The sequence below is a fragment of the Emys orbicularis genome, chromosome 9, assembly GCF_028017835.1.
Source record: "Emys orbicularis isolate rEmyOrb1 chromosome 9, rEmyOrb1.hap1, whole genome shotgun sequence".
NCBI lineage: Eukaryota > Metazoa > Chordata > Testudines > Emydidae > Emys > Emys orbicularis.
In genome coordinates this window covers 86,762,684-86,906,862 of record NC_088691.1, presented here as the reverse complement: position 1 = coordinate 86,906,862, position 144,179 = coordinate 86,762,684, and positions in this window count along the sequence as shown.

The window sequence follows — 144,179 nt, the reverse complement described above, 5'->3', positions numbered from 1 at the left end:
GAAACTACATGGCAGTTACAGTACCAAATAGCTTTCGTTTTAGCAGTTAATGAAAGACCTCATGCAACCTAATTCAAGTTCCTTTCTGGTGAAGCATGCCAGCTGCAGTCCCAGTCCAATTATTGCTTTTACAAAGGGCTCTAAATCTGTCAACAAGCAAAAGTGTGAACTACAGTGTAGTAACACAGTTAAGAAGGTGACCCAGTTGTTACAAGAGCGGTGTTTCCTCTTTCAGGGGGAGTAATGCAAACTGGATAAATAACAGCATATCAGTCAGCAATACCAATGCATGAGTAGGGTTGAGGTTAAATGTCATCATTATTACACAGAAATAATTACATCCAGATTAAATATATAAGAAATGCAAAATTAACAGTTCTGTCAAATGGAGCTATGTTATTCATGGTATGTGGTACTCATGGTATGGCACAGTCCCTATCCTTGTACATTATTACAGAACATGCTGCAATCTGTTTTAGAGACCTCAAAGAAGATTCAAATGCCAGTCACCTGTCTAATGGGCGGGCATATGTCCTCTGGGCAGGTAAGGCATTAGCAATCATACTTTTAACCCCCACAAGCACAGCCACCATGAAACAGCCTGACAGCACTCCTGACTGTTCATTGATATTAGTAGTAGAAATAATAATGGAAAAGTATTGGTGTTCAACACTCATTTCTCACAGTGTCACTGCAATACAATAGTAGTAAAACACTCATCAGGGTAATACAGTATCTACCCAATTCCTCCATATTTTCAATAATAGAGCTGATTAGGCAATTTTTAAATGATGGAGGGAGAGAGGGAAGAAAGCTTCCTGAAGATGTATGTATGTTTTTTTTAATATTGACAAGGCTGAACAGGACAAACTGATATATCACATTTTATCATGTTGGTTTTTTTTTTGCTAAGATCTTTGAAAGATTTGTGCTTAATACCTTAAATATCTATATAGCGTATTTGAATGTAATGTTGCAAAGTTCTGCATTTGAGGAAACCTGCACATATTTATATAGTATATAAAAAAACCCTTTTTGGTATACAGTATATAATGTATTTTTGCAAAAGTTGATACCATAATGTACTTGATTCCAGACCAGACTTTTAGAACAAATGAAGTAGAAACAGACATCACATGTTTTACACAAGACCCATGGAATACTAAGATAGTGAGACTATTTACTTATTGCTATGAGTACACTCAGCCTAGATATATCTATTTATTATAGAACTAATTGTTCACCTTATTACTGAGTCTTGCTTTATTAAGTCAAGGCTCCCAATAGTAATCTGGGAGATGTAGATATGTTTGATCGGTGTCACTATGTTATTGTTTTCCTTTTTTGAACCAAGCAGCTAATCAAAGTTTGAGGTCTGGAGATGTTCCAATTGGAAGCAGAAATCAATGAAATCTGCTATTCGCTTTGATGCAATCTCGTTTATTTACAAGGAATGTCCAAAGTCCTGCTTCTCTGAACCAAGAACAAGAAAAGGTATTTCTTAGCCTACACCAAGCCTCATTAGCCAACATCCCCCCTCTCCCCCCCAAGCTCTGTCTCTAGCTTTTTCCAGAATCACAGTGTGGTCACAGGCTACTGCCCAGCTTGCTTGCCTTTGGCCTCTGCTTCTCCCACTGTTCTGGTGTGTTTTCAGTATCTGTGTGTTCTGCCTCCCTTTCCTCCCCCCTGCGTCCCCCCTCCACCCCAAAAAGAACAATACTCAGCAAAATCTCCTGGATAGGTTTACATGCTTGTTTTGTCCCAGGTGGGTAGTTATCCTTACAGTTATGTTAACCGAAAGATGAATTCACACCTATCAATTTCAATGAGGTTTTACCTTGCTATGGATTGAGTTTTCTCCGAGTTCATAACATTTTGTTAATGGCTCATGCATGAGGAAAGGAGAAACTGCTCTCATGCCTTCTATCTCCACAGGCACTCTGTGGTGTGAATATGCCATAGAGGTAAGGCTGGGAGTGTGCTTTATAGGCACTGTCCCACGTTATGAGTGGCATGGAGCCATTATGTTCCAGTGGGAGTTCCAGGTGGCATACTACCTCACTGAGACATCCTGAAGTGCAGAAAGAGAATATCTGCTATACCGCTCATTAACAAAGTATAACACTTCCTCCAGCAGCCATTGTGCAGGGAAAGCTGAGCCATGTGCTGCTTCCCTCTCATTGCCTGTGGGGTTGCTAACGTTGCAATCCTTGCACCCAAGAAGTACAAAAAGGTTGACTATGCTCGATTCCTGTTTGGGATAATCTAGGTCTTTCATCAAGACTGGCATGAACTGTAAAATTTGAAACCCATTTCAGACTCCAAATACTCCCCAAGCTTTGGCTCTGGAGGTCTTGGTTCTGACCCAGCTCTACTTAGCCTTGTAATTGCAAGGATGATTCTGAGAATTCTACAAGCATAACAGGTAGTGTGGAATCATAATGAAATGCATCAAAATGCATTTCACTAGGTATAGTCTGGTAAAATTACCAGAAATAATACAGGAACAGGAGCCAAAATGCTATAATCTCAAGAACTAAAACTACAGAATTGATGGTGACCATCAATTTAATTATGAGAATGAACCATGTCTTATTCGATTGGTTATTAGTCAAAACATTTCGCTATTTGCTTAAAAACAACATTAACTTTTAATCAACCAAAAGGGTTTTTTTGATGGTTGGTCTTACATTTTTTTTTAGGCTAAATATCGCCTCTGTTAAGAAAACCTACAAGACAAAAATCTGAAAATTATCAGAGTGGTACTTATCTTAGTCATAATAAACCATCTTTTTATAATTTAAAAAATAGAAAGCTGAGGAATTATCTTGGGTATAGCTGAAGGTATATGATTTATGTAATGAAATATTAACGTGTCCCAGCAGGGGCCCTGGAGGACTTGCAATTAAATAAAACATTAATTTTTACTTAAATCCTGCCCTTATTTAAAGGTGAAAAAGGCATCAGAAGGCCAATCATTATTAAATCTTCCCAAACTCACTCCCTAGTAACAGCCTTTGGATTCAAAAATCTATGTATGCCACTAATTGATGATACCTTAAACTGAGGTGCCGTACTTTTTTAAACTACTGAATGCGTTTTCACTATGTACTCACTTCTTGGTCTATTGAGCAAGTAAACACGTATAGATCTAAAACCTGAGCAAACCTTTTAGTAGAATCTGTAAATTGGCACACGCATGTAAAACCCACATTTGTGAATGGAAATGGGCATATTTGTGAACTAGAACATTGGCTGCTCAATTAACAGATTTGCCCTTTTAATTTCCTGGTTTGCTGATGAAACGCTACCTAACTAAGTTGATGCACATGTAAAATTATCAAGTAAATTCACTATACAAGTCTTATGTACCCCATAAAGTTCCACTTAAGTCCTATTTTGAACTCAGTGGGATTTCTCACATGTTTAGAGATAAGAAATATTTGCAGCATTGGACTTTCAGTTGGACCTAAGTGATATATAGGCCGTATATAGGTCCTGTGAACACAGGGGTCAATTTTTCCCTGGGTGGATTATATCACAGGCCCTATTCAAGGGCAGCTTAAAATGTATCCCTTATATTTCATTGGTCTGTGTGAAATTCAGTCGTTATTTTATTCACAACAGGAAAGGTTATCCCAATGTTATATTTGCTGGTTCTTGAAACTGGAAATGCTCAGACCTATTAAAAGAATCAGATGAGAAGGGTAGAATTTTTAATGGAATTATGCAGGAGTTCTTCAGAAACTGTTACACACAATAACTGGGAAAAGTATGTATGCCATCCTTTGATACACCTTTTATTTCTCATTTTCTAGTCAACTCTGGTGAGAAATTGAGAGATAGCAAAACCAACCTCTTCTTAAATGTAAGTATTTTATGATAGAAAATTAGCTATATAGTTCTTTAAACAGTAGAGATTTTAAGCTCTGAAAATTTAGTCATTGTACTCATGTTAACATAACTACTCTGTGAGCCCAATCCAACTCCTCTGAAGTCAATGGGAGTTGGACTGGGTCCTATACTAGGTTTTATATAAAATGTATTTGACTAGACAGTCTGCAACAGATGAATGCCAAAATCATGAGGCCCTCTATAGCAGTAGTTGAGTTTTACAAAATTTACATTTTAAAATACATTTACCAACTAGCCCCTAGGTAACTGATGTTCCATGCAAATGTTAAAGAAAAATGGAAAATGTTCACATGAATAAGGTTTTTGATGCTGTGATAAAAGTTCATAAATAAGGGTTAATTCCTCTCTATCCTTCCACACATGCTATAGATCAAAAATACAGCAGCATAGCCATGTCATGGAGAGATGCTATGGGGTACTTAGCAACCACCTGCACTTCACAGCCTATTGTTTATTGGTGGCTTTCTAAATGGGACAATGCAGCGGGGTGTTGGGCCAGGACAATGAATCCACACACAGCACAGCTACATTGACTCAGAACCCCATAGAGATGATACCATGGGTCATGTTCACTAATTTTCCCTATATACAGGAGTAGGAAACATGGCCTCCCTATCCTGGAACACGGTTTCTAGCTCCAGGCATGGGGAAGAGAGGAGAAATGTTTTCATCCTCCATAACACTGCTCTACAGCCAAAATGCTTCTGAAATAAATGTAGTCAAACTTTACTAATTCTGGGTCACTGAGAACGAAAATGATGCTTAACATTGTTGATTGGCTCTAGTTTTCAAGATATGCTATTGGGTCAGTATATACGACCCTTGACTTGGGAATGGCGGAGGATAAGTGAGTTATAAAGGGAAGGGATCTCAATTTAAACCAGAAATGACTAAAATACATCTTTGACTGGATCTATGAATAAATCTATGACTGGGTTTGGACAGTACTTGCTTTTTAGGCAAAACAATGAATGATGCAATCTGAAGCTGGTATTGCGTCATACATGATATGAATTGCATCATGTTATTTCTAGAAGTCATGGATGATGCAATCATAATGAAGCTTACATCACTCTGCTGAACAAATTGCCCTATATTAGCTCTAGAAATCATACAGTGTCGTGCTCTCTTATTTGTCAGTGTTTGATTTTGCAAAGGGACACATTTCTGTTTAGCCAAAGTGAGCAGAGATGCCTCGTACTTGTGTGAACAGTGCAGATAACTTCTGCTATGTTTGTGGTGAAGTGACTTTTGCATCACAAAAGCGCAGTATAACCACTATGGTTAAGAAAGCCTATCACCTTTATTTTGGCTGCAAAATTGGAGATCAGGGCAAGAGGTGGGCCCCACACATATGCTGCAACACTTGTGCAACAAATCTTTGCCAGTGGTTGAACAGGAAAAGGAAATCTATGCCTTTTGCAGTGCCAATGATTTGGAGAGAGCCAACAGATCATACCAGCAATTGTTACTTCTGCATGGTGCCTCCAGTTGGGAAAGGTGTGTCAAAGAAGAAAAAGTGGACTGTGCATTATCCAAACATTCCATCAGCTATATGCCTAGTACCCCATGGAGAAGGACTGCCGGTTCCTGATGCACCAGAATCATTCTCACTTGAGTCAGACGAGGAAGAGGAAGAGGATGAAACTTCTGGTCCTGAACCATCAATGTCACAGGACCCACATTTTCTCCCATCCTCCTCCTCTGAACCACACCTCATAAAACAAGGTGAACTGAATGACCTTGTCAGGGATTTGGAACTACCCAAGAGAAAGGCAGAGCTGTTGGGCTCCAGACTACAGCAGTGGAATCTCCTGGCAGGTGATGTTAGGGTTTCCATGTTCCGTGACTGTCAAAAGGATCTCGTCCCATTCTTCTTCATGTAAGGTGATCTTGTAGCCTGCAACAACATCGATGGTGTGATGGCAGCCCTCAACATCGTTCACGATCCAGATGAGTGGAGACTGTTCATTGATTCATCGAAGACGAGTCTTAAAGCTGTTTTACTGCATAATGGCAATGTTTTGCCATCAATTCCAGTTGGTCATGCAGTCCATATGAAGGAAACCTATGAAAACATGAAACAACTTTTGAGGTGTATAAACTATGACCAACATCAGTGGCAGCTTTGTGGCGATTTGAAGGTTGTTGCTCTCTTGCTTGGTCTTCAGACTGGATACACAAAGTACTGCTATTTTCTCTGCGAATGGGATAGTCGTGCAAGAGATTCCCACTACATCAAGAAAGATTGGCCACTCCGACAGCCATTGGAGCCTGGGAGGAAAAGTGTTCAGCATCCACCACTTGTTGAATCAAGGAAGATTTTGTTACCACCCTTACACATCAAGCTGGGTCTGATGAAGAACTTTGTCAAGGCCATTGACAAAACACAAGCAGCTTTCACGTACCTCCGTGGAAAATTTCCAAGGTTAAGGGAAGCTAAGATAAAGGAAGGTGTCTTTGTTGGTCCTCAGATTCGTGAACTTCTTCGAGATGATGCATTTGACCATGCACTGCGGGGCAAGGAAAAGACAGCATGGAAAGCCTTCCAGTTAGTGGCAATAAATTTTCTCGGAAACAACAAGACAGACAACTACAGGTTGTTGGTGGAAAACCTCCTCAAGGCATACAAAAGCCTTGGTTGCAACATGTCACTAAAGATACATTTTTTGCACTCTCATCTAGATTTTTTTCCACCGAACTGCGGAGCAGTGAGCGACGAGCACGGCGAGTGATTTCACCAGGACATTGCAACAATGGAGAAACGCTATCAGGGCAAATGGAGCCCATCATTGCTTGCAGACTATTGCTGGACAGTGACAAGAGATGCTCCATTTAATGAATACAAGAGACAAGCCAAGAAGCGCCGAGTAGACACTGAATAGGACTAAACTATGTACATAATAGTTTTTTGCCTTTTGTTTCATAATAAATTTTATTTATATAACCCTTTTGCTGATTTTTAAAGTGTTACATAAACAGGACATGTGGAATATTATCATGTAAAGCAACCATAAACACATGAAAAGACCTAGGTTTACAATTTATGATTAAAACTCTACTATCTACACAATATACATAGACATAAAATGTAAAAACTTAATTATCTTAGAAACAGTAGCCAATCAGTTGTTTTAATTGTCATATTTGAATTCAGCACATCAAAATACATAATAAATAGCACATTTTATCTCTGAGGCAGACGACTTCTCAAAAATTGTAGACCAGTGTAATAGCCACACAGCTTCCTTATACACAGCTTTCCCAGGGTTTTGCACAGGAGCTCAGGATTTGGCTCTAAGGCTAAGTATGTTGAGTCTCTATGCTTTTACTTCACAGCGATCTGTATTGAGGAATAATATTCCCTGGCTATTTTCAAATTGTATTTCAGACATAACCTTTAATTTGATTTTTAAGTGATTTTCAACAACTTCATACTTATTTCCAGATAATTTTAGATACGATTTTTGTAATGACCTTATTAATGGCTTCTCAGGTATCTGCATTTCCTCAAGTAGTTTTGCACATCTCTAATTGTATCATTTCAGACAGTCCCCCTTTTATATTGTATTATGAGGGCTAATGAGACTTCAACTCTAAACAGTAATGATCTGATTCAAGAGAGACTGAGAACACAGTCATACAGACAAATCTGCAATGCAATACCAAGACACTGGAGATAATCATTTGCAAATGTTTCTGAACTTACAAAATTAAATTCAAACATGTTCCTAGGAATACAAAAAAAAAGCAATTAAATTGGCAAAGTTAGAGCTTTTGTGTTATTTGTTTTCTTGTAGAGTCACCTCTACTATATCACAGCAACTTTGTGCCTTGATCACTACAAGAGAGGACAAAGGAGATATATACCCTTTCAGAGCATTGATCCTTCCAGCAGTCTGTCTGCAAGTCATTCTGACTGACATTTGTTTAGTAGCCTACATTATATTAATTGATGGTGTCAGTTCAATTGCTAGCGGACAAATATCCATATAATAATTAGCATTCTCAGCATGATACCAAGGATCAAATGGTCACAGGGACTGAAATATTTCTTGAACTTGCAGAGATGCATAGAATACACAAAATCTGACCTGACCACAACTTGACTCATAACAATTATTTCCAAGAAAATACATAGCTATGGATCCAGAACTTGTCATTATGGATGGTGTGGAGGATGCTTTTTGCTTGACATTTGCTCTTTTTTCAAAGGTTATTTTGACAGCTTTGTTAAAGGAAAAAATACCCAGTCCCTTCTCCCTCAATTTGAATGGTCCATCATCCCTTTCCCCATTATTCCTCTTTTACCTTTGCCATGATTTATGGGGGACATTTCTTTTTTCTCAATCCCTATCCTCTCTGTCAAATTCCTCCTAAACAATCCCAACCCAATAAAAATATAGGGATCTATCTTAAAACTACAGTCAGATCAAACTGATTTTAACCTCAAATTAATTTACTTTTTCTAATATATCATTGCCTAAATCTGAAAATTTTCTTTAACAGCATCATCTGATACAGCATGACTACCTTCCATGGCACTTTACATGTGAGCATGAGCACAACTAATCCCTGAAAAAAAATACAAATCAAGCAGGATAAAGCAGCTGGGTGAATTTCCACGCTTTCAGTTTCAGAAGGTGAACAAATTACCTTTGGTACCACTTGCTATAGTGTCTTTCATAAATTGGTACAATGGGAAAAGGTATCGCTTTTATTATTTATTTATAAAGTGGCATACATTCTGCCTTCTTTGCTCATACTGAGTAGCCTCATTGACATAACTGGGATTTAAACAAATGCTTAAGTACTTTCCTGCATTGGAACTGCTTGTGGAGTATGGTGCTTGTCTTCTTTTTTAAATGCGACAAAATCTAGCCCTTTTTTTTCCTTTTTCAAGATGGCAGATTTCAAGTGGCTCTATATCCGATGGGAACATTTTCAAGTCACTCTGAATGGGATTAGTAGAGAAATTATGTAGTTTATCTGCCAGTTTTCCTGCCCCTGGTGAAAGCCTTTTGATTTTACATTTATCATCAGCTACATTAATTGTTAAAGTGCCCATTAAACTCTCACATGACGCACAAGTTTTAAAGTTACAGTGCATCTTTAACATCTTCTGTAATTGTTTCCTAGAATTGCAGGCTCATATAAACTTCCCACAAATCACTGCACAGTTATATATGTTTGTAATGTTCCTTCCAGTGTTTCACCTCTGGTCAGTTCTTCATAGTTTATGTAGGGAAACTCCTTGTGACTCAACTCTTCGGGTTTTTTTGTGACTAAACTAGATCTTTCTTTTTTTTCTTGGCTAGTTGTATACATTAAGGGTTTTATTATAATTATTTTTTAACTTGTCTCATTAAAGGTCTGAATCTAAATTCTATGTGCACTCATAATCTTCATGGAGTTTCTGGATGAGAACTTTTGTGATTATGGGTAGATGTTCATAGATTTCAATTGTGGTTTTGTGTGTAAAAGAAATGCAGTATCAGGCCCTAAGGTAATACCTTTAGTATTCAATAACTGATCATTTTCTGTTCTTTAGTCCAGTCACATATTTACTGGGGCTCTGAAAACTCCACAGATTAGGTTTACAAAGGGATTTGTAAACTGAGCTCCTTACTTTGGTTTGCAGTGGCTGGAAACAATTTCTGCAGGTTACTTACAGATTCTAAGTTGATGAACGCAGACCTCCAGAAGGAACTCTTCCACAGGTGGCCCCATTCTACCATCTTCCCAGCAATCACCAGGCACGCTTCTGAAGATATCAGAGGTAAGGAAGATTTGTGGTGGCTGGAGTGATGAAGGTTCATTAACTTCCCTCTTCCCCTGGACCTTTATGAACACGTGCCGTGGTGCTTTGTGAATTCATCAACCGGTGTCTGAGTTCTAAACTATTTGAGGTTTCATGTGAATATTTCACACAGCTCTAATATTTAATTCCAACTCAGATTTTGATTCTCCTTCTGCTCCCTTTTTAAGGATCAATTTTGCAAGGTGCTGGACACCTCCAGAGGTAACTCAATCACTTGTAGAATTGAGTCCTGCGTGTCTATTAATGAGAATATGTTGTTATCTTGTCTGCTAATTTCTTTTTCAATTACCTTAGTAAACTTTGGAGAGTCTGTATATTGGATATTTTTTTTAAGTTAAAGAATCACCCATGATACCAAAGCACAATCTATGCATTTTAATTAGCCGTTTTGTCTCAGCATATCAGATTAATACTTGAACATGTAAAACATTGCTTTAAAAGATGAATTACAATTTCTCATTAATGATGTCCATAAATGTTAGTAGTTCAAGGTGAAGTCTTACAGCATTGGTCTGTCTAAAGTAAATTGATACCATTGGCAGCATATAGTTACTTTTAGTTCTCTTACTTTAACTAGATTCCTTTAGTGTAGACTGTTATCAATGAAAAGTATGGATAAAAATACACAAATTACTGTACGTTGGCACAGTAATATTAGCATTTCTGGGCAGATCTGAGAAACAATATTTTGCTAGTTCCCCAACCCCAAATGTAACTGATTCCTGTCTACATTATAACATCACTATTCACAGGGCTGGACTAAGCATTTGGGGAGGATTAACAATATGATTTTTTTAGGATACAATCTAAACATTAAAAGTGTGTATATAAAACGAAGAGACAAAGTGTATGTATCAATCTCTTTTGGCCACATACCCCAACCTCTTCATGCAAAGCAACGACCAGATCCTCCTTCCTTTCAACCCTGGTAATCAGAATTTTGCTGAAGAAAAAAGTTAATGGACTCGAGTTCCAATCCCACAAACAGTTATACAGATGCTTACTTTAAGTAGTTTTAGTGCCAGTGAGAAATTTTTTCTCATAGCTTCTAGTGTAGACATTGTTTATGAGAAAGAAGAATTTTGGAGAATGTGTAATTGTTAAACCAGCATGAAGTGGCCACTACCTCAAGTCTTGATATCCCTTAAGAACAGCAAACTTCCTCTCTGTCTATATAGCTCAGAAAGCCTGCAGAACTTTAGTTACTGTGCAACTGCTTTCTGCTGTATAAGGCCCATAAAGTGCCGCAGTGACCTACTTTCATATTCTGGCAGAAGTTTTAAAAAAAGGAACCAAGTAAACATTTTTTTACTTATTCTTGCACATTCTTAAGCTTCTATGGAAAATAAATAAGTCTAAAATCCTATAATTCATTCTTGGACACCTGAGGCAATACAACATGCATGTTAGTACATTGTATTTTCACTTCAAATAGATTTGTAAGAGTCTTATCCAAAGATGAACTTTAAATGTCTTTTTCTGCATCACTTTTCACTATTGTAAACAAAGATTTAAGAACTGATTTTAAGATCTACAGTAAATAGGGCTTATATTTGAATATTTATTTGAATATTAGGGATTTAAAATAATCCAGCTAAAAAAGGCAAATAAATCAACTCTTTAGAACAATGAGGACATATTCTTAATCAGAGCTTTAAGGGGAAAAAATGTGTGTTTTAGAATGTAGCATATGATTTATTTCGTCTGTGTTGCTATAGCAGCTGAGGTTAAGATAATATATGATATAATGGTCTAATAACCACTGGCATTTTTAAAGCTATCGATCAAAAACACCTAGTATAAGGAAGAAAGGACTGTGAAATGTGCAGATTTGTGGTGTAGTCACATTCACACAGCGCATAATTGTCTAGGAGAGCCCAGTAATCAGAGCTAAGGTTTAAGAGGCTTTAATATTAATTATAATTTTATGGCAAAAGCTGAAAAATATTAGTATGCAGCAAAGTAAAATTCTCTAAAAGAGGGAAAGGAAACTCTGAACAAAGAGTTAGAATAGTCCCAACTATGACACAAGTTGGCTCAGCTAACAAGCCCTTAACATAACTGACATATATTATGCCTTCTTCACCTGTCGCTCACACCACTTACACACTGATATAACTTCATTGCCTTTACCTACATCAGCGAGTGCGAGGAGAATCAGGCCCACAGAGCAATGGATAGCCAAGCTGTTGTGTGTGTTGATAATCTCAGGGCCAGTTGGAATCACATTTGTCTGGAAGCATTTAGTAGTAGACTAGAAGTGAGTAGGCTGACAGGGAGTCCTGTTTGTGTATGATGGCAGAGAATTGTCTGAAGAAACTTGGATGCAGACCTGTAAGTGAATCGATTCAGACTCTTCTGCCTTTGAATGTCTCTCAGTAGAAGAAATGATTTGCTACTTGTTAGTTTATTGGCATTTTATGTCTCCTATTACTGTAGTGTGTGAGCACCTCAGACGTATAAACGAATTTATCCTACAAGACCTTGGTGACGACGGGAAGTATTACTATGCCCATTTTATAGATGGCCTTTTTTACACTTAAAATACTTTGATGGCATAGCTCTATCAGCAATACCCTCCCAGTGTCAGTACAGTTCCACTGCTAAAAAGTGTTTTTTGCCAGTGTAGCTTATTTCACCTAACCAAATCAGAATAAGCTATCTGAGCAAAAAGACCCTTTTTGCCTGAAAAGTGCACAAAGTTTAGGGCTTCATAGTGCCATACTGCTAAGTAAATAGTCACACCCCTAATTGATGCTGGCAAAACTTTTAAGTGTGGAGCAGGCCTAGCTGACTTGCCCAATGTCACAATGGAAGCCTGTTTCAGAGCCAGGAAAAGAACTAAGGTTTCCTGAGTCCTAGACCAGTATCCTAAACACAAGATCATATTTGAATCTGAACTTTCTAGACCATTCAGAAGCCATGACAATAAAAATAAATCCGAACATTTCTACTGGCCTCATTTAAGTTTGAAGAAAAACCTCCACAAAACCCTACCTCAGATGGAAACAATTCCCTCTAATCAGCTCAACATTATACTGTGGAGGAAGGAACATCATTTAATCTTTTCTTTTTGCTTGTTTGTTACTGACTTTTAAAATGAATAAACAAATTCTGCTCTCATTTACCATACATATATGCAATCCCAAGATTAAAATTTATTCATATGTAATTAAAGTTTCACTGTGATATAACATTTGGAGGTCTGTTCTAATAGATGTTCAATGGCTTTGGACAATTTATTCCCATCAGACAGCAGGAGTCTGTTTTCTTTTCCCCCCTTAGTAAAGCCAGGAGCTTTACTGAGATAATTATAACGCTGCCACTTTAACACTGTAACAAACTCATGGGTCCCATAGGACTCTCTCTCTCTCTCTCTCACACACACACACACACACACACTTTGTGTTTTCTTTATTTGGTAAAGGAGAGAAGGAAAGTGCCTGTTTTAAATGCTTTCCAAAGTCGGCATCTACATTTCCCATCTATGTGGAAAGAAATCTCAGATGGTAGCTGAAATGTCTTGATAGAGCCTGGAGAATAGTGAAGTTTTCTATGACTACAGAGAACTTCAGGCTAGGGAAGCCACTACATTGTTTCTTAGAAAACACACTGTCATTAACACTCTGTTTACTGTTATGAGTTCTTATTTGATAGATAGGTTGAATATTTTCCTAACTCTCCATCTGTCTATTATTTGTTTGATAAAGTCAGACAGAGTAAGCAGATTTCACAATCAACCGTGGAACTACAACCCACTCAACTGATTTTATGAACGATCTGGATCAAGCTATCCTCAGCATGTTTTTAAAAAAGTAATTATAGCAACCAAAAGTCAGTGTACTAAAGATTTTTTAAAATATATTTTCATGGTTATACATATTTCTCCAAACCAATAACAAAAGAAATCATACTTCACACTCTTCTGATAAGTATATCTGTATTTCATTTTATTTCAGGTTTCAAATAAATATTTTGTTGAGGTTCTGATAGAATGCTCTTCCCCCCGGTTATAGCTTAAGAAACAAACCAGTAAATGAAAATTCCACATATAATTCCATTCACATTTGACACACACACATAATCAATCTTCAGTTGACAATCTGTCTAAAATGCAAAAAGTAATCCTCTGTTCTTGCTTTGAATCCTCTTATGAGTAAAGCTGCAGCAGTAGCTTTGCTTACTTTCAAGCACCCATCTAAATTAATCATTTCCCCACATAAGCTTAACTGGCACACAGAAAAGTACGTAAAGTATTCACGTCCTCCATGATAACTTCCTCTGTCTTTCAATCAATCCACAGCAGTGACAGTAATTAAGTTACTGGTCCAAATCATAACTGTGATTTAGAAAGCAAAAAAATTGGTGATAGAGTTTCAGAATCTACTTACCAATGATTTAGATTCTTTTTAACACCCACAAGCTTTGGCCAGTAAATTCACATTTGTGCTGTTTTGCTTAACATCCCTATTTTCCTGGTACATACACACGTCAACAACATTTTAGAAAATTTCAGCTCGCAAGTTCTGGTGGCAACCAGTAAAGAGGAAGCCTAAAATAACCCATATAAAATCATGCCACCATGCCATAAAATAAAATGTAGCTGCCTCTAGCATTGAAATTAACTGTGCTACCACAGTTATATCATTCCCTACAAGCTGCCTGCCTCATGCTCTTGTTTCCTGAATAACATGGATACCATCCCATGGAGTTAAACTAGGCCCTATATTCTTAGATGTCTTGTAGATAAGAGAAGAATTTGGCCCAATATTTTAGGGGAAAATTCCACACTGACCATTTCCGCAAATGGGGATTGTACATGGTGGGCCAGATCTTCAGATGGAGTAAACTGATGTGGATCTATTAAGTTCACAACAGCTGAACATCTGGCCTCTATGTCCAGGATAGAATTTGGCCAATAAAAAGAACGTGTGAGTAAGCCAAAGGTTGAGCATCACAGAAAGAGATAAAGTGCATAGTTTGGATCCCTTTAACTGCCACTTTAAGATCAAAGCTATTTTGACACATGCAGGTAACAGCAACTCCTGCCAGGAGCTGTGTAGCTCAATACATTCACGATGCTAAACATTTCCTAGGGGATAGTGAAGAAGTAGTTTAAAAAATGCAGCTTGGAGACACACCAAGTTTTGTCTCTGTAACACATCAGCATTCAGCAGCATTCTTGCAGAATGCAGCAGGGGAAAAATACCTAAACAGATAAAGGTGAGACAGTAGATCAATGAGAAACAAAAGAACAAACCAGAGAGGTTAGAGCATGGTTATGGTCAGAAAGGTAACTGTCAATATATCATCATAAAGGTCCCTTATTTATTCATCATCAATTACCTGTAGATTAAATTTGTTTAGGTTAAGCATTCAAAGCAGATTTTGTCTGCTAGCTCAGATTCATATGAAGTGCTGGGTGAATAGTGCAAAATCTTTTCAGAAAATATTCATTCAAATTTTAAAATTAATTCACTTTAGCCATGTTTCACCCCCTACAGTCACCTTTTGTGAACATTCAAGCATTCACGAAAACACATTTCAAAATCTTGTTTGTGCTTATCTACATGATATTTGCAGCAGACGTACCTATGTGCTCAGCCAATCAGGGAAACAATACACAGTGACTTATCTGGCCAATCACAAATGAGTAGCATGTCATAAATATCAAATACTCAGAGAACTATTCCAATACACCAGAAATTGTTGAATAATTTCAAATAATGGGTATATTTGAGGAATTCAGGCTCTGTTTATGGATATTCTCTGAACAGAAAAAATAATTCATAAAAATAGGTTATTTGTTCAACTGTAAACTTAACCCTAAAACCAGGCTTTATTGATTTTGCTTCATACATCAGAGCAGTGGTTCTCAACTTGCGGCCTGCGGGCCACTTGTGACCCAATCAGCACAGAGTTGCAGCCCATGTAACATCCTCAGGGCCATAGAGGTAGTGTATGATGCGGCCCACATAACAGACTATGGGCCACATATGCGGCCCACAATGGTAAATAGGTTGAGAACTACTGCATCAGATTGTGGTATCAGACTATACAAAAAAATTCTCGTGACTTCAGTGCTACAGGACCTGCCCATTAGCATGCATTTAGCTGGCATGTAAGCAGAGAAGAATATACAAAGGTTGCCTTTAAAAAGTAAGGACCAAATGTTCTGCTTGTGTAAATCAGCATCACTCCATTGAAGCCATTGAACTCTTGATCTGGCCACAAAAGATATTTTTGACACTATTTCTTATTCTAAATATAGAGTTACATATTAGAGATCAAAGGAGCTATGATACCAATCATTTGTGTGTGTTTTTGTGCACGTATAAATTGAGGTTCAAGCATCCAAGGTGAGAGATGGTGGGGTCAAGTTTTAGTTTGTTGCATAATCAGAGAGATGGAGACGAACTGAGTAGTTTTATAAGAATTCTTGAGGATTGTTATTTTTTTAACCCCCTGACCATTTATAAAGTGATCAATTTTGTAAGCATAGGAAACATGCCTATCAAAAATAAAGCCATCTTGCTCTCAATCAGAATACTGAATGCTAACTGCTTTGTTTTACATAGCAGGTACTAGTGCAGAGCAAATGCTTTTTCTAATAGTTTTTTTAAGTGGTAGATATCACAAAGAAAACGTGATCTAAACTGGACACCATCAGCTCCTTTTCTGAAGATGAGCACAAAATGAGTTTTAAGCCCTTGAAGTAAAACAGCTAGAGATTTCCCCTGGGCTCCTAGGTCCATTAATCTCCCTGTCATTCGCATACAACTCTTTCATATCTTCCTTAAACCTAGTGACAATGGAAAACTTGAAAGACTACAAAGGTAGCATAGTTAAAATAACAGATTGCAAGGGCAAAGCTGAGCACCCAGCTTGCCTCAAATGATAGCTGGGCTGGATGATTTTTTAATTAAAATATAACAGTATGTCCCCTAAATGTCACGAGAGCAGAAATGGATTTTTGCTTATCTGACTCACCTTGATTTCAATGGGAATCACTGCTAAAATCCCATGATGAACCTTCATGCTTCTTTAATATCAGTACAGGGCTTGTCTACACCGGGAATTATTCCAGAATGTCTATTCAGGAATAGTGTATTTTTCTGGTTTAACAGATTAATCTAAACAGGAACAAGGCACTCTTAATCCAAAATAAGAATATTCACAAATGGGGTCATTCAGGAATAGCTATTGCACTTTAAATTCACACCGTACCTTGATCTGATTTAACTTTCAAGTGTAGACAAGCCCTACCACTGAGTGCTTGCACATTACTTCCCTCCAGGTTAACTCTTTTACAATGTCTGGATTAATAGGACTGTAAGGTTTACTATAATGTGACCCCAAAACCTCTTAATGCTAACTGGCAAAGGGACACAGAGGGGGTGCATAGAGGTTACAGGTATCTCCTGATTCTGGTATGTACATTCTGGCACACCAAAGAATGTCATGTAATGTTATGAAAGGAAAGCTGGCATCACTCTGGTTATGAATATTGTCATAAAATATATATACTGCTACTGTGTAAGGAGTTATATTCTTATAATTTGTATCAAGGTGTAAATCCCCAGCAGAGAGGAAAAACCAGTTTCCTGCCAGACCAGAGATGTTTATCTATTGAAAAGTAAATCGAGTATTGTCTCATTCACAATCACCAGTCTAAGCTAAATGCGGATGAAGGGTTGTGAAATTTAACAGGAAGAGAAGAACACCAAGGGGGAAAGGAACCTTATCTGGGAGGGCACTTCAAAAGTTTACTGGGCTATAATTGCAGGACAAGGAAAGTACCCTCTAAACCTGCAACTAGGGGTACATCCAGACTACCCGCCATATCGGCGGGTAGCGATCGATATATTGCGTCTCGTTAAAATGCGATATATCAATCCCCGAACACGCTCCCCGTTGACTCTGGAACTCCACCGGAGCGAGCGGGCGGTAGCGGAGTTGACGGGGGAGCCGCGGCCGTCGATCCCGCGCCGTGAGGACGGGGGTAAGTCGGAATAAGATATGTCGACTTCAGCTACGGTATTCCCGTAGCTGAAGTTGCATATCTTACATCGACACCCTCCCCCCCCCCCCCCCCCGCAGTGTAGACCAGGCCTAGGAAGTGAACGGACAGGATGTTTACATTAATGAAAACAGGATCACAACCAGCCTTGGTTGTAAATGCTGCAAAAGGCTTTGGGTGAGGTAAGATTGCTCTAGACAGGAGGTTAGCCTGCTAAGTTTAGCCTCTAGAACGCATGTATTGATTTTGTTTTATATGTAACCCTTCTGTTTCCATTATCCTTACTCACTATCTCTTGAATCTTGATCTTTGATAATAATCCTGCTGCCATATTGTAGAAGAAGCTGATCCTGAGTAGAATCAAACAAGATGGTGTGTGCACTGTCTCCCTGGGGATAGCAAACCACATATTTTCTGTGAGTGTTCAGTGGATAAGGGTCTGGCTACTACAGGGGAATGCTTAGAAGGGACTTGGGGACTGGGACGCAGTCAACCTGAAAGGCAAAGTAAGGGCTGGCAGAGCACAGAGGAGATTGTTTTGGTGACACTAGAGGTGTCAGAGAGCAGCCATCAAATTATGCTTTAAAAAAACATGAAGAAGAAGCAGGACATTTCCTCTATTCTTTGTACAGCAACAAAGTAAGGGCCAAATCCTGGAAGAGGACTGGAAGGTGGCAACATAAACTATTCCAAAGTCCCTTTTATGAGCCCTGGCTATAGCTGAGAAATTAATGTATATATAATTGGCATATTTCCCACTTTAAAAGTTCTCTGGCCACAAGTAGTTGTTTGTGTGTGTTTGGTGTGGGAGTCCAAAAATTACACCTGGCATTTGAGCAAGTGTGACTGCTGATTAAATTATTAAAATAAGAGATGTACAGAAATAGTTCTATTTTCCAGGCACTTTGTTCTTGGACCACAAAATGAGTAATTCCCTTTGAATTCTCTAAAGTTTGAGAAGATATAGACACTGCAGCTTGTAAAGATGGCAGTATTGTCACCACAAGGCCTATATTATTTCAACTACAGAGTGAAATCTAGTCATGTCATGAATATCTGATTCTATGGTCTACTGAAATATGAGTTAACTACTTATCCTAAACAATCTGTTCAAACCTCGTATTTAACAGTGACACATTCAGTTAGTTTCCCAGACCTGAAGAAGAGCTCTGTGTAAACTCGAAAGCTTATCTCTCTCACCAACAGAAGTTGGTCCAATAAAAGCTATTACCTCACTCACCTTGTCTGTTAGGTTACCTATAGGTATTTTGGAAAGACTCACACTAACAGAGCAGAGAGTAACTACAGATGAGCACACTAGCCAAAGCTTTACATAGTTTGAGAACCTAGTTTGCCTGTAATGGAATCTTTTATTATCCAGCCACATTAATTTCATTGAAGAATTGGGTATGGATGAGTAACTTGTGAGATCATTATCTGCAGCAAAAGGATATGGATATAAACCAAACACAGCATCATAAACATAAAAGCTACATACATTCTATTTATCAGACTGCTCTGTTTAGCACCCACTTCATCGAAAGCTAGTAAACAACTTGTGAATAACCCTTTTAAAATATCAGGGGGTAGCCGTGTTAGTCTGTATCTACAAAAACAACAAGGTGCCACCAGACTCCTTGTTGCCTTTTAAAATAATAGCACAGAAAGTCCCACTCATTTCAAATTGAGTTTGTATTATTCCAGAGGTCTCTGTAGATGTCTGTATATCTTAAAAACTATACCTTTCTTTCCTCTTTGGTAATTAGGTCAGAAGTTAACATGCAGAACACACCGGGGAAGCTTTAATGCTGGCACCTCTGCTAAAGGCATCGAAAAGGGTGGTCATGGCAACAAATTACCATGGTTTAAATGAAAAAATCCAGTCCTAATAAGATCTAAAAAAATGACATCCAGTTTTACAATTTCTCCGCTTCATTCCCACTTTCTTGAAAGGGGATGTTTCACAATGACAGTCCTTCTGGTTGAGGGTTTACTTGGTCACTAGGGAATGCTTTTCCTTTAGCTGGACAGAGGAGGATGCTTATGAGCACTCCATATAAGGTGCTTGGTCTTCAGAGATGGTTCAGTTTGCTGCTTTAACAGTACAACACTCAGCTTTCGTCAGCCTGGGTTTGGCAAGAGATAAATCCAGGACTAGGGAAGAGTGAGCCTCAAAAGATTTGGTGTCCAGGTTCAGTTCAGATATGTATCCAAAAGTTATCTAAATGCTTATCTAAAATGTACCAGCCTCATCCAATTCCCAAGTGCTCCCGTGGAAAGATTTTTATTGACTTCAGTGAACTTGGACCAGGTCCTTTATGAACAATCTGAACCTTCTGAGTCTGCAAAACTGGATGTACAATAAACTGTGTGACAATCTCCTGCTTGCCCTGTTCTTTAGCACCAACCAGCTCTTAGGCAGTTGTGTGATGTGTAATTTGGGCTCCCATAGGTGCACTTTTAAGTGACTCTGGGCTTTTTCCTATTCACAACCTGAATCTAGAGCTGTATTTCCTATACACCTGGATGTACAAAGGGACCTTCAATTCTATCACCTTTTGGGTTTAAAAAACCCATACACCACACAGTCTATTTACACACAGTATTAATAATGCAGGGTCTTGAGAAAAATTTAGCTCTTTAGTTTCCTAGGTGTTCAACTTGTAAATGAACGTCATTAATCCCCATGATCTATCCTCGTGGTGCAGGGTCAGCATTCTATGCTCCCATGAAATATTTATTCAGGAAGAGAATTAAGAAACTTGCCCTTAGGGATAGCATAGACTAAAGGGTTTCTTCTTTTCTCTGCATGCATGGGGTGAAGCTGCAGACAACTCTCCCATTAGTGCTAATGGATACTGTTGAAGTTAGTGAGCACAGTACATTCATCCAGAGGAGAACAGTTCCCCATAGTCTACATTATCACCATGGGCAAGATTCTTAAAAGCATGTAAAGGTGCTAAGATGAGTGCCACAATTAGGGGCTTTATTAAATGGATTGAGACTCTCTAGCTCACCTAGGACTCCAAGAGTATTCGACTATAAGAGGAGTAGTGAAGTTTGGGTTTTTTATTTTCTTTCTCACAATCCTCCCTCAGTTCCAGTCTGAATGTTTAGGATCTTTCGGGAATATAACAACTATCATTATACTACGTTATTCTATATACTGAAAGGGGGAGTGCACATGAATTTATGTTTAGACTACACTGAATAAGTGTCCTATGCACCAAAAGACTTCTCCGCAGAATTTAGGGGTAAGATTCTCTGTTGGTGTAAATGGGCACAGTTCAATTAATTTCATTTACCCTAGCAGAGAATTTGTCTTCATTAGTATGGAAAGCCAGTTTCTGCCTGCAAGAGAGAGAAAAATTCATAGATATCACCACCAAACAATTTTCTTGAATAAGATCACTTCCTACCATCTTTGCTATGATGCATCTTTTCTAAAAGTTAATCCACAAATACTCATTTTGGATTCTTTTTTGACTAAAATAATTTTGCACCATGCTAGAAGAAGGGAAATCTGGCACACGAGAAAAAGTCTTATACTCTAGCCATGCCATGAAATGTTCTTACTATATTACAGATTAGGGAATAACTTCTTTAACCTCCAGGGATGTGTTCCTTCACTTCCAATCTGATACCTTGTCTACTTGATAGCCACAAGTGATGCCAAAACAGGACACTGGCAACCGGAGATAGATTTACAGTCCTACAGGGATTTAAGAATGTAGAATAGGTATATATGCATCCAAATACAAGGTTATTCATGTGCGAATGAATATGACAGCAAGTATTGTGGGAGAATTTTGGAGGCCTTTTGAAAATCTGGCCTTCCAAGTTTCTTTTTCTGATTCTTTATGTATTTTAATCTACCTAGCTATCTACTTGTGTCCATTATTGTTGTTTCTACATACAGCATGTTTGATCTCAAATGCTATTTGATCAAATTCTATTTGATAGGTCATGTTATGTCCATCTCCCTTCATTAGACCATTTTCTTCTTGCATGCATATTTTAGTTCAGTCCCCTTTAAAAACACACATTCAGGTCATCCCACAATTACCATTATTAGGAGAAGCCTTGTGTATAACGTTGAGCTTTGTAATGAGCTTTGATAGCAAAAGTCTGGCACATGAGAAAAAGTCTTATACTCTAGAGTACATGATACACCCAGATGTACAAAGGGACCTTCAATACTATCGCTTTTGGGGTTAAAAATATACCACACAGCCTATTGACACACAGTATTAATAATGCAGGCATCTTGAAGAAAATTTAGTTGTTTAGTTTCCTAGTTTCAACTTGTAAATGAATGTAATTAATCTCCATGATCCATCCCCATGGTGTAGGGTCAGCATTCTATTCTCCCCATGAAATATTCTGATCTCCATAAGTAGGTAAAATGCTCCAGCTTTGGGAGACACTTTTGGAGCATGATGCAAAAAACTGTTTTCATAACTTGAAACAAATACCAGTCCTTGTCAGTCCCTCCTATTCCCCATGCACTAGTCTTTAACATATTAAAAACCAAATGATCACAAAATATTTTTCTGCTAATTAATACATTTCACTCGGCAGTTTGCTTTTATGCCAGTGTTAGAATTTCCAGTACTTTCCCCCTCAGTTTTATAAATAAAACTTTGACCTCCTTCCTCCAAAAAAGTGGAATTTTCAAAATCACTTAGCATTGTCCTCACTGTTCTCAAACTGAAGTTAACCATAGACTTCTAGAAGATCAGAATTAGTCCAGTGCTGACTACTTTTGAAAATCCCATCCATAATTATCTTTATTTTGGTATAAATCCATGGCTGATGTCAGAAACTAAGAATTACTGTGTTCATGGAATTAGTGTCTTACTTGCTTTATATCTTCTCTAAATTGCGGCAGGCCACTGGATTATTTTTTGAAAAGTGAAAATGAAGGGATAAAAAAATCAGTGTTACTGTGACACTGACAGACCAGCCAACCTGTATGTGACCCATAACAGCTTAACATGAGGCATTACAATGGTAATCAAGACAACCTTCTTGTATATGAATTCCAAAGAGATGTACTAGACTAGCAATCATCAACTCATTCATTTGTAGTAACAGAAATCAAGGGTAGATGCTAAGCGTATTTGTCTGTGTCTATTTATTTCTTGTTAGAAGTTTAACAATGTAACCCGATTAGTTGTAGATGCTAATTCTCTGTCATGTCTTAATTACCTTAATTATGTATGCAACTGTGTCCAGTTAACCTTAAGATCAAAGATGTAAGATACCGCAGGAAGCTAATATTATCTTTGAATTGTCTTTGGTTTAACTATCTCTGTTACAATGAATGACCAGTTAATTGCCTCATGTGAATGAATGTAACTCGTTTGCCTGTTTATACATAGGACATAGAAGATTAACTTCAAAGGAAAGATCTGCATTGCCTATTCTTCCTTGGGGTAAGGCCCTGTTGTAACAATTTCTGTGAGGAGGCTTGTCAGCCTGCTAGAAGAACTATAAAGAAAGCTCCTGATCCTTTTAATCCATAACCTGCTTAAACTTTGCACAGGGGACGTATAAGTCATAAGACTGAGATCTTCCAAATAATGATTTGGAATAACCTGGAGGATGCATGGAAAGCTTGAACAGACTCTTCATCTGGACTGCCTATTGGATTGTAACCCTATACATTGATTCCAGAAAGACTTTTACAAATCAGCAATTTATACCATCTCTGCTGTGAAATTGACCTAAGGACTTTACACATATTTGTATGTATATTGATCTTTTAACCATTTTTAACTCTCCTCTTTCTTTTTCCTTTTGTTATTAAACCTTTAGTCTTAGTTATTAAAGGATTGGCATCAGCATGATTATTGGGTAAGATCTGAGATTCATATTGACCCCTGGGGATAAGTGTCCTGTCCTTTGGGATTGGTGAACCTCACATATAGTGAATCTGGTTTTCAATAACCCCTCACTATATTAGACTTGGCTGTCTAAATGGGAATCAACGGCTGGAATGCTTAAAGGGGACTGTATTTGGGTTCTTGTTAACCAGTGTGGTATTGCAGAAGCTGTTTTGTTACAGGCTTGGTAACGTAATTATAGAATAAACCACCAGTTCTGGGGATTGTCTGCCCTATTCCTTGCAGTCTGCCCTGAATGTAGCATTCTCAGAGTGGCCCATCCAGGCACCCAGTCACAGTTACTTTGCGCTTTTTAGAGTGCATCCAGTTTGTGTGAGTAATAGCTGTTATGCTGAGTGTGATGTTGAGGCTGTTGCTAGATAGATATATCATCTGAGATGGTTCAAACCTAAGTTGTTTGTTCTACCCAAAAAATATGTATGAACAACTTGTAATTATTTTGAACAAACTAGTAAGGGAAATAGTGGGTTTTCTGTGTGTTGGAGTCTTCATGTCAAGACTAGATGCCTTTCAGGAAGATATGCTTTAGTCAAGCACAAGTTATTGTGTTAAATGAAAGGGGTAAGTGGATGAAATGTTATGGTCTATATTATACAGGAGGTTAGATCAGATGATCAAATGGTACCTTCTAGAAACAGAGTTCAACTCAAATATGCTCTATTTCCTCCATTTATTCTAACTGGCAAGATACCTCTGAGGCCCTGATAAGACACAGGAAGAGAGTCTCTTCAGCTCTGATGCCTCTGGCACCTTCCTGGCCCAGCACTGGGCAGGGCAAGGGAGCAAGCACCTGACTCAAAATATAGCCTCATACAGCAGCAAACACGGTGGACTCCCCCAGCTCCAAAAAACTCCCCTAGCACATTATAGGGTAAAAATACCTAAATCTGTGTCCTGTTAAGATAAAGGCAACTGGAAGGAGAAAAGGAGAAACCAACCCTGAAGTGGAAAACCTGAAGTGAAGATTCTACTTTCCTATCTCTCCTTGGGACTCATTAAGGAATTTTAATACAAATAGAATACATTACTCATTTAATACCCTCACAAACTACCCCCTGAGCCTCCATGCTCACTGCAAGGGAGTGATCCGTCAAACACTGGTTCTAAACAGCAGAGGAAGGCATATAATAATTATTTTACTATAAAACTTTCCGTAATATAATCATGTCAGATGGGGAATAAGCAACAGCCACAGATGAACTTTTAAGAAAGTAAGATCCCATTTTCATGCAAATATTTTCAGCTGTACAGTAAAGAGAAGCAAAAAACCCATATAAAATTATATGCAAGCAAGTTACTTTATCAATAGAATTTTTCCAAAGTCTTCTATGAAGCACTAGCTGCTACTCCTTAAGGATGAGTAACTCTGCTCTCACCACACTGCCATCAAAATGAATCTAAAAGACTTCAAAACTGGAATTCTACTTTCCTTTCATGGAAAGCTTGTGGGAAATGAAGTGATAATCTATGCCCAGATGTACCTGCGTAACCTTTCAAAAACATTTTGTGAAAAAGATGTATGGTTTGTGTAATTACTTATGACATGAGTGCAGCTCATCAAGCAATGGTACCGTTATCATGATGAATTTCAGTCATTTTCATTCCACAGGTCTGGAAAAGGAATGACCTTTCATTCAAATTTTTTATGGACATTTTTATAGGAAAATTTCAGTACTAAATTTTTTGGGTTTACCTTTTCCTCAGTGTCTCCTCTCACCACACACACAATTTCTCTCTCTCTCTCTCTTTTTTGGCCACTGAAAAATGGGGGGAGAATTTTTAAAAAATGAATAAACATTACTAATTTTTCATTTTCCAATTTTGTCAACATAAAAAAAATCAAAAACAGTTTTTTATGAAAATTTCCATATTCTAAAAAAGTGTTATTTTTTTAAATAAAAAATATTTCAATTCATAAATTTCAAGCAACTCTAAAACTGATATGTCCATACCTCCACAGAGTTGCTTCTCAATTAAAAATAAGCTGCTCTGTAGTTCTATTTTGTTCAACTTCATTGAAAAACAACTTGTATTTAGAATGAAGAGCTGACCTGTCTCTTTGATAGGTGGCATGTGGGCCACTAGTAACATTTTCAATCTACTCAACAGTACCAGAGCTTGTCAGAAGTTTGATCCATCTCTCACTTAGTATCATTGGTTCCTTGGGAGCAGATACTGTCTCTCTCTTATCTACCAAGTGACAGTATTTAGGAACTGGGTTATAACATGCATTATTGATCCAACACATCATATCAGTTCTTACAGTTCAGTCTGTCATATAAGTGTAATACAAGTTTATTGACTTTCCCATTATGGTCTATGGAGCCTAGGCCTATATGGGTACTGCCCAAAGCAGAACAATGTATAGCCTCAGCATAATAATGTATGCATATTACTAACACAACCTAATCATTAGTGCGGGGGGGGGGGGGGGGGGGCGGGAAGATGAAACATTTTGCATGTTGCTATAGATGCCTAGGAGTTGAAAATAAATATTTGAAAGATGCAGGTTTCTGATTGCTGAGAACATGTATTTACTTAATTCACATGTACTCTGCTAGTTACAATGCTGTAAATATGGAGTAACTCCAGGGTCTGAAGTGTAGTTACTCTGGATTTACACCAGTGCAACAATGAACAGGATTTGGCCCATAAAATATAATTCTCTGTACTGTTTGTATCTGAGAGATTTAAGAGCCTCAGCTTTGAACAAATTGAGAAGAAATCTCTATAAGAGCCCTGGGAACTAAGAAATATCTTCAGTGATAGAATAGCACTTCTGCTATGTTATGCAAAAAGCAAATGGAATTGAAAAATAGAAAAAACATACTACACCAGCTCTAACGGCCTTTCTGTAAATGTAAGACAAGTTCTATTGCTGATTAGCTTTATATTTAAACAGGAAAAGAAAGCATTCCTGTGACTTCTAGAGCAGGACTACAGCTGCCTCTCCCTAAGAGGAATTAAAAACAAAGACAAAAAACACTCAGTCATCAATTATAATGGGAACACATTGAAAAATTACCACAGCTTTTGTACAGAAATGTTTCAACAAACATATATATTATACACACACAATGGGATCTTACTAAAACATATTTAGCTCATTCTTAAAGTGTCATAAAGCTAGCTTAGCTGCCTGGGAATTCTATGGGGTCACAGCAGTGCAGGGGGCCACCTGGGTTGTGTAAAGCCCCTGTAAACAGCTACTGCTCCACCTCCCACCTGTGGCTGGTGGACAGGGCATGGCCATGGTGTCCCTATGCCCTAGTTACCCACGGTTGCTCCAATAGCTCCTTCAGACTATTGGCAACCAACTCAAATAACTCATGCATATGGCTGGTGGTGTGCAGAGGTGTCCTCGGACTGTAGAACAACACAGGTGTCTTAAAAGTTAAAGCCATGTTTGAATCACCTCCTCCTTTGCAAGACCCATGAATCACGCCTAATTGCTTTAAAAATCTAAAATGTTGTAGGTCAGCTCAGCAGATGTTTTTGTTCTTGTAAACCGTTTGTGAGGTACATGAAAAGAGCTGTAAATACCCATTGTAAATCAATGCCTTTCAGGCATCAAAACATGTATTGTCACATGAGAATATCTCATTTTCCCCCAATACTGTCAAAGTAAATGCCTTGCTCAACAAAAGTTTTTGCAGTATTTTGGGTTCCCACTAGGTCAACAAGTATGAAATTAAAAGAGATTTCTCATTTAAGAATCAACTCCACAAAATAAACATGGGCCATGTTCTGTGAGAAGAGTGCTTCGTATACAGAGAAAGCAGGTTTGATAGCCGGAGAGATAATGCACATGTTGCTAGCCTTGAAGTGAAACATTAGAGCCGAACCATCAAATTCAATGTAATAAAAGAATTTCTACTAAGTATGTGAACTTCTTATTGCTTGCAAGAGTTAAGGGGTACTCAATACTGCAAAGCTTTTATTGCAATGATTCACTTTCCTGGTATTCTTACTATTTGAGAAGCTGGCTGCCCTCTCCCCGATTCCCCTTGGCTAGGTAAACGTCTATGACAATAATGAATCTGCTGCCTCTCCATTTCAATGCCAGCAATCTATAAAGCCTATCTCCTCCACTGTCTCTTCATCTGGCATGTATGTTAACTGCAGGAGAGACAGGCCTCCCTTTCACATCACCACTCAGGAGAGGGAAATAAATAGCAATGAAAATCAACCCAGAAGGACTAATTTGTTCAGTAATCAACAATCTTCCATGAGGGAGGGAGGTGTAAGGGCCTCATGATCAAAAAGCAGAGATAAAAGTGAATATATTTGTATCTCAATACTGGAGGGAAACAGACAATAGTGATAAAATATATGTAGGCAGAAATCTTAAATAGAAAAATAGAAAATACAAATAGAAATGCTGTTATGGTAAGAAGTATGAAATATGGTTAAAATGTCAGAGGCATGTCTATCACGACATAAAAAATGGGGCTTCTGTGACACAACTAACTACTTAGTTAAAAATAGGATCAACAGCTAAGTCCAATTGTTTAAATTAATTGTTCACACATGATCACTACTGTGACGGAGTGGGAATTTTCTGTAAATATTTTGTGTGAATTCTATGTGTGCCTCAGTATCCGCTATATTCTGCATGGTTAATTAGGTGCTGAGAAAAGGCTGTTTGCTCTTGGGCAGGCTATGCCAAAGGTGTGAATGGTGCCTAACTATCTTGGGTTTGGGGCCCAGGTGATTGGTGATAGGACATTTACCACCTAGCAACTAAGATAGTGGAGGGCCACCCCCTCCACAGGAAGCCAGCCGTGTTTGACCAGCTGGACAAAAATGGTCTGAGGATGGACCAGGTGGGACTGGACTAGGAACTTGAACAAAGAGCTCACAGGCAGACAGAGCGGAAGCCAAGGATGGACACCACTTTGTCTAAGGCTCTGGGTAACCAGAATGGACCATGTTGTAGCTTTCTGTTCTCTATGCTAACCAAGGACTTTCTATGCTGCATTCCAGACATCTAATAAATCCTACTGCTTTTACAATCCTGGCAGAGAGTAACTACAGATGCTTAAGGTGGGGATACACTGCTCCCTTTCGGAGTACAAGTCTCTCTCTCAGGTGTCCAACTCTGGTGGACTTGCTGAAGGGAGCTCACAACATGACACATGGGTGCTGAAGGCCCAAAGTTCAGTCCAAGAAGGTGGTGAAGCCAAGTGGCTTACCCTAGTGAAAGAGTGAGACCCTAAAGGGAGATCGGGCACACTGAACGGGTCCTCCCAGGAACTATTCCAGAGAACCAAACCTGTGGATCCATGACAATTATATGAATGTAAAAAGACTAATCCTAAAATGAAAAGATGGTCTGTATTTTTAGTAGACATATTGATAATGCAGTACATATATTGATTTAAGTAGTATCAAATAACTCACTGAAATCAGTGGAGTTAACTACACATTTATAGAGATGGGAGACTAGAATTTGGTGCATCATCGTTCTCCACAAAGATTCAGTAATCTTTAAGTTTGCGAGTAAGTGTGATCCTATGGTAAAAGCAGCTGTTTGTCCTGAAGTTTAAACTACTAAGAAACAGGAAAGTATTGTTATTCCTTTTTCCATCTGAGTGGTTGTCCAAACTTTTGGATCTAGTGTGTTCTTTCAGTTGAGAAGAAACTGATGTTGAAATCAGGTATTTCTTTGGGCTTTTCTACCAACAGTTAGTCCATAGCAAGCATGGGTGTGACTCTATCCCACACTAGCCTGCTGTGGCCTAAGGGTCTGTAGGCATGCTGCTGATGCGTATTAGCAGTTAATTAATGTGCTTTGATCTAGTCCGGTTTCAAAGAGGACTGGATTAATGTGTATGAACAAATTGTTAATGTGCGTCACCAGGATCCACATGGCAATTAGTCAATGGGCAGAGTAGCATGGGGTAGAGTCACACCCAGCTTGCTGCAAACTAATTGTTCATATAGATAAACCAAGTGATGCAATCCTATTTATTTACAAAGAATTTACAAAGTCCTATTTCCCAGAACACATCAAGAATCAAACAGCAGGAGACTGTTTATTTGCTCACAGTTCTAAGTATCTTTCCAGCCAGCTCTTAGCTCAAATGCTCCATTTCCAGGCTTTGATCAGGGCCATAATGCCAGTGTTTGTTCTGGCTCTGTCCTTGGATTTCTGTTCCTTCTCTCTCAGCTTCTCTGCTGTTTCTTTTGCTTCTTTCACAGACACACCCTACTCCACCAAGCAGAACCCTTCTGCCCACATGTGCCTTCATTTTGGGCAGTGACATATGCCTGTGTTTTGGGTGGAAGCTGCTATACTTCAGCTAACTGATTCCATAAAGGAACTTAATTGTATCCTACATTTATCAATATTGAAGGAAAACTATTATAACCCCCAGTTTCAATTATGTTTAACCCAACCCATGACAATATCATCTTGTCAGCTATCGTTCCAGGAAGTGCTGCTTCCCCAAGTTAGTAAAGAATGGAGTTTCATTGGTGGTGTTGCCTCATTAATAAAGGCACTGCATTTTAAAGTATAGCTCCATGGCATGGATGAAAGGTACTATGTAAATGAAGGCTGTCATTAGAACTAGTCCAAAAATTTCAGAAGAAAGATTTGTCCCATCAGAAAATGCTGATTCATTCAAAGTGAAATATTTCATAAAAATGTGTCAAATTTGACCATTTTTAATATGGAAATTAAAAAACAGTGTTTTGATAAGGTCAAAACTTTCCATTTTTTCACTTTTTCAGAATGGACCGTTCCAATTATCCATTTCAAAAAGATATTTCTATTATTTTTTAAAAAAACAACAACAACCTGATAATTAAAAAATACAATATAAAAGAAAAAAGTCAAAACTGGAAAGAAACATTTTGATTTTGTCAAAATGAAATGTTTCAATCAGCCAATGATTTTTTTTTTAGAATTTCAGTCTGCTAGAAATTTTTTTATTTTATTTTATTCCAGAATGCAAGAAATGTTGGAATCACAAAACTCCCTCCAAAATGAAAAATTCAGTTCCCACACAGCTCTAGGTATCATTATTGCCTAGAAGAGCAGAATTACAGCATTATTCCGAGAAGAACTCCTGACATCACCACTATCAAGGGAAAGACCAGCAAGTCGACCAAAAAAATGAGACAGTTACAGCATTGTGACAGATATTGCAACCATATGCAGTATCGTTGGGAACCTTATTGTATTTTATTTTGAAAGCATGAAAACTTCAAAAAGCCATTATATTGAACTGGGCCAGACCGTATGAGCTGCAGAATATTCATAAGCCTTTATACCAATACAGGTGATGTGCATTTATGTGTTCCTGGAATCTCTAGGGGGGTGACTAATGCAAAATCCCCAAGGCTGGCTTTGAATCTTGACCTCCTGGGGGATTGATGGAGCGACTGGTTTTACCTTTTTTTTAGGAGGCTGGGAGACAACACAAGTCTTTGAGTATAAAGGGCTGAGTTTAAACAGTCTGAGAATCCTTGATTTTGAATGAACAAATGGACAGGACCTTCTGTCCAAGGGCAGGCCCCAACTGGTTTCTTTCTGAGCACTATGAATAATGTATGGCGGGAGGCTTTGCAGCCTGAAAACCCCTGGTCAGGAGGAAGAGAGACATGGGTTTCCACTCAAAAGAGAAGATGTCTGGTAGCCTGAAACTGTAAGTGGGTGCCCTCAAGGAATCACAGAAGAGGGGATACAGGTACAGTTACCCTGAAACTGTGACAGTCATTTCTTGGGTTGTGGCCTGTAGGATTCGCAGAAAGATTTGTACCAAGAGTAAGAGAGTACTTTTGAGACTCTGGGTGAGAATAAGTAGTGATAACAGATTACAGTGAGATCATCCTGTGCACATCTTGTTCAGAGGAATTTGTAGTTTGAACTGGCCAGAAAATGGGAATTTTTCCTGTGGAAATTTTCATGGGAAAATTCCCCAGTTGAAATTTCCCCATCACGAAATAAGGTTTTTCCTTTGAAAAATTAAAAAAACAACCCCAAGAGTATGTAAAAAAAACCTACTTACCCCTACAAGTTGGAAAACATTCAGAAGGCATGAAAAGAGGGTTTTCCTTCACTTCCTCACACTGACTGTTTCTTTCTGTTACTGTCTCTCACTTAAAGGAAAAAAACTTTAAAGAACTTAAAGTGTTAATTTAAGTAACACATTCAATGTTCAGTGTTAAATGTTTAAAGTCTTGCTTTCTAATTCTTTTTAACTCTTTCCTTAATCTAATTCTTGGAAATGGCTGAACCATTTTAGCTGAAACTAACTAAATAATAATAATTAAACAAACACACATATGCAGACAGCCTGAGGCAGACACTAAGCTTGGAAAATTTCAAACTAAACAAGTATAAACAACTGAAAAGTGTCTTAAAATGGGAAGTGTCAGGGAACTTAACTGTAGGCTGCACTGTCACTGCTGCATATACTGTATCTCAGGGCATGTCTACACTTGCCATTTAAAGCAGAAAAAGTCCCTTTTTTGCGCAAAAACCGTGGGAGCGTCTACACTTGCCAATAACTTTTTTGCGGTGAAACTTCTGAAACCACCTCCACGAGAGGTGTACAGCTGTTACCGGTGATGCTTTTGCGGTGATGTGCAAGTGAAGACACGCTTTTCCTGTTTACACAGCTTTTAGCCTCCTGAGGATATCCCACCGTGCCTAGGTGACCACTCTGGCCAGCAGCTCTGCTGCTCTGATGCCAGGTAAACAGACATCTGCCCCTCCCCCTGTAAAGCCCCTGGAACTTTGAAACTTCCCTTCCTGTTTTCTTGGCAAGTGCTCACTTATCATCTGGCCAGGTGACAATGCCTGCTCCAGGGAGCAAACAATCCCCTGCTTGGAGCAATGCTGAGTTACTGGAGCTGATCAGTGTTTGCAGAGAGGAGGTTGTGCAGGGACCAAGATGCCCTGAGATCACTCCCCACCCCTTCCCCCAAGACCCATCGTCAAAATGGAGAGAGCTGCACTGTGGGATAGCTGCCTTCAGTGCACTGCTCTCATCGGCAACGGAAGTGCTATAAACTTAAACAGTCTCTGGCGCCTGTGAGAGTGAGCGAGAACCCAAACCAGCACTTTTCTTTCACTGGTTCACTATCACCGTTGAAACTGACAGAGCAAAAACTCTGCAAGTGTAGACATAGCCTTAATCTCAACTACAGTGGTACCACCACCCCACTATTATATATAGAAACAGAAGTCAAAAGACAATGCCACGTATAGCCAATTCTAATTCCTTTTTAACAACGTCTTCATAGTATGTCTAATTAACTGTGATCAAAATGACTGAAGTCTTGGGCAATCCCACAATAAATGAATTTAGTACTCCCTTATCATTACACTTCTTTGCTACAGCTATCTAAAGCTTTACAGGTCATTCCAGTTAGGTTGTGATATTTTGCTTTTAGAAGAATCTTTCTGTCCCATTTAATCACCGGATATCTAGTTCCTAATTATTCTAATAGTTATAAAGTTTTTCATATTTGGCCTATACTTTCCATGCTGCAGCTTAAGCACATAACTTCTTGTTTTGTCTTTGTAGATGAATAAGACCAATTGGTCCCTGTTCTCTTTCTAACATCACTTTTTGTATGTGAAGACAGTCATCATGACTCCCTGCAGTCTTCCTTTCTCTAAACTGAATAAGCTCAGCTCTTCCAACCTGCCCCGGGGGTCTTATAGTGCAAACTGTTCACCAGTTTACTTGTACTCCTCTGAACTCTTTCAAACTGTCTTTCATTTTTAGAAATATGGTGTCCAAAATGCAGTGTTCCAAACAAGGCTTATAATATATGGAGACATACTTATCTCATAGAACTGGAAGGGACCCTGAAAGGTCATGGAGTGCAGCCCCCTGCCTTCACTAGCAGGACCAAGTACTGATTTTGCCCCAGATCTCTAAGTGGCTCCCTCAAGGATTGAACTCACAACCCTGGGTTTAGCAGGCCAATGCTCAAACCACTGAGCTATCCCTCCCCCATTGCCCATTCAAAGTTGAGTGGAATAATTACCTTTCTTAATTTGCAGTTGATACTCTTAACATGATCAAAAGATCAAAAACTGGACTTTTTACAAATAAGTTTTGTATGTGATCATGTTAGAAAGTTTTTTCTAATATCTAACCTAACTATAACAGTAGTTAATTACTGGAATAAGTTACCAATGGAGGTTGTGGAATCCCTGTTTTTGGAGGTTTTTAAGAACAGGATGCACAAACACCCATCAGGGATGATCTAATTGTACTTGGTCCTGCCTCAACATGGGTAAATGGATGAGATGATCTTTTGAGGGCCCTTCCAGCCCTACATTTCTATGAGTCTATGTAATTTAACACTATAATAATGTATAGGCACAAGAAGGCCAAATTAAAGTTGCATAGACAACCTTTGTTCTGGTATTTCCTAATTTACGAGAGCTTGACTTTGCAATCTGAATGCTCTGTAGATGTAGTTTTTGAATGCAATGTTAAATACACAAGAGATTCCTTTTAAAATGAAAGAAGTTCTTCTAATCTTTTAGTGATAGGTGTCAGTTGAACGTAACTTATATTTGTAGTACCTCTGCCTCACCATTTCTGAAGTCATCCAAATAATGAGACCCTCAGCAATGCTAATGCTACCCTGAGGATGCATAACCTCCACACACATAACACTACCAAGGGAGTGCTACAATCTACAACCAGAACCTAGAACCCTGGAGCCCTACCCTTGACAATCCTAACACCTGCTAGAGGTATACTACCCATCCTAACCTTAGCCCTATCTTCCACAACCCCAACCCAAGCCCAGGGAGACACACCCACCTTAACCCTATCTGTAGCCAGGGTAACCATGCCAAACCCATTCCTAAAACTTGCCTGGAAATTCTTACCCTCCACAACCCAAACCCCATCCTGAGAAGTGCTACCATCCAGAATCCTAATCCCAGCCCAGAAGGTCTGACCCTCCACAACTGTAACCTTAATGCAGACAGCTCTATCCTCCAGAACTGTAAACCTAGCCCAGAATGTCAGATACTACACAAGCTTCACCTTTGCCCAGGCAGCCCAAGCCTAACCCCAAACCCAGGGAGCTCTGCCCTCCCCATCCCTAACCCTAGACCAGGAAGAATGAAATTCCAGAAGCCCACCCCTAACCTGGGAACTCTGACACCCTACAAGCTAACCCTAGCTTGGAAAGTCCAACACTCCTGAACCCTAACCTTAGCCCAGGGAGCCCTGACCTCCACACCCCTCACCCTATGCTTAAATGTAAGCATGTCCTTCAGTGCTTTGCTGAATGGGTATCTTAACCTGTAATCCTTCTCTTGAGTGAACACGGATAGGTTTTTACAAAAACATATCTAGTGTTCTGATGGGTCTGTGATGTTGAAATATCAGTTACAGACCTGGTTGAGAATGTTGTAATGAACGTTCAGTTGTGAAATAAGTCATCCCTATTTGGACCCATGTCTCCAGATATTAAATGTATGGATCATAAATTCCTATGTTATGTAGCCTTCTCTCTCTCTCTCTCTCTCTGTATATATGTTTAGCCCATCCCAGTTGAATAATGGAATAGTGGCAGAATACTAAGTCATGTTTCCTTCAGGGGAGAAATTTTTTTATATTTTACCATCTAAAAGAAGTACTCGAATGGCAAGATAGGGTTTAGCTCAAAAGAGAAATTATTCTGCTGCCTAAAGCAAGGTGGAGATGGACAAGACAAATGGAGCAAATGAGAATTGCAACAGCAAAAATAAGCACACGCAATGTACAAAATCTCTTTAAAATATGTCAACCCAATGAAGCCCGGCAAATATTGAAACTGCAAACAATAATATTGTAATGTGAAAGCATAAACCACAAAAACAGGCAGCTGTTAACTAAAGCTGAAATGCATCCCTCCTCCCAGCACAAAACCTGACAACTGGGCTGTGTGCAGGGAACTATGGGTGGATCTGGGAGGAAGAACAGACCTGTCCAACCTGTGGCCAAACCACAGGGTTAAAACACAGCCCCCTAATAGCAGCATTCCAGCTTTTGGAGCAGAAAAAAACGCACAATGTTTTCATGCCCATGTATCAAAGGGTTTGGGGTCCCTGAATTCATAGAAATTAGAAGCTTCCTTCACATTGGCTAATCAGGACCAGTACAATGCTGGTACAGATGCCACACTCTGCTGTTGTTGCACCTGTATTTCACCCGAGCAGCTAAGAAAGATATAAGGTGAAATTCTGGCCCCAGTTAATGGGGATTTTGCCATTGATGTCAGTAGGGACAATTTTCACCCACAATGTTTCAGCATAAGATTAACATTAAAGAAACTGTTACCATAGACATTAAAGAAGCTGAAACCATAGACATTGCCAGAGGTTGTCTAAGAGATGCATGAAAATCCATCCTGGAATTTGCCCCAATACTCACAGATATGCTCTATTAGGTAACTATAGTTAAGTAAATCTTTTGCCATAGGGAGCTCTCTTCCTGCATGTCACTAATACAGGCTTAGTTATGACGGTCACAGATAACATTTCTCTAAATCTATAAAATATGTTCTCATGTTAAATAAAAAGTGAAAAAAGCCTATGGTATATCTCAAAATATCCTCTTAAGGAAAAGGAGCTGAAGCCTTTATGCAATGTGGTAACACTTTCTAGTCCCATAAACTTGGGAACAGGATTATCAATAAAACAGATAGATTTTATTTATCCCATATTTTGTATTTGAAAGATGTTCACTAATCCTCTCCTTCAGTGGGAGATAGAGGTTTGCGCTGTGCTAATACATCACTATATATACAATTTATAGTAAATGAGGAATGATGTGTGCATGCAGAGTTCTACATTAAATACAAAAAAATCTCCAACTGTATTACAAGACAGTAGGGTCATAAATGTACAAAACAGAAATTGTGATAATGACCATAATTTGGCTTCTTTGAGAATATAGAATAGCTTGTGTTATTTGTTTTAAGGAACGTGTGTGTGTGTGTGTGTGTGTGTGTGTGTGTGTGTGTGTGTGTGTGTGTGAGAGAGAGAGAGAGAGAGAGAGAATGTAGCCAAATTTCTATGGTTGCTATGGGAACCATAACTTTGAATTTCTTGGCTTCTATGTATGTAGAATCTCAACCTAATGTACTTTTTTTTGCTTATTATTTCCGTATGTGGGTTAATTTAAAAAGTAAAATAAATGTGTTTGATTGTGATATTGGGATCGTTATCTGGACATGCGTTCATTAGATTACCCATTACATTGACATGTGACATTCCACAGTGCATACTGTGCATCAGGTAACCAGCACTCTACAGAGCATGCGAAATTTAAACTTACCAGCACAGGTGTAGGGCAGGTAAAAGGCTTCCAGACCGGCTGGGCTGCTTCCAATGCTATCAAATGTGCATGTCAGAAGGGAAATAGGGCATCAGTAGATGTCCAGAAAGGTGGCAGCATTTTTGCTGTCTTCACTATGTTGCAAATGCAGATTCTGAATGCTCAGTAGAGTGCTTCCCTGATATTTCTCCCAGCCATTTACAGAGGACGAATATTAAAACTGCTGAATATCTGAAAAAGTAGTCAGCAGTCATAGTCAGAAGAAAGGGACCAAAGGCTCTTCTCCTATTGCCAAGCAGGGGTATTGGGGGTGTGGCAGCAGCTACCCCCCCACACACACACCTTGAAGTAGAAATAACAAACCAAGTACATTGTACAGCATCCCCCACTATAAAAATTCTTCCATCACCCTGTGTTCTAGGGTAGTGGGATGCTTTCAGCAGAACACTCCCTCCTCAGCAATACTGGAAGGTGGCCCACAACTTGCTCCCTCAAATGCCTTTTCAATTCATATCCAGGAACTAGGATCAGGTTTTCTTGTGACAATCCAAAATGATTAGGTCCAAGACATGCTTGCCTCCCTCAAAATGGGGTTGTTCCAGTTCTAGGACTGTAATAAAGCTAGTAAGCTCAACTGCAATCCTTATGGGTATTTACAGTTAGCACTTAAGAATAAAAACAATTGATTAGAGAATTATAAGAAGAATGTGAAAACAAGAAAAGCTTGCAGTGGGTCACTTATGCTTTAATATAGTAAAGGAATTAAATTTCTGTTTCAATTAGGTAGGAAAGCAATGTTACCTAGAAGCAATTACATCAGAATCAGGCATGAATTGTCATTTCTCAAATCAAACACAAATAAAAAATTAATGTACAATATTTTCAAGGCTCCATATTTAGGATCTTATTTCCCACAATACCTAGGAAAAAAGGTAATGCGACAAAGCACCTTATCCAAAATCCACTGATGTGAACTGAAAGGGCCCTATTCAGTCAACTTTGGGTCAGGCCCCAAAGTAGAACCAAGTTGCAATGTATGGGATATGGGAAGTTTATTTAGAATGGATACCATTAACAATGGTAAGGCATTTGATACGGTCTCGCATGATATTCTCATTGATAAACTAGGCAAATACAATTTAGATGGGGCTACTATAAGGTGGTTGCATAACTGGCTGGATAACCGTACTCAGAGAGTAGTTATTAATGGTTCCCAATCCTTCTGGAAAGGTATAAAAAGTGGGTTCAGCAAGGGTCTGTTTTGGGACCGGCTCTGTTCAATATCTTCATCAACGACTTAGATATTGGCATAGAAAGTACGCTTATTAAGTTTGCGGATGATACCAAACTGGGAGGGATTGCAACTGCTTTGGAGGACAGGGTCATAATTCAAAATGATCTGGACAAATTGGAGAAATGGTCTGAGGTAAACAGGATGAAGTTTAACAAAGACAAATGCAAAGTGCTCCACTTAGGAAGGAACAATCAGTTTCACACATACAAAATGGGAAGAGACTGTCTAGGAAGGAGGATGGCAGAAAGGGATCTAGGGGTTATAGTGGACCACAAGCTAAATATGAGTCAACAGTGTGATGCTGTTGCAAAAAAAGCAAACCTGATTCTGGGATGCATTAACAGGTGTGTTGTGAGCAAGACACGAGAAGTCATTCTTCCACTCTACTCTGGTTAAGCCTCAACTGGAGTATTGTGTCCAGTTCTGGGCACTGCATTTCAAGAAAGATGTGGAGAAATTGGAGAGGGTCCAGAGAAGAGCAACAAGAATGATTAAAGGTCTTGAGAACATGACCTATGAAGGAAGGCTGAAATAATTGGGTTTGTTTAGTTTGGAAAAGAGAAGACTGAGAGGGGACATGCTAGCAGTTTTCAGGTATCTAAAAGGGTGTCATAAGGAGGAGGGAGAAAACTTGTTCACCTTAGCCTCTAAGGATAGAACAAGAAGCAATGGGCTTAAACTGCAGCAAGGGAGGTTTAGGTTAGGTTGGACATTAGGAAAAAGTTCCTAACTGTCAGGGTGGTTAAACACTGGAATAAATTGCCTAGGGAGGTTGTGGAATCTCCATCTCTGGAGATATTTAAGAGTAGGTTAGATAAATGTCTATCAGGGATGGTCTAGACAGTATTTGGTCCTGCCATGAGGGCAGGGGACTGGACTCGATGACCTCTCGAGGTCCCTTCTAGTCCTAGAATCTATGAATCTATGAATTGTTTTTTGTCCCACCCAGACCAGTAAAACAATCCAAAATTTGTGGATTTTCCCATTCTAAGTATAGGGAATACTACAGTAAAAGTAAACACATACATGTGGAAAAAAGCTGTTTTATTGGCATCCCTTATACATTGATTATTTCTTCCCCCACACAGCTCCACAACTCTCAGCCATATATAATTTTATTATTAATATTTTTTTCCTTTTTACTGCAGACTAGCCTGATCTTCAAACAAATCAATTTGGTGGGCAGCCAGCAAACGTGTATTTCCAAGGTTTATGCTGCAATGCTAGCCACATTCAAATAATATTTCAGCTGGATACCATGTAAAGTTACAAAACCACCACTCAAATAAAACCAAAGCATGATGGGTCATTTTTTGCACTATTAATCTTGCATAATCACACTGAACTGAATGAGATTCTGTGAGGTATGAATCAACACAAATATTGGCTCCATACGTTTAAGGTAATACAAATCTGCAAAAAAAAAACCACCAAAAACAAAAACAGCCACACACCACAATTTCTATACCAATCACAGCACACATTCTATCGCTACAATCAAAATTTCAGAGAAATGCCAAAGAGACTGGCTGACTTTGTTTAGCTAAGTGATGACTAAGAGAGGGCATGACCCACACATATATATTTGAAGAGGAAAAAGAGGGAGAGAAGAATTTGTGTAGAGTGACTTAAGGAGGCCCAGCTAAAAGTGATGGGAATATATCTTTCTGACAGTGAAATATATTAGAATGTGGAACAGTCTCTGAGGGGAAGTAGTGGGAAACCCTATCATTTAGAACAGTTAAGACATTACTGGATAGCATTAGAAAACTGCATACTGTAGCAAACATTCCTATATTAGAAGAGACTGGACTAGGAGACTCAACAGTGAGAAGACTTTCATATCTTTACTTTCCATGGATTTTAAGATCTTGCCAAATGAGCTTAAAATATTTTTGCCAGTGTATGTGACTAGCAAACACAAATAAAAACAGAGGGCCAGGTCCTCAGCTTGTATGAATCAACTTAGTTCTCTGGACTTCAGCAGAGCGCCATCAATTTACACCAGCGGAGGATCTGGCCCAAATACCCAAGCAAGACACTTTGGTAAACGTAAATTAACATAAATTGGGTCATTATTCATTCAAATGTAATGAGTTTCAGTGCTATTTACATAAATGTCTAGAAGGCAAGCAAAGCACTTTAGGATGACAAAAAGAGTTTCACTGTTCAAAAGAATTGCTAGGGAGTAGGAGAAAGTAAAGGACAATAGCTGACCTTTACATATAGTAAAAATACAATGCATTCATTTTACAACAAATTTAGCCACCAGATGAATATTTAGTTCTTCTGTGCAACACTGACACTTTATTGGAATCAGGCCACATTTCATAAGAAAATCATTCTGTGCAAAATGAACATTGGGCCAGATTTATAAAGACTCGAGGTGTCCAACTTCACCTCTGATTTGCGCACACAGTTCCCACTATTGTGCATATAATTGCACAATTACTGTAACTGCAAATCAAATTAGGCTGTCAGTGGCCCATTTCATATGTGTGATTGCATACCTCTGTAACCCAGCTATAGAAATTCATCTCTCAAGTGATGTGCAGAGTTTTCAGTAATGGGAAAATGCTCCTGAGGACCAAGATCTCTCCCCATGAAGATGAGCTCGGACAGCATTGTCTCCACATACACCTGCATGGAAACAAGGAACAGAACCTGCAGCCATGCTCCCAAAAAGGTTTCTTTCAACTCTAGAACAGTAAGAGTGCACTGCAGGGGGACTGCTAGTTAGGCAGGAGAAAGAGTGCAGAGCTGCAGCAGGGACCAGGAATGGGAGCTGGAGGCATCTTAGCAGGAGAGTTAGCCAGCAGTTCAGATAGTGGGAATACCAAAGGGGTATGTCTGCACTTGAAACTAGGCCTCATTGAGCTAATGCACTAAAAATAGTTGTATAGCCACGGTAGCATGAGCAGCAACTCAGGCTAGCCACCCAAGTACATACTCACGTGGTCTGGACAGGTTTGCAGGGAAGCTAACCCCTCCTTCTACTCACCCCTGCTGCTAATTTTAGCATGCTAGCTCAATGACTGCTAGCAAATATATCTCCTCAGGCTGGGAATCGCACCTCTAGCTCCAAGTGTATACATACCCAAGGGTTACAGGACCAGTGTGGGGAGAGGTGACCTGGCCATCCCTGTAGTGGGAAGTAGAGGGCATTTTAGAATTTGGCAGGAGAATTCGGATTATGGACAGTTTTTGAGGGAGATGGTAGCAGGTGCCAGTAGGGAATTTAGGAGTCCAAGTTAAGGAGGCAGAAAGACAGTGAGAGAGCAGGAGGGGATTTTGGGAACCAAGCAGGAGATGGGATCCAGATCAGGTTCAGACCCAGCCACCTGTCTGTTATCAGGAAGATAATCACAGTCCTTGGTGCAGGAACATCTTATTGAATAACTTAATCATAAAGAGACCATACAGCCTCTCAAGATATGGGAGCATCCCAGCTATCACCATAGAGAGGGAGCCCCATGCCTTTTGTAATTCTCTCCTTGGACTCTCCAGTATGGGAGAAGGGTGAAGAACCCTGTTCATGTTTACAAAGGAGGATTTGCTTAGAAGACCCATGAGTGATCTCCTCTCTATGGTGTCTCCTCTTTGGGGCTTTGTTACAGTAGGTGCTTCCCAGAGTGCAGTTCAGTACTGTGTGGGGCAACCACCAACCAGCTTCAGTTGCCCAGCTGGTCTTCAAATGCTCTGCCGACCTTTCAATGCCGCCTTCTGGGTTGTACAGTCTTAGTCCTTCAGCTAGTTCACTTACATTTCTTCTCCTGGGATTCAACAAGTCTGAAGCAGCACTAACATAAACACTTCCCTTTCCTCTGAGAGATGTGCTAGGCACCAGTCTTTCCCAGTCCCTGGCCCTACCTAGCCTTCTCTCCCATGGTAGACCTCTATTCTTGGCCTGCTTCCAGCATGAGCATCTTAGAAAACCTTCCCTTTTAGAATGGCATCAACTTGAAAAGCAACAGCTTCAACATTAATGTTACCAATACACTTTTAAAAATTAAGTGATTGAAACTAACTAATAAATTACCCAATAAATTCAAAGATGGACTTTACCCCACCAATGATCACCACTCCATAGTCTTACAAGGTGTATCTTTCTTCACTTACAGCAGTAACTGCAATTTTCCCCATCACTTAAAATAAGTTTTATGTGCATGCAGTGAAGAGCAATTTTGAGCCAGAAGTATTGAGATTCACAGCACAGTAGTAACTTTTCTCATCATACAAGCAAGAAGAATACTATGAGCCAAACTTGGATGCCATAGCCAGGCAATCATGGTTCATATGCAGCCCCCTCCATACAGCCAACTTACTCACATGGCTGGAGGCATTTTAGACATTAGTAACAATCCTTTTCCCCAAGGCTTGGCACACAAAGTTTGACCTTTGAATCTGTTGAAAGAAAAGAAAGTTGGCCAGAAAAGTCAGTAGAGATGAGCAAATAATTTATAATGCACAATTTGATGAGGTTTGTTTTTTTCTTTGTTTTCCCTGTTCAAATTATTTGATTTCTTCAGTGAATAATTCATTTACAGCCATGTTGTTGTGAACATTTTCAGTTTGCTCTGTGTTGCTTAGTTACATAAGTTTTCAATCAGCTCTAGTGATGGTGATCATGTATTTGAATTCTGAACCTCTGTTTGATTTCACCATCTTCATGTTTCTTATTTGCTTCTAGTATGAACAGGCTCTTTCTTTATATTAATGTTTGGGAAATGCCTGTTCTTCATGTAAATACTCATAGCGGCATGCAAACAAGTGCATTTATGTACAAGAGTATCCATGGCTCCGTGTTTGTTATTCATTATTCCTCCGTTTTAAAGAAGAGCTCCGTGTAAGTTTGAAAGCTTGTCTCTCTCTCACCAACAGAAGTTGGTCCAATAAAAGAGATTATCTCACTCACCTTGTCTCTCTAATATCCTGGGACCAACATGGCTACAACAAGACTGCATACACATTTTCTTGATTTTCTTAAAAGGCAAATAAAAATTGCAGTCCAACTAATATTCATTGTTTGTTTTCTGTGGAGAACAGTAAGAAAAGTAATAACTTGATTCTGTCATATCTGGAGTTTATAATGCATTTGCTTGTGTGCCATATATTATATAAGACGTAATAAGATTCCAGGGAAATACTTATTCTTGGGTGGGTTGCATAGATAGATTAAAATGCTTTTTGCATTGTACCTTTTACTGTAACTTATAGCTTCCACCACTATTCAATCATTGTGGACTTTTTCTTTCACTCTCTCCTTGCCTGTCTAGTACAATTCTTACTCTTGCTTCAGTTAGTTTCATCCATTTCCTTTTGTCTTTTGTATTTGAAGTCAAGGTCAGCTAAAAGACCTTCTATGTTGGCTCCCAGCAGAGTAGGAGATAGCTTATGCGAAGGCAGAGAAACAGGTACTCTCCCCTTTTTGAGCTTTGCGGGGGTAGAAGGACAACTTAAAGGAAAAGTTCTAACAGGAAAAAAAGAAAGCTAGAAGGACCTAGAGGTTTAAGGCATAACCCTTCAGAAAAAAGAGGTCATATAAAGGTCTAAAATTGTATATATGTTTCTTTGGGCTTTGATGGAAAGTTCTTTTAGAGCTTGACTGGGAAAAAGAACTCCAAGTGATTGGAGTGTTTGCAAGAGTGCTGAATTTTGTTGCCTTATCAGTATTACATACTTTATAATATATTTTTTTCATGAGTAAATTGTTCAGATGTTTTTCCTAGCTGTCCAAAAGGCCATGATATATATAAAAACAGCATTTCTATAAGTCTTCTATAGAAATAATACATGTACAAAAATTGATTAAAGCACCGTCAACACTGAAGCCCCCCAAAAAGCAAACAAATGTTGATTTCAGGCTGTTACAGCACTCTTAGCTCATGCTGGATATTGCTAGGTATATGTGATACTGTATATAAAACAACACACTGATCTGAGTCTGCAAAACAAGGAACATGTGGGGTGATTCGAACTAATTGGGAATATTTTGATGAGACATTTTTCATCAAAAATGCTGATCCTTTGAAACTGAAACTTTCCAAGGGAATAGGTCAGTTTCAGTGAATTTCTTGACTTAATATTTTCTGAAAAAATATTTTTTGACATTGTCAAAATAGGACATTTTTGAAATAAATAATTCCACTTTTCCGATTTGAAACAATTTTGAAATTTAAGCCATGGGGAGTCTTTTTAAAATTGTTGAAAACAAAAATTAAACATTTTGAAAATCATCAAAATGAAACTATTGGAATGATCCCAATTTAAAAAAAATATTGAATTTGTGGTTCATGAAAATTTCCAAAATTTTGACTATGTCTCTGTTCAAGAAGGGAAAGATCTTCAAAATTTTGAAAATTTTTGTGGGATGAGAAAACCATTTCCTACCCACTTTGAAGGTGAGTCTTTTGTTCAGTCAAAATATTATTTGTGATTTTGGTTGCATAACAACTGACCATTTAAAATGACATAGAATATATTTTTTCCAGTAGATGAGATCTGCCATAACCCAATTTATTTTCCTTCATTGTTGACATTTTGAGAATGTAAAGCTGACTAAGAAACTATTAGTATTATTACAGCTGTTCAAAATATGTGCAAACATAATAGCAAACACAACTCACTTGGCTTCATTACAAAATTCATGAGTTTGACAAAAGCTTCCCAAACCTGGTCTGATTTAAGATTCTAAAATATGTGAAATTTGTGGTTTCGAACTATCTCTACTCCTCACTAGTAACAAAGCAAAGTAAGGTAAGTATGACTGGTCGTGCAGTTCTTAGCCTTTATGCTACAAGCTAATTAGTACAATGGAGTTAATTTATGCCCTGATTCAGCAAAGCAGTTAAGCACAGGTTTAGCTTTAAGAATGTGAACAATTCTATCTTTGTTCAGCACTTAATCAAATGCTTAACTTTAAGCAAATGCTTAACTGCCATTGACTTTGGTGCTTTGCTGAATCAGGTCCATAACAATATTGTAAAAGGTTAAGCTTAAAATTTCCTCTTTTGTGCTTTAGGCCAAATTCTAATAGTATCTTCTAGGATCAGGCCCATCAAGACTAACTTATTACTGGGAGCTCAGAGTGCTCAGCAGCTCACACAATATAGGGGCTTAAACTCACAACCATTTCTTCATGCAAGTCATCCTTATACACCCAGGCAGCCCAACTGTTTCAAAGGGGTTAAGTAAGGGTTTGTACATTCAGACTCTACATGGTAATATTTTGTGTGTGAGTTACCAAGTTTTTTATTTTATGTGCTGTGAAATATATCGAGCTTTGACGTTCTTCTATATCTTTTGGAAAGCATAGCGGCTAGGATACCCTTTATAATCTCATACCTTTAAAAGTACCATAACTGCAGTCATCTTGGCAATTTCTCATTTTTACCAGTTCTGAGACCTTCACCGCATCACTAGTTTTCCATCACCAGCTCACATCTTAAATATGTGATTGATGAAATCTACATACCCAAGACATTTTCAAGAAATTATGAAGCAATCCCCCCCCCAAAAAAACAACAAGAACATTTCATGAAATTAAGATGCTTTGTAGCTAGCATGTAACAATAACAACAAAGACAGATACCTTCGAGAAAAATGTACTTTTATTTTACGTCATTCTGTGAAAGAGTCATATGATTTAAATCAATTGCTTTGGGGGGGAAATATAATGTAACCAAGCAGACCTTTTTATAAGCTTCACAACAACTGCTTCCAATTCATTGCAAATGTTTATAATGGAAAAAACTGAACCTTAGTTGTACAGTAGCAGCACTGGAGGTCAACACATCCTGAATCAAGTCAGGAAAACTACCTACATGGCGGAAATAATCATACAAGTGATATACCAGGTGTATCATCTCACTCCTGCATAGTAGTAACATGTTCATTTTTTCGGTAATTCATGAATGAATCAAGAGGCTAAAGTTTGCCATTACTTAACCCTGTTAGCCTCCCTAAAATTATACAGGTTCACCTGAGGGCAGAATTAGGCTGAGCAGCATATTTTGATTATCTCTCTGCGTTTGCAGTCCATACACATGCCATACAAAAAGGCAGACAGTGAAAACTAATGGAAAATTTACTTGAAGCTTTTGACTAGTGCTGATCAAATTATTCCTGGTGAATAAGTTATTGGATGAACTTAGCCTTACATTTACAAATTTTTAATGAGCCAGATTTCAGCCCACGTATTCATTATTTGCAAGTGCTTGCTGAATAGTTTATGCAAACAAATAAACTATTCACTGTTCATTACATGTCATCTGTTCATCACTAGTGACATTGGTAATTGTTTTAGCTCCATGACTGGATGACTGACATTTTTTTAAGAAGAGCTTGGTGTAAGATTAAAAGATTGTCTCTCTCACCAACAGAAGTTGGTCCATAAAAGACATTACCTCACCCACCTTGTCTCAAGAAAAAAAAATAGTTCCACAATATCTACAATAGGGAACAAACGTATCTAGGAAATAATAGAACACGTGAACACAAAGTTATGAAAGCTGCAAAAGTATTTTGATGAGCGCTTACCCATCTGAACAGCGCACACTGCTGAGCTTCAATTCATCTGCAAATTTGACACTATCAGATCAGGATTAAACAAAGACTGTGAATGGCTAGCCAACTACAAAAGCAGTTTCTCCTCCCTTGGTGTTCACACCTCAACTGCTAGAAGAGGGCCTCATCCTCCCTGATTGAACTAACCTCGTTATCTCTAGCCTGAATCACTCTTGCATATTTATACCTGCCTCTGGAAATTTCCACTACATGCATCCGAAGAAGTGGGTATTCACCCACGAAAGCTCATGCTCCAATACGTCTGTTAGTCTATAAGGTGCCACAGGACTCTTTGCTGCTTTTACAGTATTTTTGTGTGCCATTTCTTGGATCCATACTTTTAAAAGTGCAACTTCTTGGAATGATAATGCATAGCAAATACTGAATGCTAGATTCATTTTTATGGGTTGCCATAGGCGCATAAGAGAAGATGTGGAAAGCACAGTCCCTGATCAAAAGAGCTTGCAATGAAAATTAAAGATGTAACAATGGCAAGCAGTATAAGGTAGAAGGGAAGGGGTGCAGGAGGGCGAGGGTCTACGAAGAGTCAGTGACTCACTTCGGGTATATGCACAACTTGGCGGTTCTGTGACTTTTTTCTGGTTTTGAATGGAGTTACCTTATTTCTAGGATTGTGGACTTCTGGAAATGCTACTTCTAGAAGTGATATCACACTATGAAGATGTTTTGATATCAGGGTAATGAGCATCCTTAGATGGTAAGGTTTTTATGCACTGGACCATCTTTTTATTGTCTGTTTGTCCAGCACCTAACGTAATAGGGGTCTGATCCATGATTGGGACTTGTACGCACTATGATAATACAAATAATTATAATAAATAAATAATAAGGTAATTAAGGTGACTGTTCAGAAAACCCATGGTTAGACTATATTAGAAATGCTCTGTTAGACTGGCAATGAGATAGTGAGGAACACAGTCATTGGCAAAGAATTAAGCACTGCATTTTGGAACTAAATGGGGTTTTTATCTTTTTTCCTACAATTTATTTTCACAATTTTGCTATATCTTATTATTACTAATATTTATAATATCAAATCATTGGTGAGAACATGCTATTTATAATAAAAATGTAAGATGCAGAGATTCAGAGATGTATATGTTAGCTTTCTGATTTGTTTTTTCAGTTGGTTATATGAAATTTGGTATAAGAAAAGATTTTATTGGGGGGTGGGGGGAAATGCAGCTCTTCCAGACAACTGTAAACACTCAAGGGATTTACTTTGACTTTTGCATTTTTTTGCCCATCATATGTTCCTTAATGGTCATGGTCATTACCTGATTCTTAAACTTAGCATGCACTATTTTTACCTTATATGACTTGATCATAATATATTGTATTATACAGAATTGCTATTGAAAATTTCATAAGGAACAAATGCTGTGAGTCTTACAAGCCCTAAGAGGATTGAAAAGGAGTTTTGCATTAGTAAGGAAGGTAGTACTAGGTGCAGAATTATCCATATTTAAAAGCATCCAAACTCTTCTGTAAGTATTGAAACTCAATATGTGTGTACACACACACACACACACACACACACACACACACACACACACACACACACACACACTTTTAAACATAGTTTGATTAATCATAAAGGTCAGTACACTTATGTCTCAAATCTAGCAAGTCCTTCCTAAACTGGAACACTTGCCAATGTCCAGAGGGCTTGCAGGATGAGGTATTTATGACATGTGGCGTGGGGTAGTTAGAGCCTGATCCAAACCTATTTAAGTCAATTTGCACTTTAAAAAAACTGAATACATGTTGTTCTTTTTTATGGTTTTTAATGAAGATTAATTGAAATTATTTATAGAGGAAGTGTTTATAGCCTTAAAATCAATGAACATACAAAAACCAAAGGAACAAAGTTGCAAAACTTGCTTCAGTATTTAGTTTAAGTTTTCTAAACTCCTTGAATGCTGACCTTCTAAATTACATGTAACCATCTGCTCATGGAATCTATATTCTTCAGATGAGGGACTAGGAGTACAAAACACGAATTTCCTAAGGGCTAGATTCTTAGGGGAAGCATAACTAGAGAAGCATGACCAGTAATTTCCCAGCCTCAAAATCTCTGGAGTTATCAGCAAAGATAGTGAGGAGAGGATTTATGATGTGGAGGGCACTGCTGATTAGAAAATTCACTTTAAATGGATGCTAAAACAGGAAGAGAAAAATCTTGGCTGGCACTCAAAATTTAAATAGAGCATAAAAAGCAGTTACTTTATTATTTCAGAAGGAACTAAAGGAATGTAAACAAGAATACTTGTAGGCAACTTACTTTATTAAGGAAAAATAGAAAGATTGTAATTCAGACTTTGGAATCCATCAGTTTTATGTTGTAAAAGAGTAATAAATACAAAAAACAACAATATTAAACAAGCTTTAGAAAGCTATTTAAAAGCAATTTTAAATTAAGTAGTATATTAGTGAGCATTTGATCAGCTCAGCAACATTTTATGATACTGTGGATTCTTAGTTAGCTATAATAATAAAAAAAATTGGAAAGGAAAACACTTGCAAATCACAATTATATTTTATTTTTAAAAATCCATTTACAGTATTGATTGCAGAAAAGCAAAATAGTGGGAACTTACAGCAGGAGCGGCGCCAGGGTTTTTGGCGCCCTAGGCGGGGGTCCTTCCACGCTCCCGGTGGTCGTTGGCAATTCTGCGGCGGGGGGTTCCTTTCGCGCTCCTGGTCTTCGGGGCACTTCGGCGGCGGGTCCTGGAGCGAGTGAAGGACCCGCCGCAGAATTGCCACTGAAGACCCGGAGCGCAGAAAGACCCCCCGCCGCCGAATTGCCGCCAAGGGCGGCAAAATGCTGCCCCCCCCCAAATCCTGGTGCCCTAGGCGACCGCCTAGGTCGCCTAAATGGAAGCGCCGGCCCTGCTCTACAGGAGCTGTCACTTTACGAGACAAGGGTATTGGTGTGTACATTTCCTGCAGACTTGTCCAATCTCCCTCAGCAAACACTGCACTTTTGTGATGGTCTCCATTGTATCACGGGGTTGCATAGCCTCATCCCTTTTATCTAGACTATACAGCATTTTTTACTATCACAGGCTCCCACAGCACTGGGCAATGTCACATTACTGGGAAAAAGTCTTATATAGGATTATCTTTGTGATTATTATTTATATAGTAAAATAGATGGGTACAATGCATTGCAAGCAAGTTAAATGAAGGGTCCCCAGGAGTTTACAATCTCGGGCCACAATCCTGCAAAGATGTATGCATGTGCTTAACTTTATACATGAGTGCAATGAATAGGTCTTTGCAGGACTTATGTTCTTGATTATATAGAAAACAGAAAACAGCAAGGTATAAATAAATAAAAAGAAGAGAGGGATAATAGGAGGACTATGGACACAACACAGAGAATTTCAACTCCCTGGACTCACAGCAGGTAACACACAATATCACTCATTACTGGTGGGGCAGGATGACCACAGCTGCTTGCTTTAATTCAGTAAGAGAATATCAAAATGTTAAAAAATGCAAGTGCAATAGTTAGGTCAAAGACTAACAGAAATTTGATCAAACTCATCTTAATGATAGATATTTTGCATTTCTATAGCATATTCCATTAGAAGATCTCAACAAACATTACAAATATTAATGAACTAAATATTCCCACTTTACAGATAGGGAACTGAAGCACAGGGTGAGGAAATGACTTGTCCAACTTACAAAGGAAGTCTGGCAGTGGTAGATATAGAAACCAGGCAACTTGGCACAGTTCTATGACTTAACTAGGAAAGAATCCCTTTTTTCCCCTCTCTCTCTCCCCCCACCCGTGTCTCTATATATACACACATACATTACAACATTATAGGGAGCTGATTGTCCACTACCTTGTACCTGCTGCAGTCACTTAAACCTAAGCAATGTATGTGTAAAATGTCACCAAAGCCAAACTCTCTACTCATGCCAGTGGCAGCATTTTACATGCACTTGGCACAAGTTTAAATGGCAACCCAAGGTGCACGCTAGTGAAGAATAAGGCTCAGAGAGTGTGGCTGTATTTTAATCTTGTAATTAAGTTTATTTTTCTAAAACAAACAGATAAATAATAATACAAATAGGCATTCATGGACATGCAAGCTGCAGAAGAACATGGAGACTAGGAGAGCCATGAAGTCTCAGTCAGATGCTTGAGACACATTTTCATGAAGAAAGATTTAGATTTTGTTTTTCAAATTTTGCTTTCTTCCCCCTTTTCACCCTGCTCCTTAGCTCCAATTAGCTCCATTAGAAATGGATTCAAGTGGAAGGTTTGCCACTTAGAGTGCATGATCTACCAACTCAAGTTTCAAAAATACTAACTTTTGATTCTCTTTCTAACAATCCTTCTCAGCCTAAAAAGAACCTCTTCTAATGTCCACAACGGCTTTGATTGAGGTACCTAACATACATATGAAAGTGCAGGGAACAGGCATAATTAATTACTTGTTCTTTCTTCTCCACTTCTACCCCATTCTGCATACACCATTTCTGGTTTTGCTAAGGACAATTAGCTGTGGACAAGAAGTCAATATTTTCAATGTTCACTTTTCACGCAAATTCTTCAACTACGACTAATCCCATAGAGAAAATTTAGGAGACAGTGGAAAAGAGCCCTTGTAGTGGTTATGCATTTTTATTCTCATAATAGTGGTTACATTTCACATTAGAGCAAATTTTTGTACATTAAAATTTAGTACTCATGAACAGACAAAATACAATTATTCCACAATCAATTATTACTTTTCTTCCCAGAATTGTCATACTTCATATAAGGATCAATAGTATTTCATTCACTGACATTCTACTTTCATGCTAGAAGAGGATATAAAGAGAAGTAATGTCATGAAATCAAGAAAGTAAATATGTAGGCTGAATAGCGGGGTACAATTCCTGTTTCTTATTAGTCAAGTTCAACAGACCTTAGAATAATCTTCTCAGAAAATGGTGGACACATTTAAAAGTAGATTGGACAAAACATTACAAAATATGCTGTAGAGCAGAGATTCTCAAACTGTGGTCCATACATGAGAATGAAGGCGTGGCTCCAGTAATTAGGTGCCTGGACCCTGGAGAAGATGCACATGTAAGGTGAGGTGGTGGCCTTGGGGGGAATGGGGGTAGGTGGGAGGGGGCAGTGGGGTGAGAAGAGGAGGTGGGAGGAATTTGGGATGTGCAGGGCTGTGATGGCCAGAGAAAGAGGCGACTTTCCCCAGCTCCAGGTCTCTGGCTTCCCGGGAGAGACGGACCTCCTTCCGAGTCGCAGTTCAGGGGCTGCCGCGACAGGGGAGAGAGGGCACATCCATCACTACTGATATTAAAATATGAGTTGTGTGCTTTTATTTGTAAAAGAAAAAATGTTAATTATTATTAAGGTTTTTTTTTATGTATAGCGCTTTTATCCAAAGCAGTTTACAATAGTTAGCTAATGGTACAAACAACATTTGGAAAGATCATTTAGTGGTCCGCTGAGACTGTCAACAATTTTCAAGTGGTCCGCGGAAAAAAAAGTTTGAGAACCACTGCTGTAGAGAACAAATCATGCATTGGCAGAGGATGAACGAGGTGACCAATTAGGTCTTAGGCTATGTCTACACTACAAAATTAGGTCGGATTTATAGAAGCCGGTTTTATAGAAACCGGTTGTATGCAGCCGATTGTGTGTGTCCCCACATAAAATGCTCTAAGTGCATGAAGTCGGCGGACCGCGTCCACAGTACCGAGGCTAGCGTCGACTTCCGGCGCATTGCACTATGGGTACCTATCCCACAGTTCCCGCAGTCTCCAGCGCCCATTGGAATTATGGGTTGAGATCGCAATGCCCGAATGATGCAAAACAGTGCCGCGGGGGGTTCTGGGTACATTGCGTCAGGCCCCTCCCCCGCCGTCACAGCAACGGCAGACAATAGATTCGCGCCTTTTTACCTGGGTTACCTGTGCAGACAACATACCACGCCAAGCATGGAGCCCGCTCAGCTCAGCTCACCGTCACCATATGTCTTCCGGGTGCCGGCAAACGTGGGACTGCATTGCTAAACAGCAGCAGCAGCTTACTGCCTTTTGGCGGTAGACGGTGCAGCATGAGTGGTAGCCTTCATCGGCGATCTGGGTGCTGGTAGCTGTGGGGCTGGCAGCCGTAGGGCTGCATTGCACCAGCCCCTTGCCTTTTGGCAGTAGATGGTTTATTACGACTGGTAACCGTCCTCGTCGGACAATCATGGATATCAGTCATAGTATATTATTTTCTGCCAAGTATTGTCTGCTGAGCACCCAGAAGAGGCCGAGGGCGATCTGGGTGCTCAGCAGATCTGCAAGAAGAGCTTTCCTCAGGTCTGAAAGCAAGTAAATTTACAGGTTGCCTGAAATGCTCATAGATTATTGTAGCCTGAGCGCCTTTACCGATCCTTCTGGCTACTGTACAGCAGATATTACTTGTGGGGCTACATTGCTACACAGCAGCAACCCCTTGCCTTTAACCGTCCTCGTTGGACAATGATGGCTACCAGTCGTAGTATACTATTTTCTGCCAAGTATTGTCTGCTAAGCACCCAGAAAAGGCCGAGGGCGATCTGGGTGCTGGCAGAGATGTGGCTGGCACACGTAGGGTTACATTGCTACACAGCAGCAACCCCTTGCCTTTTGGCAATAAATAGTATATTATGATTGGTATCCATCATCGTCATACTGGTACGCGCCCAGTATTTGCTGCCAAGCACCCAGAAAATGCCGAGGGCTATCAGTCATGCTGCATTGTCGTCTTAAGATGTAAAAAATAGATTTGTTCTATATTCATTTCCTTCCCCCCTCCCTCCGTCAAATCAACGGCCCGCTAAACCCAGGCTTAGGAGTTCAATCTCTGGGGGGGGGGCATTCTGTGTGACAGTTGTTTGTATTTCTCCCTGATGCACAGCCACCTTTCTTGATTTTAATTCCCTGTACCTGTACGCCATGTCGTCACTCGCCCCTCCCTCCCTCCCTCCCTCCCTTCTTCCCCTGGTCTTTAGATACTAGTTTCGTGCCTTTTTTCAGACCAGACGCCATAGCTATCACTGGGATCATGGATCCCGCTCAGATCACCGCGGCAATTATGAGCACTATGAACACCACGCGCATTGTCCTGGAGTATATGGAGAGCCTGGACATGCCAAAGCAAAACCAGGACCAGCTGAGGAGGAGGCGATTGCAGCGCGGCGACGATAGTGACGAGGAAATTGACATGGACCTCTCACAAGGCACAGGCCCCAGCAATGTGGAAATCATGGTGTTACTGGGGCAGGTTCATGCCGTGGAACGCCGATTCTGGGCCCGGGAAACAAGCACAGACAGGTGGGACCGCATCGTGTTGCAGGTCTGGGACGATGCCCAGTGGCTGCGAAACTTTCGCATGCGTAAGGGCACTTTCATGGAACTTTGTGACTTGCTTTCCCCTGCCCTGAAGCGCCAGAATACCAGGATGAGAGCAGCCCTCACAGTTGAGAAGCGAGTGGCGATAGCCCTGTGGAAGCTTGCAACGCCAGACAGCTACCGGTCAGTTGGGAATCAATTTGGAGTGGGCAAATCTACTGTGGGGGCTGCTGTGATCCAAGTTGCCAGGGCAATGAGAGACCTGGTGATATCAAGGGTAGTGACTCTGGGAAACGTGCAGGACATAGTGGATGGCTTTGCTGCAATGGGATTCCCAAACTGTGGTGGGGCGATAGACGGAACCCATATCCCTATCTTGGCACCGGCGCACCAAGCCACCGAGTACATAAACCACAAGGGGTACTTTTCAATGCTGCTGCAAGCCCTGGTGGATCACAAGGGACGTTTCACCGACATCAACGTGGGCTGGCCGGGAAGGGTACATGATGCTCGCATCTTCAGGCACTCTGTTCTGTTTCGAAAGCTGGAGGAAGGGACTTTCTTCCCGGACCAGAAAATAACCATTGGGGATGTTGAAATGCCTATCGTTATCCTTGGGGACCTAGCCTACCACTTAATGCCATGGCTCATGAAGCCGTACACAGGCAGCCTGAACAGGAGTCAGGACCTGTTCAACTACAGGCTGAGCAACTGCCGAATGGTGGTGGAATGTGCATTTGGGCGTTTAAAAGCGCGCTGGCGCAGCTTACTGACTCGCTCAGACCTTAGCGAAAAGAATATCCCCATTGTTATTGCTGCTTGCTGTGCGCTCCACAATATCTGTGAGAGTAAGGGGGAGACATTTATGGCGGGGTGGGAGGTAGAGGCAAATCGCCTGGCCGCTGATTACGCGCAGCCAGACACCAGGTCGGTTAGAGCAGCACAGCAGGGCGCGGTGCGCATCAGAGAGGCTTTGAAAACTAGTTTTGTGACTGGCCAGGCTACGGTGTGAAACTTATGTTTGTTTCTCCTTGATGAAATCGCCGCCCCCCCACCCACCCGGTTAACTCTACTACCCTGTAAACCAAGCACCCCACCCTCCCCTACCCTCCCCTCTTCAAGCACCACTTGCAGAGGCAATAAAGTCATTGTTACTTCACATTCATGCATTCTTTATTAATTCAGCACACAACTAGGGGGATAATTGCAAAGGTAGCCTGGGATGGGTGGGGGAGGAGGGAAGGAAAAGGACACACTGCACTTTAAAACTTTAAAACTTATTGCACTGGAAATCATCTAGGCTGGAGTGATTGGGTGGCCGGAGGCCCCCCCACCGTGTTCTTGGGCATCTGGGTGAGGAGGCAATGGGACTTGGGGAGGAGGGCTGTTGGTTACAGAGGGGCTGTAGCGGCGGTCTCTGCTCCTGCTGCCTTTCCTGCAGCTCAACCATACGCAGGAGCATATCACTTTGATGCTCCAGCAGCCGGAGCATCGACTCTTGCTTTCTGAGTACAAGTTGACGCCACTTCTCCTCTTCAGCCCGCGTTTCAGCACACAACTTCTCCTCTTCAGACCGCGATTCAGCACGCCACCTCTCCTCTCGCTCATATTGGGCTTTTTTAAAATCAGTCAATGACTGCCTCCACGCATTCTGCTGTGCTCTGTCAGCGTGGGAGGCAGTCTGTAGTTCAGTGAACATTTCGTCACGCGTCCTTCGCTTCCTTTTTTGAATATTCACTAGCCTCTGTGAAGGTGAAACATTTGCAGCTGGTGGAGGAGAAGGGAGAGTTGTTTAAAAAAGATACATTTTAGAGAACAATGGGTACACTCTTTCACGTTAGATTTTGCTGTTCACATCACACAGCACATGTGCTTTCGTTACAAGGTCGCATTTTTCCTCTTATATTGAGGGCCTGCCGGTTTGGTGTGAGAGATCACTCAGGCAGTGCCAGGCCACAGATTTCAGCTTGCAGGCAGCCATGGCAAGACACAGTCTTTTGGCTTTTTTAACCTTGTTAACAAGTGGGGATGGTTTAAAACAGTACTGCTCTCATTAACCATACCAAGCACCCGTTGGGTTGGCCATTTAAAATGGGTTTGCAATGTAAAAGGAGGGGCTGCGGTTTCAGGTTTAACATGCAGCACAAACCCAACTAACTCCCCTCCCCCACACACCCAATTCTCTGGGATGGTCACTTCACCCCTCCCCCCCACCGCGTGGTTAACAGCAGGGAATATTTCTGTTCAGCAGAGCAGGAAGGGGCACCTCTGAATGTCCCCTTAATAAAATTGCCCCATTTCAACCAGTTGACCGTGAATGATATCACTCTCCTGAGGATAACAAAGAGCGATAAGGAATGGATGTTGTCTGCATGCCAGCAAACACCGGGACCATACGCTGCCATGCTTTGTTATGCATTGATTCCAGACTACGTGCTACTTGCCTGGCGTGGTAAAGTGTCCTACCATGGCGGACGGGATAAGGCAGCCCTCCCCAGAAACCTTTTGCAAAGGCTTTGGGAGTACATGAAGGAGAGCTTTCTGGAGATGTCCCTGGAGGATTTCCGCTCCATCCCCATACACGTTAACAGACTTTTCCAGTAGCTGTACTGGCCGCGATTGCCAGGGCAAATTAATCATTAATCATTAAACACGCTTGTTTTTAAACCATGTGTAATATTTACAAAGGTACACTCACCAGAGGTCTCCTGCGTGCCCACAGGGTCTTGGGTGAGGTCGGGGGTTACTGGTTCCAGGTCCAGGGTGATAAACATATCCTGGCTGTTGGGGAAACCGGTTTCTCCGCTTCCTTGCTGCTGTGAGCTATCTATATTATCTCCATCCTCATCTTCCTCGTCCCCCGAACCCGCTTCCCTGTGTCTTTCTCCAGTGAGGGACTCATAGCACACGCTTGGGGTAGTGGTGTCTGCACCCCCTAGAATGGCATGCAGCTCCGCGTAGAAGCGGCATGTTTGCGGCTCAGCCCCGGACCTTCCGTTTGCTTCTCTGGATTTGTGGTAGGCTTGCCTTAGCTCCTTAATTTTCACGCGGCACTGCTGTGCATCCCTGTTATGGCCTCTGTCCTTCACGGCCTTGGAGACCTTTTCTAATATTTTGCCATTTCTTTTACTGCTTCGGAGTTCGGCCAGCACTGATTCATCTCCCCAGATGGCGATTAGATCCCGTACCTTCCGTTCGGTCCAGGCTGGAGCTCTTTTGCGATCCTGGGACTGGGACTGGGACTCCATCACGGTTACATGTGCTGATGAGCTCTGCATGGTCACCTGTGCTCTCCACGCTGAGCAAACAGGAAATGAAATTCAAACATTCGCGGGGCTTTTCCTGTCTACCTGGCCAGTGCATCTGAGATGAGAGTGCTGTCCAGAGCGGTCACAATGAAGCACTGTGGGATAGCTCCCGGAGGCCAATAATGTCGAATTCCGTCCACACTAACCCAATTCCGACCCCCTAAGGCCGATTTTATCGCTAATCCCCTCGTCGAGGTGGTGTAAAGAAACCGGTTTAAAGGGCCCTTTAAGTCGAAAGAAAGGGCTTCGTCGTGTAAACGTGTCCAGGCTTAATTCGATTTAACGCGGCTAAAGTCGACCTAAACTCGTAGTGTAGACCAGGCCTCATGCATCTCTAACTTCTGAGTTTACTATCAGAACAAAGGTGGGGGGGGAGAGTGGATATAAGAAAATTGCGTTAAGAAAGTTAAGCTCAGGCTTAGCTCTCTTATCTGCAGGGCTGTTATTATGAGATGAAAAACACCTTCTGGAGTTGCCATAATGGTAATAGGGGGAAAAAACTTATTTGTGGAGAAAATCTATTTGAGATGTTTCTAAGATAGCAGCAGAATATAATGTAGGAAAATAGGGTTATAGCAGAAACAAATTGCTCCTCAATAGCAAAAGACCAGCAGGATTCTATGGCAAGCAATATATCTTTGTTTAAGAATTAATTGCCACCTTTCAGCAACATGGGATTTCCATCTATAGGAAGCTTGAAGAGAGACATTTCGGGAAAGGAGCATTATCCTTGTGATGTCGCAATAGTCTCATGAATCAGAAAGGTAATTTAACATTTTCTGGAAAGAGAAGGATCTTCTGGAGATGGGCCAGCACTGACCGCAACAACATTTGGAAGCATCAGTTGTGTTTTTCAGTTAAAATGCAATATCATTAACATGCATGGGGTTTCTAAGTAATCTTTCCTTGACTCCTTTCTTTTATAAATTGTTAAGGTCTTTAAAGTAGCAGAAGCGCAAAATGAACTAGAGGAGCTACACAGCATGTGCACACAAAGAAAACACCCATGAAAGTTGGCATGATCTGTTCAAGCCTAATTTGACCGCAAGGATTTTTGGTATACCTATGCAAACATTCACAGACATATGGGCTATATACAGAGATAAAAATATGGGCCTGATTTTCCTCACCTTCCTTCTGCAAATAGTCCCATTGACTTCAGTGGTGCTGCCTGAGATCCTGATTGAGGAAAGCACTCAAGCATGGACTTTAACTGAATAGACATGGACTTAACCATGTGCTTCAGTGCTTTCTTGACCCAGTAAGGAGCTCTTGAAGGAAGAAGCTGAGCAGGACTGACCCTATATTTTTGTATTTTATTAATCACTTTTGCTACTAGTGCCACCACTCCGCTGAACACCATTAGATAAAGGTATAAACATTACATCATCATCTTCTTGCATTTTAAAGCCTCAACCCTACAGTGGGATGAGATTGGCCCTCTTTGCTGATTCCCAGAATAAGAGGTTATTTTGGACTGGAATCATAACAGATTTGTTTTAGGCCTTTCACTAGTCATGCAAGCTTCCCCATATAGGACCTCATCATACTACATACTGAGCACCCTGAAAGCCTACTGAGGTCAGATTGGAGCTTGATGTAGGAGGAGGTCACTGGCACTGAAGCTTTCCACATTCCTGGGAAGTTGGATTGCAAAGGGAGGGTCTTGTTATCCAGGAAGATCCCTGGTGCTCTTTGGAACCCTTCCCCAAAGGTGGAGCACAGGGAGACTGATGAGGCTAATGGAAGTTGAGGGCATTTGATGCTTCTCAGCTAATAAAGTCACAGCACTAACCTCTATGCATCCGAAGAAGTGAGGTTTTTACCCACGAAAGCTTATGCCCAAATAAATCTGTTAGTCTTTAAGGTGCCACCAGACTCCTTGTTGTTTTTGAAGCACTAACCTGGAGATACCAACTCTAAAAGTCAGAAGAAGGTTCCATAATTTGTTTTCCATTTGTATTTATTCTTGCTCCCTGCTGAGACTCTGCCATCATGAAAGTTGGAGCTAGTTATGATGGGGTTTTGTGACATAGGCACCTGTCAACTAGGAACTGTACTGAGACCACTAACTCATTTTTCATAAACTACTGAAAAGCAGTCAAATTATAATGCTTTTCACATCTGCTAAGAACTTGGGCTTCAGATGGTATATTGAATTTAATATTCCCATATGCAGATATGTAATCAGTTTTTAAGCTCAGAAATTTAATATCTCCCCATGATGGAGTAAATTTCCTGTGTGGCAAAGAATGTTAAGAGGAATTTGCAGCCTGTATTCAAAGTCCTCAGCTGTCAGTCTGTATATTGGGTGTTAGTGGTACCTAAATTGCACTAAAGTCTGAAGCCTAATGCGTTTTAGCGTCTTGTTGACTGTGAAGTCGAATTTTTTATTGACGGAATCCAAAATAGAATAGTCTTAATTATAAGTTGGTAAATATTTTTTAAAATAATAAAATATTAACTGTAATTCTTCACAACATATTAAACTTGGTCTCCTAAGAATTGATAAATAATTTGTTTGTTGTCCCACAGATATTCAGTGTGTACAAAATTTATTCCTAGAGATAGTGGAGATATATCATTTAATCTTAGAGCTTTCACAAATGGAAAGTTATTCTATAAATGTACTTAAGGACTCATAATGTGAGTCAAGTGATGGCAAAGTTCTTCCAAGGCTTCTGCATTAAGCAGCATTTCAGAAACATGAAAACATTAAAATATTACCCTACTTTTAAGGATACAGAGTAATGGAGCAGTAATTCACTGTTAAGTAGCAAATTTAGTGTACTATATGTTCAAAGTAATGCAACAACCAATACCATCCCTTAGTAATGAAAGTTAATGACTGCCTTCTTTAGTAATGGCCCAAAATGAATCCACTATAAAATGTTGGCTGTGGTAGCTGGAAATTATAGCATTATTCATATTACTTCCTGTACAAATTAATTGTTATTGCATTCTGTACCTTAAGGTCTCAGCAGCATACTTTTACTCTGATCATTTGGCATCACTTCTACATCTCAGAGAAAGTTTCTGGCTGACCTGTTTCCTCTGCTGCACTCATTGTATTGCAATATCATTGTATTGTTTTATTTTAGGGAAAGATTTTCAAAAGTGCCCAGCACAATAGGATGAGATTTTCATACAAATGGGATCAGATTTTCAAAAGGGTTCAGATCACAGATGCTTCTATTCTATGTAGGTTCTTTTCCTGCACTCATCACTGTAGCGTTCCCATTGTAACAGAGAGCCAGAGTGTCAAGAAAGCAGGGTATCCTAAGTCTTTTGAAAAGCTGGGCATATTAGTCTCTCTTTCATCCTCTCCATGGGGGAAAATACCATATGTTCAGGGTAGTGATTTGTTTTGGTAGGGCTTTATTTCCATTGGCTTGTTGATTTGAATATGTACACGTGTGAGAATGCAAGATCACAGAAATGCACCTTTTTTCTTGGAGTGGAAGGTGGCAAAGTGTGTGCTCATTCTTAGCTCCTTGGGGAGTTCATTCTGTGGTTGTGAACAAGCCCCCAAGGAAGCTGTGTTGTCCTGTACAGAGGAGCTTTCCCTCCTGGAAGAAAGTTTCATTGTGCCTAAGGAGAGGAATTGTTGATCACAATGAACGGGAGCTGGGCTCTTTAAAAAAAAACACGTAGGGTATGTCTACACTACGCACCAGATCAGCGGGCAGCGATCGATCCAGCAGGGATCTATTTATCGCATCTAGTCTAGACGCGATAAATCGACTCCCAAGCCCTCTCCCATCAACTCCTGTACTCCAGCACCGCGAGAGGAGCAAGCAGAGTCGACGGGGGAGTGGCAGCAGTCGACTCACCGTGGTGAAGACACCACGGTAAGTTGATCTAAGTGCGTCGACTTCAGCTACGTTATTCACGTAGCTGAAGTTGCATAACTTAGATCGACCCCCCCATAGTGTATACCAGGGCTTATTTAGATGCCTAAACAAGGTGCCTAAATAAGTGCTGTTGAATGCTGAATAGAGCTGGGCAAGAACTGTACAGAACATTACAGTAGAGTGCAATTTTTTTTTTGCCAAATATGGTGTTTTCACTTTTCCAAATTACCCACATTCTTTATGGCTGATTTTTGAGCTCCAAGGTGATCATTTTAAAGTCAGTTACTCAAAGTTTCAGACAGAATTTGAAATCAAATGCATGAGACTAGAATGACATTTACTAACAAATGATTAATGGATATATTGTTGATTTCAAGTCACAGCACTTAATATGTATTGAGGGGATGTAGAGCAATTAGGAGTCATGGGATATTCTGGATGATTCTTCCAAAATGCCTTTGGAGAACATAGTGGATCACATGCTCGAATGGGAGATGTACAATCCTTTAACAAGGCGCAGCATGGACTCTTTTCCAGGACTGCCCCTGCTTCTCTGGCCAGTGTGGAATGAAGCAGAGCTTTTGCCTATGGATGCTAGACTTTTCTACTCTGTGGATTTAGTGGTTGTGACCCTATAAAGTACTGAGCACACTCCAGCCAATGGGAATTAAGAATCACAGTGAAAGTGCTCAGCACTTAGCAGGTTTGGGCTCAGGAAAGATAAAGTTTGGGATTATGGTTTGCCATTTTGTTGGAGGGAAGGGAAGACTCCCTTCCCCCATCCCACTTCACTTGCATACTCATTGAGGGCTAGCTATAGTCCAAGTCTTATTTGCAAAGTAGTTTGAATTTTACTATCTATACATTTTGGAGTTGAAAAAATTGGAATGCCCATTTCTGGGTTGTCCCTGTTTTGAATCTGCTACAAATCAGTCGGTGTTCTGCATTTGAGCTATTTCCTCTGTGCTACTTGATTAAACGAGCATATGGAGCCAAAATCAGGTGGCAGGCTGCAGTGTCACATTCTCTTACAGCTTCTGAGAATCAAAAAAATTCCCATTGTACTTTCTTACTTTTTTTGTGGAACAGTGAACTTAAATCTTAGGCAGTAACCTAAGGGGAACCTGGAAGGAGCACATTTTACTCTTTAAAAACCATTATGTCAAAAGACGAAAATGATAAACCAGTGCTAAAATGGGAAATACCTGAACAGTCACAGGTGCCATTTTCTCCCCAGGTGGAAAACCATTTACAAACTGCTAGGAGTGCTAAATTTGAGTACAAGGGACATTAACTTCTATGGAAACCACAGCTGAGAATCATTTTTCAGAACTATTACTTCCTCTTGAAAGTCACATGGAGCAGATAGTGAAATGCAAGGATAGGTGACCTAAAAGTTCTAATGTAAATCTATTAATATCAGTCTACATTAATTTGGTTGAGATAAAATGCTTGCAAAGGTAAATATGATAAATAACTCCTACCCCAAAAACTGGATATCACAGAAACTGAAAAGAGCTGCAAATATGTGAAGTTTGGATGTTCCTGAAGATAAAGAGAAAACAGCAACATTATTTCTATTAAAGGTGACCTGGGGAACCTAACTATTGAAAATATAAAATCCAAGCATGTCACATATAGATAATTATAATCACAATTTGCATTTTAAAAGTGCTTTTAATCCACGGATGTCAGTGTTTTTATACACATGAAGGCACAAAACAACCTTGTGAAATGTAGCTTGAAAGAGCTCTTTGAGATCTTTCAATCTGCACAGTTCTTCTCCATTATAGTTACCTCTGCTATGGACCAAAGCCAAAAAATATGTATTTGATAGAACTTTGAGTTATTTACAGGGGTGAGGTAGAACATATTGTATGACACAGGGTCAAATCCTGGCCCAGATTGCTTGGCAGCACAAGGAAATAAGGGGGGCACGAGAGGCCCTAAAACTCCATTGCAATGGCTACCCACATCACATCTTGCATCATGGAGAGAACAGCAGGCTCCACAGAAATTCTACAACTCATCCCCACTTCTCCCCAGTGCAGGTAAGCCAAGGGTCCATCCCCCACTAATGCAACAGCAAGCCCATACTGGCACATTGATAGAAGTACTCTGTGACTGGTACAGCCTTGGCCTGACACAGATTACTTCCCCCTCAAAGCACAGCAGAGACCAGAAGGCTGATTATGACTCTAAGAATCACAAACTGCTTCTTGGTCTGCTCTAGGGACTGTGCAACAACATTTTGCCCCTTGCTGGGGGCTGCAGACAAAGTCACAATTCAGCCTGAAAAGAGAAGAGAATTGAGACAATTTTCTGGTGAACAGCGCTATATACCTTACATAATGTATTGTGTGCAAGTAGTTAAATACAGCCTTATGTACTTCCATACAAACTCCTTATAAATATAGATCTAGACTGTGAACCCCTTATTCACAATGGTAAGCAGTTGTTCACATGACCTTTCCAATTGTCTTCTTTGTATATAAATGCCTGACACCATTTCAGGTACTTTGTTGGAGCAACATTTCCTGCTTAGCTATAAATACTGCAGCATTGCATCCCCGTGACAAATTGGATTACAAACTTTTTTTCTCACTGCAAGGACCTATAAGACTATTTATCTAAAGATTCTATAACTGAAATATTTATTTCCATGAGTCTATTATAATTTTGCTTTTTAGGGCATGCCATTTAAGTAAATCCTCAAATGGCTCCTTTGTAATATTTCTACACTTTGACTTCATCACTCGCCTTTACTCTGAGTTTTGCACAATAGAATTCATTTGGAATTCAGTCTTTAATTTTTTATTTCCTTGCACATTTTCTTTTTTTAGATGAAAATGTCATTCAGTTGTTTCCAACTCGGAATGCTATTGCTGCAGTTGGCAATATTCATGTTTTTCAATAAGGTCATGGCCTCCTGTACAAATAACTAAGCACAGTTCCAATGATAATTATGTTTTCTTTATGCTAGTTATCACTTGGGGTGAAGGTGAGCATGTAAACCAGATGTTTTTGGTAAAAATGAATTCCTAAACTCATGACCTAGCAAATGCTACTTCAGCATATCTTCCAAGCCAGAGAAACATCCTGCATGATTTATAATACAAGATACAGAACAACACACACAACATTATATAAGGAAACAAACTATCATTAATTTAATATTGTTATTTATGAATACCTATGCAATATTCACAACTGTGTCTACAGCCACTCAAAACAATAACTCTAATTACTTTAACTGCTCTATAATTCTCTTTTTTATTTAGGGATGCATTGCAATTCCAGATAGTTTTGTGATTCAAATAGAGGAGGAGGAAAACAAATAGATAAACAATCATTTATCATGTGCTATTTATGCAAATACATTACACTAACTGACAGAAACAATCTTTCCACACAATGGCTTATTCTTAAAATAAGAATTTGGTAAAAATGCAAGGAGAAGCTTGTGTTCTGTCTCATCCACAAACCACATCCAAGTATTTGTTTCTCAAAACATCCTGCTTTGCTAAATAGAGAATAAATTATAACCATCCACATACTGTTTCTTCATTGATGATGATCTAGGGGCGGATTGTGATAGCCCCATATGCGAAGTACAAGGAGGAAGGAGTACAAACATAGGGTCTAGCACATATAATACTTGCTTTCAGAGAGCACAGGAATGCTTCCTCCCTGTGCCTCTGGGCACTTAGGGTATGTCTATACTGAAATTAAAAACCCATGGCTGGCCCACGCCAGATGACTCAGGCTCATGGGGCTAGGGGCTGTTTAATTGTTGTGTAATGTTCAGGCCCAGGCAGAAGCCTGAGTTCTGGGACCCTCTCACCTTTCAGGGTCCTAGAGTCCAGGCTCCAGCCTGAGCCAGAACATCTACACCACAATTAAACAGCCCCTTACCCCAAGCCAGCTGGCTTGAGCTAGCTGTGGGTTTTTAATTGCAGTGTAGACATACTCATAGTGTTCCCTCAAATGAATGGAGGAGGCAAGACTTAGATTTCCTTCCCCTCCCTTTCACATTGGAGAAAGCATGGTGTATCATCCCAAATAACAGTGAATCTGGCAGTCATTTTGTATACTGCCCAGTGGTGGGGTGAATTATGTTTCTCTGAGCGACCAATGGGGCAGGGGAGCTCTGTACTGCCCCCTATTCTGGACAATGACTAACTGCTAGAATTTGTCTTTATTTACTTATTTGTAGAGCAATTAAATACATGGTAAATGCGTTACTCCAGTAAGTAGGAAACTCGGCTCCTGTCTTGAAGAGTTTACAACCTAATTCTGCCAACACTTATGCACATGAATTGTTTTCACTACTCTAGTTGAACTCAATGGAAATACTCATATGTACATTTGTTTGCAGGATCAGTGCTTATAAAACATGTAGAGACTGGGGAAGGGAGAGACACATACACAAGTTTATATGCATAATATAAATGTGAATATTATAAACATATAAAGTACCAACTATCCCCATTTTTCATGCAACACAGCCAGCATTAACTGGTTGATGTCCTATAGCAGCAGAAGCTATTCTTGAATAGGGATTAGAAGGAAGTGAGGATGTTATTTTCACTGATTTTCTTGACTGTCACTCTCCACCTATGAGATGGACACATTGAAGAAGTGCCTATAGAAAGTGCCTTTGGAATGAAAAGTTCTATAGTATATACATTTAAAGAGAAACTGCATATAGAACAGGAATACATATAATTCAAAAACATTACTAAAAATGTATTCCTTAAGTATATGAAATATTCCTTGTTCTTTATTATAAGAAGCAATCCAATTACAAAAAAGGAAACCAGGAGATAAGAAGTACCCCAAAGAGGAAGAAAAGGATCCACATGGAGTTAGCAGTTCCTGTTCAATCAATCCATCTTCATCTCCTCCATCTTGCCTGATGGATGAAATTTCAAGAGTAGCTAAAAGATCAATGAGAATAAGTCATTGTTAATGCTGCTACAGGAAGACTAAAAACAAAAACAAAAAATGTCATCTTGCTTTATCCCCACATTACAGATGTGACACTAGCACTCTTAGGTACCATTTGTCTGTCCTGATCTCTGCTGCACATTGAAGGGGCTTGAATGCTTCCTGAGAGGAAAGCAATCATATTGAGGCTGCCCAAGAAGGAGAAATGTCCTCAAAGGCTAAATAGAGTTGAAGAGACTAGGACATTAACTTTTGGAAATGTATACAAATAATCAAAGGGACAGCTAGCAAGAAATGGTCTAGCGAAGAATTGGAGATGGTGGTGGTGGTGGGGAATTCAGTTTTAGTAATTTCACACACACAATACCTCTAGCTCTTGTGTCCAAATGATATGGATTTCAGGCAGATGTTCATAATGATAAGTTCACACCCAAAATACTGTCATGCTAAATGGAAGTTGTGGATTGGTGTGTCTGCATACACTCTAACAGTTATACCTTTAGAGCTATTTAGTCAAGATCTAAAGTTTATACACCCAGAGATCAGTTTCCACGCTCTCCTGAATGAATGCCCCCATTCATTTTGAAATGGATGTTCAGCAGTATAAAGTTTGAAAAGTATTCCAAAATACCTATCCTCTCTAAACTGGCTCTCTTCATCTCCAGTTTTATATAAATGAGACATGGCACATTTTCCTGATAACTAACACTATGACAGACTTCAAGGGCTGTAGGTTCTATTTGCTACACTTCAAGAAAGATGAATTGTTGCCTTACTTTGAAGACCCTAGGGAAAAGGATGATTAACTGAATCAAAACATGTTTCATCATCTGAATTTTGGCAACTCTAACAACTAGGGTTGTTTAGAAACATCTGAAAGTAACATCACTGAACAACAACAAAAAATCACCCACTCACTCACCAGTAAAATCAGTATTTTGTCATGTATATTACTTTATATATTAGCTAGGATAAATGATTGACACAAGAGAAGGGTTCAAATTATTTGGGCTATTTTGATGCAGTTGCATTTTTCAATAAACTTAGTTTCCCTCTTGCTTTGTGTTTTTCTATTTCAGAAGGATGACATTCCATTTTTAACCAGCCACCCTTGTTGTTTCTTTGTCAGTTTCTGTATAATATGTTTCAGAATGTATGCTAATGTAACCCTGAAACATATAATCAAAAGTGTTTAAGAGGTATTTCAATACTGTCATAGAATGGTGGATATGTAGGTATTTCTTTGAGACTGTTACTTTGTGGGCACTGTGTTTACACCAACCTTCAGTACTTCACAAAGGCAAATCAGGGAAACTCAGCAAGGTTGAAACCAGGAAAACTGTAATGGGTGTTCCTTCCCCCTCTAGCTGTTTTGTTGGTAAGTGGTGCTAGAGAAAAGCTGGGGGGAAATGAGAAATGAAAGAAAAAAGGTTCTTGGTACTGTCAGTCGCACTCTCTACAGGAGACATGCAAGCCTGTATTTGTATTAAAGAACTGTCAGATTTTTTATTAAGGCAATCTGGACTCACCTCTTTCATTTAGCTACTGCAGTGCTAGAATATCATTGACAACTACCGCAACATGTGCATTCCTGGCTTCCATCTCCCTCCTCAGTCTTGGGTTCTGCTGAACAGTATAGTAAATATATGGCTAGAATCTCTCTCCACAGAATGCAGTAAAAGTAGCAAGTAGCTATATATGGTGGAGTGGGCTTATTGTAGCTACAGCAAAATGGAGGTGGGATATGGGAAGGTAGCTTGTTCCAAAATTTTATCCTTCCTCCACAAACACAGAAGGGTGAGTGGGCCAGTTGTTTGTCCCCAGAAGAGTCAAGAAAGCAGAAGAGGGCAGCCTGCTGCCCCTACAAGATATCTATAAATGAGCTATGAGGTAGGGAGGTTAAGAAATCCATTGTTATGGATACCTGTGAAACTTGCTTAGTTCTCATCACATTGCAATTGCTATTTGTATTTAGATTTAATTATTTTTTTCAGATTCAATGCCAGAAACTCAAAAACGAACATGAGTTGCAGTGAAATTAATCAAAATGAAGCCAGTGGTTCAATAACCAGATTCACACCCTCTGAATTAAGATTTCAGGAATTCAAGGGTGTGATTCCTGAAGCATCTGAAATAGTATTGACAGCACTACTCCAGAAACTATTTTGAATCCAAAAAAAATAAAAATAAAAATCCCAAATTAGTCAAACTTGGGAGAAAGGGAAGATAAGGAAGTGGAATGTAATCTGATTATCATGCATTTTTCTCTTATCATTAAGTATTTATTTCCACTATATTATTCAAAATTTGTATCACAACACAACAAGCACTGACAGCAACATGCCTCCATAGCATTTCAAATCTTTTTATTATATGACTGCACTCCGTTAGGTCAGACCCAGCTAGTGAAGTATTTTGTCTGACTTGAGGACACATGTAGAGCCATAAACAAAATTTCCCAAAACAAAATACATCATCTACACTCAGCCCAGTCAAGAGATCTGATCAAGGATAGGATTTGAGAGGATTCATCCAATTGCAGCAAAGTTCAGTGCCCATCTGATATTGCCTCATGAAAAGTTCCCTTTAGCAGATTCCATATGTTCTATATGTATGGTTAGCATAGCACATAGGCCTGGGGTGGGCAAACTTTTTGGCCTGAGAGTCACATCAGGGTTCCGAAACTGTATGGAGGGCCGGGTAGGGAAGGCTGTGCCTCCCCAAACAGCCTGGCCCCTGCCCCCTATCCGCCCCCTCCCACTTCCCGCCCCCCTGACTGCCCCCCTCAGAACTCCCGACCCATCCAACCCCCCCACTCCCTGTCCCCTGACTTCCCCGACCCCTATCTACACCCCCGCCCCCTGACAGGACTCCCGGGACTCCAATGCCTATCCAATTGCCCCTGCTCCCTGTCTCTTAACTGCCCCCGAGAACCTCCTGCCCCTTATCCAACCCCCCCCCCCACTCCCCACCCCCTTACCATGCTGCTCAGAGCACCAGGACTGGCAGCCGCGCTACCTGGCCAGAGCCAGCCATGCCGCTGTGCAGTCTAGAGCACTGGGACAGGCCGGCGGCTCTTGCAGCCATGCTGCCTGGCAGGATCTCGCAGCCCCGCTGCCCAGAGCGCTGGCGGCATGGAGAGCTGAGGCTGTGGGGGAGTGGGGACAGCAGGGGAGGGGCCGGGGGCTAGCCTCCCTGGCCGGGAGCTCAAGGGCCGGGCAGGAGGATCCCGCAGGCCGGATGTATATAGGATGTACAAAGGATGAATATAGGCAAACAACACAGGAATGCAGGGTCAAGATTAGAAAGGCAAAGGCACAAAATGAGCTCAAACTAGCTACGGGAATAAAGAGAAACAAGAAGACTTTTTATCAATACTTTAGAAGCAAGAGGAAGACCAAAGACAGGGTAGGCCCACTGCTTAGTGAAGAGGGAGAAACAGTAACAGGAAACTTGGAAATGGCAGAGATGCTTAATGACTTCTTTGTTTCGGTCTTCACCGAGAAGTCTGAAGGAATGCCTAACATAGTGAATGCTAATGGGAAGGGGGTAGGTTTAGCAGATAAAATAAAAAAAGAACAAGTTAAAAATAACTTAGAAAAGTTAGATGCCTGCAAGTCACCAGGGCCTGATGAAATGCATCCTAGAATACTCAAGGAGCTAATAGAGGAGGTATCTGAGCCTCTAGCTATTATCTTTGGAAAATCACGGGAGACGGGAGAGATTCCAGAAGACTGGAAAAGGGCAAATATAGTGCCCATCTATAAAAAGGGAAATAAAAACAACCCAGGAAACTACAGACCAGTTAGTTTAACTTCTGTGCCAGGGAAGATAATGGAGCAAGTAATTAAGGAAATCATCTGCAAACACTTGGAAGGTGGTAAGGTGATAGGGAATAGTCAGCATGGATTTGTAAAGAACAAATCATGTCAAACCAATCTGATAGCTTTCTTCGATAGGATAATGAGTCTTGTGGATAAGGGAGAAGCTGTGGATGTGGTATACCTAGACTTTAGTAAGGCATTTGATACGGTCTCGCATGATATTCTTATCGATAAACTAGGCAAATACAATTTAGATGGGGCTACTATAAGGTGGGTGCATAACTGGCTGGATAACCATACTCAGAGAGTTGTTATTAATGGTTCCCAATCCTGCTGGAAAGGCATAACGAGTGGGGTTCCGCAGGGGTCTGTTTTGGGACCGGCTCTGTTCAATATCTTCATTAACGACTTAGATATTGGCATAGAAAGTACGCTTATTAAGTTTGCGGATGATACCAAACTGGGAGGGATTGCAACTGCTTTGGAGGACAGGGTCATAATTCAAAATGATCTGGACAAATTGGAGAAATGGTCTGAGTTAAACAGGATGAAGTTTAACAAAGACAAATGCAAAGTGCTCCACTTAGGAAGAAAAAATCAGTTTCACACATACAGAATGGGAAGAGACTGTCTAGGAAGGAGTACGGCAGAAAGGGATCTAGGGGTTATAGTGGACCACAAGCTAAATATGAGTCAACAGTGTGATGCTGTTGCAATAAAAGCAAACATGATTCTGGGATGTATTAACAGGTGTATTGTGAGCAAGACACGAGAAGACATTCTTCCGCTCTACTCTGATCTGGTTAGGCCTCAGCTGGAGTATTGTGTCCAGTTCTGGGCCCGGCATTTCAAGAAAGATGTGGAGAAATTGGAAAGGGTCCAGAGAAGAGCAACAAGAATGATTAAAGGTCTTGAGAACATGACCTATGAAGGAAGGCTGAAAGAATTGGGTTTGTTTAGTTTGGAAAAGAGAAGACTGAGAGGGGACATGATAGCAGTTTTCAGGTATCTAAAAGGGTGTCATAAGGAGGAGGGAGAAAACTTGTTCACTTTAGCCTCTAAGGATATTTTTATTTTTGAAAACTCATGGCGATCGGGGGAGGTCCCGGATGACTGGAAAAAGGCTAATGTAGTGCCCATCTTTAAAAAAGGGAAGGAGGAGGATCCGGGGAACTACAGGACAGTCAGCCTCACCTCAGTCCCTGGAAAAATCATGGAGCAGGTCCTCAAGGAATCAATTATGAAACACTTAGAGGAGAGGAAAGTGATCAGGAACAGTCAGCATGGATTCACCAAGGGCATGTCATGCCTGACTAACCTAATTGCCTTCTATGAGGAGATAACTGGGTCTGTGGATGAGGGGAAAGCAGTGGATGTGTTATTCCTTGACTTTAGCAAAGTTTTTGATACGGTCTCCCACAGTATTCTTGCCGCCAAGTTAAAGAAGTATGGGCTGGATGAATGGACTGTAAGGTGGATAGAAAGCCGGCTAGATCGTTGGGCTCAACGGGTAGTGATCAATGGCTCCATGTCTAGTTGGCATCCGGTTTCAAGCGGAGTGCCCCAAGGGTCGGTCCTGGGGCCGGTTTTGTTTAATATCTTTATTAATGATCTGGAGGATGGTGTGGACTGCACTCTCAGCAAGTTTGCAGATGACACTAAACTGGGAAGCGTGGTAGATACACTAGAGGGTAGGGATCGGATACAGAGGGACCTAGACAAATTAGAGGATTGGGCCAAATGAAACCTGATGAGGTTCAACAAGGACAAGTGCAGAGTCCTGCACTTAGGACGGAAGAATCCCATGCACTGCTACAGACTAGGGACCGAATTGCTGGGTTGCAGTTCTGCAGAAAAGGATCTAGGGGTCACAGTGGACGAGAAGCTGGATATGAGTCAACAGTGTGTTCTTGTTGCCAGGAAGGCTAACGGCATTTTGGGCTGTATAAGTAGGGGCATTGCCAGCAGATCGAGGAACGTGATCATTCCCCTTTATTCGACATTGGTGAGGCCTCATCTGGAATACTGTGTCCAGTTTTGGGCCCCACACTACAAGAAGGATGTGGAAAAATTGGAAAGAGTCCAGCGGAGGGCAACAAAAATGATTAGGGGGCTGGAGCACATGACTTATGAGGAGAGGCTGAGGGAACTGGGATTGTTTAGTCTCCAGAAGAGAAGAATATGGGGGGATTTGATAGCTGCTTTCAACTACCCGAGGGGGGGTTCCAAAGAGGATGGAGCTCAGCTGTTCTCAGTGGTGGCAGATGACAGAACAAGGAGCAATGGTCTCAAGTTGCAGTTGTGGAGGTTTAGGTTGGATATTAGGAAAAACTTTTTCACTAGGAGGGTGGTGAAGCACTAGAATGCGTTACCTAGGGAGGTGCTGGAGTCTCCTTCTTTGGAGGTTTTTAAGGCCCGGCTTGACAAAGCCCTGGCTGGGATGATTTAGTTGGGAATTGGTCCTGCTTTGAGCAGGGAGTTGGACTAGATGACCTCCTGAGGTCCCTTCCAACCCTGATATTCTATGATTCTATGATTCTATGATAGAACAAGAAGCAATGGGCTTAAACTGCAGCAAGGGAGGTCTAGGTTGGACATTAGGAAAAAGTTCCTAACTGTCAGGGTGGTTAAACACTGTAATAAATTGCCTAGGGAGGTTGTGGAATCTCAATCTCTGGAGATATTTAAGAGTAGGTTAGATAAATGTCTATCAGGGATGGTCTAGACAGTATTTGGTCCTGCCATGCGGGCAGGGGACTGGACTCGATGACCTCTCGAGGTCCCTTCCAGTCCTAGAATCTATGAATCTATGAATCTATGTGGCCTGCGGGCCGCAGTTTGCCCACCTCTGACATAGGCAGTCCAAGTTTTTCTAGTTGCTGTACATGGCAGACGGGGGACCAAGTCCTGAGTGAAACTTTGAGAAAAGCAGAAGCAAGGGATATATTTGCTTTTGATTGTGATGTTAGTTAGATAATTTCCATGAAATGATGTGTGTTATAGCTATAAAGTAGTAACTCCATAGTAATTCCATTCAGAAATGGATAACATAGTAGCTTCAATTACTGCCTCCTCCTTTTTGTCTGATTAGTTATAATTCATTAGTGTTTTCCATCATAAATTAGATTACGATCTGAATTTGACTGTGTCTTAACCTTTATATGGTTGACAGCATCAAATGTAGTGATCAGGATTCCTTTTCTCTCCTTTCAGGTACATGGCTGATTGAATAGGGATGATTTCTGTCACTCAACTCTTATCTTCAATGGTGGTAGAGCCTTTTACCCAGGTGTTCTCTCATTGGTATGTTGTACTATCAAAGAGAATATGATTGCTTTATACATGCAGGCTCTGCAACTATTAACATCCTTCTCACAAATAATCTCAAATGTGATTAATTAGATTATGAAATTTAGGAGGATGGGAATATCCATATTAGATCAGTCAATGGGTCAATATATTCTTGTATCCTGTCTCAGAATAGCTAGTGTCAGATGTTTCAGAGGAAAATACAGTAAGTAGCAAACAATTATGGAGAAACCTGCTCATAGAAAATGCTTCTTTCTAAGCCCCAACTGTTTGTGATCGACTTATCCCTTGTAGCTAATTTAAGAATCCAGGTAAACTCTTTGCCTCAGTGGTATTTAGTAGAGTTCCATCAGTTCATTATGGACTGCATACAAAAGTATTTCCTTTTATCAGTTTTATGTTTGTTGCCTGTATAGTCACATTGGATATCTCCTTGTTGCCATATCATGACAAAGGTTAAATCAGAGCACCCAACTTCTTTGTACCATGCACTATTTCATAGACTCTATCATGTTCTCTCTTATTTGTCTCCTCTCTAAATTAAACAGTTTTGCTTTTCAATTTTTTTCATATAGAAATTTCTCCAGGTTACTAATGATTTTCAGTGCCTATCATCCCCTTTCCCCCCACTATATCTTTTTAAAGGTACAGTAGCCAGAACTGAACAGGTGGAGTGACCTATCCTTGATTTACATTCCAGCATTATAATATTTTGGGCATTATTTTCCTCTCTCCTTATTTAAAAAGGATAACATTTTATTTGCTATTTTCACCACTACTGCTCACTGAGCAGAGCTTTTCATTTAGCTGTCCACAATGATGTCCAGGTCTTTTTTTCCCCCTGAGTAGTTACACTTAATTGACAATACAGCAATGTATATGAATAATTCAAATTATTCCTTCCAGTAAGCATTATCCTGCTTTTATCAATGTTATATTTCTTGTGCTATCCTGCTACCATTTCACAGAGCTTTATTAGATCTCTCTGGCATTCCTCAGAGTCTTCTCTAGCCTGGACAAACCTAACTAATTTTGTATGATCTGTACATTTTCATAGATTCCAAGGCCTGAAGGGAACAGCATGATCATCTAGTCTGACCTCTTGTATAACACAGATCATGGAACTTCCCCCAAAATAATTCATAGAGCATATCTTTTAGAAAGGTATCCAGTCTTGATTTAAAAATTGTCAGTAAGGGAAAATCTACCATCACCTTTGGTAAATTGTTCCAGTGGTTAATTACTCTTACTCTTGAAAATTCACATCTTATTTTCAGTCTGAATTTGTCTAGCTTCAACTTCCAGCCATTATCAAATATTTGTTCCCCAGTAATCCCAGGACCTCACTGGTCAACAGCCTTGGTCCCCACCCAATTATCCTTCAGGGGTAGGCAACCTATGGCACGTGTGCCGAAGGCGGCACGCGAGCTGATTTTCAGTGGCACTCACACTGCCCGGCTCCTGGCCACCAGTCTGGGGGGCTCTGCATTTTAATTTAATTTTAAATGAAGCTTCTTAAACATTTTAAAAACCTTATTTACTTTACATACAACAATAGTTTAGCTATATATTATAGACTTATAGAAAGAGACCTTCTAAAAACGTTAAAATGTATTACTGGCACGCGAAACCTTAAATTAGAGTGAATACATGAAGACTCGGCACACCGCTTCTGAAAGGTTGCCGACCCCTGCTACCCCCTTACGTCTTCCTGGGGAAGCTGTAGGGGAATGTAGTCCCTTTCTCTACTCTGGGTTCCAGTCCAAGGACCCTTATAGCACATGGTTAAGCTCTGTCTTGTCAAACCTTTAGTTTCTTCCCTGGACTACTTCCTACTTTGGCCCACCTCCTCAGGGGGCTTGTATTCTCAGTGGGGGTCTGCCCCCTGGGGTAAATGCCTAGTCCCTGTCTTCAAGTCAATAAAGGAAAGGCAACTAAATTAACAGAAATAAAGAGCAACACCAGCTTCTCTGTCCTACTAGGATTTTCTAGCCATCTGTCCTATCTCTCTGTGCTCTCAGGCAAGTAAAGGTAGCTTGGTTCTCTGCTGTGGTCCTTTCTCAGAGCTGAGAATGAGAGATCCATCCTCTTCTCTAGGCCCTTCTGAACTGAGCATCTCCCTTTTTTAAGGCTCCTCCTCCAAAACTGGCATACCTTGTACGTATGGTAAGGCCAAAGCCCAAAACTGTTCCTTTATCCTTTCTTGCCTCATGCAGGGTTTGTATATCACATCATACCCCACTGTTAACCTCTCACCATGTTCAAAGTTGACCATTTACCACTATTCTGTTTTGTCTCTTAGCCAGTTTCTGATCCATTACAGTATTTACTTAGTTTAGCCTCCTCAGACATGCTATATTTTCAAACAGCAAACAATTAGAAACTTTGGCTATGTAGCAGAATAGATCAAATGCACCTCTTGAGTGCCTCCTAGTAGCTGGGGTGGTACTGCAATCTCTTTTTTCTGCTCCTGCTGCCCCCCTGTAGGTTGCCAACCTAACTAGGCAGGTCTTCAGTGGCACCGCATTCCAGATGAGTCACGCAGTCAAAATGGACCCCTTCCGGGTAGCAAAGAGTTCACCAAACTCTCTGCCCTCATCAAGGTCTTTAGCCACATCTATGGGCCCTTTAAATCCAGCCCTTTGCTCAGGCTTCTAAAGGAGCTTGTCCTTTAATTAGCTTCTGATGCATTCCGTGGGCCTCTTCCCACCTGATCCCTTTACCTGCTACCTTAAAGTTACAGTTCTCACATCCTCTCTCTCCCAGATCTAGTAAATGCAGCCAGTTGAGCTCCTTTGCCCAGAGAGGAGCACCCTTCTTCACCCCACTGCTCCCAGCCAGGAACTGAACTGCTCAGGCCTACAGCTCCTTTTACCTGAGCCTTATGGGCTCTGATTGGCTGTTTCCATGAGGCCTCTCTAGGCAGGCCTGCAGGACCTTCCTGGGGTAGGGTAGTGGTACCACAAAACCTCCAGCAGGAGCCACGAAGGATGAGGTGAACCCCATTACACCATCTATTAAATGAATTTTTTGCATCGCTGAATAATCTGCTTAGTTACTTTATGTAGGCAGGGAAGAAGTTAAAAATATGACTGCAAATGAAAGTTGTTAATATCACAGCAATAGACAAAATGGCTATTTCTTAATCTTAATATTAAATATGTGGGAATCTGTACAGTATTTATTAAGACTAGGCAAATCCTATATATATCCTATATATATCCTTTGGAAGAAATAATCCTATATATCATAGAATCATAGAATATCAGGGTTGGAAGGGACCTCAGGAGGTCATCTAGTCCAACCCCCTGCTCAAAGCAGGACCAATTCCCAACTAAATCATCCCAGCCAGGGCTTTGTCAAGCCTGACCTTAAAAACCTCTAAGGAAGGAGATTCCACCACCTCCCGAGGTAACCCATTCCAGTGCTTCACCACCCTCCTAGTGAAAAAGTTTTTCCTAATATCCAACCTAAACCTCCACAACTGCAACTTGAGACCATTACTCCTTGTTCTGTCATCAGGTACCACTGAGAACAGTCTAGATCCATCCTCTTTGGAACCCCCTTTCAGGTAGTTGAAAGCAGCTATCAAATCCCCCCTCATTCTTCTCTTCTGCAGACTAAACAATCCCAGTTCCCTCAGCCTCTCCTCATAAGTCATGTGCTCCAGACCCCTAATCATTTTTGTTGCCCTCCGCTGGACTCTTTCCAATTTTTCCACATCCTTCTTGTAGTGTGGGGCCCAAAACTGGACACAGTACTCCAGATGAGGCCTCACCAATGTCGAATAGAGGGGAACGATCACGTCCCTCGATCTGCTGGCAATGTCCCTACTTATACAGCCCAGAATGCCGTTAGCCTTCTTGGCAACAAGGGCACACTGTTGACTCATATCCAGCTTCTCGTCCACTGTAACTCCTAGGTCCTTTTCTGCAGAACTGCTTCCTAGCCATTCGGTCCCTAGTCTGTAACAGTGCATGGGATTCTTCCGTCCTAAGTGCAGGACTCTGCACTTGTCCTTGTTGAACCTCATCAGGTTTCATTTGGCCCAATCCTCTAATTTGTCTAGGTCCCTCTTTATCCTGTCCCTACCCTCCAGCGTATCTACCACTCCTCCCAGTTTAGTGTCATCTGCAAACTTGCTGGGAGTGCAGTCCACGCCATCCTCCAGATCATTAATGAAGATATTGAACAAAACCGGCCCCAGGACCGACCCCTGGGGCACTCCACTTGAAACCGGCTGCCAACTAGACATGGAGCCGTTGATCACGCCAGCTTTCTATCCACCTTATAGTCCATTCATCCAGCCCATACTTCTTTAACTTGCTGGCAAGAATACTGTGGGAGACTGTATCAAAAGCTTTGCTAAAGTCAAGGAATAACACATCCACTGCTTTCCCCTCATCCACAGACCCAGTTATCTCCTCATAGAAGGCAATTAGGTTAGTCAGGCATGACTTGCCCTTGGTGAATCCATGCTGACTGTTCCTGATCACTTTCCTCTCCTCTAAGTGCTTCAGAATTGATTCCTTGAGGACCTGCTCCATGATTTTTCCAGGGACTGAGGTGAGGCTGACTGGCCTGTAGTTCCCCGGATCCTCCTTCTTCCCTTTTTTAAAGATGGGCACTACATTAGCCTTTTTCCAGTCATCCGGGACCTCCCCCGATCGCCATGAGTTTTCAAAGATAATGGCCAATGGCTCTGCAATCACATCCGCCAACTCCTTTAGCACCTTCGGATGCAGCGCATCCGGCCCCATGGACTTGTGCTCGTCCAGTTTTTCTAAATAGTCCCGAACTACTTATTTCTCCACAGAGGGCTGGTCACCTTCTCCCCATACTGTGCTGCCCAGTGCAGCCTTCTGGGAGCTGACCTTGTTCGTGAAGACAGAGGCAAAAAAATCATTGAGTACATTAGCTTTTTCCACATCCTCTGTTACTAGGTTGCCTCCCTCATTCAGTAAGGGGCCCACACTTTCCTTGACTTTCTTCTTGTTGCTAACATACCTGAAGAAACCCTCCTTGTTACTCTTAACATCTCTTGCTAGCTGCAACTCCAAGTGTGATTTGGCCTTCCTGATTTCACTCCTGCATGCCCGAGCAATATTTTTATACTCCTCCCTGGTCATTTATCCAATCTTCCACTTCTTGTAAGCTTCTTTTTTGCATTTAAGGTCAGCAAGGATTTCACTGTTAAGCCAAGCTGGTCGCCTGCCATATTTACTGTTCTTTCTACACATTGGGATGGTTTTTTCCTGCAACCTCAATAAGGATTCTTTAAAATACAGCCAGCTCTCCTGGACTCCTTCCCCCCTCATGTTATTCTCCCAGGGGATCCTGTCCATCAGTTCCCTGAGGGAGTCAAAGTTTGCTTTTCTGAAGTCCAGGGTCCGTATTCTGCTGCTCTCCTTTCTTCCTTGTGTCAGGATCCTGAACTCGACCATCTCATGGTCACTGCCTCCCAGGTTCCCATCCACTTTTGCTTCCCCTACTAATTCTTCCCGGTTTGTGAGCAGCAGGTCTAGAAGAGCTCTGCCCCTAGTTGGTTCCTCCAGCACTTGCACCAGGAAATTGTCCCCTACACTTTCCAAAAACTTCCTGGATTGTCTGTGCACCGCTGTATTGCTCTCCCAGCAGATATCAGGGTGATTAAAGTCTCCCATGAGAACCAGGGCCTGCGATCTAGTAACTTCTGCTAGTTGCCGGAAGAAAGCCTCGTCCACCTCATCCCCCTGGTCTGGTGGTCTATAGCAGACTCCCACCACAACATCACCCTTGTTGCTCACACTTCTAAACTTAATCCAGAGACTCTCAGGTTTTTCTGCAGTTTCATACCAGAGCTCTGAGCAGTCATACTCCTCTCTTACATACAATGTAACCAGGGCCGCCTTTAGACCGATTCAGCCGATTCGGCTGAATTGGGCCCCGTGCTAAGAGGGCCCCGTGCCACAGCTCTCCATCCCGCCCCCAGCTCACTTCCCCCTCCTCCCCTCCCCTGAATGCTCCGCCCCCTGCTCCTCCCCCGCCCCTGCTTCCCGCGAATCAGAGGTTCGCGGGAAGTCTGAAAAGAAGCAGGGGCGGGCAGGCAGCACCAGGTAAGCTGGGGTGGCGGGGGGCGCGAGAAGGGCTCCGGGGAGGCACGGCCCAATCCGGCCGAGCGTGCCGGCTCCAGCGACTCCGTCCCGGCTCGGCTCCAGCCCGGCCCCCGTGGCACGGCTCAGGTCCGGCCCGGCCCCCTCGGCTCGGGTCCGGCCTGGCTTGGGTCCGGCCCCCGTGGCTCGGGTCCGGCCCGGCCCGGCCCCTGCGGCTCGGGTCCGGCCCGGCCCGGCCCCGGCGGCGTGGGTCCAGCCCCCTGGCTCGGCCCCCGCGGTTCGGCTCGGCTCCGGCCGCCGAGTGGCTCCGGGCTGGACCCAAGTCCGGCGACCCCGGCCGGAGTGCGGCTCGATTCCTGGGGGCGGGGCTTGCTGCAAGCCCCGCCCCCAGGAATCAGGCCCCGCTCTTGCTAAAGCCGGCCCTGAATGCAACTCCCCCACCTTTTCTGCCCTGCCTGTCCTTCCTGAACTGTTTATATCCATCCATGACAGTACTCCAGTCTTGTGAGTTATCCCACCAAGTCTCTGTTATTCCAATGACATCGTAGTTCCTTGACTGTGCCAGGACTTCCAGTTCTCCCTGCTTGTTTCCCAGGCTTCTTGCATTTGTGTATAGGCACTTTAGATAACTCGCTGATTGTCCCGCTTTCTCAGTCTGAGACAGGAGTCCTCCCCTCTTGCACTCTCCTGCTCGTGCTTCCTCCCAGTATCCCATTTCTCCACTTACCTCAGGGCTTTGGTCTCCTTCCCCCGGTGAACCTAGTTTAAAGCCCTCCTCACTAGGTTAGCCAGCCTGCTTGCGAAGATGTTCTTCCCTCTCTTCGTTAGGTGAAGCCCGTCTCTGCCTAGCACTCCTCCTTCTTGGAACACCATCCCATGGTCGAAGAATCCAAAGCCTTCTCTCCGACCCGACACCACCTGCGTAGCCATTCATTGACTTCCACAATTCGACGGTCTCTACCCAGGCCTTTTCCTTGCACAGGGAGGATGGACGAGAACACCACTTGTGCCTCAAACTCCTTTATCCTTCTTCCCAGAGCCACGTAGTCTGCAGTGATCCGCTCAAGGTCATTCTTGGCAGTATCATTGGTGCCCACGTGGAGAAGCAGGAAGGGGTAGCGATCCGAGGGCTTGATGAGTCTCAGCAGTCTCTCCGTCACATCGTGAATCCTAGCTCCTGGCAAGCAGCAGACCTCTCGGTTTTCTCGGTTGGGGCGGCAGATCGATGACTCAGTGCCCCTGAGGAGGGAGTCCCTGACCACCACCACCCTCCTCCTTCTCTTGGGAGTGGTGATCGTGGAACCCCCATCCCTAGGACAGTGCATCTCATGCCTTCCAATCAGTGGAGTCTCCTTCTGCTCCCTTCCCTCAGATGTATCATCTACTCCACTCTACGCATTAGTACCTGTGGAGAGAACATGAAAACGGTTGCTCACCTGTATCTCCATTGCTGGTACATGGACGCTCCTCTTTCTTCTTCTGGAGGTCACATGCTGCCAATTTTCTACACCATCCCTCAGTACCCTCTGCGCAACCTGCTCCAATTCTTCAGAACGTTGTGCCTGTAGAAGCATATCCTGACGTCTGTCCAGGAAATCTTCATTTTCTCTTATGCAACGCAGGGTCGATACTTGTTGCTCCAGACCTCGAACCTTCTCTTCCAATATGGAGACCAGCTTGCACTTTGTACAGACAAAGTCGTTTCTGTCCTGTGGAAGAAAGACAAACATGGCACAACCTGTGCAGGTTACAACAACTGAACGCTCACCTTCCATATTACCTTCCTTCTAAGAGCTTCCTCAGCTGTTGCAGCAACTCACAGAAGCCCGCGAGATGTAAGGCTCAGTGGGCTCTCCGCAGGCGAACTCCCAGGCAAACTCCCTCCATTAGCCTCCGCTATTTGCCGCTCAGCTATTGACTGCCTTTTTATACCAGTCAGGCCCACTCAAGGCCCACCTGGAACAAAGCACTCCCAATTCACACTGTTCAAACAAACAATCAAACAAACAATCAAGCACATGGTCAAACTGACAAACTGGCCCCTGCAACAGACACTCAGATACTCACCAACACAGCCCCTGCAACAGACACTCAGATACTCACGAACACAGCCCCCCAATGCAGCACTTAGCGTACCTCCTCTCTGACAGATCCCAGGCAAACTCCCTCTGTTAGCCTCCGCTGTTCGCCTATTTTTGGCATGGAACCCAAATTAAGTCTTTTTGTGATTCAAAAATGGCAGGTTATTCCCCTCCCCCTCCTTCACAAATAATGTATTGTTACATGCACCTTTGCAGTTCATTGCTCTGGTTAGGGCCAGAACCTACCCATGAAAATTGTGTTTTAAGGTATTTTTGTCCAACTGAAAGGATCACACATTGCCGATAGTTTGGATACGTTGCTGATAAGCAAATGAACTATGAGGTGAACTCTGAACCTTCTGAGGTTCATCTATCACTACATTATATGGTAAATATCACCTTGACCCCACCTCTTCATAATGATTAAGTGTTATTCTGAATGCATCTCTTTGAGACTAGAGGACTGGAGGATTGCTTAATGCATGCTCACAGCTTTTCATCCTTCAGGAGTCTTGAGGAGAATCTGTTTTTCAGAACTGAATATTTCTAACTATTTTTAGATGTGATTAGCTGGTTCATTATAAGGGTCTTATTTTCAATTAGGGAAAAATGTGATGTTAAAAAGCACATAGAACTAGTAGTTTTATAGTAAATTATATTAAAACAAAAGAATTACTACTATACCTCTACCTCGATATAACGCGACCCGATATAACACAAATTCGGATATAATGCGGTAAAGCAGTGCTCTGGGGGGGGGGGGGGCTGCGCACTCTGGTGGATCAAAGCAAGTTCAGTATGACGCGGTTTCACCTATAACGTGGTAAGATTTTTTGGCTCCCGAGGACAGCGTTATATCGAGGTAGTGGTGTAGTAGGAAGGCTTAGATGTATAAGAAGACAGATGTACAGAGCTCTAACATGAGCCTTGGTGTAACAGTAATCTTGCCATGCATTTCACAGGGCATGTGATCCCAAAACATGACTTTGGGATATATTTCTCCATCTTTCAAGGGTTAGCTAATTGAAAAAAAGTACAAATTAAGGCAATACATATTTAAACTTGTGATTACTCTAGGGAGAAAATCAATGTGTCTTACTCCCTTTAGTGTTTTGGAAATCTCGCCCAAATTCTCCAATGTATAGCTAAGGCTTATGCCTAAGAATACCCAAGTAAAATATCCCCAAATCTTTGTCCCAAGCATGCAGATACTTTTTAATTTGTTTTCTTCCAACAGATGTATTTTCTCACGCATCCAAGTATTAAATCTAAAGCTGGTCAGAAGAAAAATCGGACATTTGGCAAAAAAAAGGAAAACTAAAAATTTCTGCCCCAAACCAGCTATCTTTGGCTGAAAAGTGAAAAATTGTAATCGGAAAGGCTGCTGTGGTGCTTCATGAAAGTGGAATTCTGGGTGACTCTGATGAATCTGATGGATATTTTGAAGTTGTTTTATGAAAGCCTGCTGTTTTACGAGTTGATTCATCACTGTTGACAGGGCCTGTAGCAGATACATACCATACAAGGACAATAGGAAATACTTAAGGTTAGTCAGACAGAAAGTCATTGCCCAAGACATGTGCCAAAGAGGCCAAGGGAGGAACCAGTGCAGCAGCCTGCTGAGGTTCTAGAATCTGAACACAGCCCAGAGGATCCAGAGCACAGAGGCTTGGATTCCCCTCACCGTAATCTTAGCCGGTGGCCTGGAGGGGGCGCTCACTAGGATCTGTGACAGCCTCAAGGCCCTTTTCTCATACACAAGTGGGCTTCCTGGAATTTTCCATGGAAAGCAGACACTTTTTGTGAAAAATTTCATTGAGTCAAAAACCCAATTTTCCGTCAAAAAACAGTTTTCATGAAAAATCTTCATCCAGCCCTGATTAAATATCTCTCTATATTGTTCTGCAGTTCACCTTTTTTCCTTGACTTTTTATGATAATTACAAAGGCCTGGTTCTGAAAATCCTTGCTCACATGAATAGTCTCTTACTCAGTATTTGTATGAGGTGGAGAGATTGGGCCCATAGCAGGCAAAGTACAACAGCAGAGCCTGTGTGGACTTAGTCTCTGAATGTTTTAAGTGTCACTATGATCTAGATGTACTTCGAAGTCTCCCTGATATTGTGAGAATGCAGTAGAGAGATCCTCCAATCAGTTTTAAAACTATGAAGATATTATCATGATCTCCTTTTGATTGTTAAACTAGGTAATAAAAGACCACTTTACTTGGAAAATACAATGGATGAAATCCTGGCCCCACGGATGTTAATGAGAATTTTGCCATTGGCTTCAATGCAGATTTTAGCCAGTATATCAACCATCTTGCAAACATGCGTGCTACAGACAAACTGAAAATACTTCTCTTTAAAGCCAGCAAGACAGCAATCAGAACTGTATTGCCACTTTAGGTGCATGAATAGAGCTAATGAATTAAAATACAATACAGAAAGCACAATTAGTAGAGTGAATGGTGAGAAAGTTGCTAAGACCATTTTCCTTCTATTTCATTGCTTATTCTTCCAGTATCTATAACTTTGATTTAAATGACACATACAGGACCTAGGAGTAGCCTGAAGCTGGAAAGTCTTTCTGCTTGATACTTCTTACACAGCTACTTTAGGTCTAAGATCAAATGTCACTATATCTGATTCAAAACAGCCTAGAAATACAACATTTTGGAGTTGTGGTGAATTTCTGATTTTTTTTTTAAACCTGCTTGCCTTGGTTAGTAGGAATAGTAAGCTTTTAGGAAAAGTTGGATTTTCAATTAAATATTTTTTTTTTGCCTGAGCCCACCAGAGATTGAAAGTCTTTCAGAACTGAGTTTCATCAAGAAAAGAGGCTTAATTGAAAAGCTGGCTTTCCAAAATGTCTATCTTCTACCCACAACAGAACTATTTTAAAAGGCTGCCAGGAGGCAAAGTAAAGAGGAGCTTGGGAGCAAATGCAATGCCATATATACATATTTTAGACACACTCTCACTCATTTAGTATAATAATTGTAATTTTTTTACCACATATATCAGGAATATGCAGCAAAGTGAAATTACCTAAATCTCAGGAAAAAATAGAAAAAGTGAGGCAATACGTACAACACTCAGTGGAGAGGATAAAATAAAAAGGGAAATAGCAATGTCAGAAAAAAAATTAATTGCCAAGATTAAAAGAAAAACCCACAAAAAGCCAACCTGGATAAAGAGAGACTATCACTCCACAAAAGCTGTAAAGGAACTTGAGCAATGTTGGGCTACTGGTACAGCCTTGTAAATCTTTCAAAAAACTGACATTTATGGACTGTATATAGGGACAAACTTTTCTACCGTTTGATACGTTTCCTGAACATCATAACATATTGCACATTTCACTGATGTTAAGAACCAAATACGCACATACTATTGATTGATGTGTAAACTACTTTTATGGCAGTGTACCAGCCAGTCTTTCTTCCTCATATTGAAAACAAAAACAGAAACAAAAAACCCCCAAAGGTACAACAAATTTCAGGAGATAAAACTTCGTCCATCAAGGCAGTAGGCTGTACACTGATGACTGATGAACATGACATGTGTATGCTACAATACTCCCAATGCACCAGAAAGCTTTTAATACACAGCAGAAGTTGCTATCTTATGGAATGTGATAAAGTTAACATAGGTGAACCTTAAAAGCTGTAGAAATAATCAGTCAGGAATGAAATAATGAAAATTTATTTTGTGGGAAATACTGGTACTTCAAAGATGGGAAGTGGAGAAAGATGGAATTATTATTTGCTGACAATGTAAGAAAATGTGCCAAGTTCAGCATCAGCCGCTCCTGTAGGAAGTACATATGTTAGAATAATCCAAAATAAGATTATATAATTAATAGCATTGTGGTAATGCCTAACTGGGATTGGGGTCTCATTGGGAAAAGCACAGATTATTTACATAGTAAGAAATTGTCCCAGTCCTAAAGAGTTTACAATCTAAGTAGACAAGACAGACAAAGGACAGGAGAAGAACGAGAGGCCCAGAGGGGTGGTCGTATGAAAAGTGGATCTATAATTAAATCTGAAAGAAAATTTTCATTCCAATCTCCTTTTTACTTTCCTCTTCTGAATAGTTTAGCCTGCTTCTCAACTGTCCCTCATCTTGGGCCAGATCCTCAGCTAGCAGAAATCAGCAGACCTGCATGGACTTCAGTGGAGAGATGCCCACTTACACCAGGTGAGGATCTGACCTTTTAGAACCAAATTTCCCTCACTTTGTGGATAGATGATGCATTATCCCAGCATTCTTATTGTAAATTGTTTAGCTCAGACTGCTGAGTCATGAATTCTAGGGTGTAGACACTTATTTATGCAAATAAACTGATGCTTGAATCGTTTAAAGCTTCATGCACTATTATCATATGTAACTAAAGGCAACTGAAGATTACTGAGTCCTGGGACAATTCCATTAACTTCCGTGGAACTGCATCCAGATTGAATAGTAACCATTTATGACTAATAGACACCTATACACTCAAGAGATGCAATTCTGACCTCATTGGAAGTGAATGGCAAATAGAATCCTTGCATTTCTGATTTCTTGGGAAAGCATGTTTAATTTACCTACCTATTCCTGATTTGGGTATGATTTCTTCTCCTCAAAGTTTCTATTTGTATCACTGTTAATCACGTTCATGGTTTTTGACTCATGTTTCTTAACCTATATAGTCCTTGTCTGGCTATGCCAAAAGAAGGACAAGAGACACTTGATATGGATTTTAATCAGGCTGCAACTTTATTATATAGATGTCTGGGACTACCCGGCAGATAAAGTATACAGTGCAAGCAAATCCATGTTTATTCAAATCATTATCTGGAGCTTCCATCAGCCCCCCTTCATTTTCCATCTAGGTCCCCCGGCCAACCCATGGCTTGGATCTTACCATCCACTCCCCTCGTAGGAGGGTTAAGGTGGACTATAAGAATGGGGCGGGGTTGGCTCCCTGCCATACCAATCATAGGAGTTCCCAACTCCCCTCCTCTATTCAGTTCCTTTATTCAGCATTTCCTTTTAAATCCTTACCAGGCCATTTATCTGTTCACTGGATGCCTTCCCTATGCAATACCTGCATTGGACATCCGCCCCACACTTACAAAGTAAGTTGCGACATATAGCCTACCATCTTTTCTTCTTACCCGAAAAGGTCCTCCCTGACACCCACTGTGGGGAAGGAGAAAAAACCAAACTCCACCAAAGCCAGTCTCGTGGTGAGGGAAAAATTCCTTTCCAGCCCCCCTAAAAAGGAGCAACTAGCACAATGCTCACAGCAGGTCCTAACCCAACCTGATATTCACCACCTCTAGGGGAGGGAGGATGGGTGCTGCCTTGCCTGCTGCGTGGAAAAAGGGCTTCTAATGCCCAGGCCTTACACCTTTATAGCCTTCTGACCTCACATTCCCAGGGGTAAGTCAGCGCCACAAATCTGACCACTGCTCAACTTTTGCAGCAGTTTCTGACCTCCTCCCCCACACCACCATAAAGTACTGCTGCCTTCCTTCAGAAAGCCTGGACAATGTTCCCTCCTGCTTCAGGTGCAGTGTGGTCATTAAAGTGGTATTTGTGTTTTACAGACACCTTACTATTTTGAGAACTTATTGCTGGTACAAAACCAGCAAGGGTGTTGAAGTAAGACCTTTTTTTTTTTGAGTGGAAAGCATGAGCTCTTTGGTGGGAGAGTGCTAGATGTAAATGTAAAGGGTCGAGTAACTACCCACTATAAAAAGAAATGTACCATTAGTCTCTGAATTACCAGATCTTAGAACACAGGTAGTGTTTTCTTTTTTCTTCCATGAGTTTACCTGCTAGTAGACTCTTTGAAGCTGCTCAATACCTTCAGTAAGCACGGTTCTGGTCTTATTGAGCATGACCTTAGCCGGGTCCTGAGAGACTAAGCTTGGTGTTACATATTAATTACTTCTTGTTGTTTCTTGTCAGAATAATCTTACTTGTCCTGAGAGATGCAGCTTCATGCCAACTATATATTTCAACTCTGTCCACCCCCATCTGTAGTAACATTCTCTGCTCATTTTGATACATTTGAAGTCCTGGCATTAACTATGATGCCATTTACTGTTTTGGCAGAATAAGATTTTATGGTCCAGTTGACAAGGGGATAACTGGAATCCGTTTGGCACAAGCAAGAAATCTCCAGTCTAGGAATTACCTGTGACTGTCACAGATGACAAAATGTTAATTAATGGATTATTCTAAAGGAACAATCAGGCTGAAGCAGCCCTTTACCTGTCTGACTTTATTAGCAAATACTTTTCATCCATGACAGGTCAGTCCCAGGCTTGAGAACCTCATCTAGTTCACATGGATCCTAGTTACTGCCCTGATTATTGCAATTTCAATGAGAAATTGGAAAAAAAAAAGTGTTTGTGGTTAGAAATTCAGATGCACTCATTAAAAATTGTGCTGTGAAATTTAATTGCCTCATGTTGTACAATAACTATTGTGAGTGTTCAAAGAGCAGTTATGTAATAAAAACAATTACAGCATAAAGCATTTGCTGAACACTTGGTGTTAAAGCACTTTCTAAACATCTTCTTCTCAGCTACAATCTCACCCCAGTCAAGCCTAGGGTGATGATTGATAGATGAAAACAATATACTCTCCTCTGGTTGCCATGGCAACATTCCTATCAGTCTGACTGATCAATGCAGGGAGTCAGATTTCCCTGCATTACTCATCTTGCCAGAAATGTTATAATCCCTGAGGTTTGGCAGCACATCACCCCAATTTACCTTTTTAATGTCATCTAAACCACTGCAACACATTATATTAAATATACCTATCTCTGTAAAGTTAACAGTCTTGTAGTAACAGATGATCACTCTTAAGTGCACATTTCTATAAATTATGTACTGTTAATATGAAGGGAATTTAAAAGCAATTTCTATATTTTAAAGATTCAACTAATTAAAGTGTATGTTCTCTCAGTGTATCGTCTGTCACTTTTAAATTATTGCAGGCTGCTACTAAGCAAATAACATCCTGTGCAAACTCCAATTGATTTCTATGGAACACTGCATGCACATGGTGGTCTGTGCTAGCTCATGTACTTGCTCGATAATAACCCAGCATTGTTACTTGCAAGTCTTATTAAAGAGGTGTGCTCTGAGAGTAAGTCAGGGAGCCAGGAATTATTCAGATATGATCTCAAGTAGATCTTAGATATATAGGGTGAAATCCTGGCTCCACTGAAGTTCACATCAAAACTCCCATTGACTTTACTGGTGCCAGGTTTTAACTGGCACCTATCTGTATCTATAGGTACCTAAAGACCTTTGTGAAGCTGGCCCTTAAATCCAATTTCAAAACTGGCTTAGGCACTTAGGCATCTAAGTCTCATTAAAAGTCAGGGGACTCAGACCCTTTGGAAAGTTGTACTTATAATTTAACCTCCACCTCAGTGTCTCCATCTGTAAAATGGAAATAATATGAATACTTACTTGCTTACCTGCTTCACAGAGTTATTGTGAGAATTAGTTAATATTTGCACAGCCCTTTAAAGAGAGATATTAAGCAGAATAGATTATGTTAGTATAGACTCCCTTATAAATTTGATGATAACAGCTCATTTAATTTAAATACAGCATTGTAAGTCAGTCTAAAACCTTTGGACATTGCAGCCAGAATTTCTGAAATATGAACGCCCAGTTACATGTAAAAAGTGCATGGCTGTTTGTGCCTATGATTTTTGTGTTCACTTTAGATAATTGCATGCAAAATCATGGTACTTGCATGTGCAAATGACCAGCTGAATATGTAACAGAGTAATCTTCATGATCATATGTGATCTTCATATATAATGTTCTCACAAATACTATAATTAAATTGTTATAATTGTTAAATTACAATATCCTGTTTTTGGTTTTCCCGTTGGATATGCTTTAAGGCCCTGATTCAGCAAAAACCTAAACATATAGTTAAATTTAGGGATGTGAGTAGTTGGTGAAAATGGTGTTGGAAAAAATACTGATTAAGGAAGGAAAACCAATCTAATTATTACATAATAGCTATGTATACTAAAGTCGATACTTGACTGAAAACATGATAAACAGCAAATACTGAAAAATAAAATTGCAAATAGGTTTATATATTGTGCCATCTTGCCTAACTTTTGACTGGTTATATTAACTGAATCATTAAGTCTGTTGAAGAAAGTATTGGCCCATATCTAATTGCACATTTTCAGAATAGAGATGACAATAGTCCTTCTATCAGATACTTGACTGGTTACCAAATCCAAATGGAGATAAATATAATAAAGAAAATACTTTGAGGAGGAACTTTAGCTGGTGTAAATAAGCAGTGCTCCTTTGAACTCAGTGACGTTGATTCATACCACCAGAGAATTTGGTCCTATCAATATAAAACTCATATAGAATAAGGAATGATAGATTTTAAAAATGTCCATAAAAGAGTCCCCTTTCATGGGACATATTTTTCCGGAGATATTTGTTTGTAGCAGCTGTCTACATTTGATTGTAAACTTTATATTAAGAAAGGATGAGGGATTTCTAGGGACATAATAGCTGAGTCATATCTGAAGAAACAGTGGATATTGCAGATGAAGCAGGATATTTAACATATCTTTAACATAGATTTCTAGTACCTATATTGATATCTTCTAATGCTTCAAAAACATGAAAAAATTATGCTTTGTCAGCCAGGGATTGACAAGCATAACCATCACAAAGCAGACAGCATATTCTGTTGAGATCAGAATAGAACAGCCTTGGAAAGACAACAACATTTTAATAACAATAGGGCATTAATGGAATACTTTCAAAACTGAGCAGTTTAATTTTCAGTCTGTCATGACTTTTAATTAGAGAAAGCTTTTTTAAAAAATATGCTTGTACTTTTTATATTTATACTTTACTGTGAAGCAAGCTCTGATCCTGAAATGACTCCCCCAAACACAAATCTCGGTGCTCTTGCATTCTATTGCAGGATCAGGTCCTTAGCTACTAAGAACTGGATCCTGAAATTTGTTGCATGCAGGAGGTCCCCTGTACCTCTCAGAGCCCCACTGAAATCAATGGGAGGGGGGGTCAACTCCATACAATACATTGCAGGACTGGGGCCAAAGGCCCTGATTCTGAAAACACTTGGTAATATGCTTAAATTAATTCATGCAAGCCAACCCATTGTGTTAAGCACATGTGTGTTTTCAGGATCTGGGGCTGAAAATACTGTAGATATTCACTCCTAGATCAGGTGACTAGTGGGCCAGCCACATACTTATGTAATATAAAATTACAGGCATGAGCCTGCACTCATTATTGCATAAGCTCCCCCAATACTCTGCTAATTCTGTGGGCCAAAGCCCCAACTCCTCCTTTGCCTGTCACCTATTTGGGGCTGATTTGTGCATAGAAGGAATCATAGAATATCAGGGTTGGAAGGGACCTCAGGAGGTCATCTAGTCCACCCCCCTGCTCAAAGCAGGACCAATCCCCAACTAAATCATCCCAGCCAGGGCTTTGTCAAGCCTGACCTTAAAAACCTCCCAGGAAAGAGATTCCACCACCTCCAGGAACAGCCTCTATACATAGGTGCTGGAACTAAGGGTGCTGGGGGTGCTAACTCCTAGCTTGAAGTGGTTTCCATCATATACAAGGTTTACAGTTTAGTTCAAGGGCTCTCAGCACCCCCACTATACAAATTGTTCCAGCACCCCTGCCTCTACACTTAGAACAGCATAGACAGACTGCACTTGTCACTGGTCCTTCCACACCCCCTCCCAGGGAACCTGGTTTAGAGGCAGGGACAACCTACCTCTAAGAGTGCACCACTGCAGCACAGCAAAAACTAACAACAGAGCAGGCCTGATAGGAGTCATTAGGGATTACTGATGTCATTAATATTTCTTGCTTGTTTTTATTTTTAGGGGGGAAAAACCTCCAAACTTGCTGGTCACACATATAACTTGCCTAAGTGACCATATGTTCCTATCACTGTTATCCTGATTTGCTTGTTGTGGGTGTCTTCACTTGGAATTAGACTGTATGCTCTTTGGGACAGGGATTTCAGTGTCATTCACTATGTTCTTGTATGGCACCTAGCAGAATTGGGCTCTGATTCTGATCAGAACCTCTGGGATCTGATTAAGTACAAAAAGTAAATCATGAGAATGGTAGCTCAATGAACCACTGTGTAGCACTCTCTGTAGTAGCCTTGTACCATAGCAGTAAAAAGATTTCCAGTTAGATCAATCTGCTATATAACTGGGGGAAATGATTAGACAGCTGATCTTCATCATTCTTAAAATATTTATTAAGGTGGTGCCAACTACTGCAAACCAATGGATTTACAGCTTTCCTGGACAGCAGCTTTTCAAACTAGACAAAAAGACTGCTCCATTTGGCCATCAAGGGAGACAGAACAGTTACACTGTTGATTTGTTGCAGCACCAGAGATGTTAATTAGGCAACAGATTTGCAGCCTCCCAAGGCAGAAGTGATAATTGGCTCAAAATATTGTAATTAAAGGTGAAATGCAAAGCTTAAAAAAAGATGACTCCTCATTTCTGTCAAATATGATCAGCCAGGCTTTTTTTTTTTTTCAACCTTCAGCAAGAAATCATTCTCTATAATTCTTTCCAAAATCTTCCCCAAAGCTTTCCTCAGAACAATACATCTTTGCCAGTTACAATGCTTTTTTCATAGAGTCACAGATTTTAAGGCCAGAAGGTTAGGTCACGCAGTCTGACACAAGCCACAGAATTACATCCCGTTAGTTACTCCTGTACTGAGCTCAATAACTTGTGTTTGACAAAAGCACATCTTCCAAAAAAGAATCTAGTCTTGATCTGAAGACTGTAAAAGATGGAGATTACACCCCTTTCCTTGGTATATGTTCTAATGGTTAATCGACCTCACTGTTTAAGAGTTGTGCCTTGTTTCTAATTCAAATTTGTCTGGCTTTAATTTCCAGCCATTTATTCCTGTTATGCCTTTAGGCCCTGGTAGAGCAGAGAACTTAGGCATGTGCTTTGACTGCTATTATTGCATCAAAAAAACAAAACAAAACAAAAACAAAAACAAAAAAACACCCCCAAAAAACTGAACATGCTTCTGTTTTGCAAAATTCAAAACGTAGCAAATATATAGTTTTTCAAAAATGTTATCCAAAATAATTGTCAAAATATTTCAAATTTTTCAAATTTTGAGATTTTGAAATGTTAAATATTCATTTAATCCCTTGTTTCCATTTTCCCCCTTTTCCACTGAGTGCAATACAATGAATGATGCCCAGGTTTTCCCCTCCCCTTTCTCCATTTTTCTTTCTGCCATTCTGTATCTTTTCCAAAGCTGACACAGTTTTGAAAAGTCACAGTTGAACATGAGAATGAAAAATGAAACAAACCCTAGGTATCATTCATTCTGCTGCTCTCTGTGGGGTTTTTGATGAAAAACTAGACAATTTTGAAGAAAAAACAAAAGCTCCGACTGAAAGTTTTCAGCTTAAAAAACCCCTGCAAGTTTCAGCAGAAAAAAGTTTTGAATGAAAAATTTCAACCAGTTCTTAAAGTGTCTGAGATTTGTGAACTTGCTAGGTAAATATCCAAAGGTAAATAATGTGAAGCCAACTAACAGTAGTCTGCTAACCCCTTGTTATACCATTAGAACAAATAAATGTGTCTAACATATTTGAACATTCTACATTTGTACTAATTGGTAAAAGACATGCATCACATAAATAAGTACTACATATGGTATAAAGTGTCCACTGCTCAAGTGTACACATCTGGATATTTCAGCAGTTATGAAACTTATGATTCTCCCATGAGTATTATATGACAGACAAGTTTCATGGAACGTGAAGTGAAGAATCATTAGTTTGAAATCTGCCAAAATACGATTACTTCAGAAGTTTGCCATTTCAACAGTTGACATAATTGTGTGAACTCCCAAGACAGTGTCATCCTATATATGAGTCTAACATCATACTTCCATACGTTATGGATGAATATGCTTTCATGGAATTAGAAGGCAATTATGTGATGATATTATGAAACGGCAACCCATAATTCCCAACATTCAGTAAAGAGGGCTCTGGCAATCTGATCCTTGATGAAAACACAAATGACAATTCAACTAGATACCTACAGAATATGTCAGAAAATATTTCTGCTCAATCAAGCAAGACAGATGCAATCAGACACAATGACTGTAAGGAAATACAGAAGGAGGAGGATGAAAATAATATTTTGGAAACAACTGATGCTAGCATTGAGGAGAGCAGTGAAAATGAGAGATGCTGACATGGATACCATTCAAAAGTCCCTTAGCACAGTACTGTCCAGGGGAGAGAGAGGCACTTGATTTGTGCCCTCCTTATTGGCTCAGTTATGAGCCCAGCTACGTGCCTGTGCAAGGGATTAAGAGGGACTAAAGAACAGATTTACACTTCTCCATGAAAAACCTATGTTGCCGGGCTGCCGCTCCCCTTCTATGCACATGCATGGGGAATGGGACGAGTCTGGATTCCACCTCTGCAATCCACCAGCCCATGCTCCTGAGCCAGTGCAAAGGGGAAAGCACCAGATTGTGACTCTCTGGTTTATGCCCTGCTCCTGGGGCAGAGCAACCAAGCACTGCTACTTATTTGTTAGGTCGCAGTCCAACCCAATATGACTTGAAATTACATATGCAGAAATTTCCAGCACAAAAAGATGTAGAGAAATATCTCAATAACTTTCTAAAAAGCCAACCTGAACATCCTGAATGAGTTAAATACATATCCTGGATATCTTAACAATTACATGGTGATGATAAACTTGTAACTGGTAATATAATATGCATACGAGCTCTTAAACCCATTCAGAATATGCAGGTGCAAAGACAACAAGATGCTACAAAATTTATCACAGTAATACAAAATATGGAAGAAACTAGACATGATTTAGAAATTGTAACCAATATGATTCATGCTTCTAAAGCATAATAGCAAGTGTGACAAAGTTCCTCCTCTATCTTGGTGGGTCCTGCGCTTATTGGCGGATTTTCTTGCCTCAGAGATTCACCATGTGGGTTGGGGAACAGCCCAGAGACCTTCCCCTCTGGAAGAACCCACAGTCCAGGTCAATTGGGAGGTTTGGGGGGAACCCGGGCCCACCCTCTATTCCAGGTTCCAGCCCAGGGCCCTGTGGACTGCAGCTGTCTATAGTGCCTCCTGTAACAGCTGCATGACAGCTACAACTCCCTGGGCTACTTCCCCATGGCCTCCTCCAAACACCTTCCTTATTCTCACCACAGGACCTTCCTCCTGGTGTCTGAGAACGCTTGTGCTCCTCAGTCCTCCAGCAGCACACCCTCTCACTCTCACTCTCAGCTCCTTGCGCCTCTTGCTCCCAGCTCCTCACACTCGCACCACAAACTGAAGTGAGCTCCTTTTAAAACCCAGGTGCCCTGATTAGCCTGCCTTAATTGATTCTAGCAGCTTCTTCTTAATTGGCTCCAGGTGTCCTAATTAGCCTGCCTGCCTTAACTGGTTCTAGCAGGTTCCTGATTACTCTAGTGCTCTGGTCACTCAGGGAACAGAAAACTACTCATCCAGTGACCAGTATATTTGCCCTCTACCAGACTCCTGTACCCCACTGGTCTGGGTCTGTCACATATCCCTCCCCCCTGCTCAACGCCAAGGGGTTGGGCAGCTTGGGACGCCAGACAGTGCACACGTGACAAGCCATCGGCGTTGCCATGACGGCTCCCTGCTCTGTGTTGCACATGGAACTGGAAAGGTTGGAGGGATAAGAACCATCTTGTGTTCTTCTCCTTGTTCCGCTGCATCCATTGAAGAGGGGCATGGTCGGTCACGAGGACAAATCTGCGCCCGAGCAGGTAGTAGCACAATGTTTCCATGGCCCATTTTACAGCGAGGCATTCTCTCTCCACCACTGCATATTTTTGTTCCCTTGGAAGGAGTTTCCGACTGAGGTATAGAATTGGGTGTTCCTCCTCCCCGACCATCTGTGATAGAACGGCCCCCAACCCTACTTCCGATGCATCCGTCTGCAGGATAAACTCCTTAGTGAAATCAGGGGCTATCAGTACGGGGTTACTGCAGAGGGCAGTCTGTAGGTCTGTGAATGCTTCCTCTGCTGCGTCAGACCATCTCACCAGATCAGGTCCACGGGCTTTCACTAGGTCTGTCAGGGGGCTTGCCCTTGTGGCAAAGTGGGGGATAAATTGTCGGTAATACCCCACCACACCTAGGAGCGCCCGGACTTGTTTCTTGTGACTTGGTCGGGGCCAATTTTGGATGGCCTCTAACTTGTTCAGTTGGAGTTTTACCAGACCTTTTCCCACAATGTAGCCAAGATATTTGGCCTCTGTAAACCCTACAGTGCACTTGGCAGGGTTTGCTATAAGGCCAGCTCGCCTGAAGGTATCGAGGACTGCCTCCACCTTCTCCAGGTGGGTTTCCCAGTCTGGGGTATTAATGACCACATCGTCCAAGTAGGCAGCAGCATAACTGTTATGCGGGCGTAATAGCTTGTCCATGAGGCGCTGGAAGGTAGCTGGGGCCCCATGTAGTCCAAAAGGGAGGACAGTATATTGAAAAAGACCCTCTGGTGTAGAGAACGCAGTCTTTTCCTTTGCGTCTTCTGCAAGGGGAATCTGCCAGTACCCCTTTGTCAAGTCTAGGGTAGTCAAGTACCGGGCATTACCCAGACGGTCCACTAGCTCATCTATGCGAGGTATGGGGTACGCGTCAAACTGGGATACTTCGTTTAGTTGCCGGAAGTCGTTGCAAAATCTTGTGGTGCCATCAGGTTTGGGCACCAGCACGATTGGGCTGAACCACTGACTGTGGGATTCTTCGATGATCCCCAACTCCAGCATTTTTTTTTACTTCTGCTTTTATTTCCTCCCTTTTTGCCGCTGGCACCCGATAGGGCCTCATTGTTACTCTGGCCCCAGGGTTCGTGACGATGTGGTGATATGTCTCGGTCGTTCGACCCGGTTTTGTCGAGAACACATCTTGGTTCCGGAAAATCATCTCAGACACCTCATTCTTCTGGTCTGATGTTAAATCGGGAGACACTCTCACCTGTTTGGAAGGCTTGTTTTCCTGGGTTAGGTCTTTTTGGACAGTTGTGCATGCCTCTTGTGCATGCCAGGGTTTCAGAAGGTTAACGTGATAAATCTGTTTTGTTTTCTGCGTCCTGGCTGCCACACCTTGTAGGTTACTTCCCCCACGGGTTCAACCACCTCATAGGGCCCCTGCCATTGGGCCAGAAGCTTGCTTTCTGCCGTGGGTACCAACACCATAACCCGATCCCCTGGTTGGAACTGTCGCACTTTTGCCTGGTGATTGTAATGGGTTTGCTGGGCCTCCTGTGCCTTCTCCAAATGTTCCCGTACAATAGGGGTAACCCAGGCTATCCGGTCTCACATCTGCATTACATGCTCTATTATATTTCTCCCCTCATTGGGTTCCTCTTCCCAGATCTCTTTGGCAATATCTAGTATGCCACGGGGGTGACGCCCGTATAATAACTCGAAGGGGGAAAACCCAGTTGAGGCCTGAGGTACCTCCCTGATAGCGAACATAAGGTAGGGTAGTAGGGTGTCCCAATCCTTCCCGTCCCGACTTACCACCTTCCTTATTATAGCCTTGAGGGTTCGGTTAAACCTTTCTACCAACCCATCAGTCTGCAGATGGTAGACTGAAGTTCTCAGGGTATGTATATGGAGCAGCGTACAGAGGTCCTTCATTAGCTTCGACATAAATGGGGTTCCTTGGTCGGTTAATATCTCCTTTGGTAGCCCCATTCGGGCAAAGATCCCCACCAGCTCTTTGGCTATAGTTTTAGAGGCCGTGTTCCGCAGGGGGACGGCTTCTGGGTAGCGAGTAGCATAGTCCAAAACAACAAGTATATATTGGTGGTCCCCAGCCGTCTTCTCCAGGGGTCCCACTAGGTCCATGGCTATTCGCTCGAAGGGGACCTATATGATGGGAAGGGGTACTAAAGGTGCCCTCAAGTGGGGACGGGGACTGTGCAGCTGACACTCTGGGCAGGAGGCACAGTACCTCCGCACTTCTTCATGTACTCCGGGCCAGAAGAACCGTCGTAGGACTCGTGCCAGGGTCTTCTCTACCCCCAAATGCCCCCCAAAAAGATGACTATGAGCAAGACTTAATACAGCGTTCTGGTGTTTTTGAGGTACTAGGATCTGCTGTACCTTCTGCCCCTGTACTGGTGCAACCCGGTATAAGAGATCCTTCTTCATTATGAAGTAGGGTCCTGGTCCCTGGGTTTTCCCTTCCACGGGGACCCCATCTATTTCAGTCACCTCCTTCCTAATGTTGTCATACCTTGGGTCTTCTGCCTGGTCCCGTCCAAAATTTCCTCTCCCGGGGCTAATCTGCCCAAGATCTAGGGGCCCAGTCTCTGTTGCCTCTACTGGTTCAGAAGCATTAGGGTGGGGGTCAGACTCAGGTGCTTCTCCCTCCTGAGTGGCCTCCTTTTCAGCTGCGTGGGTCCGCCTACCTACAAGAGCGACCCTCTGGCTTTGGGTCAGTATTCGGGTTCCCAAGGCCTTAGCTGCCCTTCTTTCCCTTTTTGTCTTTCTACTCTGTCTGGGAGTGGAGAACAAAATCTGGGGATATTTCAGAGAAGATTGGGGGTTGACAGTCTGCTGTGGATGCCTCACCAATTTTAGGGTCCCCATCTTTCTCCAATCCCCCTACTGGGAGTAAGTTTCCAAACCCTGGGAAGTTCCTCCCTATGAGCACCGGGTATGGGAGTTTAGGGACTACACCTGCTGCTACCTCAGTAGTGTTCCTTTGGATCTCGATTTTTACTGCAATGGTGGGGTAGTAACTAACTGTCCCATGGACGCATGTTATCCCCATACGTTTAGCCTGCAGCAGCTGACTACGCTTCGCAAGCTTCCCTGAGATAAGCATGATAGCACTCCCTGAATCAACCAGTGCTGTGGTCCCTACCCCATTTAGTTTCACTGGTCTGGTATACATATGTGGGGTTAGTGAGACCCCCACAAGGTGGATTAGGGAGCATGGATCTGCCCAGTTCCCCAGGTTACACTGCATAGGCTCCTCAGCATTGGGGCACTGTGCAGCTATGTGTCCCCACTCCCCGCAGGCATAACATCTGTATGGATCCCTAGGCGTTCCCCGGTCTCTTGGTTTGGGCAGTCTAACATCACGATCCTCTTCTCCCTCAGTGCTCCGACTCTTTGTGGCCTCTGATGGGCCTTCAGCCTCTCTCTTTTTCCACCTGGGCCCTCCTGGTGGCCCAGTCACCCGAACTTTAGGGCTTGGTGCTGCTAGTTTAACCCGGGGAGCCTCTTCCTTAACTGGTCGGGTCAGCTTCCTCGCTGTCCTTTACCTCTCTACCAGGGCGACAGCCTTGTCATAGGTGGAGGGTTCGTTCTGGCTTACCCAGGCACGAAGGTCTGGTGGTAGTCCCCTCATGTATCGGTCGATGACCAGAACCGCTAGTATCTCTTCCGGACTCCGGGACTCTGTTTGCAACCACTTTCGTGTGAGATGGATGAGGTCATACAATTGGGACTGTGGGGTTTTGTCTTCCTGGTACTTCCAACCTTGATACTGCTGGGCCCGCACTGCTGTCGTGACCCCAGATCTGGCCAGGATCTCTGCTTTCAGCTAGGGGTAGTCTGCTGCAGCCTCTTCAGGCAGATCATGGTAGGTCTTCTGGGCCTCCCCACACAGGAATGGGGCAAGGATGCCAGACCACTGATCGCGAGGCCAGGCCTCCCGTAGGGCTGTCCTCTCAAAGGCCAGAAGGTATGCCTCTACATCTTCCTCCCGTGTCATTTTCTGCAGCCAATGGCTGGCCCGTATGAGCCGCGTCCCATCATGGCCGCGATTCAGCTCTGTAAGGGATTTTATGTTGTTTACCAGTTCCCGCAACATAGCTCGGTCTTGAGCAGCCTGGTCCATCAGCAAGCAATTAGTCTCTTGCTGCAGCCGCACTGCCTCCTGTTGGGCGGCTGCCTGGACACGGGTAGCCTCCTGCTGGGCCGCCATAGCTTGTATCAGTCCCCGCACTACGTCATCCATTGTGGTGAAAAAAAATAAACCCTCTCCTTTTTTTTTTTTTAAATCACCCTCCTTCTTCCACCGCGCTGTGCACCCCAAAATCCCACTCTTGACACCAGTGTGACAAAGTTCCTCCTCTATCTTGGTGGGTCCTGCGCTTATTGGCGGATTTTCTTGCCTCAGAGATTCACCATGTGGGTTGGGGAACAGCCCAGAGACCTTCCCCTCTGGAAGAACCCACAGTCCAGGTCAATTGGGAGGTTTGGGGGGAACCCGGGCCCGCCCTCTACTCCGGGTTCCAGCCCAGGGCCCTGTGGACTGCAGCTGTCTATAGTGCCTCCTGTAACAGCTGCATGACAGCTACAACTCCCTGGGCTACTTCCCCATGGTCTCCTCCAACCACCTTCCTTATTCTCACCACAGGACCTTCCTCCTGGTGTCTGATAACGCTTGAGCTCCTCAGTCCTCCAGCAGCACACCCTCAATATATGGCTCCTACCTCAGTTAAAGAGCTTGCACTGCATTTTAATACTGCTTCTTGCTACTCCCATCCAAATTATGTCTTTGTGGGTTTTACAACTCTTGGCTTGCAGTGAACTGCACCAATAATGTCCAAAAAGGATGACAAAGCATACAATTATTTCATCATTCCCCCCTCCCCAAACACAGCCACTCGAACTGTGATGCAAGAGGTTGGAATGCATATAGAAACAGAGTTAAGCTCTTGGAAGTCAATGCCTTACTAATTCCTCCAGCATTCCCCAGTAATACCTTGAAAGGAACTGTTTCAAAAAAAGTCATTTCAATCCTTGACAAGAACTGGCAAGGATTGTATTCTCAAGATACAATTCTCCATTGTAGTTTCAAACAGGATTGTTTTGTGTAATCTGTCTAATTGGTTAATGTGTGTAAAAATTTTGAAAATGAAAAAATGCTATGTAAGAGGTAAATAATTATTGATCATAATTGAAACCCAGCAAGTCATTGTCAATCACTCATATTCAATGAAGTTGCGTGGTAAGGAAATATCTTTTTTTTTTCATTCTGTGAAACAGCTTTGAGTCAAAAAAAAGCCTTTTTATAAAATAATATTCTCAAAACATTACAAAAAGTACAGAATTCACAAAATGTGGCCAAGAGATATCTAGGTATTTCAAACCTTCAAGTGAAATTTGTTTTTTCTAGATTTCTGTTCACCCATTTATGCATTTAGGTTGGTTTTTTTTTTTTTTTAGTGTAGATAGATAGATTGTTACACATACACGGTGATACTATCCAGCTGAAATTGTTAGGAGTTTTGCCTGAGTCTCTTTTCTTGAGGCAAGAGTTTAAGCACAAGCTTAGGCACTTTCCTGAACTGGAATATAAGTGCATACTTTTCACCTTTTCCTTGCTTCTGTCTTTCAATTATTGCTGTCTGGCTCTCTCATTCATTTTGCCTGTTTCTTTTTCCATTACTTTCTTTTTCTCATGCTCCTATGTGTGCTACTGTTCCCCTTCCCACATTTCTTCTCTTCTTTGTTTTTTTTACTTCTTCTTTCTGCTTGTTTTCCTTTCTCTGACCCACTTCAGCAAGATACTTATACATGAACCAGACTCTAAGCATGTGAATAGTCCTGTCAACTTCCATATGAATATTCAGTTGCATACAGTTAGGAATATTACGCTTCTGTCTTTCCTTTGAATGTTTTCATCCCATCTGCAGTCTGAACCAAAAATATATTTGTAAAAACGTATTCTATAAATAACGTTTGGCCTTTTATTTTTTTTGTTAAAGGGGAGTCCAATAGAGTGGGTACCATTTCTCCATTCAAACTCTAAAATCACAAGATTGGATAGCAATTCACTTACCCCCAAAAAGCAGCAAATATCTCTGGAGACTATGCGTTGGTATGGGCCATTTGGAGCTTATTTTACCAATCACCTCACCACACGGGCGGTGGGGGGTGGGGGGGAATTTGTCTGGCTGACTGAATGAAGGGAACAGTGCTTTGTGGCTGGGGGATGGGGAGGTAGGAGAGAGGAAAACAGAACAAGAGGCCAATGTAGCGGCACTGACTCATCCCCTGGGAACTAGATGGGTGAAAGGGTTTAAAAGGGGCCGCCCTGTGTGTGAAGCCACCTTTTACACAGAGCAGACTGAGGCGGCACCCACCCTCACTCCCCTTAGGTGGTGAAATACCAGGTTTGGTCAAGACTTGCTGTGGGGATTGTGTTAGCAGCCCCTTTTTTAGGGGAGCTGGGAAGGAATTTTTCCCTTATCACCAGATTGACCTAGGTGGAGTTGGGGTTTTTTTGCCTTCCCCACAGTAGGTTCAGGAAAGATTTTGTTCATGTAGCATGAAGGGCGGTAGGCTACATGTTGCAACTCATTATATAAGTGAGGGTTGAATGTCCAGTGCAGGTACTCCATAGGGAAGGTATACAGTGACCAGATAAATGGCTTGGAAAAGGACTTAAAAAGGAGGTGTTAAAGGAATGGGGGGGGGGACTCCTATGATTGGTACAGCAGGGAACCAACCCCCCTTTCTTATAGCCCATCTTAATCTTCCTACGAGGGGAGTGGATGGTAAGGTACCAGCAATGGATTTGCTGGAGGAACCTGGATGGAAAAAGAGAGGGAGCTGGCAGAAGCCCCTGTGCAATTATTGAATGAACATGGGGTTATCCGCACTGTACACTTTTATCTGCCAGGTAGTCCCACACATCTAATAATAAAGTTGTGGCCTGATTAAATCCATATCAAATGTCTCCTGTCCTCCTTTTGGTAGAGCCGGACAATTCTGTAGGTTGTTAGTTTTGACTATTGCATTTGATAAATTGCATGTTAAATATTTTAACTGAATACTACACAAAGTAAATACAGTAAAACAACATTTCTCCTGGCACTGCTGCTGATTATGAAGATTTTTTTCCATAGTCTGCAGAGAGCATGAATGTAAGCTGCATATAGGTGAACAAAAACCAACCAAAGACTGACACTCGTGAAAGTTGCTGTGGCCATAGACAAAAACTCAAACTTATCAGAACCAAAATCTAGAAAAGAAGATATGAAGAAGTTATATTAAGAATGATAACTGCAGTGAAACAAATTATTATCAGTTGTTTCAGAATGTGTATCAGGCATTCCTTGTACAGTAAAAAAGCCCCAGGCTTAACTAAATATGCTGGATTTTATTCTCTCCCATGTTGCTCTTAGAGTTAAATTGAGACAACTTTTTATTATTATTTTTTTTTTACTAGCTCGCTAGCTGTCTGAGTTATGGTGGTGACAATAGTGTACTGAATACGTTATATGCAATGTCATGAAAAATTGTTTCCATGTCAGCCACTCATAGAACTCTGATGGGTCCCGATTCAGACCTTTTGTCAGGAGTTTTATCAGCCACTACCCAGCCTATGTTGGTAAGGGCATGAGACAGGTAGTCATTCCTCCTCACTGACTTTTCCGGCAAGATTGAACCTATTTTTAAGTTTAACACCATAGCATGGAGACTGAAGACTAATCTGGGGAAATATTTTGGCACCATTTTGAATAGATTTTTATATTTTGTTTTTATATTGTATGTTTTTATTTATTTCATTCTTTTACTTTAATTATCTGTGGAGCATCCTAAGTGAGTTGCTAATGGTTATGGAGGTTTATATAGTTAACAATAAGTAGATCATGCCCTCAACTTATAGGCAGAATTAATTAATTCTAATGGGGAATTCTGCTTAAAAACTAATGATGCAATATAGCTTCAATATCATTACTATTTATTATATGCATAGGGCACACACATAGGTCCTGATCCTGCAATCTGAGGCCATGATTCTGCAATCTGATAAGTCCAGACAAACATTTACACCCCTTTGGAATCCAGTTGCAGTCAATGGATACAAAGGGATCTCTTGGCAGGATTGGAATCCTAGGCCCCTATCAACACATGCTTAATGTTATGCACTTCTGGAAGTCTGATTGACTTCAGGAGGACTGCTCTCAATGCTTAGGTTAAGCACACATACATACATCTTTGCAGGATCAGGGATCTCATGAGTATTTTTTTAGTTTATTTCAAGTACATTCCTGTAAATGTACAAAGAAAAAGTATAGAATGGCAAGATACTTCAACTATGCAATTACAGGGATACAAATTAGGTATTAGAGTGGCAGCTGTGTTAGTCTGTATCAGCAGAAATAATGAGGAGTCCTTGTGGCACCTTAGAGACTAACAAATTTATTTGGGCATAAGCTTTCGTGGGTTAGAACCCACTTCATCAGATGCATGGAGTGGAAAATACAGGAGCAGGTATAAATATATGAAAGGATGGGGGTTGCTTTACCAAGTGTGAGATCAGTCTAACAAGTTATGAAGTGTGAAATATTTTTTCAACCATTTTAAATGCTGAAATTGTTTACAGGATTCCATTTGCTAAGGAATAATCCAAATTTACATTTGGATACATGGATGGAACATTGGCATTGTAACTGCATTATTTTAATAGATGTACCTCTAGCAACAACTAATGTGCTTTTGTGACATTTGGTTCCCTCATAGCCCAGTGCTGTATATTAGAATGGCCAGCATCAGACTGGATAGTAATTAACATGGTGATCACCATTAAAAAGTCACTATTCACCAATAAGTATCACACAGTGTTATCTGTGATAACGCATTTAGCTCTTTATCTAGCAAAGCATTCAAGGACATGCATAAATTGAAGCATAGGAGAAGTTCCAATGAAGTAATTGGGAAAACACATATGCTTAAGTATTTTCCTGGATTAGGGCTTCACCCTAGGAAACAATTGCAGTATCTCAGATACCACTCAGTGGTAACTTGACCCTCACCTATTTTTCCATTCTTTCTGCCTCTCTTACCCTTTTCTTCCTCTCCATTCTTATCTATTCTTCAATCTTTTTCAATAGCAGCCCTCTTCTTGTTTAAGTGTTTTCCTTCCAGTTGCCTGTTACTTGTGCAACACCAGGTGCCAAATCCTTCTTTATTAACTACGTACTTGTTGATAGCATTTGGTTACAGCATGTTCCTGCACTGTGCTGAGCTGCTTCTTCTACCTGCAGCAATTCATATAAATGTCTGCACTCATTCTTTTCTAAAGGTTGCCTAAAAGAAGTAAGTAAAAACCCTGCTGATTGACCTAATTGGCTACTGTTAGATTGTCACTCAGCTCCACCTCCCACTAGCCATTAAGCTACAGGGTACCATTTCCTGCTAATTAATAGGCTCTGTTACAATGTTTTTAGGTGAGCTTTCTTCCGCTGTATTTCAACCCAGCACATCACAGTGACAGACACATAAGCAGTACCCAGAGCAAATTAAGATCCCTGGTTTTACTTATTTTATATAACACCTCTTGTTTATAAAGCTCTTTTTCTCAACATCTGATTTTCCTGTTTAGGGCCTCATCAATGAGAGTTCTGTGCAGATAGATCTTTTAGGATCTGGCCCATGCATTTTCTCTTCTGCCTCAATAGACAAAATGGTATGTTCTGAATGATCAGGAAACAAGAAGATGATAAACACACAGCCTAATACAAAAATAGTAAAAGAAAATAATAAATGAATCCTCTCCTGAAAGATAATTAATGAACTTGGATTTAAGATCTGCCTTTGGATTCACTCCTGGAACACTACCGCCAGAAAAAAAAACTAAGTTGTTTGATGTACTGATTTGTACACTAAGAGTATTTTTTTTTTATTATAAGAAACTTCTTTAAACCCTCTTTAACCATCTTTCATCCTACGTATTAGGGGGTATTAGGTAGGTATTTCTGGCTTTTAATGTTCAGCAAACATGCTCTTCATCATATAACAACAAGATAGGCCATTTACAATACCAGCTTCACAGTATATCAGACCACATTTTCTGCCTGCCCTATACCATACCTCCATTTTCTTTAATTATAGTTGTATTGCTCTAACATAATACAAAAAGTTTTGTTTCAATGAAACAAAAAACAAATAATTGCAGATGCAATACAAAGCTTACAAAAATAAAATCTGGTGTCAGAAAACCATAACCACAGGGCAAAATTAAGATCCACAACTTTGCTCTGATTTTTAAAGAAACAAGGTACAGAGTAGAGTATCAGGCAGACTGTGTACTTTGCAATCTGGTGTGTTCTAGGGTCAGCGATGAGTGATTCCAGGAAGCACAGCTTCTGAGCCACTTTCAAAGAGGGACAATTCTGATGGTGAAGGACAAGTGGGGTAATGACCCTGGCCTCTTTGGAGAAGCTAGCACAGCTGTGAGCACTATCCTCATGAAGCTGTTATGCTCCCTGAGTGCAAGGACCACAATTGTGCCTTGCCCACAAGTAGATTCACAGTTTCCAAGGCTGGAAAGAACCACTCTGATGATCTAGTCTGACCTACTGTATAGTGCAGGCCATAGAACTCCCCCAAAATAATTCCTAGAGCATATCTTTTAGACATGACATTCAAACCTGATTTAAAAATGGTCAGTGATGAAGAATCCACCACAACCTTTGGCAAACTGTTCTAATGGTTAAATACCCTACTATGAAAAATGTATGCCTTACTTCCAGTCTGAATTCAACTTGCAGCTATTGGATCGTGTTATACCTTTCTCACCTAGATTACATTATTAAATATTTGATCCCCATGTAGATACTTACAGACTGTAACCAAGTTACAGTAACCTTCTCTTTGTTAAGCTAAATAGATTGGGCTCTGAGTCTATCATATTTTCTAACCCTTTAATCATTCTTGTGGCTCTTCTCTGAACCCTTCTTGAATTGTGGGCACCGGAACTGGACACAGTATTCCAGCAGCGATCACTCCACTGCCAAATACAAAAGTAAAACAAACTGTCTAGCCCTATTCAAGACTCCCGTGTATGCATCCCATGTTTGCTCTTTTGGCCACAGTGTCATATTGGGAGCTCATGTTCTGCTGATTAACCACCATTACCGCCAAATCTTTTTCAGTATCACTGCTTCCAAGAATAGAGTATGCCAGGATAGAGTAAAACCATCCTGTAAGCCTGACTTACATTCTTTGTTCCTAGATGTATACATTTGCATTTAGCCATATTAAAAACACATATTTTTGCTTAGTCTAGTTTACCAAGCGATCCAGATCTCTCTGAATTGGGGAGCTGTCCACTTCATTAGTTACCACTTCCCCAATTTTTGTGTCATTTTCAAACTTCATCAGTGATGATTTTATGATTTTTTCAACATCATAGATAAAAATGTTAAATAGTGTAGGGCCAAGAACTAACCCCTGCAGAATCCCACTGGAAACATACCCACTCCTTGTCAATTCTCCATTTACAATTACATTTTGAGAGCTATTGGTTAGCCAGTTTTTAATCCATTTAGCATGTACCATGTTAATATCATATCATTCTAGTTTTTAAATATAAATATTGTGTGGTACCAAGTCAAACTCCTTACTGAAGTCTAACTATATTACATCAAGACTATTACTTTTATCACTAAAATTGCAATCTCGTCAAAAAAGATATCAAATTAGTTTGATGGGATCTACTTTCCATAAACCCATGTTGATTTGCATTAATTACATCACATCTGTTAAGTCTTCATTAATAGAGTCCAATATCAGCAGCTTCGTTATTTTGCCTGGGAACGACATCAGGCTGGCAGGCCTAAATTACCTGGGTCGTCCCATCTACCCTTTTTAACAATTGGCATATTAGCTTTCTTCCAGTGTTCTGGAACTTTCCCTGAGCTAGAAGACTTACTGAAAATCAACACTAATGGCCCAGCAAGTTCTTAAGTCAGCTTTTTTTAAATGCTTGAATCCAAGTTATCTGGACCCGCTGATTTAAAAATGTCTAGCATTAGTAGCTTCTATAACATCCTCCACAGATACCATTGGAATGGAAAGAGTGTTATCACCATGATAAGACAATATAATCTTTTCCCCCTAAATACAGAAGTGAAATAGTTATTGAACACTTTTGCATTTTCTGCATTATTATTGATAATTCTGCCATTTATCTGGACCAATATCTTTTGGTTGGCATCTAGTAAAGGCATTTTCCAAATTATCACTCACATTTTTCAGATTAAATTCTTCCTCCCAGCTGATTTGACTCATAATTGTTTTCAGCACTCGGAAATGGCCTGTTAAAGAACCAACTACATATATTAATGGTCTGGACTTTAATCTGCTTGCACATTATAAATGTGATCAAATTATGATTACTTGTACCTAAGCTACTAATGTTTTTATAGTACTATGATCAGATCTTCTTTCTGCGTTCAGGCAAGGTCTAATAAAGAACATCCCTGGTCACAACCTTTTTGAGTTAGAAAATTGTCATCTATACTTTTTAAAAATTCTAAGGCTGTTTTATTACTGGCAGCATGAGACTTATATGTCACTCTAACTGAAGTCCCCCATGATCACACAGTTTTGTTTCCTACACATTATCGATAGGTGCATAAGGAGGTTGTCATCCTGTTCCCAAGTATGATTTGGTGGTCTGTGACAGATATCAATTAATACCTGTCTTGGCCTTTATTTGTTAGGACATTGATTGACCCATAAGCATTCAAGATCATTTTCTTCTGAGTTTATAAAACTTTCATTTTTTGAATATCAATGTCTATTGTCATTAAATAATTATAGTCTGATACCCCCATAATTTCCCACAACTGTGAACAATGTGATCAATAACAATTGAAAAAAATTTTGAAGCCCACTATTTTTGCACAACTGTGAAAATTTACATAGATAAAATTGGAACAAATGCTTAAAACAACATCTATATTATCTGTCTAAATTATATATAAAAAAATCTAATTCTGCCAACCCTACACAGAAGAGGTGGTTTTAGAGTCAAGTTTCTATGTGCCCATCTCCCATTTTCCTACGTGCACTTGTTCAGAGCTGGGCGCAAAATGCCTCTAAGTGAATACTGTTTAAACTGTTAAATAGTTGCATGGTACACATGCACATCAATTCAGAGAAAATTATCCAGAAAATTATCCATAGCATTAGCGTGCTTTTAAATAAAGATATCCCATCTCCTAGAACTGGAAGGGACCTTGATCGAGTCCAGCCCCCTGCCTTCACTAGCAAGACCAAGTACTGATTTTGCCCCAGATCCCTAAGTGGCCCCCTCAAGGATTGAACTCACAACCCTGGGTTTAGCAGGCCAATGCTCAAACCACTGAGCTATCCCTCTCCCCAAAGTTTGTTGCTTTTCTCAGGCTTTTTGTTCAGCTATGATTGTACAGTTTACATACTTCTTTCTCCATGTATCCTCTATGTCTGTTATTAGCATATATTTTAAAACAACTTTTTTTACTAAATTGTTTAATGCAATCATGTTTTGAATTGGTACAAAATGGAGCAGATCACTATGCTTACTGTTTTATGTGGGAAACAAAGGCTTGGGTCAAGGGTATGTCTGCATTAATGGATTGTATAGACTTTAATCCTGGCTGACAAATGTATTTGAAATGCTATTCCAATACATTTGTAAGGATTGCAATGAACACATTTATTTTCAAGATAATTGTGGAAGGAAAAAAAACTAAACAATCAGGTTTGTAGTCTAAGAGCCCAGCAATTTTAATTAATTATGCCATTGACAAAGCAAGCCGTGGATCAGAGAATGCAAAAATACAATATTGCAGTTGTATCCTAGCAAACGAGCAATGCATAGGTTGGGCAGCAATTGTGAATTGCTGGTTTTACTTACACTTTATTCTTTGAAACAAAAATTTTTCATGTGATTGGGAACCACGACATGGGGTAATAACTAACAATCTCATCTGCAAGAGTACGATCTTATCTTTGCTACCCTCAGCTTTTTTCTAACATCACATTAGTTTTACACTACAAAAACTACATTGTTTGACATGGTGTTGTGTACACTAAACTCCTCACTACTCTGCATTTATTTGCCACACTAACTTGTTGCATTGTTTTCAAATAAAGACTGCAAGCTCTTTGGGACAATGTCTCTACCTGTGTGTTTTCACTGCATCTAGCATGGTTGTCCTAGCCCCAAGTGGGGCCTTTGGACACTACCCTCTGTGACGTTGCAGTCTATATAATTTTATAAAAATATGATAATAAGTGAATATAATGTAACTGGGATATGCTTCATGCAAAGGTCTCTTGTAAGGTGTCGTCAGATGCTACCGGTGTGGTGCTCTGCTCTGATCAATGTTGATATCAATCGGCTGCGTGCGTGTGTTCCCTCTGTGTGCTGCCCCAGCTCTGTGCAGATAGCTGACACAGCAGATCCCAAAAGAACCCCCAATGACCACAAACTCTAATAAGGTACGAAGGCACATCGGCCAGGTTTATTGTCGAAGAGAAACACAATCTCCAGCTTTTCATGGCAAACGAAGTCCAAGGTGCTGCTAAGGTGCAGCTAGCCAGTACTTATGTGCTCCCTGACAATGGACTCTGCTCAGTCAGTGGTGGGACTTTCCGCCGCCCCCTAGGCTGGACAAAGATATCCACTCAGGGATGCATTTTTATACACAGATACAAACAAGTTACACATCACTCCTGACGTATTGAGGTGCAACCCCTCTACGCAGCAAGGTACAACTCCTCTACGTAGTAAGGTGCCGCCTCTCACCTTGTACTCATTGGTTTGAACAAAACAACTCTATCCATTATATTACCCTTTTGGCCCTGTCATTGGGATGGGTCAGCTTGTTCCTTGTTGTGTGTGGAATGTACAAGTATGCAAATGTTCTGATATCTGGTGTTCAGTACCTTTTAGGTATGTCTCTTTTTGCAGCATCAGCCCTTTCCTTGCCAGCTTCTGTGAGCAGGGCCTGCCTCTGGCTCACAGCTTAACTTTGCTTTATGTTAGCAAAGTCTTGACCATTACTTTAGTTCAGGCCTTAGGCCTCATACTGGGTCTCTGATACCAAGGTTTATGTTTCAGGGCCTCATCTTACTACATAAGGTATCATTACAAAGCTTATAATCTACTGAGTGTGATCATCCTATTTGTATAAATGTACCACTTTTGTATCTAAAACTAGAAATATAAAATATAACTCTGAGGGCCTATTGTAATTATGCAAAGTGTGGGCCATTAATGGTGGTTTGGAATCTTTATGACTTCCATTAACCAGGACCATTGTCTGCAGATGGCTGTGTTTTACCTGTGAGTCTTCCTGTATGTGTGTGTGCTGGCAAGTGGGTAATGAAGTCTCGTAGTGACATGTGATCATGTCACCTGAACTGGAATCCATCTTTAATCTGGTGCTTTTCCGGGGGGGGGGGGGGGTGGAAACCCAGAGGGACAAAGGGTTCCCGCCTTATGCAAAAGATATATAAAGGGGTGGAACAGAACAAAGTGAGAGAGAGGAGCCATCATGAAGAATCCCCTAGCTACCACCTAAGCTGGAACAAGAGTTGTACCAAGGGAAAGAATTGTGCCCAGGCCTGGAAGGTGTCCAGTCTGAGGAAAAAACTTACTGAAGCATCTCTAAGGGTGAGATTATCTGTATTTAGTTTCATTAGACATAGATTTGCACATTTTATTTTATTTTGCTTGGTAACTTACTTTGTTCTGTCTGTTACTGCTTGGAACCACTTAAATCCTACTTTCTGTATTTAATAAAATCACTTTTTTCCTTATTAATTAACTCAGAGTATATATTAATACCTGGGGGAGCAAACAACTGTGCATATCTCTCTATCAGTGTTATAGAGGACGAACAATTTGAGTTTACCCTGCGTAAGCTTTATGCAGGATAAAACGGATTTATTTGGGTTTAGACCCCATTGGGAGTTGGGCATCTGAGTGCTAAAGACAAGCACACTTCTGTGAGCTGTTTTCAGGTAAACCTGCAGCTTTGGGGCAAGTAATTCAGACCCTGGGTCTTTGTTGGAGCAGACGGGAGTGTCTGGCTCAGCAAGACAGGGTGCTGGAGTCCTGAGCTGGCAGGGAAAATAGGAACGGGGTAGTCTTGGCACATCGGTTGGCAGCTCCCAGGGGGGTTTCTGTGATTCAACCCATCACACCCTCAATACAAACAATAAAGAAACTATTAATTTGCCCAACTGTTAGTAAGATCTATTGGAAAAAACTAGCACTGAAATATGGTCTTCCTTTACTTATTGGACTACTATATATCGTAGAACGAAAATTTGTTCACTTTCGTGTTTCAATTATTAGGGCTAGATTCTGATACCCTTTCTCACAGGGAATAGTGGAAAGGAAATCAATGTGATTTGTCTCTGTTACGGACGCTTGTTGCATTCTAAATTAGACTCCAAAATCTTTGAGCAGAAACGGAATCTTATTAAGTTCTTGGACAGTACCTAACTTACTAGCATTCTGATCCTTTGGACACTTTGGGGTTGTGATATCAGAAATTCAACAAGTTTTGTTAGCATTCTTTTGAAGCAATGAATGGGTATATTCCAATACCCTTTGAAGTCAATGGAAAGTCTCTGATTAACTTCAATGGACATTGGATTGGGCTCTAAATAAATTGATATGCCACTACTAAACTGAATTATATTGTCAATGGAGAATCCAGCAGTATTCTGTACAAATACTACTTTTGTTGATCACAGAGAAAAAGTGTCTCTGAAAACACTTCAGACTTCACATTTTTTATTTATTTAAGATTTTATACCAAAATCGTTATACTTGCAATATCTATTATGAGATCATGCAGATATTTTACACAAGACTATCCAATGAATTCTCAAACTTAATATTTGGTGTGGTTTAATAATTCATTTACACTTCACATTAGAGAAACACGGGACCAGCACTGAATAAAGAAAATGAAAAACATGAAAGGTTTCCAAATATGAACACACCAAATCAGCAGTTAATTCATATAATCCAAGGTCAGAAGTAACCACTGTGATCATCTAGTCAGCCCTCCTGCAGTGATGTTCATAGAGTTTAATCACAAGTATATACAGTTCTCTCTCTTTTTTCAATTCATACATAGGGTCATTTTGAATCTGAGTTATAAATGGAATGTGATTAATATATTAAAATATAAAATATATGGAGGATAAGTCAGAAATGGACATCATAAGTACCTTTCAATGGTATTTATAATATTATATTTTATTGAAATAATAATATAAACTTTTTACTCATTTTTGATACACATTAATACCTATCAGTCTTCCACAAAACCAACAGATAACCCATACTAAACTACTTTGTGACTCTAGTTTTGCTTCTAAATAGAAAGAAGGTGAAAAGAAAACACAAAACAAAATACAAGTAGTAGGAAAAGGGAAAAACATAATAACAGAATGTTAAAAGAAGAAGTAGACATACCATATAAACACAAGCTCTACATCTAAATTTTCACAATTGGAACCTAAATTATGCATGTTAGTGAGTGAGTAGAATTTCAAAGTTGCTGCACACCCAATAGCTCTCGCTTACCTCAGTGGGAATTGTGGTTACTCTGCACCTCTGAAAGGGCCTGATCTGAACCCCATTGAGGCAAATAGAAAGAACCACACTGACATGAATGGGCTTTGCATCAGTCCTAAAATCAGGCCACTTTTACTTGGTACATTCATTCTGAAACACAATGTTCTTACAAAACGTCTCCCATCCCTGATGATGCTGATGCATGAATGAGGCTATAAACAGAATGAGCCATTTTAATTTCTAGCTCTATTAGAAACACATGGGGAAATGTTGATATTTCCCAAATGAAAATGCACTGCAATGATAACTAAAGAACTTAAGACAATCAAGCTTTTAAAAGAATATTACCAAGAGAGAGCTTTAAAAAAGAAAATGTAGAGAACAAAAGGTACGGCACTTCCCTTTTAAACAATGGTGAAATTATACAAAAATGGCTACCATTTCTTTTATTATCAATTTACATCTAATTATTCGGTGCAATATGGCATATTTGGAAACTTATGTTTTCATTTAAAAATATACTGTTTTCAAGTGGAAATTTAACATACTCTCAGAATCATTGTACCGTTCATTGTTCTAAAATTCACTGTTCTATAGTGCCATATACTATTATACTTCATATCATTATGATTCTAAATATGATTTTAGAAAACTTGTAGTATGAAGAAAAAAACAATTTTGGGAAAGAGAATTTTATCATTTGTAAACTTTCAACAATATATTTTGGTACTTAAATTCTCATATTTATTTTGATTCTTTAGAGACCCAAATGTCCTAGAGATGCACCAAGTGTATCCATATTTCTCCAGAGACCTGTAACAACTTGTTAAATTGTCACAGATAGATACTATTCATTTTTCTACTCTGAGCTTTCAGACAGGTAACACTGTTGCCATGTGAATAGGTCTGAGTCCAGTCCGTTCTTTGCAGTATACGTTTTCTTCCTTGCCATTCATCCTGTTTCCCATTTCTTCTCTTTCATTTATTGAGTAACTCTTACTCATCCTTTTTCATCATAGTCATGACTTTTTCTGGTGTTTTCTATCTAAACTATTTTAATCTAATCCTTCATGGGATGTGGGTTCAGAATGATAGCATTCCTTTCAAATCTCATTTATCATGTTACCATAAGTCTGTTATCCCACTAGCAGTAAGGATTCAAATTTTCACCTTATTGTTATAAAGCTCTCTTGTTATGAACTACTGACCTCCTGCACTGTAGAGAAAGAAATAATTATAAAATGCAGTTACTCCTCTTAATACTAATAATTTGTCAGCTTCTGAAATTGTTATGCACTGTGATAGCCTGGTCAGTAGCTTGGTACTATATGCAAGATAGGCCATTTACAATACCAGCTTCACAGTATATCAGACCTCTAGCAAAATATTTTTAATATGGATGCCATAATGCAGATTCCAACGGCTAAAAAAATGAAGTCTACATGAAATCATTTTTGTTTGTTTGTGAAATTAATGTGAACTGACTTGCAAGTTTGTTATTTACAGTTATTACTTCTAATCTCTTATAAATTATACTTCAATACTTAAAATAAATATTATATTAACATTTAACTTTGTGAAAACACCATAGGTTGGATTCTGGCTGTAAGCCACCACCTCTTGGGCAGGAGAGAGAAAGGGGTTGTGTATCAGGGATAGCTCCTGAGTTATTGTCTGAGGGAGGAACACGGCCATCAGAAGCTAACATTGCAGTGATATGTTTTATTGGCAGATTTCAGAATGGAAATACACAGCATACCCAGGGAAGAGTGATGTGGAGAGCAGTTGCTTTCTGTGTTTTTCCCTCTTCCCATCCCCCAGATATGGAACCTCAATCATGTAAACTTCCACAGGGTCTGGGAATAAGTGGTGGCCAGGGAGAAGTATACAGTGAATCTGCTAATCTACCCCTTCGTTTGATTTAGGAATTTTCAGCTGCAGTATGCAAATGAGCTGTGGTGAGCATCACCAGATGAAATTTAATCCTTTCACTTTACCTTTTCACATGCTGAAGAGGTCAGTATTCCTACAAAAGAAATGGATGACTTAAGTGACTTATCCATGGTCACAGGGAGAGCCAGGAGTAATTAACATGCATTGTTTGCATGACAATCATGCCTGAAGTCCCAAAAAAGGCTAGGACATCTCTGTTAGGCACTGTACAAATATAGTGAGAGGCAGTCCATGTTCTAAAGAGCTTGCTAGCTAATATACAAGAAAGAGAAACAGAGAAAAGGGAAATAGAAGGACATAGGTGAAGTGACTTTACACAGATAGACTGTGGCAGAGCTGGGAAAACCTTCTGTTCAACTGTGCGTGAGTTTGGTGAAGCCCTCAAAATCCTAACAAATTAACAGCATGTTCCTCCACTGTGCGAAGTTACCTCCCCTTCTTCCTACTGTAAGTCATAATTTATACTGCCTCAACTTTGCTGTGGACTCTTACCTTTGGAATCTGTCACTCTCTCAATATTTATCTCAGAAAATGCCTTGTACTGTCAACAATTCTGTTTATCTCTAATAAAAAAATGAATCACTAAATTTTGTTTGAGCCAGAGTACCAGGAAATACTGAGAGATCATCTCTCTTGATATTACATATGAGAGTTCCTTTACCTTGGTTTATTCAGTGCACTTAAAGTTACAAAATCTGTTTCATGATATTGATTTTATAATTTAATTGTTATAAACTGATTTTATCTTGTAATAGCGAGAAAGATGATCTCTTAAAGACTTTCCTGGTAGTCTGCTGCAAACACAATTTAAAACAGGGGCAACAAATTCTGCCCAGTGGAAGTCCACAGTAGTAGCTTGCCAGGAATTTTAGGGGTGAACCAGGTTCCTATACAGATTGTAATATCAAAGAGGTGTGGGCTCTTGGCTGGGGACCCCTCCCAGACCTCAGGGATTCAGCATCATGGCCAGGAATCACCACAGCCTCACCATTGAAGCCTGGACCTGCCCATTCGCTACCTGCAGGGACTGTGACCCCTCTTCCTTTTCTCTTGTTGACAAGGTTGTTGATTGTCTCCATGCCTCCCTCTTTTGTCCCGCTCCTCCATTTTAAGATCCACCCTGCCAATTCCCAAGCCTGGCTCATCCCCAACATCTGGTTTCTCTGTTCCTGCTTTCAGGCTGAAGAACATCTGTGGTGGACATGTTGTGACCAGGCTGACTTTCTCTACTACAAATTAATTCCCTCATTTCTGCCATCATCCTAGCTAAACAACTCTATTTCTCCGAATTAATTAAATTTCATGTCTGCAATCCCAGCTGCCTTTTTGCCACCTTTGATGGCACTCCTTAAATGCTCCCCTCCTCCTGCCTCCACTTCACACTCTGCACAGGAATCTCACAGATTTCTTCCAAGATAAAATTGACAAAGTATTACAATAACTTTCCCTTTACCTCAGTTTGCCTTCCCTTCCCTCTTTCTCTCCTACAGCTATCTCCTCCCTCTCACCTGGCACAGACACAGAAGTTTCTAATCTGCCCTCCTCCTCTAATCCTTTTGCTTGCCCCAGTGAGCTCTCCTATTTCACTTCATGATCTCCCCTCACAGCCACTCTCTTCCCTTCCCTTCCTCGTCCCTTTAACCTCTGGCTCTCCCCTTCACAATACAAATATGCTTTAGTCTCGCCCATCTTAAAAAACCCACCCTTGACCCCATTACCTCTCCAAGTACTGCCGCATCTCCCTTACTATCTCTTAACACACTGAATGCACTGTTTGCTATTGCTGTCTGGAGTTCCTCTCCTCCAATTCCATCCTAGACCCTCCCCAGTCTGGCTTCTTCCCCTTGCACTCAGCTGAAACTGTTCTTACCAAAATCACTAATGACCTGTTCCAAACCAAATGTCACACCCACTGCGCCATCCTCATTCTCCTTGACCTGACAGTTGCCTTTGACACCTTCTTGAAAACTTATCATATCATGGCTCCTGTGATGCTGTCTTCTCCTTGTTCTCCTCTTACCTCTGTAATCCTCCTACAGCATGTCCTTCCATTTTTTTCTGGTGATCCCACAGGCCTCTGTCCTTGGGTTAAGATTTGGGCAAGCTATGTTCAACGTATGAATTCTGGTTGATATTATGAAGTGATTATGAAGTTGTTACTATGAAAATTGCTATATGATGCCACTCTGTATGCATATCCACCATGAGCTGGCAAAGTTGTGTCACATCTCTACCAGACCAGAGATAATGGTGGATTGTTAGAACTCAGTGACTGTCCCTGACCACACAGTGGTTATGCTAAGGAAGGTGCCACCGCTGGGAAACCAGTTTTCTCCACCTTCCCTCAACAGCAAGCTGGGGGCTTGGAGTAGTGGAAAGCTATCAAGTATGACAAATAGACAGGTGACTAAGCAGGAGGTTATGAAAGGATTCAAACATTATCTCTGGGTTATCGCCACAAACATCACTTCAACTACAGTCTTCATGCTGACAACTCACAAATCTACCTCTCTACCCCAGACCAGTCTCCTAAAGTCCAAACTAAAATCTTGGTCTGTCTCTCTGATATCTCCTCATGGATGTCTATCTATCAGCTCAAACCCAGCTTGGCTAAAACAGAGCTCTTAATCTTTCCTCCGAAGGCCTCCCGCCAAATGGTGGTTTACGGGGACTGGCACCTTTAGCTGTGTTGAGAATGAGGATGGCCATGGGCCACACTCTCTGTGGGCCACATTATGGTCAAGACTGCACAAAAAACAATATATAATAGTCTGAGATACCTTGTATTTGACCTTTATTGGTGAATTTTTGTTTTTAAAACATTTGTATAAATACATCTCTAGAAATTGCCTTAAACTAGTCTTCCAAACATGCCCCATGGAGTTCTAAGTTTCAAGAAGAAATCTCCACAGAATAAACTTTAGGTATCATTTATGCCTGCAGTATCTCGTCAACACATATTATAAATATTCATATCAAGTTTATGGAAAATATAGCCCAGATTATGTTCATTTCCTGTCATCTAAATCCAAAGAATCTCCAGTTTACTCAGTGAAATTACTCCAGACTTGGGGGCCAGGGATCAATGTTCAGATTGCACTCCCCACCCCATCAGTACCCGGCCTGACCTGAGGAAACTAATGATCCAACCAGCAAACCAAATCTGGTGATGAATCCTGATCATGCGCCACCTGAGGCACGTAGCGCATATGCTAAAATGATAACTCCAGACTTCAACATGTTACAAATATTGACAGATTTACACCAGTGTGAATTTTTAATGGGTGAAATTCTACTGTCTATTTTAGATGATAGGTCAGACTGGATGGTCACAGTGATTCCCTCTGATATTTGAAATCTATAGATCAGAATCTAGCCACAATATCAACAGAAGGTGTTTCCCCCGAAAGGAACATAAATGCCAACATTTTTTCCATTTTACATTAAGCATTTATTTTTATCTTATTAATTCTGGCTATATTAGGGAGGGTATATGTCAACAGAGCTGCTCCTGTTTACATCACTTGAGGCTCTGGCCTTGTGTGTCATTACCAAAACCAGATTAAGGGACTCTGGGTTTGGGATAAATGACATCCCAGCAGGTGCCTGATGAGAATACTAAGCCACAAGTTTCTAAAAACTACACACAAACTACTGTGCTAAATGCAAATTATTTTGATGCCCCAAAAAAAGGGAGGTTGTAACATTTGCATGTTGTAGAATTTAAAAAATCAATAAAACAAAACCTCACTTCAATCTCTTCTTTAGACAATGTAAAATGTTAAATAAATATCAACTTATTGCTGCCTTTGATCTATTACAACCTAAGTATGAACGAACTCTCAATGCATTTGATGTCATAGGTGCTGATTCAGCTATGCACTTCTACATGTGCTTAACTTTAAGTACATGGGCATTCTCATCAAGTCAGCGCAGTTACTCACATGCTTCAAGTTAAACATGTGATCATGTATCATGTTGCCTAATCAGGGCTGTGATAGATGTGAGACCTTGGAAACATGGAAACTTCAAAAGACTGTTATTTTACATGCCAAAAGCAATGGGCACAGGGAATATGCATACATGTTTGTAACTATAAATGTTATCCGATCTTTAAGAGATTGCATTCTAGTTCCATGGGGGCGGGTTACTAAGATTTCTCCGGGAGCTAAAATCAGTGGGGAGGTGAGCCCTAAAGGAGCACTCTGGCACAATCCACAGAGGGGGCAGCATAAAAGTTGTGAACCCTGGAACTGTGACAAGGGCAATAACAACTGCTGAGCATACATTAATAATAAAAATAAATGGGACACCAAGAGCTCAACTTCATTTACAACCATTTTCTTTTGTTGTATCCGATCCTCGTCTTTCATGAATATGTTCTCTGTTTATATTGTAAGCCCCTTGGAATGTGACCTGTGTCTTCAGATATGGAATGTGTCTTCTTACTTTTTTGGACCGTAGCCAACACAGCAATACTAGGCCCGCGCCGCTTCCTGCAGCCCCCATTGGCCTGGAGCGGCGAACCACGGCCAGTGGGAGCTGCGATCGGCCAAACCTGCGGATGCGGCAGGTAAACAAACCAGCCCGGCCCATCAGGGGCTTTCCCTGAACAAGCGGCGGCCCTAGTTTGAGAACCACTGGTCTAGACAATATGCTTCAAATAGGGGTGGGTGACCCAGTTCAGAAAAATCTAGACTATCTCCAAACTGAACTCCAACAGTGTCTTCTTTAAAGAACTGAAATATCAGGAATGGCAATATACAAAAACCTGTAGGAGAACACTTCAACCTCCCTGGCCACACAATAGCAGATGTAAAGGTAGCCATCTTACAGCAAAAAAACTTCAGGACCAGACTCCAAAGAGAAACTGCTGAGCTCCAGTTCATTTGCAAATTTGACACCATCAGATCAGGATTAAACAAAGACTGTGAATGGCTATCCAACTACGGAAGCAGTTTCTCCTCCCTTGGTGTTCACACCTCAACTGCTAGCAGAGCACCTCACCCTCCCTGATTGAACTAACCTCGTTATCTCCATACTGATTTATACCTGCCTCTGGAGATTTCCATTACTTGCATCTGAAGAAGTGAGGTTCTTACCCACGAAAGCTTATGCTCCCAATACTTCTGTTAGTCTTAAAGGTGCCACAGGACCCTCTGTTGAAATATCTGGACAACTGGCTCTTTTAAGATTCTTCAGTTCTTGGTCTCTGTAGAACATGAATCTCATTTACATCTACTAAGTTGTTGTTCTTTCCTCTAGATACCTGCTTCTTTACAGTATTATTATAGTATACTATACACTATATCATTATAGTAGTATTTTTATTTGTATTACAGTAATTCCCCAACTAAGATCAGGGCCCCACTTCGCAAGGTGCTGTACATAAACAAAATAAGACACAGTACCTGCCCTAAAGAACTTACGATTTAAGGCCCTGACCCTGCAACTGATGTCATGTGGGCAGGCTGCTGCTTCTTCATGAAGCCCCATTAAACTCATTAGGGCCATGAATTCAGCCATGGTTTCCTTGAAGTAGGGCAGGACTACCCTATAGTTTACCTCCAACACAGCCTGCTGCTGCCAATTTTTTTCCCCTAAGAACTGGATCTTCCGCTGAGTAAATGAGACCAAATCAATGCCCTTAACTAGGGATGGTGGAAATATTTCCTTCAAAAGTTCCAAATTTTGGTAACTTTCAGTCAAAAATATTTAGTTTTGAGTGTGCTGACCAAAAATCTGCTGAAACTTTCAACAAAAAAGAAAGAAAAATACATTTTCTATTGGAAAACCCCTCATTTTCTGATTTGCTCTACATTTAACTCCTTTGGCCACACAGGGTAGACTCAGACACTCAAAGATCCAAAGCCAAAACTATACGACTATACAGGGCTTACATTCACAACCACATTGGCTTGACAGTTGGAAAAGAAAGCAATTTGGGCAAGACATGTTTTTGGGGAATTATAATATTTTAGTAAAACTGCTTCTTTCTTTCTGAACATTTTATAAAGATCAAAAAAATGCAGTTTTGAACAATTCTTCTCCCTTTTGTTATGGATAATTTGCTTATTTCTAATTACCTCTATGGGCTCTCTCAAACTCAATAAGTAGGTGCAATTACAACTGAAATCTATGGAAATTAGTCCCCTCTTAAACTAGATATGATCCCATGCCTCAGGAGGAGGAGGATAAACATATTGTCAGGAAAGAGGGGGGGGGGGATACTTTTTTGTAACAATTATGAAACACTGTAAATTATAGATTTAAAGACAGTATTGTCAATGACCATGTATCAGAGTTTACAACATTTTTTTAGAATGCACTTAAGCCACTCAGTCAAACTATGATGCTGGACTTTCCTTTCTGTTAAATGTTATATACTAAAAGTGAAAAAATTCTAAATAAGCAAACAAACAAACCTGTGAGGATGAATATTGGCTTCAATTCTTTGATCATTTAAAAACTGTCAACAGTCATTCATTTTCATGAAACTGGCTGTATTTTTCCTGTATATGACTCATAGAATAAGCCTTTTCCCCACTAGAAGAGAAATAGCTTGAAAAAATAATGCTTTTTTCCCTTTGTTTTCTTTGCAGCTCCAAAGAACAAGCAAGACTTTTTTTTTTATTTACAGCCACTTTAAATTTTTGATGATAGTCAAAATAAAATGTATTGCATTAAAGGGAGCAAGAATCCATTATATAACAATAGTGTTAGTAAACATAAGCATGGCATGATAGTGTGAAACACATGTGTAAACATACTGCCACACTTGGTTGTGTAAAATGAATACTCTGACACTGTAGTGGCTGTGTCTGTCCAATTAATTATTGAGGCAGTAACTGCAAATTAACACAGATTATACACTAAGCAGTTACTCAAGAGCTATTAACCACATTATGACTCTTTACACCACCTGAGCAGCACAAAGATGCCACAGTACTAAAGAATCTGGTCCATTTTTTAAATTACCCTGACTTCCTCTCTCTCCACTGAATTTACAAAACAAGTCTAAATTATGAAATAATGGATACATTTAAGTAGCTAGTTGAGTGATCTCTATGTGACTTTATGCTGTAATTACAGCAACTACAGTAAAGGTGGGGAAGAAATAGGGTAGCCATTTTAGGCTCCCTATTTCAGCCCCACCCTTGCCATCCTTAATCGAGTTGCTTGGTCTCAAAGATTTCTTTAGCCACTGGACCAAATTCACTTCTGGCTTAATTAGGCACAGTTCTGTTGATGGCAGAAGTCGCGTTTTGGGGCCTGGAAAGAATTTTTCGCCCATTTGGCAAACAGCTGTGTGTTTTCTCCATTTTTTTCATGGCATCCAAGAGATCTGGTTTGGGGGGTTGTTACAATTGTCACAACTTTCTCAGGTTGCATTACACTCTGTGGGTTAGACAGATTCCAACTGAGGGCCCTATAATCCAGTGGGATGCTTGGGCATTGGTCCTGGTGTCTCACACACTGTGATGAAGGGATTTGCCTCAATGGGTCTGTCTACACTGCAAAAACTCATGGCTGGCCCATGCCAGCTGATTCAGGCTCGCAGGGCTCGGGCTAAGGAGCAGTTTAACTGTGGTGTAGGCATTTGGGCTTGGGCTGAACACTGGCCTCAAGGACCCCGCAAAGTGGGAGGGTCCCAGAGCTTGGGCTGCAGCTTGAGCATCTACACCACAATTAAACAGCCCTTTAGCCTGAGTCAGCTGGCATGGGGCAAGCCGGGGGTGTCTAATTGCAGTGTAGACATACCCTATGTCTTGCACAGCTTGTGACTCCCCTTATCTCATCTCTCCTACCTCCAGTGTGGAGAAGGGGAGGAGTCAGGACTCTGCCTTCTAGTCAAGGTCTTTTGGCATACCTGAGGGTTTAGAGGAGTTATGGCCTTCACTCCTACTGTCAGATTTATAGCTCGAGGGGTCACTGGTGCCAATTGAGATCTGTACTGGAACAACCCTACCAGGTAGTTTGGCACAATTACCACAGTTAAGTAATAGTTTTAAATAAAATTGCTGTCTCCACATTTAACCGTGTTATGGTATCTATGTCTCATTGCTTCCATATCCACAACCAAATGCTGTTTCCAGAAAGTAGAACTGAAAAGTTACAAGGCAAATATAACATTCAAGGCAACTTTTCATTCCTCCATTCAAACTCCTTCCACACACCTCAAATTATAGGCTGTCACTGCCTATTTTTATACATTTTAAAATCATTAGCAACAACACTGAGGTGGTAACATGGGGATGTGATCATGTTTTGCCCTGTCTAAATGATCAAATTCACTGTAATACCAAATATTGCTCAAAAAGTACCTGGTGTTTCAACTATACTCTTTTTTTTTTAATCAACACCAAAGGGATGGCTATGAAGAAATTGAAAAATTCTTAGGTTTGCTCATTTGAAATTATTTGTCAATTTCTTTTACAAATAAAGCTTGATCTGCAGATCATTCAAAATTCATGCTCAGCTGATTACTTATAAGTCAATGGGAATTCCAGTGACTTTCCAGTTTCCAAAATGATGACATATATAATTAACCAACAGCAGAAATGTAAAATTGCATGCTCTAGTCTGAATTTCAGAATTCAACATTTATGCTTTTCTTAGATTATTACAAAGGTCCCTCTCGGATATATTTATTGAATTTAATATCTTTTTTTGGGGTGAAATACAATTTTATGCAGAGGGCAACTAGAACAGGGCTTGTTTGTCCTTTGAATTAAGATGAATTTCACCCTTTGTGAATATTTGAGCTAGCAAAATGTTCACAAATCCATCTTTCGTATCAGGTGAAGAGTAAATAATGAAGAAACAAACCCACACACATTTTGGAGGCTCCTATATTCCATTCTTAGAGCTCCCAAATAACTTGGGCATGAATCTGCAAATCCTACTCACCACTATGACCACTTGCTTGTGTAAAGGCTGTAGGATCTACCACTTTTTCTAATGTTAGCCTCCCCCAAAGAAAAAACTGTATGAGTGAATTTTAGTCAAGAAAGGTCTCTAATATTCCTTCTTAGAACTAGTTTAGTTTCAGGTCTCCAAACCATTCAGGGAAATTCACAATCAATTTCTTCCATTTAAAGTGCACTTCCTTCTCATATCTTAGGCACAATTTGTTCCATGTCCCATCTTCCAACTTTTCTTCTCCCTTCCCCAATTTTAGTTGTATATAAACTGTCACCTTGTGCAGAACTTTGAAGGTTATCATTCTATCCTAATTGTCACAGCTAACTTTTTCATTCTCAGAGACTCCCTCCTAAAGGGCATCTTTTTCAAAGTTTGTAGTTCTCCATGCCTGACCATAATGTGACTGATGTAGACATCTAAGCTCTGGTGTTATAGTAATTGCCATTTGTGTCACTGTATCTGCAGGGTTTGCTCTCCATTATCTCAAAGAATGCTAGAAGTTTCAACCTACACAAAACACAAAAAAATGCACGTGCCTCTACAGGCACATTGATCACTTCTAAATGGTCATTCTAAAGAAGTTCAAGTTATTAATCATATAGATTCCAATGCAGAAGTGAACTTCAAGAATAGCCTTCACAATCTCCTTTCCATCTCCAATTCCAGCAGCTCTCTTGCCTTTGTTGGAAAAGAAACTTTTTCTATAAGGTACACAGACTGTGCTTCTCTTGGTCATCCTTATATAGACACTTTAAAATTCTAATAGCTCAAAATCCTCACAACTCGATTGCTTTTTATGGTCATGCTTTTCATGGTTATTTTTCTGTCATTTTGGATTACTAGAAATGAATGAATACTGCATTTGTTGAATAACAGGATACAAATAAACTCACCTGTGCAACCATGTCATTTCTTTCATTCAGTAAAACATATAGAGCACTATGGGTTACACTTGTGTGCTTTGGGCTTTACAGATGCTTGCTTTACAAATCTCCATTCTAAGGTATCTGCAGCTTGTAAAGTAAGTTATTCTTCAAGCTGAAACTTGGCACGGAAAATCTGAGGCAAATAACACATTTCCTTAACAAAATTAGACAGAATGGCACATTTTAAATGACACGGATGGACATTTTCAAAGTGTTGTTGTTGGGAAAATGAGGTAAGGTTCTTTCTTGGTTAGTTTCTCTACAGTAATTTTACAGGAAGTGCAAAGGCCTGTTTCATGATCTCCTCTTCCCATTGAAGTGAATGAGCATCTTTTCCATTGACTTCACTGGTCTTTGGATGGAGCCCCAAGAGAAATCCCTGAGTTTCATGCCATGTATAGACTTTTACCACTTACTTAATATGACAGGTTAACAGATTTGTTTTAACCTTTGAAAAATTGTAGAGCTGCCTGAACCTGTTTCCATTGAAGTGAAACAGAAGATGGCAATGACTTCAATGGGAATAGGATCAGGCCCTTTCATAGTAAATGTTATGGAGATGTTATGAATCTCCTCTTTGCATACTTCCCTTGGAGAACCCAAACATGTTCTTCAATTATTGTTCTGTGATCTGTTTTCTGCATTGTTTTGTGTCTGATTTAGCCTGTCAAGTTGTAATATCACGTTGGTTTTGACTTTATGGGTCAAACTCACTTCTGCCATCAACAGAACTGTGCCTAATTAAGCCAGAAGTGAATTTGGTCCAGTGACTACAGATATCCTCAGTTGATATCAAACTTTTTTTGTTTTCTTTTTTACATCTCTGGAAGCTTCTCTAGTTTTGCTACAGAGTTGCTCTTGAATTTGATCATCTCTTTATGATGATAAAAATGAAATATGAGACTTCTACTGTTTTTTCATTTAAAGGGCCAAATTCTGTTCTCAGATATTTTGTGCATGACTCCTACTGAAGTTAACGAGAGTGACTTTTAGACTTTGCTTGGAATTTGACCCAAATACTTTTTATAATCAATGTACACAATGGCTGGGAGGGACAGAGGAATTGAGTTTTGGAACATTTGGAAATATTGACTCTCTGTACTTTATCTTCCCATGAATCACAGGATTTCTGTCAACCCTAATGTTGTTTTATTTTAATGTGTGATGTAATTATATAGGTGTAGAAAATCCCACTACACAGCACATTCTTAGGACCACTGGAGGCATTATGCCTCCAGGCTGCCTCGACCACTGTGCACTTTCACCCAGTTCTTCAGTAGTAGCCAGTAGTCAGTGGAGTTATACCATGCATAAATTTGGTCTAATGAGTGTAATAATAATCTGTCTTATAGTTAATGATGACATCACTAAATGCTTCCCTCTCCACTCTGGTCACCACCAGCATGACACACCTGAATCATTGCTAGAATAATGGCAGATGACAACAATTAGTTTAGTGCAGATCACGGAAATTGTTAGTTTCCAAATCAGATGGTCATTTGTTTCAGGCAGTATCTGACCTTTGCGTGTCCACCTTCTGATTTATGCAAATAAAGTTCTGAAACCCTCGCAATTACCTTGAAGATCTGATGGTCCAATTTGGAACATCAATTAATTTACTTTCCAGCTATATGATTCAAATATAATTTCTGAAAGTGCCATAATACTTTATAATAATGGTACTTTTATCAGTGCTGATTTACAGTGGAAATCCTATAGAAGTAGTTAGGATTTTCACATGAATACCAAATAAGTTCACTATAATTAATATCAAAAGTACAAGAATTAGTAATGAGACTTTGTTATACTCCTTGTTGTAACCTTTGTAAAAAGTTATACTCTAGGTCCCGTGGGTAGTAAATGTACCCCAAACCCAGAAAACCGACAAAACTTCAGTTTGATGGAAAATAATTTGAGATGCATGCTAGAAATTACAATTAACTTTTAAAATCATTCCTTGGAATCACAATAACTGTGCTTTAAAGAATGACAGAACACAATGAAATATGTAATATGCTTTCTATGATATATTTGACTTCCTTTCGAAGTATAAGCCTCAAAGCTCTGTTGTTTTATGTTCTAGACATTATTACAAAGCAAACCCTCCATTGAGAACCTCAGCCTAATCTCATATCTAAGACACATTTATATATTTTATGCATTCACGTGAATGCAATATTTTAGTGCAAATTTTGTACTGAGTTCAAAAAACTAACAGCCAAAACTGAAAATTGTTGGGCAAAACTGTAATTACCATAACTATTTTTAACTTGTTCATTTTTTAAATTAAACAGAGTTCAAATTTCACTGTCCATGATTTTCTTAAAATATTAAAAGAAGAACAGATGGGTCAATACTTAGGCTGTTAGCCTGGGACTCAGGATTGAGCCTACATTCAATTCTCTGCCACAGACTGGAATTTGGACAGGTCATTTAATGTCAATGGAAGTTAGGCAGCTAGGTGCTTTTGAAAATCTCAGTAGATGCCTATCTGTGTCTTTAAGCACCTAAATATCTTTAAAAATCTGGCACTTAGGGAACTGAGGCACAGAAATACTATCTGTAAAATGGGAATAATAATACTTCCCTACCCACGGGAGTGTCATGGAGAAAATGCATTTAAAATCATGAAGTGCTCAGATACTACGGAAATGGGGTCCATATAAGTATCTTAGATAGATACATGGGCAGAATGTACATGTGTTGTAGCTGAGGACACATGGATTTGACATAAGAGCTTCTTAGCTCTTGCAAGTCCATGTTCTAGGACATGTGAGGTAGCTATTTGTAATGTTTCCTTGGGCATGCTTTGGGTATGCAAGATCATTCCAGGTCCCAAAAGACCTTAAGGACCCTGTTGGAATGCTCAATTCCTGAGATCTAGATATTCCAAACCTAATGCTTCGACACTCTGCACCCCCCAAAGATAATGATTCTTTGCTCATGTACTGCACTTTTCATCTGAGGATTTCAAAGCACTTTTTAAACACCTCCTTTGTGAGTTACACGGATATAACAATATTTATTTCACAGATGAGTCAACATAGAGATTCACTGGTCATGAATCATTGTGCATTGACCAATCGTATTAATTTCCTAAAGACAAACAATTTCATTTCTAATTTTTGAGAGTATCTGCAAACATATTGGTTTGGACGAGGTTGCAAATCCACCTACAAAGGAATACTTGTGTTTATTTCTCCTCTGACAGCTGCTTTCTTTGAATAATATGTGCTTTGCAGCAGTGATGCATAAAAGAATATCTACATAAGAGTAACTATCTCCTGCATCAGTTATTTGGCAATATTACATGTAATTTTGAGGTGCATTTGCATCCCAAAGGGCAAGAGAAGGAGTTAAATTGTTACCAAATGAATCTCATCTCTGAAAGTAATACATTTATAGAAGTACAGCAACACTTTAGGAAATGGCTAATAAAGGGCATGGCATTGCTCCTGTGGGAAATATTACTTTGATAGTATGCAAATGCTTGGCCTGGTGTTTTGTATAAAGAGGGTACAGTGTACACAGTGTTCATTTAACACAAAGACATTCAACAATTATAAAATACTCTCAACTGGGCAAGTTTAATATTGGTACAAATTCAACCCTGGCATAAATGGGTGCAACTCTGTTAAAAAGAGTTGCATCCATATACACGAGGGCTGAATGAGTACAAATGACAGATTGTGGGTAAAAGAAGTGTAGTATTAAAGACCAGAAGAGTATTTTAATCAGTAATTCAATGTTCCTCCAATTTCTGTTACTGAATTTGATTGATTGGTACGTAGTCTAAGATCCACCATCTGCACACTTGATCAACTATCTCTTCTTCCATAACTGAATGGTGCTTTTTCTATTCTCAATCTCCAACTCAGTTATAATTACTCTCAGTCAACTGTGCCAGCGCCTCCAGTTCCAAATCTATCTATAATGATACTGACACATTGACAGGACTGTAAAAATTCTAAACTAGAGAAGGATATCAATATACCAGTTGTCAAACAACTTCATTTGCCCACGGGTATGGAACTGTACTACCCACTAACAAAAATTGTATTAATGGGACTTGAAGTTTGATACTGGCAACCTGCAAAAGGTAAGGAATTCAGAGCTACGATTACCAGAGCAACCCTCTTTGTGCCTACACATTAAGGGTCACATTCTAGTAACTGGACTGGGTGAAAAGCATATGCAGGCAGGTGGGGTGGGAGCATGCAGACTGTATCTTCCTACCCAGATCATGAAGTAGTTGAGCAGATACATTGCAGTCACTGCTTCATCTCAATGGCAGTCTGAATGTGTCCTTCACTGCCAGCATTAACACCAGGTCTCTGGTCTCCTGCCTTGCCCATATCCATTTCCCTTATATGAACCCTTCAACCTGTCTCCCCACCACCACTACTACCATCCTCTTGCACACAGTAAAACTGTACCTGTTTGACTGTCACGAGAACTTCCACACCCACAACACTTTTGATTCCCACCATTTCTCCATGTCAGGGAGAAATTGTAGGGAGGCATTGAATTGGCTCCCACCTGTCTCGTGAACAGTGCAGCCCACTTCTTTTTGGCAGCCCTGGCCCACAACACACACATCCCCGGGCAAAAGAAAGATTGCAGACACTTTGTCAACATAATCTTCTTCCTGGGTGGACCTTTCCCCAATGAGACCCTCCCACCTGAGTCTGCAATAGCAGTAAATGACATACACGGAGACTAAATCTAGCGTTCTCCCAATGAACTATTGCACTGGAGATTTTATTTTTACTCTTTTTGTCCTTTTCAAAGAGTTTTCTGTAATTAGTTTTGTGGATTTTTTTTTTCCGGCTCACCATGCAAATGTATATCATTAAAATCCATCATGTAATGCTTCTTATGTTCCAAATATCCCAAAATAAATGTCTAATGTAATGATATTATGATCACTGAACCTTAGATTTCACCAGATTTCATCATATTCATCATACTTGGCTCATTTTCTAGGACAAAGTCCAAAATGCTCTCTGTTCTTGTTGGTTGCTCAACAGACTGTTCAGGGAAATAATGTTGTATTATCTCCAGAAACATTGCAAGCCATTCTGAAAAATTTCTTGCAGTCAGAGTGCCAATAATGTAAATCACTCAAATCAATGTTTCAGACTTTTTCACAAGCTCACAGATCTACATTAACTTTTCTTTTCTGTCATCTTTCCCTTCTCTAGAGATCTATAATCATATAATTCACGAGACCATTTATAGTGAAAAATTCTAATCCAGCATCTCTGAGATAGCAAACTATTCTGAGGCCTCTAAAATGTATATTATAGTTGTACAGATAACAAAAATCAACTAGCCCAGTTTAGGGCCACATTCTGCTACCCTTACTCAATCACCTTCCTATGCAAATAGGCCCTTTGAAATTAAGGGACTTCAATAGTAGGACACTACTCAAGGTGAATAATGGGAGTAGAATCAGGCTATTATAAATTATATTCTTTGTGCATATTTCAGCATATACTTTTACCTTGTACTATAGGGAGGTTTTATGCCACTTTTCAAGTAATATGTTCTAGTTCTAATGGACCTTGATCTAGGTGTTCAAGCAAGGGACTGGGTTTCAGGAAACATGGGTTTTGTTCCAAACTAACAGTGACTGACTGTGTGACCTTTGGCACATTATTAAAATTCCTGTGTTTTAGGTTTCATCTCTATAAAACGGGAATAACAGCTGGTAATATGCATTGACAGGTTAGCACACTTTCGCATTTTACAGAAATAATCACGGATAAGATAATTATTTAGGGCACACCATATTAATTATTAAATATTATTATTTTGGCACAGTGTTTTTAGGGCTTTTCCCCCATACATATTTTTAACACACACATGCCCCCAGAATTGAAATAAACTTCCATAGGGAGTGTGACAAAAGGAAAGGACTAAGTATCATGACAAATAGGCTTTTGGACAAATTCAGGTCTTGGGACCTAAGCCTAGGTAAAAGGGATTTGCCCAATAGGAACAATGTGATAGATTTATCCAGACATGGTCACTATCTAGGCTGCAAATACTAGCATGACATATATAGATATACTGGATATGTGGCATAATTCAAAGCCCGCTGATGTCAATGGAAGTCTTTCTATTGACCTCAATTGGCTTCTGATCATGGGGAATAGTGGATGTGGCTCGCCGTTCATTCCACATACAAGGTTTTGGTCCAGTTCCCCAAATCCGTTGAATAAAAATGTCTATGATAAGGTTAGAGAACTCTTTCTTTCCAATGATTATATTACCTTGGTTCCACCTATCAAGGAATGTCATCCCTGATGACATTAACAGATTCTTTCCCATACTTATTACTGTTTAGCCACCTATATAAGGGACATGGGTTCACTTCCCAGTTCCGACACCGATATCCTATATGACCTTGTAAAAGTCACTTAGTTTCTCTTCACCTCAGTTTTCTGTCTGTATAATGTGAATACTAATACTTCCTTTCCACCATCTTTTCTCTCTCATCTATTTAGACGGTAAGCTCTTTAGGCCAAGGACTTTTACTTATTGTATGTATGTACAACATATAGCACAATGGAGAGGTGAGGGCCTCTAGGTGATGCTTTATCATACAGATAAATAATAATAATTACCTCAATAAAAGTATGCTAAAATATATAGAAAGTCAAACAAGGGTGTTCATTATAAATATTGGCGAAGGCTTACCACTGGATAAAAAAATTGTTCTACTTCTTAAACCTCTCAGAAAAGCTTTTCTATTGTTCTTTCCAAGGTAAGTATGTTCTGCTATTAGGGTATGCTTTGAAGGACCCCAGCTCTGATATCTAGATTGACAGCAACAACAGTACTATGCAATTAACAAGTATCATTTCAACCTGCCTTTCATTATTATGTAGTGAAACAAGAGTTAAAAGATGTTTGGTAAGAACATTCATTGTGTATTCAATGAATGCACAAGACTAGCTATTTACACCGAAATATTTAGAAAAATATTCTTAATGGAATTCTTTTGAACTGGTTGATATATTCTGTATACGAAGCTATACAAGTTCCACCGTAAATGTTGTTTTGCTAAATTATACTCAGCTTGCATTGTGAGAGTTTCAAATTCATGCTTCTGGTTGAACAAAAGGTCATTATTATTGTAGTAATGGCATAGATCATATATGTGAGTGGGTCCAATTCAAGTACTTGTTTGCTATTTAAGAGATGTACTAAATTCTTTTCTTTAAAGTCCATAGTTTGGGGAGAACACTGCCCTAAAGTGGTAATTTTTATTATCTGAACCAAATGAGAACAAATGGGTGTAACGTGGTGAGAAAAAAACCAACAATACGTGTGGGTACTTAAGTGCTGTACACATGGGACAGACAGAAAATAACCTTCAACAATGTCTCAGCCTATTTATAAAACAGCTTCTCCTAGCAGGAATAAACCTTTTATCACCAGGAATGCACCTTACTAGACTTGATGTGCCTCCATAGGGCCTCACTTTTACAGATGTGAACAAAGCCTGCAGAACCACGGATGCCAATGGAATGGAGACTGAGTAAGGATTGCATGGCCTATGTCTGTTTCACTTCAGGCCTGATCCTGCAAACATTTATACAAAAGTAAAGTTCTCTCATTTGACTAGTCCCATTAAAGACAATGAAACTACTCCAATGAGTAAAGTTACTCAGTGTTCACAGGTCTTAACTTACCTGGACTAGTAAATGGATGGCAATAAAGCTTCCATCACTCTTGGTCCTCATATAGCTCCCATTGGAAAAATCCCTTTTAATCGGGCTTTTCTTGCCAGATCAGAATTTGTCCTAAAAGCTGCTTGCCATATATGTAATCAGGAAGGTACTATTTGGAGTGCTTAGCTTAAGGAAGTCAATAACTTGTCTAAGTTAATGGATTAGCTTCTTGTTAAAGAATGCCACAGGAAACACTTTGATGATCAAAGCATTGTAACTTGTGATATAGTTAATTTTAATTTTGTTAGCTGTGTATTTGATGTAAAAAGAATGTTTTAAATTAAACACAAATACTTAAATTCCTGTGATTCAGGCATGTCCTCCATAGATTATTTTAAAGATAATAAAAACAATGGCCCACATAGGTAAATTATCCAACTCGCTAGAGAGGAAATTGTACAGTTCCACAGTACATGCTGGAGGAAACCATCTGTGTCCCAGTTTCACCCTGCTGTCTATGGCAGCTTCTGCTGGCAGAGACACTAGAGGAGATCTCCAAATGTTGAAAATCTATTGGGGGGAAAACTGATGATTAAATCATCTCCAACTTCCCCTCTGTCAGGGGCCTATATTGACCAACTCTACCCCAAAACTGGGCAGCACTGCCACGGGATGTGTTGTGTCAATGAGCAGACCCAATTGCTGGGGCTTCTGTGGCACTTTAGGTGCACCTGAAAGCTGCTCTCACCCATGAAGAAAACTGAAAATGGAGGCAACACTGCCTGCCCTTCCTTGAATATATGAATATCCCCTGGAATGCAGTAGTTCAGGCTGGTGCTGAAAGGGGTAAATTACATTCCTCCTGACATCTAAAATTTATCTAGTCCAGTTGGTCCACAGCTGAAAATGACTGCCATAGCAGTGTGAGAGCATTGTCAAATTTCTTCGGTCACCATTGTCATATTTATGAATTATTCCATTACACCAATAATGTACATATCACTTATCATTTCCTTAACACATGTATGTTGAAATGTAGCCACAAAATACAAGAAACAAAGGTAAACCATTCTAAGCATGCATAGTTGTTTCAGCACTCACTTGGTCCATTTCTTCTCTTGTGTGTCCTTTTAAAGCCCTATGTGGAAGAGTTCAGTTTGATCTCTCACTTCAGCCTCCTCTCTCTTTTCTCTTTTTTTCTTCTCCTTTCTCAGATTTATATGGTTGTTTCCTTTCAATGCTATTTAGTCCCTAGTCCACAATATCTCATATACATTTTTAAAAAATAAGGGCCATAGCTTGACATTAACCTATGCAGAGAACTCTTATGGAAAGGACATTTTATGAAAAAATTAATGCCAGGATGTGGGTAATTTTTTAGATGATTTCTGAAAATTATAGAAATATCTTCAGAGTTCTGCTTTAAGACCTCATAACAAACCCTGGAGCTAGGGTGACCAGATAGCAAGTGTGAAAAATCGGGACAGGGGGGCGGGGAGGGGGGGTAATAGGCACCTATATAAGAAAAAGCCCTAAATATCGGGACTGTCCCTATAAAATCGGGACTTCTGGTCACCCTACCTGGAGCTGAGGCCATGTGCGGTGCAAGGTGGGCGGTGCAAGGTGGCTTTAGGCTGTGTTGGTGGCCCTCTGATCTTCAGACTATCCTGCTTCCAATCTGGTCTGGAAGGCCAGTCTAACTTGCACCAGCAGCAAACAGCCCCAAGGGACTGTTCTAGCACAGGGATCGGCAACCTTCGGCATGCGGCTTGCCAGAGTAAGCCCCCTGGCGGGCCGGGCCGGTCTGTTTACCTGCCGCGTCCGCAGGTTCGGACGATCACGGCTCCCACTGGCTGTGGTTCGCTGCTCCAGGCCAATGGGGGCTGTGGGAAGTGGCCCGGGCTGAGGGATGTGTTGGCCATGGCTTCCCACAGCCCCCATTGGCCTGGAACGGTGAACCACGGCCAGTGGGAGCCACGATTGGCCGAACCTCCGGATGCGGCAGGTAAACAAACCAGCCCGGCCCGCCAGGCAGCTTACCCTGGCGAGCCACGTGCCAAAGGTTGCCGATCCCTGTTCTAGCAGATGAGGACTGCCGGGGTGCAATGATGCGCCAGTCGTATCCCCTATATCAGGAGAGCTGATGAAGATGAGAGTGGCAGAGGAGCCACATAGTTCTCTGCATCCAGAAGGGACTCTTCCACTGCATGGCTCAGAAAACTTCATGCTGTGAAAGCAACTAAAAAACACCCCAGTGCACCAGAATATTTTGGTAATGCATGCACATGAATAAATTTTCACACAAGCAGAGTTCAGGTGCATGTGTCTGTGGAGGTTGGGCCCTTCATGCTCACTCTCCTCCTTTTCATTCAGTCTGTTTCAGTCATCAGGGAGGTTTTGTGCTGTATTTGGATCCATCAGAGAAGGAGATACATGCAGACACAAAGGGAGCTGATAGAAACACAGCTGTCAACTGTGGTGGTAGCTTTATTGTTCTGGCAGCAAAACTGAAACCTACGTGAAAGTGAGGCTTTTCACTGGGGAGAGGGGAGTGTACAAACATTTAAAGGAACAGGATATCACATTCCTCCACCCTACTTTAAAAAACTTCCCAGATAGATACACACACACACACTTGTTTACACAGCTAAAATAAAACACTATATAACTTAACTAAAAGCTGCTGGTGGATTACCACATACTCTCAAATTGCAAGGGATTATTCTGCTCTGGAATAGCAATTCATTAACTAAACAATTTATAATTTCAACTGCACCACTGGTTTTCACACTCTTTTTGGATAATATAATGATGGTGGTGTGGCAGCGTCCAGAACAATAGTCCGAGACAAGGAATCAGCTGGATGTGATATCAAATTTTCTTCCACCAAGTTGTTGAAATTAATAGTTGTAGTGGAAGAAGGTTCAACTGGAGGAACAGAATGTCCTATTGAACATCTCTGAACTCTGATACTTATCAAGGCTGCAATTGGTCCATATGTCATTTCCATAAAATACTATCAGATAGTTTAACCAGGAACAAAACAGGTCCCATGCATTTTTACAAGTTCTCCAGATACCCATTTCACTCCACAACCATAGTTGCAAGACCACACTAAGTCTCCTACCTGAAAAGAACAATGGCAAGTCTCATGTCATTGATCAATTTGCATAGCTTGGGATTTGATTACATGTGATGACTCAAAACAGACTTGTTAGCTTTTAAGGCATGTTTAAGTGTTGTTCAAAGTTTTCCACTAGTCTATTTGTAGCAGGATGATATGGAGCAGAATATATATGCTTCAGAATAGAATTGAGGTCCATTGTCACTCAACAACTGTAATGGTAGACCAAATTGGCTAAACAAGGTACAAAGATGTCCAGTGGTCTTGGCAGCTATAGTAGAAACTTCTGGCTATTTCAAATGGGCATCATTTATGACCAATAATATATAATCTTCTAAAGGTCCAGCAAAGTCCATGTCTAAGGAGCATGAGGCCACAACCAAGAGTGCAGACAATCTGGATCATGCTGAATTTTCTGACACGTAGTACAGAACTTTGCATCCCTTTCAATATCTGTGTTGATCCCCAGTCACCAGACATGTCTGTGGGCTACAGCCTTCGTCTGTACAATGCCAAAATGATCTTCGTGAAGAGCATCCAAAACCTGAGGTTGAAATGATTTCAGAATGATAACTTGCATACCCCATAGATTGCATGATTCACAGGTAATTCATGTTGACGTGACACAAATTGTGTCTACTGGGGATTCTTTTGACCCAACGCTGTACCTTGTAGTACAATTCTTTTCCACAAGAAAAAGCACATCACCATTTGAAATTTTTTTGGTTGACGTCTATGCTAGTAATGGGTAACTTATCCGTCAAAATGAGATAGAACACTTTGTCCGAAGTTTCTTTGGATTGACAAGAGCTTGAGCATGGCAGGTGCAAGAGCCCATCAAGTATTGCTGTGGTGAGTCCCTCTATAGAACTGAATTATATAGAAATGAACTGAAAGTAGCAATGCCCACCATTGCGTACGAATAGTAGATAATGACTGAATTCCATATTTTGGTCCAAAAATTGAAAGTAATGGGTAATGATCCATCAGCAAGGAAAAACGTCTGCCATACAGATAGATATGGAACTTCTGAATCCAAAGCTAATGATGAAAGCTTCATGCTCTATTTACACATAGTTCTTCCCAAGGGTAGTGAGTGTTCATGAAGTGAAGGCAATTGTTTTCTCCATGGCATCAGGAAAAATGTGAGAAAGAACAGCATCCACTCTATATAGTGAAGCATCACAAACCAATTGCAATGGTAGCAAAGAATCAAAGTGCACAAGATCATCAACTGATCTCAACAGTTTCTGTGCTTCTGTAAATTCACACTCGCAGTCTTTAGTCCATTTCCATTTTGTTTTTGTTTTTGCTTGGAACAGTTCATGTAAAAGCAACAATACTGTCACCAGATTAGGCATAAATTTACTGTAGTAATTAAGCAACCCTAAAAATGAAAGTAACTATGCCATGGTCTCTGGCGGGGGTGCTTGAAGAACCACATTCTCTTTTGTGGAGATTTTCTTAAGCCTATGGCATCAATTACATCCCCAAGGTATTCAACAGAAGGTTTGAAAAGCTCACATTTGTCTCGATGTTCTCTCAGTCCATGACTTTCCACACACTGCAAGACAGCATCCAAATTTTGAAGAAGATCCTCTTCATCCTTTCCTGTTACAAAGGATGTCATCCAAATAGCACTGAAGTCCATTCAGTCCCTTCAAAATCTCATCCATTGCTTTCTGAAGCAAGGGTGGTGCCGATGTGTTACTGACAGGCAACCTATTTTAGCAAAATAAGCCTTTCTGTATGTTGAGTGTGAGATATTTGCGAGATGCCAGATCAGTCTCCATTTGTAGATATTCATTGAGCAAATCCAATTTACTAAAACATTATTTCCCTCTAAGAATAGCAAACGAATCTTAAGTACAGGGTAGTGGATACTGGTCTGTACATAAATCTGGATTCAGCATCACTTTGAAATCTCCACAAATTCAGAGAGAGCCACCCTTCTTGATCACCGATATGAAAGGTGTAGTCTATTCACTGTGTGAAACCCGTGACAAGACTCCAATGTTCCCTAAATGGTCCAAATCAACTTCCATCAGAGGCTTCAGAGCATGAAACACAATTCTGGGTTCGTAATATTTTGGCTGCCTATGAGACTTAACAGTGAGCTTCACTGACATGTTGCTCATCTGTCCAAACTTTTAAAAAATATTGAATTGTCTGTCCAGTATTTCTTGAAGATTATGAGGTGTTTTTGTGATCACCTTGATCTCGGTCCAATTCACCTTGTGCTTCTCAAGGCATGATCTGCCAAATAATACCTTCTTCAATCATATACAAGGGTAAAACAACTGATTGTCTATCTAGTTGAACTTTCACCTAGAGTATCCCTTTTGGGACCAACTTTTCTGTGGTATAAGTCTTTCAAACGATGGACTTTTCATCTGGTGATAGGTAGATGCAGAAATCAGTGAGATGGCAACTCCTATCAGATGCCATCTCTGACTCCAGCTCCAATAACACATATAGAGCTAGGTCTTGATCAATGTCACTGGATCTCTTGCCTTTTTCCACTTTATGAATTCCTGATTTACCATTCTTCCTTAGGTTCAGTCTTCATAAGCGTCTTCTTGGATGTACGGTTTCTCTGTGTTGCTGACTGTTGAACTGTGCAACAGGTCATGGCAATGTATCCTTTCTTGTGGCACTTTCTGCAAATGATCTGGGATGCCCAGCAATTCTCAGTGCGCATAGTTTGTGAACAATGGCCACACAGAAATTCCTGACATTTCCATGGACCTCTATCTTGCCAATTCAGTAGGACCTCTCAGCTCTGCAATCTCCATGGCGACAGCTATTTCAACAGCCTTCTTGAATGTAAGTGCTAATAAAGTCAGTAATGTTTTTTCTGGATCTGGTCATTGCATAACCCAGCTTGCATGAGGTCAACCAAGATGGCTATTTACTTCCCCCTCACTGCTTCTAGCTCCAGGCTGCTGCCTATTCCTTTATTCTGTTTTTAATTGCCTACTTCCCCTTCTCTAGCTAGCTGGCTCACACTGTTCCAGCAGCAAAAAGCAGCAGTCCATCATCAAGTGCCTCTAGGTGAACCTTTCCTCCTTTTTATAGTATTATTTCCTTACATTTTCTTCTTCCTCTTCAGGCAATGGAAGCACTGGGCATGCGTGAGATAAAAGGCCTCCATCGTCAATGTTCTATCTGGAGCCAGCAGAGAAGGAGATGCAGATGCAGAGGAGCTCATTTAAGCACAGCTAGCTGCTGTGGAAACTTTTATTGTTCTGGCAACAAAACTGAAATCAACATGAAAGTGAAGCTTTTCACTAGGGAGGAGGAAATGATCAAATATTTAAAGGGACAGGACATCACATATAGGACTTGACTCATGGACATCAACAAAAGAAAAAATGCTATTTTTTGGTGAGATCATGCTGCAGAAATATTTGCTGGAAATTAAAATGTATATTTCATCTAATCTAAAATACTTGTAAGTGTTTGCCTTTCCTACTGCTTTAGTAATATACGGTCTCATACATTTTGAGTATCCTGACTAATGAGACATTAGTCTCATGGCCTGTGATAAATAATAGGCTTAGTCAGCAAGAGACAGTTGGCCACACTTTTTATGTTGTTTTATTTTAATTATTGAATTATTGTGTTAAGAAGATAAAGCCACACTCAGCATATTATTGCCGCAAGTTCCAGTAAAACATTAAAAATTGGAGACACATTGAGGCACAAGCAGGCACACAAAATTACAGGCACATAAATGAAGTGAATAAGGAAAAAGGGGAATGCATCCACAAAAAAACAGATCAATAATTTCTCAACTCACAGCCAATGACATCAGATTGTCGAGCAGACGGGCTATACTTAAGCTTAAAGAGTGGCAATGTTTGTTCAAACTGAGTGTCAGCATTAACAAATGAATAGTGGGCAAGGAGACTCCAAATATCCATGCATAGCATACATGGCCTGATCATTTACATACTATTTTACTAAGGCCTGGTCTACACTAGGAGTTTATGTTGAATTTAGCACCTTTACATCCGATTAACTCTGCACCCGTCCACACCAGGAAGCTATTTAGTTCGACATAGAGGTCTCTTAAATTCGACTTCTGTACTCCTCCCCAACGAGGGGAGTAGCGCTAAATTCGACATGGCCATGTCGAATTAGGCTAGGTGTGGATGGAAATCGACGGTAATAGCTCCGGGAGCTATCCCACAGTGCACCACTCTGTTGACACTCTGGACAGCAGTCCGAGCTCGGATGCTCTGACCAGCCACACAGGAAAAGCCCCGGGAAAATTTGAATTCCTTTTCCTGTCTGGGCAGTTTGAATCTCATTTCCTGTTTGGACATCGTGGCAAGCTCAGCAGCACTGGCAACAATGCAGAGCTCTCCAGCAGAGATGGCCATGCAATCTCAGAATAGAAAGAGGGCCCCAGCATGGACTGATCAGGAAGTCTTGGATCTGATCGCTGTGTGGGGCGATGAGTCCGTGCTTTCTGAGCTGCGATCGAAAAGACGGAATGCAAAGATCTACGAGAAGATCTCAAAAGCCATGGCAGAGAGAGGATACAGCCGGGATGCAACGCAGTGGCGCGTGAAAATCAAGGAGCTGAGACAAGGCTACCAGAAGACCAAAGAGGCAAACGGACGCTCCGGATCCCAGCCCCAGACATCCCGTTTCTACGAGGCACTGCATTCCATCCTAGGTGCGGCCGCCACCACTACCCCACCACTGACCGTGGACTCTGAGGATGGGATATTGTCGACGGCCGGTTCCTCGGACATGTTAGCGGACGGGGAAGATGAGGAAGGAGATGAGGAGGACGAGGCAGTCGACAGCGCTTACAGCTTCTCTATAAACAAACTTAATAGTCACAGGTTACCCTGCTCACTCAGGAAGCTAGCTTTCAAAGCCTCCCGGATGCACAGCGCGTCCCGCTGGGCTCATCTAATCGCCCGGCTGTCTGGCTGGGCGTAATCAGCAGCCAGGCTATTTGCCTCAACCTCCCACCCCGCCATAAAGGTCTCCCCCTTGCTCTCACACAGATTGTGGAGCACACAGCAAGCTGCAATAACAATGGGGATATTGGTTTCGCTGAGATCAGAGCGAGTCAGTAAGGTTCTCCATCTCCCCTTGAGACGTCCAAAAGCACACTCCACCACCATTCTGCACTTGCTCAGCCGGTAGTTGAAGAGTTCTTTTTCAGTGTCCAGGGCGCCTGTATAGGGCTTCATGAGCCAGGGCATTAGCGGATAGGCTGGGTCCCCGAGGATGACTATAGGCATCTCCACATCCCCAAGAGTTATTTTGTGGTCCGGGACGTAAATACCTTCCTGCAGCCGTCTAAACAGACCAGAGTTCCTGAAAACACGAGCGTCATGAATCTTGCCCGGCCAGCCGACGTTGATGTTTGTAAAACCTCCCCTATGGTCCACCAGTGCTTGCGGCAACACTGAAAAGTAGCCCTTTCGGTTAATGTACTGGCTGGCCTGGTGCTCCGGTCCCAGGATAGGGATGTGAGTTCCATCTATAGCCCCACCGCAGTTTGGGAATCCCATCGTGGCGAAGCCATCTATGATGACCTCCACGTTTCCCAGGGTCACTACCTTTGAGAGCAGTAGCTCAACGATTGCGTTGGCTACTTGCATCACAACAACCCCCACGGTAGATTTGCCCACGCCAAAGTGGTTCGCGACTGACCGGTAGCTGTCCGGCGTTGCAAGCTTCCGGCGTTGCAAGAGGGCTATGGCCACTCGCTTCTGGACACTCAGGGCTGCTCGCATCTGGGTGTCCTTGCGCTTCAGGGCAAGGGACAGCAACTCACAAAGTTCCAGGAAAGTCCCCTTCCGCATGCGGAAGTTTCGCAGCCACTGTGATTCATCCCAGACCTGCAGTACTATGCGGTCCCACCAGTCCGTGCTTGTTTCCCGGGCCCAGAATCACCGTTCCACAACATCAACATGACCCACTGCCACCATGATGTCCTCGGCGCGGGGTCCTGTGCTTTGTGACAGGTCTGTGCCACTCTCAGACTTCAGGTCCTCACCGCGCTGCCGTAGCCTCCTCACCCGATTTCTCAGCATCTGCCTCTGGGAAAGGTGGATGATAAGGTGCGAGGTGTTGATAACGGCCATAACTGCAGCGATGGTCGCAGCAGGCTCCATGCTCGCAGTGCTGTGGCGTCCGTGCTGTCACTGACCAGAAAAGTGCGCGAACAGATTTCCCGCCGGCGCTTTCAGGGAGGGAGGGCGGGAGTGACGGTTGGATGACGACAGTTACCCAAAACCACCCTTGACACATTTTTTCCCCCAGAAGGCATTGGGGGCTCAACCCAGAATTCCAATGGGCAGCGGGGACTGCGGGAACTGTGGGATAGCTGCCCACAGTGCACCACTTCCAATGTCGACGCTTTCCCCGTTAGTGTGGACTCACAAAGTCGAATTACTGTCCTTAGTGTGGACACACACGTTCGACTTTGTAATATCGATTCCACATATTCGATTTAAGTAAAATCGAACTACTCTCGTAGTGTAGACATACCCTAAGGTTACAATAACAATGCAGCTGGGGCGGGGGCGGGGGGGGGGGAGAAGGGTGATTTGCAGCTCGTGTAGACATACCGGCTCTAACTTTACTCTAGCTAGCTCTCTAAAATGGAACTGTGGAGACAGTGTTGAGGTATTCAGCGCTGGTCTGCTTCCCCGCCCCCTCTGTCACCCCCACCCTACGCCACTACCGGTATGTACTCACTTGTACAGTCCATGCTGAAGCTTGCTATACTGTGTCCTCACTGTTATTGTACAGAGCTAGCTAGAGCAAAGCTAGTGCAGGTACATCTACACAAGCTGCAAATCACACCCCCCAGCTGCATTGTAGACATACCTTAGGTACTCTACAAATATCTGACCCTGAGAGGTGCAGAGCACTCATACCTCTCACTGATGTTAATGGGAGGTTGCAGAGGTTCTATCCCTCTCAGGAACAAGAAGAGCAGCCTTCTAAACTGGGCCCAGAAACTGCACCTGTTTGCAGGTGTAAAGTGCCCTGTGTGTGTGTTCAGAATAGGTAATCAAGCACACAAATCCTATCACCCAAGTTTACATGCAGTTAGGATAGATCCTTTGAAAATTTGGCCCAGCTGCCCTGTGGGCTCGTTAATAAAACCACAGACATGCTCATTATCTTTTTAAAGGGTTCAGACCGTTCTACTTTTGATCACTTCCTTAATTTCTATTGAAATATTTGAAAACTATTGGTATTATAAAAGCACCCACTTCTCCTTGGCCTTGTGGGAAGGCTATGTTTTTCCATTACCATTGATATCTGCTCTGGTCTGATTTAATCAGTAACCATATTGTATACTGACAGTCAGCATCTCTGTGTCAGACCTAACAAATCAAATTAGCACTATAAATATGTTGTGATCTTACACAGATCTGCCCAGTTTATCATTGCTGAGATAAAATCCATTATGCTGCTAGTGACTAGGATATAGTGGTTCGCAATAAAGCAGGCTATCAGTTTTGTGATTTTTTTTTTTAAACAAGCCTGCACGATGTTGGGAAAATTAGAGTAGTTGAGGATTGGAATGCAGTGTCAGAGAGAAAAATTCTTTGCAATCTATGAGTATACAGGTACAACAGCTATTTGATAATGTTGTAGAGTCATGCAACTGTGCGTGTTATAACAATAACCAAAGGCAGATATAGGAAAGTGAAATTATGTACATTGACAATTAAAGCTACTAACTCAAACAAATATGTTACGTTGGAACTGTAAACCTATTACCTGGTTATCAAATCATAGTTCTGATCAGGTGACTTTGGTTGATATGTTGCAGTGTATCAGATACAAGAGCATACTAAACTACTGGTAAATGAAGACTTCTCAGTGGTGACTACTGTAAATTTGCACTGACAGAGATGTAGTTTACCTCCCCATCTATAGAGAATTTCATACTCAAGGGATGTCAATAAAGTACACAGTTCTTTTCACATAAACTAAGGACACAATCCAGCAAACACTCAAATGAGTAACTTTAGTGTAGCTTAGCATATTCTATCATCATCCATAAATGGGGGGATTACAAGGACCTTGCATGGTTCCGCTGAACTGGGATGAACTTCCTGTTTTAACGAATATGGTTAATTTCTCTTCATTGCAGGAATTTTCACCTGCATAAGCAAGAGATGATATACGTCCCTGCATTACAATATTAGGCCCAAAGACTTGCACATGCACTGAACTTTATGCACTATGAGTTATCCAATGTATTTGCAGCCTTAATTGGCAAGTTATATTCAGTTATGAAGTTTATAATCTTTTTCTGATTTCAAGGCCAAAATATAAGAAATGAAATGCATAGAGAGGGAATTATATAACTTTCAAATTATGGTTCATCTGTCTACCCCCCTTCCCCCCCCCCCCTTTTTTTTTTTTTTTTTTGGTTATTCAGCATCTACTTTATAGGAGCTGGTAACTTCATTTTCT